General features: G+C 37.4%; 5 protein-coding genes and 2 long non-coding RNA genes across 11 annotated transcripts in view; 5 read left to right on the plus strand and 2 right to left on the minus strand.

The window, feature by feature from the left end:
* Positions 1-2,498: 2,498 nt before the first annotated feature.
* Positions 2,499-6,827, plus strand: si:dkey-175g6.2 (GRB10-interacting GYF protein 2). Its single transcript, XM_051911336.1, has 2 exons — positions 2,499-2,700; positions 3,669-6,827. Exon 2 carries the CDS (start codon positions 3,702-3,704, stop codon positions 5,466-5,468), a length of 1,767 nt encoding a protein of 588 aa, XP_051767296.1. The 5' UTR covers positions 2,499-2,700; positions 3,669-3,701; the 3' UTR covers positions 5,469-6,827.
* A 4,089-nt stretch (positions 6,828-10,916) lies between these two features.
* LOC127521906 (uncharacterized) lies at positions 10,917-18,856 on the plus strand. Of its 3 annotated transcripts, none has more exons than XR_007932483.1 (4): positions 10,917-15,659; positions 15,999-16,066; positions 16,333-16,575; positions 18,379-18,856. It is a non-coding gene; the product is annotated as an uncharacterized LOC127521906 (long non-coding RNA). The 3 variants fall into 3 exon arrangements; XR_007932482.1 differs by having other exon boundaries at positions 10,917-11,700; positions 12,004-12,064; positions 15,539-16,575; XR_007932481.1 differs by having other exon boundaries at positions 10,917-16,575.
* Positions 18,857-23,622: 4,766 nt separating this feature from the next.
* On the plus strand, positions 23,623-31,054 carry slc25a1a (solute carrier family 25 member 1a). The gene is made up of 9 exons (XM_051908763.1): positions 23,623-24,036; positions 24,571-24,678; positions 28,286-28,385; positions 28,468-28,606; positions 28,705-28,789; positions 29,586-29,690; positions 29,777-29,892; positions 30,010-30,083; positions 30,165-31,054. The coding sequence occupies exons 1-9, from the start codon at positions 23,799-23,801 to the stop codon at positions 30,277-30,279; spliced, it is 1,080 nt and encodes a 359-aa protein (XP_051764723.1). The 5' UTR covers positions 23,623-23,798; the 3' UTR covers positions 30,280-31,054.
* A 183-nt stretch (positions 31,055-31,237) lies between these two features.
* Positions 31,238-38,866, minus strand: nle1 (notchless homolog 1 (Drosophila)). The gene is made up of 13 exons (XM_051908762.1): positions 38,754-38,866; positions 38,440-38,580; positions 36,858-37,075; positions 36,668-36,747; positions 36,497-36,573; positions 36,301-36,398; positions 35,348-35,540; positions 35,119-35,254; positions 34,491-34,537; positions 34,204-34,406; positions 32,694-32,853; positions 31,796-31,866; positions 31,238-31,685 (listed from the first exon to the last, which is right to left on the minus strand). The coding sequence occupies exons 2-13, from the start codon at positions 38,572-38,574 to the stop codon at positions 31,673-31,675; spliced, it is 1,431 nt and encodes a 476-aa protein (XP_051764722.1). The 5' UTR covers positions 38,575-38,580; positions 38,754-38,866; the 3' UTR covers positions 31,238-31,672.
* Positions 38,809-59,802, plus strand: ltn1 (listerin E3 ubiquitin protein ligase 1). The gene is made up of 30 exons (XM_051908761.1): positions 38,809-38,939; positions 39,689-39,895; positions 41,108-41,206; positions 41,446-41,676; positions 41,793-41,845; positions 42,046-42,226; positions 42,623-42,796; positions 43,602-43,792; positions 44,020-44,167; positions 44,239-44,973; positions 45,717-45,758; positions 45,881-46,070; positions 46,760-46,999; positions 47,161-47,314; positions 47,444-47,591; positions 47,729-47,936; positions 48,367-48,526; positions 48,635-48,739; positions 49,534-49,676; positions 49,786-49,921; positions 51,598-51,742; positions 52,009-52,219; positions 53,233-53,470; positions 54,231-54,311; positions 55,619-55,805; positions 56,074-56,245; positions 56,378-56,598; positions 56,687-56,881; positions 57,876-58,043; positions 58,714-59,802. Exons 1-30 carry the CDS (start codon positions 38,898-38,900, stop codon positions 58,774-58,776), a joined length of 5,268 nt encoding a protein of 1,755 aa, XP_051764721.1. The 5' UTR covers positions 38,809-38,897; the 3' UTR covers positions 58,777-59,802.
* A 15,246-nt stretch (positions 59,803-75,048) lies between these two features.
* Positions 75,049-77,546, plus strand: LOC127520989 (uncharacterized). The gene is made up of 4 exons (XR_007932258.1): positions 75,049-76,203; positions 76,289-76,634; positions 76,741-76,868; positions 76,976-77,546. It is a non-coding gene; the product is annotated as an uncharacterized LOC127520989 (long non-coding RNA).
* Positions 77,547-94,799: 17,253 nt separating this feature from the next.
* cadm2a (cell adhesion molecule 2a) overlaps positions 94,800-144,179 on the minus strand; it is a 477,303-nt gene continuing 427,923 nt past the window's right edge. For all 3 annotated transcript variants that reach the window (XM_051907565.1, XM_051907566.1, XM_051907564.1), the window contains 8 exons: positions 135,245-135,397; positions 130,963-131,100; positions 118,441-118,602; positions 117,669-117,759; positions 116,588-116,766; positions 112,108-112,218; positions 100,450-100,569; positions 94,800-99,613 (listed from right to left, as the gene is read on the minus strand). In XM_051907565.1, the coding sequence (XP_051763525.1) occupies positions 99,495-99,613; positions 100,450-100,569; positions 112,108-112,218; positions 116,588-116,766; positions 117,669-117,759; positions 118,441-118,602; positions 130,963-131,100; positions 135,245-135,397 (1,073 nt within the window). In that variant the 3' untranslated portion in view covers positions 94,800-99,494. The remainder of the gene's footprint in view (positions 99,614-100,449; positions 100,570-112,107; positions 112,219-116,587; positions 116,767-117,668; positions 117,760-118,440; positions 118,603-130,962; positions 131,101-135,244; positions 135,398-144,179) is intronic.

Here is a 144,179-nt window from a genome sequence, read left to right on the forward strand (position 1 = left end):
AAACGAACAGATCATTGCTACCCGCAAGTTAGTACAGTGGCAATGGTCAAAGAGCGCGTGCTGACACACAATGAACTGTCTCGATGGGGACGGTTCTTCATTGTCAATATTTACGTGTAATATTAGCCCACATTATTCGGTTTGACTCGTCATCCTCAAGTGATTAAATGTATCATGGGGCTCACGGACTGAGGCACCTTTCAGTCAGACATTTTCGACAAACCCGAGCCTATAGCCTCAAGAGAGCAGTCGCTTACGAGAATTTGCCATCAAAACAGATGCGATGCTCGTGTGTGGGCGCAAGGCTTGGGCTACACACCATTAAGCTCGAGCCGCAGCTGAGTAAAATGTGAAATGGGAGAATTAATCGATCCCAGGACGATGCTTTTTTTCAGTCTCGTGGGAGTAGAATTCTTTTATTCATGAGCGTGTTATGTCACTTCCATTAGGCGGTGGACATTTTTGAGTGTTTCTGAACATACATTTTCATAATTGCAGCCAATATGTCTACAGAACCCTCAAAATCTTGACGAATCTTTTCCTTGTGCAGGTGTGAACAATAATTCCTTTCATCCCATATACCCAAGAAAAACTTCAAAAGCGCTTTTATCCACTATTTTGGCCATTTCTCTTTCATTTACCTCAGTTTTTAACATGTAATGTATTCATTCTCTTCTTGAGTGGGCATTTTGGGTCCTACATGAAGTGCATGGGCAGTTAGGAGGAGGTGAGTCAGCGCGGGGGATGGAGAGCGCTGGTTAAGGGTCGCAACTGCGCTAATGCTGAGTGGCAGTCGATAATGCCAAGCCGTATCAAAATCTGACCCTTGGCCCTTGGAGCTCTTAAATTATTCGCCACCAAGGTAGAAAAGGACACGCATTCACACTCATAGCCATTCGCGCTGTTCTTTCAACCCCTTTGTTGGATGCCGCATTTTTCTTTAAAGAATAAAAGGTCATTTTCCCTGTCAACTTAAATAACATAAGTTATTTCTTGGCACTGTATAGCTGTTGAAAAATATTTATAGCATCAGGTCGTGCTCGTATACCTCTCTGGAGCGTAAAATGCACCATTTGTTTTATTTTTAAGTGCCACCCTTAAAATTATAGTGGTTCTGCAGTGATTCTTTGCATCATTTTAGTTTTCGCAAAGTTGACTGTATGGTTCTTGGTTTGGTTGGTTCTTTGGAAATTTAAAGTGTTCTTTTTTATGCTTCATTATAGATTCTATAGATCAGTGTATTAGTTAATGGGTTCTTTAAAGCACCAGTACATAAAAAGGTACTTACAATTTTAATAAGGTTCTGCATTGACACCATGGCTTTTGGTTCTAATTTGAACCCTTTTTTCAGCAACCTGATTAAGTTGGTTACTTGAAAATAACAGTAGGCTAATAAAAATAAAAAGCAAACATACACAATAAAATAAAAAGCAAACATACACAATAATAGGGTTAGGAAGGGTCTTAACGTTTTATGGCAATTCAAGAACATGAGTCTATTGGATGCAACCTTTGAAAATATTGAAATAAGGTTCCCACTCTATAATGAGACAGCTTTGATGCTGCCATTTCGAGTGTGGCTCGTGGGACTTCAATATCCGCACTGCAACTAATCCAATTACACGAATCATAAACTGTGATTGGCGGGATTGCTGTTGGCTCCAATGCCACGCGAGCTTTTTCCAATTAGGCCTATTCCTAAAACCTACAGTATTCATGTAAAGGTTCTAAACCACGTCATATGAAATTCTTATCTCGAAAAGCATAATTGCAAGAGAGAGAACGTCAAAGTGTAGGTTGCACTCTTTAAGAAACGTCTTGACTGTTTCTGGATTGTCTGTAGGTCAAGGTAGTAAGTGAGGCTTACCTGTACATTAAAAAAATACATGTTAATGTGAAAACATGAGAATGACGTTAGAGACAGATGGATGAAAGTCAGGGGCGGCAGGAGACAAAGAGCGGAAAATTGAACGAGCTCGGGAAATTGAGCGGAAGTAGAGCAGTGAAGCTGAACCGCCTGCGTCACGGTGGGTGCAGCCGTTCAGTGTCTCTCCAGCTCTGATTAAGGACACTCACAAACAATCAACAGGCCAAAAGGGTCTGCTAAGTAACTGACAGTGTCAATTTATAGCCTACTGGATACATGGTATACCCTTTAATTCATTCTATGTATTGCAAATAAACAGATATTAAAACTTAGATATATAATGTTCAAAACAGCAAATCGTCAGTGTTCAATCAACTCCTACAATTAGATTTAGTTTCTGTATGAGTTAATTTAGCAGTGCTGCTTTCACTGTGTACCACAGTGCTCCGTTTTAATGGAGAGACTGTTTCATTCATGCAATCTCTGTTCATTCATCAGAGCATCGTAGCGTACCCTCTGAGTTCAAACGAGACACGAAATTCTTATCAATGGAGAGTCTGACGTCAACAGCGGCGTTATGACACGTGGATCACGTGTCCAGACGCGTCTATACAAATGGGAGTTGCGCTGTCCGTGGTCCTGAAAAAAAAACCACGCTCCGCATTCATCTCTCAACAGTGCAAGACAGACCGAAGAGTGTTTCAAATAATTGTTTTGGGAAGCAAACTTACTTTAACTCAAGTTTTAAATGAACTCAAGGATAGCGGTTGTTTCCAAACCTCATCCAAGAAGCACAAGGTTTTGAGTTCCAGCTAATTTGTTCGGGAAATCAGGTGAGTTCGTTCACTGACATTCCTACATTCACTCGATAAATAGTTGATAATTCCCTCTAAAAAACAAAGAGAGGCTGTAAAGGACTAGAAATAAGTTTTCCGCTGATATTTACCTTGAGATTGCATGCTGTTGAATCTCAGTCATTCAAAGATATACATGTCGACCGATCAACAAGCGTTTCATTCATAAATTTCTAAACGCCTTTTTTTTTGTTGTTGCAAGAATACACGATCCGTATCTGTATCTTTTCGACAATGTAAACTTGATATGTCTATGATTTTCTTTGTTAAACAATAAAAATATTCTGTGATTGTGTGGGTAAAATCTTACGACTAGTTCGCTCAGAGTTCATTCTTTGAAAATCGAAAGAAAAAAAACGGGAGTAGCTATTCGTCATATTCAATCATATTGTGTTTATGTGGAGGAATAAAAAGAAAATAATTATTGCTTAGATTGACCGACATAGTAGCCTAGGTTTTTCTCTTGCACCTTACATTTTAATTTGGTAAAGAGAGCACAGGTAAATTTATAATGTTTCATTCATACGATTCTCTTGCATGTCAAGAAAGACAGTTTCCACTGACAGTGTAGTTTTCATTTAGTCATTAACCAAATGCAGGCTTGTTGTGGTGTTTCGCTAATCCGAATCAAAAAGTGATCGGTGAAGAGGCATCCAGGGAATCGTCTCGATCTTGCCTTTATACGTAGTTTCTGTGTGGACTTAATAAAAGCGTCAAATTTAATTTAAAAAACGCGAATGTATTTTGTTGGCCACGTACTGCTGTAAAACAAGTGCACGATTTAATATCTGATTATACTAATTTAGGCAGATTTCCGCGCACGCACGTTGTGCTGCTATAGCGACTAAATGTTATAATATAAGCGCCACAAAAGGTAGTCTTGTTAATGCTCAGAAAAAGAAAAAAAACAGAGATTAATGACCATTTTTTCTTTTTATCTTTGTAAGGTGCTCCCCTCTCCCCCATCCTGTCCTCTCTGCATGGTCATGTTCTGCTGTTGCTACCCCTCCAGCACCTCAGCTCTCCTGTTAGTCCTTTTCAGCCTCACCCCCCTGCTGGCCCTGGCTGCCCCTGCACTTCAGCAGAGATCTTCAGTCAGCAGCAGCATCAATGAGGCTCTCCACTTGGCAAAAGAGGACCCGGGGGCAGCAGAAGGAGCTTCTTGGACACATAGGAAAGTGGACAGTCTGCTCCAAAAACCCTTGGGACAGGAACATATCTCAAATATGGACTCTGCCAGTGCTCTAGCTTCAGTTCTGCTTGAGGCTCTCGACCACCCAGTTAGAGAGAAGATGACCCAGGGGGATTCTGAAGAAGGACTCGCAATGGAGGCAATGAGGATTCAGGGAGACCTTGAGCAGGACACAGAGAAATCATTAGAGGCAGTACAGCCAGGTGAGGAAAACAGGGGACAAGAAAAGCCAAAGGATGAAAGTGAGATTGAGAAGGAGGACGAGGTGAATGCAGCTAAAGATGGGCAACTGGAGAGTCAGTCTAATATGGCCACCCCCCTCCAGCGCAAAGCCAGGGGCTATTTCCAAAACATTGACCTCGGACTGCAAGACAATGAGATCCTCCCACCTCTAAAAGGTTACAAAGCCTATAACCAGCAGTTGGCCCAGGCGACCAAGAAGCTTAAGTGGCAGGAAGAGCGAACGAGAAACCCATCCCAGCTCGACAGAAACTTCATGGATGATTTCGATTTTGTGGAAGAAGAGGAGGAAGAGATTCTGACCCGCAAGGAAGAGGAGGCACAGGCGCGAGCAGAGCAGGAGGAGGTGAGTCGGCAGGAGGCGGAGGCGCAGGAGGCACGTGAGGAGGAGCAGAGATTGGCTGACATTGCCTCTGACATGCTTCTGGAGTACATGGGCAGAAAGCAGAAAGCATCCTCCTACATGAGAGACATGAAGGCGGCGGCTCTTCTGAACAATGTGGCCGAGGACAAGCGCTCGAACGAGGTGGAGGATAGCGATGATGATGATGAAATGGATCCCCAGACCATCGACAAGCTGATCGAAATCTCCAGCAAGCTGCACTTGCCTGCTGATGATGTGGTTGAAATAATCAGTGATGTTCAGGAAAAGAAGAAAAAGAGGAAGGATTTACCCCCGAGCAACACCCCTCGTTTCCGCCCTCTAGTTCCTCTCAAAGCCAAGCCAAGGCCTCAGGCGTATCAATATCCTAAGTCACCCAAGAAATCCTCTTATACAGTCGATCCATATAAGAAATGGTACAAGGAGAAAAACAAAGGCAAGCTCAGCAAGCAGGACTACTGGTTTAAGCCGCAGAAGCAGTTTCTGGCCTATCCCTCATTCCCCTATTATCAGAAGCCATATCGAGCTTATTACCCAGTCTTCTTCCCACCCCCCAAGCCGCGGTTCTATACAAATCCTGCTCTGTCATTTGACTACAACTTTGGGGGCTCCATGGGGTACGGTCTGAAGCCTCCAAACCGTAGGTATAGAGACAAGCCAAAGGCGAGAGACTGGAAATGGGCACAAGCCCCACAACGCTCCCAGAGCCCCTACCCACAACCTGGCACTGTCATATCTAATTACATTCTACCCCATCCCCGAACTTACCAGGCTCTCCCCATGCCCAAACCACGTTCTCCTCCAAGTGGGAGAGTACCTTCTTACATCTACCCACCAGACTATGTATACGATGAGCCAGAGTCTCCGCAGGAAAGTGATGAAGAACTGGAGAACTTCATTGAGAAGATTTATTACAACCGTAGGTTATTTTAGTCAGTCGCGAGATCAGGATATTCTCAAGCGATGAAACAAGCGATGAAAGAGTGAGGAGAAAAAGCTGAAAGGGAATTTGAGCGACAGGGCTGCGAAAAGACAGTTAGGTGTTTCTTCTCCACTCTTGTGTTTTGATACATTCCAAATCAGGAACGGAAGAGATGGTGCTGCTATATCAGAACCTCTCTGCGTGCACTCATTTGGTTTCTCTCGCAGTTTACATTTTAATTTGGTGAGAGAATACACAGGTGAATTTGTAAGGTTTCATTCAGGTATGTTTTTGATTCTCTTGCATGTGAAAAAAAGAAAAAAAAATACAAAAGAGAAAACAAAAGAAAACAAAAACATGCAGACAAAAGTCAAATGAAAACATTTTCGGTGCCAAATGCAAGAGACCCATGTTTATACAAAGATTTATTTTCTTTAGGAAACACTTGATTAATTGAAAAGCAAAGCTTGTGGTTGAGTTCTTGACACTGCAGGGCACAGTAATAATTGCTATGGCACTAATTAAATGAACAAGTAACTGTCAAATTATTACAGGCTTTTCCTGAAGGTCTGTTGGATTGTTTTGATCAATGTTCCTATTGCCTTAATACTGATCACTGTTTTAGCTCATCCATGTGCATGCAGGTCTTGCACCTCTAACAAAAAAAAAAAAAAAAAAAAAAAACAGAAAAGAAAAAAAATCTTTCATGCAGGCTGTAAACAATGCTTGAAACGAAATCTTCCATTTTACTGACAGAAATGCAAAAGGGTAAATATCTTTGCTAGGTCGGTGCCCTGTCAATCTACTTGGTGGAATACCTGTACACATGTGATTTAATGTAAACTTCACATCTTGCCAAAATTTCAAACAAATTTTAAAAATGCCCCTGTTACTATGGGTTACCTCCAATGTTTAACCACTGAGTACAGGATCTTTGTATTGAGAGCCAACAGAACGCTGTATAGTATAATGTTTGTTCCTAAAAATAAGTTTTAAAATGTCTGAAGTTTGTGAGGAATACTCTGAGGGTGAACAGTTTGCACGTCTATCTGTATTTGCATCTTTAAAAAAAAACAAAAAAAATCTGCCAAATTTGGGGAAAAGTTCCTTGATCAAACTGTGATTATTTTAAAAATTAATAATAAAAAAAAGAAAACAAAGAAAGACAACTCTAATTACTATAGCAAGTGTTTTCATCAGTGAACTGTCTTGTGAAAGGAATTTGTTGTTGTCAACTTTCAGATTGTAAGTTGTACAGTGTCAAATAAACAAATGTGTGTGCAATGTGTAAATAACAGCATGTTGATTACTAGTTTTGCTATATGACGAAAATAAAAGCAATTATTTTATTAAAGTCAGTTTTTTTTTAACAAATGTCTTATTGGAACGTCTTTGATCAGATCCTGAGCAGAAATTAATTAATTTCTGTACCACAGAGGGTGCTCACTAGGACAACATATGCCGTTTCTTATCTCACCTGTAGCAGAAATTGCATTTGACGTCACAGAGAGTTTGAACCAGCATGCCCAGTACTTCTTTGCATTTTATCTGTATTTTCCACAAGCATTTTCTCATGCTGTATTACAACAGAACACTGAAAACACAAACTGATTTTACCATAGAGACACATTTTATTCTCCAGTTACTCACATACCTGTATGTGCCTGAGAAGATCTCTAATGAGATGGATAGATATGCAGCTCTATGATTCTTAAAAGCCCTTACGAGTCACGACTGCATTACTCATGGCGCCCTGTTCCGCAACAAACATGTTCATCTGAACAAGTTTTGATTATTAAGATAAAATATATAGAACATATTTACCAAACATAAGAGCAAAACACGTATAGAATTACGTGAAAGAAGATGTGAGTGCATCTGAATGCATGCCTCTTTAACTAGCAAAAAACAAATCCGTGTTTTCAACCTCCTGAGAATGATGCTGTTCAATGAGACGCTGCTAGATGAAAGTCATTCGCTAATAAAAAGAACTTAGAATAATAAAAGGAGAGTAATGTGAAGGGAATAGACATGGAGACACACTGAGACCAAATGAAAGAGAGGGGTGGGGAGAGAGAAAGCTGCAGTGATTAATGAGTCACATGATTGACGGGTGAGTCATCTACTGCCATGCACCACTGCAGAACCTCGAGCACTTATACCCTCTCCCTCTCTTCCCCACACACACACACACACACACACAGAGGCACAAACACCAACCCACTCCCCCACACCCTGACTTTGGACACAATGCAGAACTCAATTATGCTCAAAAAACACCTGCATTAAGCAATATGCAAACACACCTATTGCCAGGAGGCCTTGCTCTCTAATTCAAACTACACTTGCATTTGGTTAAGACACCACTAAGACCTTACGCCGGCCAATAATAGCGGGATTTAACCCCAAACAGACGTTCATTATCGTACTGATGCACTCTAAATGTCTGTGGCTTTCGCTCTGGCTGCCCTTAGTGGTCAATCCCACAGCAAATTAACCATTGCGACGGTAGACGACTGCTTGAAAATTTTCCATTAGTGACCAGAGTGCAGCGGCTATGGGGGACAGTCATTTATGAGCCTCTGATGTGTTTCTCTCATTTCTTTCTTTCAGCTTTTGTGTCGAAAACGCAAAGGGCCGTGAATGAGCATAAGTGCGGAGAAGTCTCACGGCGCTGCTGTCGGAGGCTGGTGAGTCATGGCCACTTACGTTCTGCCTCAACCTCCATTTTGAAACAGTTTCATTGAAATATGCAAAGAGTCTGTTAAGTTACGCCAGTAATTACTGTAAATGGACGCCTGACTGTTCAAAACCTTCACACACAAAATGTTCCGAGTCATTAATGTACACTGCGGCCCCATGTTCTCCATCTGTTGCTCATGCTCGTGATCACACGCATGCAAAAATCAGGCATAAACACAGCCTGATGCACTGATGACAGTGGCGCCAGTACTTCAGAGGTAAAAAGTGCCTGATAATGACTGTGACTCAGACAGCAGCTCTAATGATGCATTCTGCCAAGCCGACCGACCAACACAGCACGGGGAAAAACACTTTCGGATGAAACTTTCTCCGTGACACACACGCTTTAAGGTGCTTCAAAGTGCCTTGAAGCTCTCTGCTGCCTTTGTAGATAGACAACCCCCATTTATGCCCTTCCTGGATTTCAGTGATTAGCCATAATTGAACAGAATCATTTAAATCTCGGAGAGGTTGTTAAAAAAAATGATAAAATAAAAAATTCCTCTTCCCCCCGATCCTTTTCTGTATGCCAAACCTTTATGCATGATGATAATTACCATGTAATTACCATTCAATTATACCCTCTGCTCTCGCCGTAAGAGCTGTCAGTGTGTCCGTTAAGAGCTGATTGCCAATGTCTGCCGTTGTGTCTCACGGGATGTTTTTGCATTTACGCCAGTTTCTGGCATCAAACAGCATTCGTCGATTTCAGATGTAGCTGTTCTGTCACGTTGTAATGTATGGCGGCGGATATGTGGGCATACAGCTTTAATATGTCACATACTAGAGGTTTCATATTAAAGACTGTGTGAAATGATTTTCTTTCGGAATCAATTCAAAATGTTCCATTTCACCCGCCGGGGGGAGAATGCTCTTTGACAGCACTGGCAGGGGCGCACAGGCGTCGAGCTCTCGGCTCCCAGCATGCACCAGCAGTCATGTTTCCATTAAAGAGCTTTGAATTCTCTGACAGTAAAACAAGAGGAATGCCATAACTATCAAGTGTAGGCGCTTATAACGTCTGATTAATGTGGCTAGCTATCTTTTCTGAAGTGTATTGATGTGTAAATAGAAGTACAGAAACTGTGTATTATGACACTATCTGGGTTTCCATCCAAGCGTGAAGTGAATATTTTCAAAGTTCAAACAAAAAAACAAATGCGAATTAGGTGCGTTTCCATCAAGTTCTTCGAGCAGATGATGGTGGAATTGGTAACCTAGTAACCAACAGTAAATAAAACACCATCAGCGGAATCAGCCGATTAGTCACGTGGGTTTAATGTTCGCTAAGTCATAATTTATTCGGCAAATGCGTTTCCATCTCCCATTAACTCTCTTTTGCACAAGTCAAAAACCAACCCAAGCAAGTGTAAAACCTTTTTTTGTGAATTAAAGGATTTTCCCCCCCAAAATTTGGCATTTCTGATGCAATACTTCAAAATGCGCATAAAAACAGGTTGATGGCTTATGTTAAACATAGCTTATGTTTGCTCCACACAAGCTAATAGTACCCTGATTCTAGCTGAAAAGTGTTGATCACGATCGGCTCTGCAGAAACACCTGCAGAAGGTTAACAGTGAGTGGAAAAACAACATCAACATTTCATTCATCTGCCAGTTGGGTTGGTGCCGCATTTAAAAAAGAAATGGGGGAGGTGAAGAGGGTTGAGGAGCTGATAAAGTCAGAGAGAATGGAGGGAGCGAGTGAAACTGAGAGAATAAAGGTGAAGGTCTGAGTGACTCACCCTCTATAAGTACTTATCCAGCAGCTCTGTAAAGTGGTGGACCACCTTCAGAGTAACAAGCTCATTGCCTGCCTCCTCTAGCACTGAACGCTCTCATATATAGGGGTGTTTCTTCAACTGTGGGCACTTTTTTGTCCCAGGGGTTAAAAGTAATAGATTTCAATGTTTTCTTTTTCTCATATGAATGTTTTTTTTTTTTATACCATTCCGGCATCATGGTCTTGATGGAAATAAATGTTGTGATGTTATTTCCATCAAGAGGTGCATTAATCTTTGGTCAAGAACTTGTATTGACAATGCAAGAGGTGAGCACTCTGTAAAGTCTACTCCTGCACATCCCAAAGAGTTTCAATGAATTTAAGGTCTGGACTCAAAGGTGCCAATTCATTTGTGAAAATGATTGTTCATGCTCTCTGATCCATTCTTTCACAATTTTAACCCTGGTGAATCTTGACATTGTCATTCTGGAATATGGCCATGATGTGTCTTCCTACATGGTTGTATAAGAAATGAAAACATACAAACTCTATCAATTAGGGTTAGAAGAACTGTTGCCAAACATATATCAGAACAAAATGGCTTCTTTAAGCAAAAATCAGTATATATTGTGACCTCCTGGACTTCTTCCAGTTTCTCATAGAAGAAAATCTGAGAAACTTCTTATCAGATTTTGAAGGTTTTCTTGGCCCTCCAGTCCGTTTCCATTTAATTTATGTTTAAGAGAGCCAGGTTCCTGCTATTGCTCAAGTGTAAGGGGAGGTCACTAAAAACTTGCCACTTTAAAGTCTTTTTTTTTCTGATTTTTTTCTGTTTTTTAATACTGCATACAAATTTCCTGTATTTTCTGGTTATATATGAGAAATAATTATATATGGCCATTATACCATTGCTTAAACAACATCTAATGGTGACCTAAGACTTTTGCACACCAGTACTGTATGTATATATATATATATATATATATATATATATATATATATATATATATATATATATATATATATATATATACACACACACACGTGATTACTAAATTATGTGAAAATTATGACAATATTATTTAACTGAACTTATTTAGGATTTAGCTATTAAATAAAATGTCATAAAATGCCATTTCGACCAAAATGTTATTAAACACAATACATAATATATATGATGTGATGGAAATGACTGCAGAACAAATGACAATTCTTTTGTAAGTTATGCATATTCACTGTCTGACATTGTTAGGAGACAAATGAAATGAGAGCGTTAAAGTGTGCTTTAAGAGAGTCTGTTTTCTAAAAGCCCACAGGGACAGCACTTGAACACACACTCATAGATATTGCTCCACATGCACTCACACTCACTCTTTGGTACTATATTAGGTCCACACTGTGTGTGCAAACAGCCCTCTTGTCTCTAGGGCGTAATCCATTTGATGTTTACATCAAGTGCTATTGTGGCAGATGGGGTAAAATGTCCCTCAGGGGTGTTTATCCTCAGCTGGGGAGTCCAGACTGCTGACTGAGTGAGGCAGACAAGGCCTGACACCTGAGCTCCACTGCTGTCACTCTTTACAGCAAATCTGCTTGTGAGCCATTGAGATTCATCAAATATTGAATGGCCACAGTTTCCGTTTCGTGAGCAGAAAGGGTTAGAGAGAGAAAGAGAGAGAGAACTAGAGAGCAGATACAACAAAAAGAGGTTGTCCTACGGAAACGGGAGGTCAGTGAGATGGCGGGGATGGTTAATGACGACCAAGCGGCCCAAGTGGGGTAAGTGAGCTCTCCATGAATACAACACTTAATTGCTGATGTTTTGGCTAGTGTCAGAGTGAGTTAAAAGGTCTCGGCTGGGGATACTCAAGCCTCTGAGTGTAATTCAAAGACAGATGGATTAATTGATAACCTCCCAGTGAGGGGTAAACAGCAGGAATTGGCACTGTGTAAAGAGAAGCACAGCCATGTGTCAAGGATTCTATTCAAATGTAAAAAAAAAAAAAAAAAAAACCCTAAACAAAAAGAAACATATACGTGTGCCTTTAATCTCTACACTCAGTCTTTCTTACACAAATACAGAACGAGTTCGAGTGATCACAGCAACAAGGAACAAAACTCTTCACTGGATCAACAGGAGCAGGTCAGAGTTGTTCTTTATCAATGGACCGATCAGTACAGAGATTAATAATGATGACACTAAGGGATTTTCATGTAACACAGTTAGGGGAGAGCGGGGCACAACCTAACGCTTTTCGACTTTCTCAGTTTGTGTAAATCTACTTAGGGTTCAGAGAATTTCTTTTGTTCCACATTAATTTCACACAGGTTTGATACAAATATGTGGCTTTGTTTCATTGATACAGTGTATACTTTTTTCTTTATTTACCCCGAAAGAAGGGAAATGAAATCTGACGAGATGCCCCATTGGTGGGGCACATTGTAACATGACCATATGACAGCTTAAAATGTTATCTGATTTAATGAAAAAAATATACATGACAAACTAAAATATTTTGTCATTAAAAGACAATTATTATTTTTTTCATATAAAATGATAGCATTTTTTTTTAGAAATTCAAATTTAAATAATTTTGTAATTTGACAATGAACACTGCAAAACACAGCTATACAGCACTGGTCAAAACAATACACCCACACAGATGAAGAAACATATGCAGACATTCAGAAAAACACACAGCTGAACAAAACACTCTCCTCCCTCCACTCACAGCTCTCACAGAACACGGGATAAATAGACAAGCCAGTACAAATTTCTTGAAATAATATTTTTTAAATGTTCAGGTTCTTCAGTCTTTATTCAGCTTTTTTCCCATGGTTTCTCAACAGATATTCATAAAAGTTAATTATGGCAATTATATCGTAACTGTATAGAATAGCATAGTTCTAATAACGGTGTTACAACAAACCCTATCTGCGCAACTGGAATTTAAACCTGGTTAGTATCTTCTGCTAGTTAGTGAAGCATTAAAGAACTAGCTAAACTGCTAAATAACAGATTGGAGATTAAAACAATATCAGATTTGTCTAATTTTAAACAAACCAAAAATATAGATGAAAAAATAACTCAAGAAATTTAGTTTTGCTATTGTTAATTAAATGTTCAGCAATGTCTCCCAAAGATTTCTGAATTTTTGTGCATTGTTTTCTCTATATATTGTCGATATGGTACCTAGAAGATTCATTATGCTAGCATATTTGGAAGTATTTAAACCATGTGTGTTACAACTAACCCTGAGTTAGGTTGTGCCCCGCGCTCCCCTAATATTAGTCGTCAAACCATCCTAGGTGTATATGATTTTCTTCTTTCGGCCGAACACAAACAGAATTATATTTAATAAAATCTTGGCTCTTCCCAGCTTTGTAATGGCATTTGTCAATTCTCACCTAAGCTTACGCTACGCCTAAGTCCTATATCCTACATCAGGTCAGAAGTCACTCTTTCACTGGAACTCGACTCTCTCATGAACATGCGTATAGCCATTGCAGGAAGCCAGTGATTGTAGTTTATGAAGTTTTAAATATGGATTTTTTTTTTTTTACAAAACCCATTGCTTTGTTTCAGAAGGCATTTATTAACCCATTTGGAGTTGTATGGATTACATTTAAGATAGATGGATGCACTTTTTGGAGCGTCAAAAACTCGGGCACTATTCAATTCCATTACAAATCTGGGAAGAGCCAGGATATTGTTTTAAAAATGTTTTCTTTTTTTTCTTTTTTTTTTTTTTTAAATATAACTGATTGTGTGAAGAAAGTCATATACACCTAGGATGGCTTGAGGGTGAGTAAATTTTCATTTATGGGTGAACTATTCCTTAAAGATTAACAACACATTATTGTCTATAAAGATTTGACATTGTTGCTTATTACATGACGTTCTAGAATTCTTGATTCTGATTATTTAGAAGGAGCAGATCACACAGAATGCATTCTTGCATTTAAAAATGTGAAATGCAGCGCAGTGAAATAGAAAAGAATTCAAGGTCTGAAGACGTGTTTTAAACTTTAATGTTAACGTTGAACTTTTATTTATTTATTTTAACTTCGCAGTGTGCATGTTTACATAAAACAATTAAACATGAGACAGCGCAGTGAAATGGTAGAGAACACAAGATTTCAAGACGCGTTTTAAAAGTTGAACTTCTTTTATTTTTCATGTAGGGGAGACCGAGTGTGAACCGGGTAACACTTTTTGTTTCAGAATCTTTAGCTCACTGATTTTTTTAGAGTGCTCAAACTTATACAAAGTACCTTTTTTTTTTTTTATTACAAAAGGCACCAATTTAAACATCTGCAAGAATATCACAGCACTTTTGAGTTGATGTCAAATACAACCTTTGTTACAACCTGCCCCACACATGTTGGTGTAAGTTGTAACAATTGGCAAACATTGGCAGGCACCCTTCTATCTGTCTTTGCTTTTCATTTTCTAGTAATTCACTAAAGTTATTAAAAAGAAAATGTTCTTAGTTGTATGTAAGGGGATGGTTGTAACACTTTTTAATGATGTTACAACCCACCCCACCAGTCAGCCAGTGTTTAGCAAACCAAATTAGCATAATGGTTTTAAATTAGCAGGTTAAAAATGCATCACATTTTACCCGAGAATCTACAATAAAATGTAATATAAGTTAAAAGCAAAAGTTTATGTACTAAACAAAATCTGGTTTTGGCCAAAAAAAAAATTACATTCTTACCACAAAATCATTTTTTTTCTTTATAAAAACCTGCATGTGCCTATTTCCAGCTTTGACAGTCATTATGGGATCTGGGAGGAAGTGGGTAAACACTGAAATGATCATAGGACCTGTCCTAGCTTATTCCTGATTGGTGGAATCGGTGGTGTTACAACTCTCTCCATGTTACAACCATACCTGGGCTGTGTTCAGCCCCGACAAAATGTTGCAAAACGTTTTTTAAACGGAAATGGTGGTGCGTTGAACACCCTGTTCTGATGATGCAAGAGTTGCAACTATGGCAGCTGAGAAGGCCATTCTTTGTCTTCTTTTTGAAGAATTGATATGCTATATTTTTACTATAAAACTCTTACGACAAACATGTCTTCTAATATCTTCAATTGTTGTGTATACCGAGCTGCAGCGGACACATTTGTAAACGAATTTACTTGGACCCATTGTGCGAGCTGTCTCTTTAATACCGCATGATTTATATACATGTTGCTGCTGATTGGGCTGACATTTTTGACACACCCACCAAATAAGAAAAAACGTATCTCAAACCCCATTGCACACTGTTTTCAGGAAACATGTCGTTCAACTCGGAAACCGTAGCAAAACGTTGAACTTGAACTAGGTCTCCCCTATTCATTTTAACTTGGCGTCTTAAAACGCGAGACGCTGTGCACATTTACATAAGAAAAATAAAAAAATAAAGAAAATAAAATCTAAAAAATTTTAAAGCAGCGCAAAACGCTACTTTGCTGGGCGCATGTTTACATAAAACAATGAAAAAGCAACGCAAAACGCCTTAAAACGAAGGCTACACAAATGCAAAAAACTTATTCTGTGTGAACTGTCCCTAAACTATGCTAATCCTTCTCTTCTATTCTATTTCATTATGTGCTGCTTGACAGACCCTTTCATGCGAGGAAGGGAGCTGTTGTATTAGTGAGAGTGTTACACAGGAGAAATCTGAATCCGGTCAGACCCCAAACATTACACAGGCCTTGGCAGCGACTCCTGTACACACACAGAGTATGTCTAAACCAGTCACTGTTACCCAGCTGATAAATGCTTACACTGATAATACAGCTAAGGAACATTTAAAAATGCTGAACAGTTTGTCCTTGTGCAAATATTCAGCCTTGTAATGCAAATGATATTTACTCAGGTGGATAATGGGAAACAATGGCCAGTACACAGGCCAAATTTACTTTTGGCTATTTTGGGCTGTTTGTTTTGTAAAAACAAACCTTTACAGAAACAACATTATGTAGACTATAGAGTGAAATATGACTAAGTGCTCACAGATTTTGTTAGCATAGGTGAAGTAGCCTATGTTAAGTAAGTTAATGAGTGTGCACTTCACTATAGAAGTCGCCCTTGAACTCTGTTGGTACTGCTTGAAATCTCAACCCACGGAAGACCTCAACATACATCAGGTACAGTGACAAGCTCATGTTTTTAATATGTGTAATATAAAATATAGGGCATGCTATAAATAGTTTAATGATGTAGTTTGTCTGCCTTTTTGACACTAGATTGGGGTTGGATTTCATTTGACCCGGCATGCATTCAGTGTCTTGTTGCAACCATCTCAACTGGTTGTAAATTATGTAGCTGAGTTAGCTTTGCAAAATATGATGTGTCATTCCCGTGTCTGTCCACTAGATAGAGCAGGAGAAGTTCAGTAACTGTTTCGTTTCAGCTGCAGGTGGACAGTGAGGATCTAACACTGCCCTCCAGTGGTGAGCGCTTGAATTACCAGCGAGACCCTAGGCCTCATTTTGGAGTAGCCCACTCCTCTCGCTCTGTATCGTTTCCCCTGTGGGACAGTGATAGGCCGAGAGAGATGAAGAGGGGGGAGGAGAAGGAGGAGACCGTGGATTCTGTCAGCTGTTGTCCTCACTGCCATCTTGGGCTGCCACGTGATACACTGCGCTGGCACGAGGTAAGTAGACACACAGTTGTGTTTAAAATGGAATACTAGGGTGCTTACTGCATATACATTGTATACCGCAGACTATAAATAATACTAAATAAATAAATAAATGAACAAATTTTATGTATATGGAAGCCCATTTCTGCAACATAAGAAAAAAAAAAATCATGCTTTGGTAAAATTAATGCTTTGGCAAATTAATTGTCATAATCATTATGACGTAGTAAGTCATATTTATGAGATGAAAAGTGAAAATTCTGACTTAAATATTCATAATTATGGCATGAAAAGTATATATACTCACCATCCACTTTATTAGGTACATTAGGTGCTCTATTGGATTGAGATCTGGTAACTATGGAGGCCATTTGAGTATTTGAACTCATTGTCATGTTCAAGAAACCAGTTTGAGATTATCTGAGCCTCGTGATGACACATTATCCTGCTGGAAATAGCCATCACGAAGATGGTCATCAGCAATAGAGGGTATGCACTGACGTCAATTTCCCTCCGGAACACACCCCCTCAGCCAGACTGAGTGGCAAAAGAGCCTGCTGCATGACTGAATTTAATAGGGGAAACTGAAAACGCAAGTAAAACAAACGATTAAACTAAAGATCGGGCTCAATAGTGTTCCTGCTACAACTTACCAAAGTTCCAGTAATCCATGGATATTGACATGCAGCCAGGAATCATGTTCCCAGACGCTTTATATAAATACAAGGTAGGTCTAAATCCGGGTGATCACTTATATCAATGTTATATATATCATCCAGTCCTAAAACTTGTATAGTTTTTGTCAATGTTTATTTAAAAACACCAAATTATGCAGAATATAAGATGGTAAATATTTAATTGATGAGTTGTCAATACAATATATAACAATACAATATATAGGATATGATTTTACCCCAAAATTCAACATATTGACAAAATGATAACTGCAAATCCACGTTTCGCTTCCTGGAGTCCAGTTGTCCCAGGCAGGGAGTGATTTTTCTATATAGGAATCCTATCAAAAACTCAAAATTCGTATTTTTGCGTTGTTTATGGTTGCTCAAATCGTTAAAATCGAGAACCCAGAAGATGTTTATATCGCTTACATAACTTATACCGTTTTTTATAACTTATTTCATTTTTTAACTTTAAAAGTAATCGCCTTTTATAGCGTTTTGCGTCTGCTGATACTGAAATGAATATGTATACCTGCTTAACTTTTGTTTTTGACTTGGTTAAATATTCACATTCTTCATGCTATCGTCTTGACTATTGTTGCATCGAAAACTTAGGCAGCTGACTTGTTGCCTCACTGCCCTATAGGCAATGACTTGTAAGGCAGCGTTTGCGCGCGAAGGTACCTCACAAAACTGATTTCGGACAGACTTCTGAGGCAGTGTAACAGATTAATGATCTGATGAAGGTAGCTCAGGAGACAAGAAGGGAAGCTAACATTGGATTCAGACATGCCTTGATTCCTTCATACCTTGGAAATGCATACTCCGAAGTAGGTTCTATGTGATTGGCTGATTAGATATTCGCATTAACGAGCAGTTGAACAGGTGTACCCAATAAAGTGGCTGGTGAGTGTATATATTATAACCAGAAACACTTTTTGTACTTTTGAGTTTTTGAGTTTGCTTCATCAAGTTATTTTTCATTTAGTTTTTTTTTATGATATGCATCGATTATTGGACACAACACAAATAATAGGGTGATCTGTAAAATAAATGTTCAGTATTGAACATATCAATATATCAGTACATTTTACCGACTTTGCTTGCACTGTTGTTTGATTTCTGTCTTTTTGTGTAGGTAAAGTGTCTGATGTTTGATGGACAAAGAAACAGTTCGTCTTAATAAATCTTCAATAACCATCCCTCTGTCTGTTGACGGCTACCTGAAATAAGCTATAAAATTGTTGATATTTTTGTTCAATCCTCTTTTACCTAAATCCTGTTTCTTATTCATAACTTTTAGTATATTTTTTACTAATATATAGTAAACAATTTAAGGACTGGACTGTGTGAAATAATAGAATTTCATTTCAATAATACAGCATTACTGTTCTTTGAGGTCAAAAACAGCGGTCAACTGCTTCACTGCTGCAAGCTTGAAATTATGCTAATGAACTATGTGCAATGTTGTCAAATAGTATTTACTAAGGATGAATCAGGAATGTCAGAAAATGTAATGACTTGCCCAAAGTTTGCTAGTAATATAAAAAATAATATCGTTACAAATACATTGTTAAAAAATATATGCACTGTATACATTAAAATTGTCAACAATGTTGAGAGTCTATTTTTTTGACATTCCATGGATCTAATAATGTTTATGTCGAAATAATGTTTATGGCTGAGTGAATGCATTCATGTTTTTAACATGACTGTGGTATAAAGCAAGGCGTGGCCGAGAATCGCGGGCGCGATTGCTAATGAGAAACAGATATCAGTGCCACATGCGTGTCCCAGGGGATATAAAGGAATGAGGACATTTCATTCTAACGAACTACTCGCAAGTGCTGAAATACTACTAATACAGGTCAGTTTATTTGACGAATTAAAATGGTGAGGTAACGCAGCACTGTTTCACTTGGTCTAACGTTACACTATCATACTAAACTGCATTTAAGTTTGTTGAAAGTTGTATTGTTATTCTGTGTATTAGTTTGTTGGCTGTATGAGACTAACAGTAACCTAGATCAACATTAGAATATCATACTGATGATATTTCAACATTTCATTGTGTTGAGCTATATAACATTGATTAGTCTTATGTAGCCTACATTTGCTTACCTTGTCTAATAACGTGCAAGAGCGGCGTCGACCTCTGTCAAGTCAAAGTTGTCGCAAAGCTCTCACCATCTCGGAAACAATCTCGATATTGATTCTCGTTTTATTTCTCCTTTTGTCCCAAAGTTTGCTTGCCATGGTCCATAATGTTTGAACGAAACAACAACAGCGTGTCGCTAGACTGCAGCTGTCCGCATCTGTTGCCATGGTTACTGTGCAGTACAAGGAAACCAGGGATAACGCAGATATTACGTCACTGAAAGGCGACAAGTGACAAGGGAGGGACGGGCATTATTTAAAATTGTGAATTTCTCTGAATTTACAAATTCTTGGAAACATATAGGATAATGTAAGTACACAGCTGAACGAACTATATAACACTGCAAGTGGTTTTTGGATATTTAAATATAAAAATCTTACATATTGTGCCTTTAAGAATAAGTGTGATTTCATAAAGGTTCCTAAGTGTCAAGACTAGGCCTCAGCTCCTAAATTATTTAAGAGTGCTGGAGAGGTATCCTAACCTAGTTAGGAGTAACAAGATGGCAGCAGAGAGGAAGAGAGACCACACACTTTTTAACGAAAATATAATGTATTGGAGTTAAATGATGACAGGGAGTTCATAAAACGATAAAAGCTTGATTGTTAAGGTATTCTTTTTGTAACTGACCTAGTAAGAAATTGAATAACTTCTCACACTCTACAAGTCAATACTCTAACTGCAAAAATGAAAGTAATAATTACATTTTTTTGTGACTAAAAATGCAGCAGCGTACCGGTGATGACTTGGGCCCATCAGTTTACAGTAAGCAGGGTCTTAAATAGCACTACTGTGGCACTGACCACATCAAACATACAGTAGTGGTCAAAAGTGATGTGCGAAAGTTGTCATGTTTCATTGTGTTATCACTAATAAAACAATTGACTCCAAGCACAACTACGCAATATGCTTACAAAAACTTTAACACATTTTTAATAATATTTGAATAAAGGGTGAATATGTAAATCTTCCTATTTTGGCCACTACTGTATGGCAGTTCATTGACTTTCCAACTGATCTTCAAACCATATGGCAAAAGCAAGCCACTTTTATGAAGATTTCAAGCTTCTCTGGAGCTGTTGGAGCCGTTGATGATGGAACTCATGTTTGCATCATCGCTCTAACTGTAAATGAGGGGAGACGTATATCAATAGAAAAAGATTCTACAGCATCAATACTAATTTGTGATAATTTTGCACAATGCAAAGAAATTTTTATAAATAAATTTAAATATTAAAGTTTCGTGCTGCCATTGGTATTCCCCAGTATTCCCTCACATTCTATTGAATTAATAGGAAATAATTTGATTTTAATGAGAAAAAAATTACCTAACAAGTCAGCGCTCTTTTATCTGAAGTCTCCCTGTACATTCTTACAACACAAACATCCTAAACATTTAAATGGTTATTTGTTTAATGTCGGGAATTTCATTTACATAGATCAGTGTTCATTTTTCAAGCTCAAACTTCATGTTGCAGGTGTTATCTGAGGCAGCCAAAACCTGGGTGACTCAAAATTGCCTCAAGCTAAGAATTCACACATGGAGAGAATTGTCTAGCAACATTCTGAAGCCAGAGGTGTCCATATACCACTGGCTTATGAGGCAAGACAGGAGAGCCAAAATAAATTTAATTCAAAAGAGGACACAACTCCATTTTGCATAAAACAGGCATACAATGTATTATGTTACTAATATGAGCATTTTAAAACCAAGAAAAATCAATTGATTTGGAAAGCCATATACAAACAGCAGTTGGACAAAATAATGTGAACACCTGGGAAATAGGCAATATTTCTTTATTAAGGTGTTTACCAAAATGTGCCTTTAATACAGCTTTAAACCTTATTAGAATAGATTAATACAACTTTTAAATAGTCTCCAGTTGAATGTCATCTATCAGAACTTCTGCCAGTTGCTTGAGAGATACTGAAGAAGGGAAATCTGCTTCTCGCACTTCTCTACAAAACTGCCCAAAGTAGTTCAATAATATTCAGGTGTCAGGTGATTAAGCTGACCAGGACAGATGATGAAGTTCATCTTGGTGCTGCTGTCTAGGTTTTATGATCATATAGCACCATCTATATGTAAAGAGCTTTGAGTGCCAAATTATTATTATCTTTTTCACATTTTAGCAGTGGTGTCTGTTGATGTTGGCAGTTCACATTCTTGTTTCTCCGAAAAACAATTACAGCCAGTTATTCTACTTTGAAATTAACATTCAGTGATGGTATATCTGTTTTTGTTTTGATCTGTGTGATCCCGCCCACTGCCAATTTACCCAATAGTATTTACAGGGTTTACAGAGGATGGTCCAAAAAAGAAAATATCCAGTTAACGGGAATTCTGTGGATGAAAATGTCTTGTTGATGTCAGAGGAGAATGGCCAGACTGGAAGGAGCTGATAGAAAGGCAACAGTAACTCTAATAACCACTCCTTACAACCGAGGTCTGCAGAAGAGCATCTGTGAACGCACAACACATCGAACCTTGAAGCAGATGGGGTACAGCAGCAGAAGACCACGCCGGGTGCCTCTCCTGTCAGCTAAGAACAGGAAATGAGCTACAACTCGCACGGGCTCAACAAAATTGGACAATAGAAGATTGCCTGGTCTGATGAGTCTCGATTTCTGCTGCAACATTCAGATAGTAGGGTCAGAATTTGGCATAAACAACATAAACCATCGATCCATCCTGCCTTGTATCCTATCCCTATCCCCACGCTAACCCTACCCATAACTTATCCCTAAAATCAGAGGGAATGATAGGTGAATAACACTGAAGCCTCTAACCCTTGTTGTAAGCCAAAACTTTACATAAACTGTAAACTTGTCCCTCAAATCTGATTGGTTGATAGATAGATAGATAGATAGTCAAAGTGAATAATATCTATAGGTACGTTTAGGTGCAAGTTAAACATGAAAATGAAGAGCATAGGAAGTTCTCAACAAGTACCATCAAATTATTTGATACTGAGCTCTAAAGGTACAGCAGCCCCTATAGCGAGTGTGCATCAGTAAGGTCTCACTGCACGCACCGATAGGTTAGGTTATCACATGGAATAGGATACAAAGGATTCCAAAATCAAGGAAATCACATGAAATTTGTGTGTGAAACATTTTAAGATAACTGAAATTGCTTGGGTGCATGTTATTCGAAGTGCTTTAAATAATTACTGACATGCAATCAGTTTGAAGAAAATCACCAAAAATTAGGAGCTTTAAATTGCTTGACTTAACAAATTGACTTTTCCTGGCAATTTAAGCTCCCCTTCAGTTCAGTTAAAATATAGTAGAAAGATGTCTTTTCACTTGGAGTGACGAAGCAAAACCCTCCATCATTGTCACCCTGGAGCTCTTATCTCCAGCCCTGGTCCAGTCTCTCTGTAGTAATGTGTGGCTAAGAGGTGGGGTGCAAAATTGGGAAATTGTTGGCAGCAGTTGAGGGACACGTCTGTGCTTCACCGCAACCACATTCATGTACAAAGTTTCCTGTGGTGCATGGAGCAACTAATACAGTACTTTTAAAAACATTGTCAGTAGAATACTAAACTGTGAGTTAGTTTTGCATGTGTGTGTAACAAGCACTGAAAATAAAGCTTGCACTTGAGTCAGCATTCAAAAGCATTTCACACTGATTATACCCAGCTGTCACCCAACACAAACACCCACAACATTCACACCCTAACACAAGACCAAACCATATCAAGTAATATAAGAACCACATATATGTGGGAAATGGCTACAAAAGTACAAGAGACCAAAAGTGGCTTTATAGTTATTAATAAACTCATAAACATATTAATAAATGCATATTTGTTTAATCATTTGTCTTACATATAACTTGGATAACAGAATTGAATGGTCGAGCTTGATGAATGCTGATACCATTTTAGTAATTAAAATGAGTTATTCGTTTAAAAATATTTTATTCATTGAATTAATGTAAATTCAACATATTCCATTATTGCTGCATGGTTTTAATTGTTATATACAGTTCAAAACTTCTCAGATACATATGTATATCTGTGCATATCTATATTGGATGTCCTGCTTGCTACAGTAAACTCAAACATTTTCTGATCAAACATCCGTTATTATATAAAGTAAAACCGCTAGAATGTGGGTGTGATTGTAAGGTAATACAATTGGACCAATTGTATCGGCTAATACACCTAATTAATATTACATAAGATGAGTAGAGTAATAAATTAATCAAATGTTTAAAACCGACCAATGATTGAGCTCGCTGATGACCTCCATATTAATATTCATGAGCTCCTCGCCGCCACGCCTCGGAGTGGTCTTCCTGTGATTGTGTTGTCTTCGTCCTATTGGGCAGACGCATCCTGCGCTTGTCAACAGTACAGATTTTCACTTTGCGCTTAAAACATCATTAAATCATGTCGTCTTTGTATAAACCGTTTTCTGTTTCGGAGGGACCGTGCAAAGATGCGATACTGAGACGAGGATGCACACCGCAACAGCATCCTGCAACGCTGACCCGGATTCCCTCCGCTGGCGGGGGCTCGACGCGCACTTTTACCCCAATTCCCAACATTTATCCAGGCCAGAGAAATCTAGCGGCCGCTGCAATCGGAGGGAGAAAAATCACCCATCCGTGGAAGGCTATTCTTGCAGGTACATGCGTATTTGTGTTTGTGTTAGAAGCACACAAGCGCTAATGTTTTGGTGATTCACGCGATATCCTATTATGCGCGAGCCCACAACAACAGTCATGCGTGACGACGCTTGCACGTCCCCTTTCATAACCCTTACAGCCATTACTCTGAAACTCACTGTCAGTCCATGACCTGCATGCCTCTGCTGGGTCAACCAAATGGTAGCTTCCAGAAATTTCATTTGTTGACTCAGCTAATAGCAGTTTATACAGGGTTGGACACTTAAAACAGTGTGCTTTATTAATATAAATGTCAATTTAACTACTTAACCATATTCCAACATTCCAACAAAACTGTTTTGGTTGCCGTGGTGTACACAATTGTGTTTTAAACAACGAAGTACAACTAAAACAAAATGACCTTGTATGAAACTGACTTGTCCTTGATAGAAATTGAACAGCTGTAAGCTTAAACGCATCACATAGGTTGCCGCTGATGTCACTGAATGCAATTTAGGCACTCCTTATTTACTGATGATATTATTTTTACCCAGGTGGCATTGCAGGAGGCATTGAGATCTGCATCACATTCCCAACGGAGTATGTGAAGACCCAACTACAGTTAGATGAAAGAGCAAACCCTCCTCGGTACCGAGGCATAGGTGAGGGCAACATTTGTTAAAATCGGCATGAAATGAAAAATCACCAATATCTAATTTCTAAATGCATGCAATATACCATTTATCTGTGTATACACTGATCAGCCAAAACATTATGACTATTCACAGGTGAAGCGAAAATTGTTCATCGTCTCCTATCAAGGCCACATATTAAGGTCTGGGTAGATTAGATGATAAGCAATCAGTTCTCGTAATCAACATATTGGATGCAAGAAAAATGAGCAGGAATAAAGATCTGAGTGACTTTGACAAGGGCCAAATTGTTATGGCTAGGTGACTGGGTCAGAGTATCTCTGAAACGGCAAGGCTTGTGGGTTGCTCCCGGGCAGCAGTGGTGAGAATTTACCAACAGTAGTCTGAGGAGGTACAGACTACAAACGGGCAACAGAGTGTTGGGCGTCCAAGGATCATTGATGCACAAGGGCAATGAAGGCTGTCCCGTCTGGTCCGAGCCAACATGAGGCCTACTGTGGCACAAGTCATACAAAATGTTGACGATGGTTATGGTAGCATTGTGTCACAACGCACAGTGCATCTCACTCTGCTGCGTAAGGGGCTGCAGACCAATCAGAGTCACTGTGATGACCCCTGTCCATTGTCAAAAGTGCCAACAATGGATACATGAGCGCTAGAACTGGACCTTGGAGCACTGAAAGAAGGACAGCTGGTCCGATGAGTCTCATTTTTTTTTTTTTTAAACATCACTTGGACAGCCGTGTATGTGTGTGCTGTTTTCCTGGGGAAGTGATGCACCAGCATGCACTGTGGGGTAACGACAAGTCGATGGAGGAAGTGTGATACTCTGGGCAATGTTCTGCCAGGAAACGCTGGGTCCTGCCATTCATGTGGATGTAAATTTGACACATGCTACCTACCTAAACATCATTGCAGATCAGGTTCACCCCTTCATGACAATGATGTTCCCTGGTGGAAGTGGCCTCTTTCAGCAGAATAATGCATCCTGCCACACTGCACACATTGTTTAGGAATAGTTTGAGGAGAGTTCAAGGTGTTGCCCTGACCTCCAGACTCCCCAGAACTCAGTCCAATTGAGCATCTGTGGATGTACTGGACCAACAAGTTTTATCCACAGCGGCTCCACCTTGCAGCCTACAAGACTTGAAGGATCTGCTGCTAACGTCTTGGTGCCAGATACCACAGGACCCCTTCAGGGGTCTTGTAGAGTCCATGCCTCGGCGTGGCAGTGCTGTTTGGCAGCATGTGGTGGACCAACAGCATATTAGGCAGGTGGTCATAATGTTTTGGCTCATTGGTGTGTTTCTTTTTGTTCTCCTAATGTTTAATCAAAATGTCATAACTGGACTTTTCGGTTAAAACGCCAGACTTCTCTCTTGTGACTTGTGCAGAACTTCTCCAATAATTAACCCTGCAAGCTCATGTTCATCTGCCTCTACTTTTGAGTGCAACACCCACATCTCAACATCCAATCAACTGATGCATTGAACCAAGTCCCCACCCTACATTTTTTGATTTTGGTAATCCGTTTCACTCAGATGTACGTCACAATACAGAAGAAAAGATCTGTTGCTACTTTTGTTTCATCGCGACTCTAAAGTAGAGGTCGACCGATAGTGGATTTTACCGATAACAATAACAAGGTTGGCCCACGCTGGCCGATAACCGATTAATCAACTGATATTTTTTAAAATAGATACTAAATGAAAACAAACATAACACATAAAATAGTGCTGAACTTTTACAAAATTGAAGAACAGTACTAAACCATGTAAACATACTGTACTTTTTTAAATATAAAAAATAATATTATTATACCTTGATCATTCATGTTAGTTCATAGTGCATTAACTAATCAAGAGAAATAACTTTAAAATGTAAAAATGTATTAGTAAATGTTGAAATTAACAATGAGCAATACTTTTATTAACCTTATTAATGTTACAAATGGACTCTTATTGTAAATTGTTACCATTTCATATAAATCCAAACAGTCATGCTTAAAGATGGCCATCTTTAAATTCTACACAAAGGCCATAGTAATGAAATTAGACACAAGTATACCCTATGAATACTTTCACACGTTATTTGCTTCTGTTTAGAACACTTGATTATCTAATCAAAATAACAAAATATGTATTACAGTGATGATAAAAAAGAACTGAAATCGAATGCTTTTCTGATTTATGTTTATGTTTCTGCCAGCTGCATGACGATACAGTTTGAATTCTCATGTCACTAGCTTTAAATATGCAACTTCGCTGCGTAACAAATGAATATAAGTGACCAGCTGGATATAAACGAATGTAAATAGATGGTAGCAATCTTGACATTAAACATTTGGGTCAGACTTGCGTGTATTTTTGTCGTTTTAACTGCTTGAGGTAGGCTAATGTTAGCATCCTCTCAGCCTCAATGACAAACATACTTCTGTTCTCCACTAATGCAGCATCTAGTCAACAAATTAAATACTTTATAATGATATCAAAACACATACTGTAGTGTTCTGTATAACATACCATTTTAAATCTGCATCTGAAGTGTCCCTCTCCATGCAGTGCGCAGCCTCACGTGTCAAAACAAACACAATGAGGCGTCAGTGATAGTTTTTATTTCGCCTCTATAGGCCGCTCTTGTACTTTATAATTTCAGCACTCCCTTCTCAGCCACTCCAGCCACAGACACAACCTGAAAACTATCGGTATGAATTGGCAAAACCAGTCAACCGGTCGACCTCTACTCTAAAGGCCTCGATATTCTCATGGCGAAGTTTGAAATACCTTTGCAGTGTTATACTGTTTGTGAACATCCCAATGGCACCACACAAAGCGATATTTAGATGAATATGTAAATTTGTGCTGCATGATTTCCTTTCAGTAACAAAATAAACACAACAACGACAACGGCGAGAAAGCATCTGACCATAGGGATGTGTTGTTTTGTGTCATTTGACTGATATTTTTTAAAATAGATACTAAATGAAAACAAACATAACACATAAAATAGTGCTGAACTTTTACAAAATTGAAGAACAGTACTAAACCATGTAAACATACTGTACTTTTTTAAATATAAAAAATAATATTATTATACCTTGATCATTCATGTTAGTTCATAGTGCATTAACTAATCAAGAAAAATAACTTTGCAATTCGGCACTCCAGTCAAGTCACGTCACGTTTATTTATATAGCACTTTATACAATAGATTGCTTTAAAGCAACCAGCTTTACATGGAAAAACAATGTCAGTGACTTTTAGAATTAAAACTTTAATATCTGCTATAAAGGAGCGCTCCAGTGTGTTGATGTTTTTATTCATGTCTGACCTCGACAGACTGAACAGAAAAATTAACTGGAAAAGATTTTTACATCAAAGAAGGTGGAGGCCCAGAGCCACACCTACCTATTATGTAATCGTCATGGAGCAATAGTAGTTTGAAGATGTTTACCAGCTGGAGCAAACTTTTCCAGAAATTTCACAAACTGAACTCAAAACGAACTTCGTCTTGGCTTGATTTTGTTTGAAATGACATCACAACTGTTCCTTCTTTGATTTTGCTTGACGTATATCAGGGCCTTAATGTGTAAATAAAATTGTTTAACCTTGTGCAGGTGACTGTGTTAAGCTGACAGTGCAAGATCATGGGTTGAGAGGTCTATATAGAGGGCTTAGTTCACTGCTTTATGGATCCATCCCAAAATCTGCAGTACGGTAAGAAACATTGGTCTTTACATGTCATTGGTCTTTACATGTAATGTGTCTTTTGCTTATGCTGTTATTTTTGACATGGCAGGTTTGGAACATTCGAGGTTCTTAGTAACCCGATGAGGGACGCCACAGGTCGGCTTGACAATAAAGGAAGTTTATTGTGTGGGCTTGGAGCAGGAATTGCAGAGGCGGTGTTGGTGGTCTGTCCAATGGAGACAGTCAAGGTGGGACTGTAACTGGTTATTTTGTTTATACATGATGATAAACATGATTATACATGAGATATTATTTTATACAAATTATCTCCTGTCTGTATTTTCAGGTGAAGTTCATTCATGACCAGTGCTCTCTGAGGCCACGTTACCGAGGGTTCTTCCACGGCGTACGGGAAATCATCAGAGATCAAGGTACTAATATGAGACCTGTACAAACGCATGTATTAATAGAGACAGTAGGAGGAGATGGACCACTCAGAAAAATGTATGGGGGCTGTAAAAAAAAAAATATATATGTGACCCTGGACCACAAAACCAGTCTTAAGGGTCAATTTTTTGAAACTGAGATTTATACATCATCTGAAAGGGATTTATCTGAATAAATAAGCTTTCCATTGATGTATGGTTTGTTAGGATAGGACAATATTTGGCCGAGATACAGCTATTTGAAAGTCTGGAATTTGAGGGTGCAAAAAAATCAAAACATTGAGAAAATCGCCTTTAAAGTTGTCCAAAGGAAGTCCTTAGCAATGCATATCCACTCACAAAAATAAATTTGATATATTTACGGTAGGAAATTTACAAAATATCTTCATGGAACATGATCTTTACTTAATATCCTAATGATTTTTGGCATAAAAGAAAAATTATCTATAATATATATATAATATGTGTGAATAAACTTAAAATATGAATGAAATAATCGTTTTTGAAAAAATAAAATAAAATAATACATATAATGTAGAATAAAAATGTTTTTGAAAAAATAAAATAAAACAAAAAAAATAAAAAACAAAATGAAATACTACATTAAATGTAAAATAATTCTTTTTTTAAAAATACGTTTTTGAAAAATATTCTATATAAAATAAAATTAAAATATATTAATATATTCTATATAAAATAAAATTAATATTTTTTGAAGAGCCAAATATATAATAAATAATAGTTTTTGAAAAATGTCTAATAACATTTATTCTGTTTGTAGGTGTTCGAGGGACATATCAAGGACTGACTGCTACACTTCTGAAGCAGGGTAGCAACCAGGCGATACGCTTTTATGTTATGAACTTGTTGCGCAACTGGTACAAAGGTGAGGATGAGATTCAACAATAATACTCTAAAATCAATTTCAGTATGGGCGTTTAACAAAACTGATCCTCTTGGCTTGATCTTCAGGTGATGACCCCGGTCGTGACATGCACCCACTGGTTACAGCGATGTTCGGAGCGACAGCCGGGGCGGCGAGTGTTTTTGGGAACACGCCCCTTGATGTGGTGAAGACTCGAATGCAGGTTAGCAGAGGCTGATGCTTATCAAATAATACATTAAAATGAATATATTTGTTATTTTTAAAGAAAACTTCTTTTAAATACCACTTGTTGATATATTTTATAATCCATTTGTTTTAGGGTTTGGAGGCTCATCGCTACAAGAGCACCATGGATTGCGCATTCCAGATTTTGAAGAACGAAGGCCCTCAAGCGTATGCCTTTCCTCGTAATTATTTCCTATTTAACATCGTTTTCTTTTCTTTTTTCTTACACTTTCATGCTTTGAATTGCAGGTTTTACAAAGGCACAGTCCCACGATTGGGCCGAGTGTGTCTGGACGTGGCCATTGTCTTTGTTCTCTACGAAGAAGTCGTGAAGCTACTGAACAACGTCTGGAGAACGGACTGAAGATGGACCAGGGTGCAGAACTGATCGAGACAGACTGAACTATCCAAACACAGTTGGCCATGTCAATCAAGTTTAAAGATCCAGACTTGAACTGTGACCTCTGGCCCAGAGGATTTAAACCATGTGTCTGTGTCTGTATAGTTGAAGCCAGGAACTTGAGCCTTGAGAAGGAACTTGTAGCTTACAGTATATTTATTGATGCACAAAAATATTGATGAATGAAAAGCATATCATCAATTTGCACTCTTCGGTAAAATCGTGCAAGTGTTTTCTCACCACCGCCATGCTTTTATAGAGGTTGTCGTGAGACAATCCATTCATGTGGCATGAAAACAAAATAGCACAACCAAGTACGCAGAAACATCAATGTAATGCACATGTTCTTTTGCCCTAGTTTACATGTACAGTTACACTGGAAATGGTTTAAATGTGCTTAAATGTGAGAACTTGTATCTTGATGTTGTCATACATCTAAAAACTGGTAGAGGCCAAGACGTTCCTGTTGATATTAAATTTGCATGCGTGAATGGCATCAAGACCAGGATGTTCAAGCTCGATTACCGAGTCAATACAACTCTCATGTTTTGTGTTTTTTTTTATAAAATGTAAATGGAAGCTTTTTTAGTTGCACAATTTGTTTATAAGCTATTTTAGTCATTAACAAGGTTGCCTGTTCTGCACTAGTTACGCTACTTTTGTGTCCGATATATAAGCAGTGCTTCTTCGAAACAGATTCTGAATACGTCACACATATTCAATAAACCAAATAGGCTCAGTTTCCTGTCCCTGTGACCTTATTGAGTAGCTAATATTGATCAATCGATCCAAACTCTTTGAATTCCATCTTAAGGCTCTTAACATCATATATGTGTTGTGCGATAACAACAAACTGCTTTTGATGCTCTACAGTTGTTAATTCAAGATAAGAAAGCCACACACAACACAGACCCCATAAAAATCCTTTTACTGCTTGTTTAATGAGAAAATGTCTCTGCTGACGTAGTGCGGTCCACTGTGACGACGCTGGTTATCTCTCAGCGCTGGAACAGACCCAGTTAATGCTGCCTGTATCACAGCATTAGGGATTAAGTTAATTACAAAGAATGTGTGTGAGAAAGATTAAACAGATTAGACTGGGTCAGATCGCCCGCACTTCCACAGGGCAGTTGCTCATTTGAGTGGGGTATCGGGTGTTTTATCTTCCTGCTATCTGGCCTGACAACATCAGAGAGCATTATATGTCAGCTATTGTGAGGCTGTCAAAGCAGTTTCGTTGGACAAATAGGCTAAGGCTTAATGCTCCAACACTGCTGTTCACTGTCCTGTGGGGTGATGCTTCGAGACGCCTGATTGGCTGTTGCATGCAGAGCCAGGGGCCGCTGGTTTCTCCGGGTTACTTCCTCCATCTAAAGGAGAAAAGATAAGACATGCCAGGTGTTCCTACCAGGTGGTTTCGCACAATGAATTGTGCGGGCATGGAAATAAATAATCTGTGCAGGATATAGGGGTCACTTACATCCTTAAACACTTGTCTTTCCCACCGCTGGCTACTCTCTGTCCATCGGGACTCCAATCAACTGCAAAAACCTGAGCAATAAACGAAAACTAGATTAGTTGTGTTTGTCCATGCAAAGCATGCTGCTATAACACAAGGGTGATTGCCAAGGTGTTGCTATGCTGTTAAGGTATTGAGAGTTTTTGGCATGTTGTTATGTGGTTACTAGGTGTTCTGGGTAGTTGCTAGGTGACTGCTTAGAGGCTCAAGATAAAGTCATCTCTACATGTGGGAAATTCCTGAAAACTACTTTGTTAATATATGGTTTATAAAAAAAGCAATTTATACACTTTATAGATAATGACAAAATGTAGGCCTATTTACTATAAAAATTTACTTTTCCATGCATTTTATAAATAAATAAATAAAACAATTTTATAATCACAATTATAAAAATTCCCTAGTGTTTTCAGGTTTGAACTGAGAATCCTAATATTTCATTTTAAAACTAGTTTTAGAAAAACATTAAAAACATGTAGGTCAGTTTTGTTATGTTAACTAAAACTATTAAATAATTTTCAGTAATAAAGCTGATATAAATGAAAATTAGAAATTTTTGCCTTGTGAACTGAAATAATTTAAGTTATAAGTTAAGTTATAGAGCTATATAGAAATATAAAAAAAAAATAAAAATGACAAAAGCATAACAAGCCTACTAAAATTAAAAAACAAATGAAAATAAAAACTGAAAATATAAAAATAAAAGCCAATTCAAAATACTCTATTAATACTGCAATAGTATAATAAATAAATAATACTAAAACAACACTGATGTGGGAATACTGAATAAAAGTAATTCTAAATCCCTGGTCCTCGTGTAAGACTCTAACCTCTGAACTAAATCCATTCACTGTGTTACCTCATCAGCGTGGCCAGGCAGATCAGCGTTCAGTTTGCCTGTCTTGACGTCCCACACCTTCAGAGTGCTGTCACTGCTGCCACTAACCAACAGACGGCTGTCTGCAGACCATGCCACCTGGTACACTGGCCCGACATGACCGCGAAGGGAGGTCAGGTACCTGGAAACATTAAAAAAGACAGCAAAGTCTTTAAATACACTTTCACATGGTCAGAGAAAACATATTGGCTGTGCATGTCATATTTTAGGAAAATAACTATGTTGTTGCCATGTGCAAACAAGCAAAATATGCTGTAATTTGCTGACGTGATTTGAGTGCCTCCAAGTGTACACTACTGGAAGTACACTATGGGTCTGTGCCACCATGAATCCATTTACATGAGACAAAAGCTGCATCCAAAATCGCAAACTTCCACACTATATAGTAGGAGAAAAACAGTATGTGAAGAGTAGCATGTCAGAATTCACAGTATTCATAAAACAGAAGGCAGAAATTATCTGAATGATTTACTATTTCTACTGAGATTCTCAAGTTCGTATCCAATAGACACTATACTTTCCCACGAGGCCACGGGAGAGGAGTTTTAAATAGCAGTGAATCAACGCAACTGACGCTGATATGTTACATGACAAGTGTAGTACGTCCAGATTACATTCATACTACACACATTCAAATACTTTTTTTTTTTTTTAAATGTCACAAAGTAATTAAAGGGAGGAAGAGTTCACCCAAAAATGAAAATGTTGTCATTACTTACTCACCCTCAAGTTGTTCCAAACCTGTATGAACTTCTTTCTTCTGTTGAACACAAAAGATATTTTAAAGAATGTTGGTACTCAAACAGTTGACGGCACCCATTGACTTTCATAGTAGGAAAAAACTAAATACTATAGAAGTCAATGGGTGCCAACATTCTTTAAAATATCTTTCTTTGTGTTCAACAGAAGAATACAGGTTTGGAACCACATGAGGGTAAGTAAATGATGACAGAATTTTCACTTTTGGGAAAACTATCCTTTTAATTATTCAAAAGTACCTACTCAGAAAGAATGCGATTTCAGACGCAGCCACAGACTGTTTGGAATGGAATACAAGCTTACTGCATACTATAATGTAAAATAATATGTGAAACAATAGTTGATATGCCACAATAAGCATATCAAACAGTAGAAAGCATTTTTGTTACATGTGTAATTTAACAGCTTTCATTGCAGGAAATGAATACTATTATTTAAGTTTACTATTATTTAAAAATGTCTTTATCTTTGAAAGTGCATTGCACTGTGGGATACCCAGTGAAGTGTTCTCTGCTATTTACAGCACATTTCTGTCTAATCTTGGTATTCTTGGCATAGACTACTCGCATTCTATGCACATACTTTACATACTACTGTATATACTAATATCAGTATTCTTACAAAATATAGTAATATAGTAATATGGTAGTATGCTAATCTAAACATAGCCAAAGTCTCAAATCAATCAGGGATCTGTAACCACCCTACTTACTTCCCTGTCTTTCCATCCCAGATCTTTATAGACTTATCGAAGGAAGCGCTGGCGATCAGTCGTGTATCCGGGGAGAATAGCACCTCGTTGACCAGCGCTTGGTGACCCGTCAAACGGGCCACTGGCTTCTTCTCCTCTGCTGGGTTCCATAAGAACATTGTGAAGTCATCTGATCCTGACACCAGCCTCTCTTGACCTTCACCCTTTAGAAGACCAAATGTTCAGTTTTTTATACATAAATCCCATCTTTCACAAGTTGACACTGTATATAGACTGGTCTCACTCACTCTGACGTTGTTGTAGCGCTTCAGAGCCTTTTCCTTGATTTCGTCCACTGTGGAAAATTGATTTATATTTACTAAATGATCCTTATTACATACACTAACACTTCCATTCAAAAGTTTGGGGTCAGTAAGATTTTTTTTTTTTTTAATAAATTAATACTTTTTCAGCAAGGATGCAAAAAAAAAAAAAATTGATCAAAAGTGACAGTAAAGAGATTTATAATGTTACAAAAGCTTTCTAGTTTAAATAAATTCTGTTCTTTTAAACTTTATTAAACTATTCTTAAAAAAGTAAAAATTTCCACAAAATATTAAGTAGCACGACTGTTACTAACTCTGATAATAAGAAATGTTTCTTGAGCAGCAAATCAGCATATTAGAATGATTTCTGAAGGATCACGTGACACTGAATAAATAAAATTACATTTTAATAAACTACATTTTAAAATTTAGTAGAATAGAAAACAATTATTTTTAATTGTAATACTATTTCACAATATTACTGTTTTACTATATATTTGATCAAATAAATGCAGCCTTGGTGCACATCTTTCAGAAATCATACCAACCCCAAACTTTTGAACAGTAGTGTACAATAATAAATCCATTGCAGGTTTGTGCTGAAACATACATGATCCAGTGAGATCCTGAGGGTTTATAGTCGCGGTAGCTGGTTCGAACGCTCCTGTGCGCAGAACATAGTCGGTGCTGAGGGCCAATGTGTTGACCCAGTGAGCGTGACCTTGCAATGTACGACACTGAACCCCCTATGGCAGAGATGAGAGCAGATATTCACACCATAATTCAGTCAAACATGGTTTCAAGTTATATTCGATCCATTATGAGTGGACACATCTTACATCTTTTGCTCTCCAGACTTTAATGGTTCTGTCCTGAGATGAAGTGTACAGGAGACCATCACCTCCCCATTTTACACACGTCACAGACTGTGTGTGTCCGGTCAGGATCTTATCACAGCGGCCCAAGACCGTATCCCATATCCGAATCGAACAATCTTTACTGGTGCTAGCCAAATACCGACACTCTGGGTTTCTGTGATGGAGTGAAATTTGCTGATAAATTATAATGTTATTTTATTATAAGATTTTCTGAATTAAAAATTTAATTAAACAATTTTTAAATAATAAACAATAATTTAGTAATTTAAAAACATTATTAAATTATACTAAAATTAAATACAAAAAACAAAAATAATTAAATGCATTATTTTAATTTGAATTAATTCACTGTAGAGCTAAAATAAAGTGAACACATACAAATTAACAAATATAAAACAAACATGTATTAATACTTTGATTAGTAAGTAGTCAAAGTATAAGTAGTGCTTGACCGATAGTGCTTGATTTTTTGATGGCCGATATATATTATATCACACTATTTAATTTAAAGATAATAAAATCACATGCATAACAATTGCTGAAATTAAATTAATATGTATTTTAAATAATAGTTACTAAATTAGAAATAAATCATTTGAAAATTAATATGAAAACAAATGTACACTTCTTCACTTCTAATACGCATACCATTTACTGTCTTTGTTTTTACAGCCCGGTCTAATAATTCAATACTAGACAGAACTGTTAAACAAAGACAGTAAATTAATGAAGACAGAGAATGGGTGCTTGGACATACTGGTGTTCTCAGCACTTTTAAAATAAAAGTCTTGCATGCTGTCAAAATAAAAGTTCTGCTTCAGGCACATTGGCCAAACAAAAAATCTTATCGGCCGATGCGGATATATCGGTCTTGGTGATATATATCAGTCCTAAATTATTTTTTCAAAACCTACAGGTGGAGAGGTTCCCAGCACAGCCAGGTTATCCACTTTGTATGTCCCGTTAAGGTCTTTGCAATCTGACTTCCTGTAATCGGATCCCACAAGAATATCTGCAAAGAACACAGCAGATACAAAACAATTATTTAGACCCAAAGAACTTATTGTACACTGAAATTTCAGTGACTTATAATGAACATGACATGCTCACCTGACTGTTTTTGCACCCTGATGCTAATTTCTTGCCATCTGGAGACCAGGCAATGGATAAAACCCAGTGTGTGTGACCTTATAAAACATGATGGACAGAATGTCAGATGATTGGTTTAACTTAAAGATGTACTCTATTTAATAACACTTAAAGACTATGTGATAAACTGACCCCTAGCAGTGTGGTGTGGTGTTTCTGTGTTCAGATCCCAGAACCTCACTGTTGTGTCCCCAGATCCACTGGCCAGATATCTGAGTAATATCAAAATAATAAAAAAAAAAGCTTTATCTGGATGCATACAGTCTGATATGTTATATATTTATATAAATTAGCATGTAATGTTACTGTTTAATCCACTTACTTTCCTGTAGGGCTAAATGCCACAGAGATGACTGCCTCTGTGTGGCCCTCCAAAGAGCTGGTGCATCGAGAAACGGCCCGCACACGGAATACGGCCTGCGGCTGGTACACAACTGGCAGCACCTGCTCAGTCTCTAGGCCCAACGTCTGCACACAAGTGCCCAGGGACGACACCACCTCTGCATCTTTAACAAAAAACAAGAATGGCACAGGCTCCTCCTGTAGACAGACAAAAAGATTACAGACAAAAAGGGGTTATGAAATGATAAAACCTGCAGTTCATCATTCATAACCAGCCCCTAGTCTTCCAATGTAATGCAACAAATTATGTTTTCAAGCAAAAGCTATTCATAACTCCATTTTATTGTACAGAATACACTGTCAAACAGCATGGTTATTAAACAATGCTTTGCTGATTTAAGTCGGTAGCTGACGTTTTTTTTTTTATTGCAGTACTTATTATAAATGAACATCAATATTTTTTAAAATTCATGTTCCCTCATAATCTTAAATCAAAATAACTTCCCCTCCCTCTTACAGCGACATCTCTTCTCTTCTCTGATGACGTGTTTACTGGCGTGAGGGCAGGACAACCTGTCATTCACATGACATCACAGCAATAGCAAACCAAAACCATCCAATCAACTCCTGATGGACAAAATCAAGTCCCGCCCAACATTTTTCTTGTTTGAGAAGCCTTTTCACTAGGATATACATCACAATAGGGAAGAAAAGACTATCGCAACTTCCATTTCAACTTTAAAATGTAGGGAAAAGGCAAAGTGTACATTTTAGGAGTTGGTCACAGTTTCTTTTACATTTTTACATTTTATATTTTTACCCTGTCATTATATTTTTTACATTACCTTTTAGTTTTTTGCAATTCACTCAAATAGTTTAAAGAGACTCCAAGTAACCAATTAATATATATTAAAACAAACTATTATGTAATCAAACGTAAGTATAAGTATTATGTTACTTTATACAAAAATCAGAAAAAGACGTTTAAAATAGTTTTAGATGTAGTACATCACACTGCTATCACATGCCAAATCAAATACAAAAATACAAAATGAACATGTATAACACAGGATATAAGCATATTTATTTTTTATACTTTATAGCATAGATTGCACTAAACTAAACTGAAAAAGTATTATGGTTTCCACAAAAATATTAAGCAGTGCAACTGTTCTTAACATTGATAATAATAATATAATGTTACTTGAGCATCAAATCAGCATATTATAATGATTTATGAAGGATATATAATGATTTCTGAAGGACCCTGAAGACTGGAGAAATGATGCTGAAATTCAGCTTTGGCATCAGAAATGAATAGTAATCACAATAGTACGGTTTTTACTGTATTTTTGATCAACTAAATGCAGCCTTGGGGAGAATAATAGACTTTTTTCAAAAACAAACATTCTTTTCTCATATTTCTAATAAAATTTGTGAAAAAGTATGTGAAAAGAGTTTTAGAAAAAATAGATAGATACTAGGCACTACAGTTCAGTACATCATGTACTCTGACAGCTGGATGAAGCACATACACCACTCCATCATAATATCATTCCTACCTTCTGTAACAGTGCGTTGCAGACCAGTTGCAGTTTTTCCGGGCTGATGTCCAGCGGCACATCGAAGGGGGATCCCAGCACCTCACCACTCTCATCCTGGAGCTGGATCAACACACGCTCCACGTCCACGCTCATCCTTCCCTTTAAACGATAAACACATTGAAATAAACTCTATCAATTTTAAAGCACGCGAGGCACGAAAGTGTGGAACAAGCAAATATCTGCCAGTAAAATTATTAAAAATTAAAGAAATAAACAGGAATTCCATATGTATACAGAACACAAGAATATCCATATAGTAAAAACAGAAATACCTATCTTTATTGATCACAGCTCACTTCACGCGTGCAGCCAACAGTATTTTGGACGCACGCAAATCGCGTATGCGTGACATCATAACCGCGCGTCTAGTGTGACTGTACTGAAGTCGGAAAAGCAGACGCTGAGCCGACACAAGAATGGGTGGCAAAAATAAACAGAGAACGAAAGGAAATGTTCGAGTAAGACAAATGAAAACTATTCGATTACTAATCTTTTCTAGCTACAAGTCAACTCTTTGAAAATATCCAAAGTCAGTGTAGTTGACTGAATAACAGGCCAGTGTTGTAAACTATGACAGCATGATAAACTGTACGTTAGCTCGATGCAACAAATCGCTATTATGTACTTGTTTTCCCTTATTGTATAAAATCAATGTTTATGAAACATTTGATTTAGGAAGCTTTTTTTGTTGTGTCTATTATGTAAACCTGTGTTCTTGTAGTCTTGACGTCACGAGTTTGTTGTGTAATCAGACAGAAAGTTTATTAGTTTCCCTGTTTGTAGTCTTATTTGGTAACTATTTGGTACAATATTCAAAAGCCCTGTCAAAAACTAAAAATAAAAAGCTGGGATTCTGCTGGGCTTAGTTAATAAGTTCTAGTTCTTCTAGTTCTTTATGCACATTTAAAACAGACCATAGACTGACCAAAGTGCTGTACAGGAGCATGACAAACAGATACAAATACCACAATTAAATCATATACTGAGAGCTACATTAATGTGTTGAAATCTAAGGAGAACAGGTGAGTTTTCAAAAGAGACGTAAAAGTGTAATATTTTTGGTTTTCTTAATTAAAAAACATAGGAAAGTGCATTAGTTGAGCAACCTAATATGATGGTGATAACCTGACTACCATAGGTACATAATCATCCTGATTTGAAATGGTCATGAATGTGCAATTACAGCCCTGTGTTATCTCTCTTTCAGCCATCCAGCAGTGGCAGAGCTGCTGATTTGTTGGCCAGGGAGAGTGGTGTCGTACCTGGGTTTGTGGGATTTGGTGTCTCGACCTCCAATGATCCAGGATATGTACCTGCAGTACAGGGGGCTGAGGAGATAGACAATCTAGTTGATGCAGACTTCCGCATGGTTCTACGGAAATTGTCCAAGAGAGATACAGTCACGAAATTGAAGGTATCGTTTTTTGTGATTTGATTGGAGCTCCGTTTCACAGTCCAGTGTTACAAATAAATATTGCCTAGATGGCAAATGTTTGGTCAGTGTTTGATCAGTGATGAATAACATAAAAAAAAATGTGGATCACTAAGCACTGTTAGTGTCAGGATCTTCACACATTTATTTACCTCTCAGTGTCCTTGTAGTAGGACAATTAGTACCCGTATTTATCATTTGAAAGCTTAAACACTTAAAATTCATCCTGTGATAACCGTTTTGAAATTGATCATTGCAATACTATTGGAAAAGGTACTTTACAACCTTATAGCAAGCTCTGTTTTTTTGTGATATAAACTTCAAATTTGAAACAACTTGGTTAGATATATGGCTTTGATGTTCTAGCAATTTTATTTTATATATTAGGGATCGGTGATAGACACCTGCTTTCAAACGCTCCCGTGTGTATCTGTGTAAGCGCTCTGTTCTGTTACTACTATGGCTAAAATTATAACAACAACATATCTTGGTTCTGTGAAACAAAGCAAAACCAATGTTACTCACGTATGGAGCAGAAACATTCGTTTTCAGGCCTTCCTGCTTAGGTCTCTCCAGCACTGGAAAGCTTTTCTAATATTAACATGGGTTCTAAAGCTCTTGCTTGACCATAACACTTCTTTTTCCAGTAATATTCCTCTGACCTTTTTTCTTTTGTAATGTCTCTCAGCCATCTCTCTTTCTTCAAATCTCCCTCTTGCTCACTGTCTCTCATCACCCATCATGAATGTATACACCCCCTACTGATGATTGGCTACAAGTGTGTTGTGGTTCTCAGTCCGATGTGCTTTCAACAGCGTTTCTCAGAAATCACTTTTACTGCTCCTTTAACAGGTTAAAGGGATAGTTCACCAAAAACGAAAATTTTGTCATCATTTTCTCGACCTCAGGTTGTTCCTAACCTATATAAATGTCTTTGTTCTGCTGAACACAAAGGAAGATATTTGGAAGAATGTCAGTAACCAAACATATCTCATCCCCCATTGACTACCATAGTAGGAAAAATAAATACTATGGGGGATGTGATATGTTTGGTAAATGAAAGCCATTAAATAATAATAAAAAAATAATTTTACTTATTTACTGGGCACAAGTCTAGAAAAAACAAAACAAAAAAAACATATCATGTATATAAAACATGAATGGCCCATAAATGCTGATAAATGTGTATTTCAGGCAGTACAGGAGTTTGGAGCAATGTGTCAAGAACGACAGCCTGATGTTGTAAAAGGTGTCCTCCCATACTGGCCTCGGATATACTGCCGAATATCAGTGGTAAGAGAAGAATGACAATCCTGTCATTTTATATATGTATATATATTTGTTTTATATATTTATAGATTTATTTATAGATTTATCATTTTATTTTATATGTAATTTTAGTTTATTTTTTATTTGTGTAAACTGTAATATTAATTATATAATTGAATAAAAGCTTTTGTATTAAATAAAAATGTTTTATTTTGTCATCTGTTTGCTAAACACATGTATTTAATATTATATATTTTCATCAGGACCATGATCGCCGTGTACGAGAGGCCACACAGCAGGCATTTGAGCAGCTGGTTTTAAAAGTAAAGAGGAATCTGGCCCCCTACCTGAAGAGCATCATGGGTCACTGGCTCATCTGTCAGTGTGACACATACTCTCCTGCTGCCTCAGCTGCCAGCGCTGCTTTCCAGGCTGCATTTCCCCTGAATAAACAACCAGAGGCCATCAGCTTCTGTAAAGATGAAGTCCTAAATGTAAGATAAAGTTCATCTTAGGGTCATAGTGTGACAAAATGACAAACTGCAGAATTTTTGGTGCTTGTTATCATTGCTTAGCTACAGTTTTTACATATATCCTCTGTGACTTTCAGGTTCTCCAAGACAATTTGCTGAAAGAAACAGCTAACACTCTCAGTGACCCTCAGTAAGTGTATGATATGTACTGAAATAACCTGATGTGACATTGGTTTTGCTTTTCTTGATCATTTTATTATATTTTAATATATATATATGCCATGTGTGCCTCATGAATAATAATAGATTTAGTTTATATGTTTAATATGTTAATTATGTTCAAATATGTGATTTTCGTGATATTTATTTTATTTATATTTTTTTGTGCAGGAGTGTGCCAGAGGAGGAGCGAGAGGCTAAGTACATCCGTCTGTTGACCAGCTCTCTGCTGGCCATGAAGAGACTTTTGAGCGTTTTACCCGAACAGGACAGAGAGCTGCTAAATGAGCGGTTGACCCAACTCATCACACAGAGCAAATTCTGGAAGTACAGCAAACACAAGAGCCCACAAGTGAGCTGCATGTTCAGTTTGTGTAGGGTGTATCTTAAACAGCTGCGAAGCAACATGTGACAATACATTTTGTTGGTTATTTAGTTTTTATTTATGATACTTGACACTCACATTAAAATCTCACTGGCCCAAAATCCCCCTCAACATAGCTGTATATTAAACAACAAATATGCTCTGAATGGTTAATAAAACAGATTTTATTCCTGCCAGGCCCACTCTTTTGTTTTTTATTGAGGACCGAAAAATGAAGAATGCAATGCCATTAAAATATTGATAGATATACCAAAGAATTTCTGTAAATTTTTGCCAATACACTTTGTACTATTTGTTAGCTGTTTTCTTTGATTCACATCAGGAGTTTTAATAGGATTCATAGTTGTCTTTTGTATGTTCTAGGTTCGAGGGGCGTACTTTGAGCTGATTACCTCCATGTGTGAACACACACCCCAGCTGATCCAGGCAGAAGCAGCCCGAGCGTGTTCTGCTGTGCTGTTGTCAATTGACGACATGGACCCGGTGGTTCTGCCCCCTCTGTGGGAGGCGGTCCTCCATATTCTGTCCTGCGTTGATGTGAGACTGATAAAATAAATAATATTATATACACTACCATTCAATAGTTTGGGGATAGTAAGATTAAAAAAAGAAAGAAATTTACTTTTATTCAGCTTTGATCCATTACTTTGATCAAAAGTGACAGTAAAGACAATTAAAATGTCATTGTAGAAGATTGTTTTGAATTTTCTATTCATCAAAGAATCCTGAAATATATATATATATATATATATATATATATATATATATATATATGTATGTGTGTGTAAAATCCCAAATACCCTAAAAATATTAAGCAGTACAACCATCTTCAACATTGATAATAATAAATGTTTCTTGAGCAGCAAATCAGCATATTAGAATTATTTCTGAAGGATCATGTGACTGGAGTAATGATGCTGGAAATTCAACTTTGCCATCACAGGAATAAATTACATTTTAAAATATATTAAAATAGAAAAGTTATTTTAAATTGTAATAATTTTTCACAGTATTACTGTTTTTACTGATGTTTTGATAAAATAAATGCATGCTTGGTGAGCGTAAGAGACTTTCAAAAACATTAAAAAATCTTACCGACCCCAAAATTTTGAACAGTAGTGTAAATAAATTATATTTATATAAACATTTATTTTAAATTATAAATGACAAAAATAATGTGTAATATAAGAAAGACAAATCTCACATTTTACAGTTCTATCATAAACCCATATTCATTCTAAAATTACTGTGTTCATCTTTTGCATTCTAATAGGAATTTTATTGCACCTTTATCTGTTATCTATTGATTCAAATTCACTGTCATCATGTGAACTCTGTGCAGAACTGTTGGACGCATGTCAGTGCCAGGAAAGGCGTGATGCCGAAGCTCTGGGTGCTTCTTAAAGAAGGAGGTCGAGGTCTTGCAACATCTCTGCATCCAAACATGCTGCCATTTATAAGCAAACTGCCAGCAGAGGTCACACAGCCTGACCTGGAGTTCTCCAGGACATTCCTCACATCTGTCATTCAGGGGTAAAGAATGTCATATTCTTGTTTGTATAGTCATTCATTCATGTACTTGCAGTTCAATGGCCTGCTTAAATTATATATCCTCCTGTGACCCTCAGAATTAAACAGGATGGTGCAGTTTTATGAATTCAAAATGTTTTTAATTCATTATTCCTAGCATTTTAACTAATTATTGTGCTTTGTATTATCTTTACACTCAGTATTTATTTATTCTGCTATGTTTGGTCCAGATTGTCGAGTGAGCGTGCCACCTCCAGTCCCTCAGAGAGCGCAGCCATCATTTTTGCCACGATGGAGTGTCTGCGGTTTATCATGCTGCAGAACGCCGGAGACGAGCAGGAGCAGAGAAGCATCCAGAACATGCTCATCTCAGAGCAGGTCTGTGGTTCAAAAGGAAAAGATCTCTCTAAACGTGCTGACGTCTTATGCATTGATCTTTCTCTTCACAGCTCCTGCCATTGATTGACAGAGCTCTGGGAAACCCATCGCTGCAGACGGGTCCTCTGTTCCCTCAAGTCTCAGATATGCTCCTTTCCTGGGAAAAGCGGGCAGCTGGAAAAGAGGCTTCCACCTTTCAAAGATTGCTGTCAGACTTTTGGGAGGGTCTGAGTCGTTTATGCACAACTTGCGTGGACTGCGAGGAGGCTGAGCGAACCGCCCTTGAGGGCATTGCATCGCTTCTGCAGATTATGCATAACCCAAACAGTGCCAGTAAACAGACCAAGAAGAAGAAAACTGTGAAAATTTGCTTCACAGACCAGGAAGAAAGAGGCCAAGGGGAGGAACCTCAGAGAGAAACTCCAGCGGTGGAGGAACAAGACCGTCCCTTAAGAAATGGACACCTGCTGGATTTGGTGTGCCAGCTGGCGGAGCTCAACATGGCGTACGTGAGCGAACGAGAGTCGGAAAGGCACCTGCGGTTTTTGTCTCAGCTGCTCGGGGCGTTCCCAAACCCTCAGGTGTTCCAGGTGCTGCTGAAGCCAGAGGAAATGAAGCCTGAAATGGGGTCAGAGCTCAGGCCGCTTGCTGAGAACGCAGCTGTCCACTTCCTCCTGCAGAGAGTGGCTGTATGGTTAAAACAGGACAGCAGAAAGGACACTGACTTCCTGGTGGACATGGTTTTCAGTTCCCTGCAGTGCTGCAGCTCAAGTGATGACAAGACACTGATCCTTAACCACATCAGTGTAAGACACCCACATGGTTGGGGGGATTGGGATGCTACAGGGATACATTAAAGTGATAGCCCACAAGAGGCCACGTTACAGTGTTTTACCACATTTGAGGGGTGACATTTAGCATGACACAAAGTAACAGCGCCAGCATGATAAAACACACTGGTGTTCAGTAAAGAATTATATTTATTACTACTAATAATAATGTGAGTTATTAAAAATGTATAATATAAAATACTGTAATATAATATAGCATTAGACAATTATAAAAAAAGGGCTTAACAGTATGGCTTTGTTTCTGCTTAACCAGACTTTACTAAAAATAAAAATGTATAAATGTTTATATTCGCTAAAAATAACATTTACACTGCCGTTAAAAAGTTAGGGGTCTAATTTAAAAATAAATTAGTACTTTATTTGAGCAAGAATTCATTCAATTGACCAAAAGTGACAGTAAAGATATTAATAATGTTACAAAAGATTTTTATATTCAAAAGATACTTTCTATTCATCAATAAATTTAGACTGTTTTCTATATATTCCAATAGAAAATAGTTATTTTAGTAATATTTATAACAATCATTAATATGTGCTTTATAAGTACTAATAAACAACCAATATACTAGTAATGTGAAAGCTAATAAACAACTAGTTAAAATTGAAAATTGAACCCTAAAACAAAGTGTTACTGATATTTTCTCTTATTTACATACATGTAACACATCAATAATCAATTATTTGTCTCTTCATAACAGAGGGATTTGAATTGGAACGTGACTCTTCAACTTATTGAAAAGGTACTTGTTTTTTTTATTAAAAGGGCTTTTCAATTAGGTTACATTTAGCTTTACATTTAACAGTGTTTTTTTTTATTAAAAAACATATGAACTAAATATTCTCTTGACTTTCATGACACCAGTCATGTGCAGATCCTGTCCGTTTGGAGGTGTGTATTGGCTGGCTGAGGGGTTCCGTGTTAGGGGAGAGGTTGGTGGGTTTGGCTGGAGAACTGTGTGCGATGGGTCTGCATGGATCCCCTTCTTCATCATCCCAACATGCACATGGCTGGCCTCTCATCAGCCTCGCTCTGTCACAGCAGCACAATAATGGTAAGTCTCTATATCATTACTGCTCAACAACTGGAGTTAAAGACAAAATTGACCTTATTTACTTTATTTACTAGAAATACTACCAAAAGTTTGGGGTTGGTAATATTTTTAAATATTTTTGAAAGAAGCTCACTAAGGCTGCATATATTTGATCAAAAATACAGTAAAGCAGTGATATTATGAAATATGATTACAATTTATAATAACTGTTTTCTATTTTAATATAAATGTAAATAATTTAAATGTAATTTATTCCTGTGATGACTGAATTTTCAGCATCATTACTCCAGTCTTCAGTGTCACATGATTCTTCAGAAATCATGCTAATATGATGATTTTCTGCTTAAGAAAGATTTCTTAATATTATCAATGTTGAAAACAGTTGTGCTGCTTAATAATTTTGTGGAAACTGTGATACTTTTTTTTCAGGATTCTCTGAATAGGATTCAGTCTTAATTGTTTGGATTCCTTCTTGATAGAAAATTCAAAAGGACAGAATTTTGTAACATTATAAATGTCTTTACTGTCATTTTTGATCAATTTAATGTATCCTTGCTGAATAAAAGTATTAAAAATACTTACTGACCCCAATGTTTTGAACAGTTGTGTATGTCTCATTATGGGAGTTAAATGTGTTAAAAATCAAATAAAGCAAATAATACTGTTTCACCCTTTTTCTCTCTCTGCAGAGCCTCTTATTGGTAAGGTGTATGTCGAGCAGATCATTGACAAGCTTCACGCCACCCTGTCAGAAGCAAAGGGCATGTCTGACGCCGGAAACATGGAGCCGCTGGTCACTTTCATCTCTGATGTGGCTGCCACCTTCTTTTCTTCGGTTAAGGGCTGCCTGCTGCTGGCGTCTGCAGAGGAACTGCTTATGACTGTTTTCCAGCTTTGTGCACAAGACCAAACCATCACTCACCTCTCAGGTGAAGAGAACTCCACTCTACAGAAAGTGTTTAATTCTAGTTTGTGTGAAAAACCAGCTTCAACAGTTTCTGAATATTTGAATGAATTCTGAATACCTTTAAATATTACACAATATTGTGTGCGTACTTCTTTTAAATGCATGTGTGGTGTTTTCTGGCAGATGCTCTTCTCCTGAAGCTTCAGCACGCCTACACTGCTGGCATTCAATCACTCATCACTCACCTGGGTGCAGGGGTCACAAAGGGCACCCTCCTCCACAACATTGCTCTCTGGGTTAAAAGTCAGTTGCTCACCACTCCACTGACTGTCAAAAGGTTTGGCCTTCTCTAACCATCTTTAGATGAATGTGCTTTTTCCAAAAGCTGTTGCTTTTTTGGTTTTTAAAAAGTTTGGCTGAATGAAATGTGGCAGCTTGTCTAAATCTCTTCTCTTATTGATGTCAGTCTGCAGGTTCTGGTGCAGGCTATAGAGAGTCTGGCTCAGACCATTGCCTCGGCCCAGAAGACCAGCTGTCTCCTGTCTCAGTTTATCTGCTGTCTTACTCCTACTGAAGAGGAGTGGAGCCGCATTAGACGGGCCCTTCCCCCTCAGGTCCTCAGCTAATCACAAATGGAATTCACACTTTTTAAGAGGAAATAATTGAAGTATAGAAGTATAGGAAGTATAGACTTCCTCAACGTACTATTTTGTCATTGTTTTTAAGTAACTTTCTTTGTGCATCTTTGCAGTGGGTGAGACACCCTCTGCTGTGTGGTCATCTCAGAGTCACAGGTGAAAACCTCAGCATGGATGTGTGGAAGCTCAGGGCGTCTAACCGGCTTCCCACACACCTGTGTGTAAGTGCGTTACTGGGCAGAATCATCCTCACTGCAGCTTCACCTGATGACCAGCAGGTGGAGGCAGACGTCTCTGAAACTCCTGATCTCAAAAACATAGGTGAGACTCATTTTTTCATCTAGCTATTGGTAGCATTGATTTTGTAAAATAAAAATGTATGTGTATATTCAATACAGAAAAAAACAACAGTATATTGTAAAATATTATTGAAATTTAAAATAACTGTTTTCTATTAGAATATATTTTAAAATGCAATATATTCCTGCGATGGCAAAGCTGAATTTTCAGCTTCAATTCTTCAGTTTTCAGTGTCACATGATCCTTCAGAAGTCATTCTAATATGCTGATTTGATGCGTCCCCCTTGCTGAATAAAAGTCTTTCTTTCTTTCTTTCTTTCTTGTAAACAATTAATTTATAAAATATTAAAAACAAAAACATTTTTGGACAGAAGAATTCATGTAAGCAGTTAAGTTTCTTTTTTTTTTTTTTTTTTTGTGGTAATTTTTACAACTATTTGTTCTTATGTAGTTTCAGAGATTATCTATGGACTTCAGTGGTGTGAAGAAATGGAGCTCTCACCCCTCATGGTGTCTGAATATCATAAACTGCTGCAGTCCTGGAGTTTCGAGCAAAGAATCCACAACAGCAGCCTGATCAAAACTACTCTTATAGACACACTTTTCACAAGGTTAACTCATTCATGTTTATTTTTTTTCCAGAAATGATTTTGTATAAATATGTTTAATTTGTTTTAATAAGCATAATTTATAGACCCTTTTATTCTTTTTAATCACAGGTCACAAGAAGAGGGCTCTCTCTGGTCACTATCTCTGGCAAAATATATGCAGAACAGCAAAATGAACCCAAGTGACATCAAGGGCTTATATGGCAATGTAGAAAGGTAGGATTTTTTTTTTTTTAATGTTTTTGAAAGAAGTCCTTATGGTCACCAAGGCTGCATTTATTTGATCAAAAATACAATAAAACAGTAGTAATATTGTGAAGTATTATTACAATATAAAATAACTGTTTTATATTTGAATATATTTTAAAACGTAATTTATTCCTGTGATGCAAAACTTAATTTTCACCATCATTACTCTAGTCTACAGTGTCACATGATGGTTTAGAAATCATTCTAATGTGCTGATTTTGTGCTCAAGAAACATTTCTTATTATTATCAATGTTGAAAGTTGTGCTGATTAATATTTTTGTGCAAACCGTGATACATTTTTTCAGGTTTCTTTGGTGAATATAAAGTTCAAAAGAACAGCATTTATTTGAAATATAAATCTTTTCAACATTATAAATGTCTTTACTGTTACTTTTGGTCAATTTAATGTGTCCTTGCTGAATAAAAGTACTAATTTCTTTAAAAAAAATCTTACTGACTCCAAACTTTTGAACGGTAGTGTATGTAACTGTAATAGCTGATTTAAAACTCATAGCACTGGCCTCTGAGATAATTCTAGTAGTTTCTCTAGGCTGCAGCTGCAGCAGTAATGTGTTAAACAGCATATGCTGATGTGAGAAATGTATGAATGTGACCCAGAGGAACCTCAGCCAGTCAGCTTATACAGATACACATGATTACAGCTGGCCATCAGCACAGTATTTTGGTGAGAAATGTCAGCCTAACCAGCAAGGTGGTTGTGACGTTCCTGCTAATTCTGTGGCTTGTTTGTGTGTGTCAGTTTCTTTCCCCTCTCAGAACACAGTGTGAGTACGGTGCAGGCGCTGTGTCCATTTCTAGACAGTGAAGAGAGAGAATCCCTTATCGCCTTGTGTGTTGCAGAGCTGCTTAACTGGCAGGACAGAGAGCAGGACTGCATCGATAGTGAGATTCAAATCATATCCATACAGCACATGATGAGTCACATAGGCAGAGCAACACCAATCTCACTCACTTAACTTATGTGAAAGAATAATGTTGTGTGTGTGTGTAGGTGTCCGAGGCTGTCTTGCCGTGCTGCTCTGCTGTCTACAGGCCGACACGGCTGTGGAGGATGAGATCTTGCTGGCTGTCATAGCCACGGTCGCCGAATGGAGGAACAGTAGAGAGGAGTGGTTCCTCTTCAACAGGTGAATCCATGCTTCTGCTATGTGTATCTCTGTAATGAGGAAGACTGCAATGGCAGTCGTATTTATTATGTCAGAGCTGTGGCCGTGATGCTTGTGGGTGATGCAGGATTTAAGACTCAGTCCCTTTCTGCTCTTCTTTCCACATCTTTTTATTTGCCCACTTTATTGAATCCTTCCAGTAGAAGAAAAAAATGCACATTAGAGTAATAATAAAAATATGTATCTTTAAAGGGGATGTTCCTTGAAGTTCACTGATAATGTTAATAAAGTTTTTTTTTTTTTTTTGCACAAATAAAGCAAATATATGTGCAGCCTATCATCAGTGGCTTGCTCTGGAGGCAGGCATATGCAAATGTATTTGCCCATGTGACGTCACAGGTCACCCAATAACAAAACAATCTGTTTTTGGAGCTTGATTAAATAAATGGGTTTAAAGATGTTTTAAGCTATGAAACTTGCTGGAAGTTTTAATGGTTCAAAGATCTCTTACAGTCAAACCAAAAATTATTCAGACATTTTTGATATATTTTTACTAGTGGGTGCAGGACACTATAGTTCATTTATGTAAGTGAGGATAGCAAAATAAAGTAAACTGTGACATATTATACCCAAAAATTCTTCATACAGTGGACTACCAGTAAAATTGATAAAAATTTGGAACCAAAAATTATTCAGACACTTTGAACTGACCATGTTTTGCTTAGGTGTTATCTGACATAATTAAGATTATTTTTTTCTGACACAGTTTAACTCTGAGATCTTGTCATATTTTATTACCATTTTTTAAAACTATATTGAATAAACTGTATTAATGAATGAAATGTTCAAAGTGTCTGAATAAATTTTGGTCTGACTGTATATGTCAAAAGATCAAGGCAAGTTTCTCATGTCATGGCCCCTTTAAAAATGCATCATAAAATGTGAAATGTATAAAACATTATATATATATATAACTATTCCTTCTTTACTATATCTTTTAAATAGAAAATTAAAAATTTAATAAGCAATAAAAAAACAGCTGTTATAACAATTTGCATCAAGAATGTGATGCAACTTGAAATGATACATAACAATATATAAACATTTTGAAAAAATCAATGAACTATTTCCCATCCCCTTTTTACTAAATCTTTCAAATAAAGAATATACAATATAAAATTAATATGTAAATACTATATTAATAATGTTAATAATATGTAATAAAAAGCTATCATAGTTTTAGATCATCAAAAATGTGAAGCAACTTGAAAAAAATATATAATCATTTTGCTCAGAATGCTTTCAAAAGAATAACATTAATGCTGAAAAACAGAAAAATCAACAAAAACTTCTTTACTATATCTTTCAAATAAAGAATGGAAAATATAAAATTAATAATGCATAATGATAAAAAATAATAGCTGTCATCAAAAATGTGAAGCACCTTGAAATTATACCAAAGATATAAACATTTGGCTTAGAATGCTTTTAGAAAAAGAAAAAAAAAGCTATTTCCTATCCGCTCTTTACTATATCTTTCAATATAAAATTAACAATAAAGTATAAGTATAAAATAAATGCCAAAAAACAACAAAAATGATTTAAGTTCATTGTTTTTACAGTATTATTTTATATCCATTCACTTAAATAACGCAAGGCCTAATAATCTATTCTCCTTTCTTTGTGTCCATTTGTAGTGACCTTGGAAAGGTTTCTGCTGCAGGGCTGTCATTAGCAGTAGAAATGATGCGCTTCCTGTGCTGGATGGTGGATCATTCTCCCACAGTCTTGGGAAATACTCATTGGGATCTCCTGCTCTGCTCAATGTTGGCATGGCTTGAGGTGATATTTCTTTTTCCATCTTCATTCACTGTTTATATGCAGTAGAGACACTCAGAGTGACACACTATCTGTCCCTTCCAGATATTTCTACCCCAGTGCACAATCAAATCTGCATTTTAAACAGATCTTATTTTAACACCAGGTGTAAATGAGATCTGAGATGCTTCACACATATGGCTGATCTAATAAATAATCATGCCTACTCTGAGAACCGTGCTGCATACAGACGACAATCTAAGCAAATGTCGTTTGTGTCTTTTTTGCAGACCGCCAGTGAGAACAGCACTGTATTCTGGAATCCTTGGGTACAGCTGTTTGTGTGTGCAAACTGTGAGCTGATTGTGAGGCTGAGTGAGTTTTTCACATCGCCTCCTGCTGGTGTGGAGCAACTTCTTCCAGACCTGACCTCAGAGTGGAAGGAGTTCTTTTTGGAGGGAATTCACAACCTTCTGCTCCCACTGCTTATTAAGATCCCCAGTGAGTCACCTTAACAAGAACATTCATGTGTGGTTTGAGGTTTAATGACTTTTTTTTAATATTTATTCTACCGTTCAAAAGTTTGTAAAAAACGTAATATTGTGAAATATTACTATAATTTAATTAGACTTATATAATTTAATTTAACTGTTTTATATCTTAAGTGTCTTCAGTGTCACATGATGCTTAAAAAAAATATGCTGATTTGATGCTCCAAAAACATTTTTTATTATTATTATTATCAATGTTGAAAACGTTTTTTTTCACCATTGATAATAATATGAGAACATATTTTTGTGGAAACTAATATATTTAAAAAAACTTTTGAATTATAGTGTAAATTTAAGTGTTTGAAAAACCATGACTCTGAAAGAACAGAAAAAGATGCAGTTTTTCAGAGAACATTTAACAGCTAAAGCACAGCATGCTATCACTATAAAAAAAAAAAAAATCTGGTAACACTTTAGTTTATGGTCCAATTCTCAGTATTAACTAGTTACTTAATAGCATGCATATTACTAGGATATCGGCCGTTTGTTAGTACTTATAAAGCACATATAAATACCTTATTCTGCATGACCATATTCTACATCCCTTAATCCTACCCAATACCTAAACTTAACAGGCAGAAGTCATAGTTAATAGTTAGTTAATAGTGAGAATTAAAGTGTGACCAAAAATCCTATTAAATTTACGGTAAGAAAAACTGTTATTGTTACTATATGAAAAATATGGTGAATATAGTATATGGTCTTTCTGGTATTACAGGTTGGCATATTGGTGCCTGTATATTTTACAGCCTATAACTGTATATTTCTTTAATGTATATGGTAAGGTAACTTAGAGTTAAACAATTAAGATTTTTATTCAGTAGAATTTTTTGTTTACTTTTATATGAAAATTGCAAACATTTTGTACAGTGTAATTAAAACCCATTTACACTTTTGATATATAATAGACACGTGATGCCTTTTGGTTAACAGACTCCTTGAAATGTCACACTTTTGTCTCAGCGGACTTTACAGAGCCGGATGACCCTTTGTTCCCCCTGCCGGTGTTGAGGGCGGTGGGGGAGGCTCTTACCTACATCCCTGTGGAGCTGCTCACACAGAATAAACTCCCTCCTCGGTTTGTAGCTGACCAGAGGAGCAGTTTGCCGGAGCCCCTCCAGACCCTGCTGAATACCCTCTCGCCCCTGCTGCTCTTCAAAGCCCGCCCGTTACAGCTTGCTGTCTACCACATCCTGCACAAGTACAGACTCTATTACCTTCTTTAACTCTTACTTTACTCCAGCTCCACAATATAGACATTTAAATGTGTCATATAATGGAAGAATTGCTGTTTTAAGTTCAACATAATATGTAGATATACTCTGAAGGCCCTTTCACATGATCCGCTACCATGAGCACATTAACGTATGTCCGAAGTCTGGAAGGTACAGTAGCAAAAACAACCTGGGTCAGTGAGAGGGCATGTTAAACTAAATTACAACTGTTTGTGGTGTAAGAAAACTTGTTTAACATTGTAATTGGACTTTAGGGGGTAAAAAAATAAAATGCTAAGTGCAGAACACCGCATTAAGGAGTCAGCATGTGTCTTACCACCTAGACATTATCTTTGTTTTCTACCTGTTCTGCAGCGTCTGCAGAAACACTATAATGGACTTTCCTGTAAGTTGCTTTGGTGGGAAAGTGTCTGTCGAGAACATAATTGTAAATGTAATTGAAATGAATACTCCAAGGGACGGACAGTTTTTTTTGCATAGCCTTAAGGTCATATTGTACGTAAGAAGTTTAATCCACAATGCGTTCCGCTTTGGCTTTAATTAAATATGCTTCATTGAGAGCACAAGCCTCTGGGAGAGAAACAGTTTTATATTCCACGGGGTTAGCTGAGATCTTCTCTGTGCTGTTGCTGTAATGCTATGTCCATTACAAGCCTTTGAATGAGCCTCAGCGATGACGTCAAGTCGTCTCAGGAGAAATGTGAGTGATGTCTTGGTGTCTTACAGGGTGATGCCTTTGTTGCCAGAGAGTGACAGCGAGAGTGCCAGCGCTAAATCTGAGGACGAAGATGGAGAGGAACCATGCTTGTAAGACACATGAAGATGCTCTTACACACATACACACACATAGACACACACACACGTTGGATTTTCATGTTTCATGGGGACTTTCCATAGACATAATTTTTATACTGTACAAACTGTATATTCTGTCCCCTAACCCCACCCATCATAGAAAACTCTGCATTTTTGCATTTTCAAAAAATATCATTCCGTATGATTTATAAGCTGTTTTCCTCATGGGGATCAAAAAATGTCCCCACAAGGACAAGGATTTTGGATATTGCCATCTTTGTAGCGGACGTTTTGTCCCCATAATAATTTATTTATTTTATATATATATATATATATATATATATTGTTTATTTATTTATTATTTATTTAATTTTTGTATTAACTAAATTGTAAAATATATAAAATAATGCAATAAACATTATCTAATTAACACAACACCCTAATGTACAATAGTAAAAATATTTATATAAAGTATAATCATATCATATGTGTAATGAAGGGTCGGCAGAGCGGGGATCCATTTGCAGCTTTATTAGGAATAGTATATACACAGGTAGACAGGGGCGAAGGCAAGAACATAAACAGGGACAGGCAAGGGTCGAGGCAGGCGGCAGACAAACAGTATCGGGTCACAGGCGGAGATCAGGGCAGGCGGCAAACAAACACAGTCCAGTACACAGGCAAGGTTCAGGGCAGGCAGCAGAGAATCACAACGAATAAACAATCCAACGGAAACCAGGAAACAGTCCACAAGAAAACGCTTAGTAATGATCACCGGGGCAAATCAAGACTTCGCGATGAGTGTGTGTGTATGTGTGGCTTAAATAGTGTGGGTGTGATGAGGTGCAGGTGTGTGCGTAATCAGTCCCAGGAATGGGGGCCTATGGGAAACGTAGTCCGAATGGGAGCAGTCAATATTCAGGTGATTATTGTGGAGTGTGCATGTGATTGGCAGGGAGGATAATGGGAAATGGAGTCCAGGAACTGACAGGAACAGACGGTGATCGTGACAATATGTGATGTAATGCATGGACTTCTGGGAATGTCCTTTTACTGTTTTTCACTGTAAATTTGTTTTTATATAATTATTATTTATTTATTATTTTTTTTTTTTATTTATTGCATTATGTAATAATTTTGTCCTTTTTACCAGTTTCCACTGTAAATATGTTTTTATATAATATTTTTTTATTTATTTTTTGTTTATTGTCTTATGTAATTATTTATTTATCCAAGCTGTCCCTCCGTCCCTCCATCCCCAAGTTTTATTGTTGGACGTGTCCAGCATCTAGGAGACTTACTGTGTGCACTTCCTGCAGGTCTCCTCCGGCAGCGTTGATGAGCATCCTTTCTGCCACAGAAGAGCTACTGGAGAATATTCTAGGTGGCGTGCAAGTGGGCGAGTTTGCAGTGGTGCAGGCCCTCAGTATGGAGCACTGCTGCATTCTGGGATATCTTCTGTCCTGGAAACTCCTATTTACCTTCTTCAAGGCTTCCTCATCTCATGTGAGTAAATTATCAGTCATAATGCTCTGGAAAGCTGTCAGTCATTGCCTCCTCCTTTCTGATACACTTCTAACAGAGACATTCTTAAATGGTCTGTCAGACGTCCATTTCACTGTGACAGAAATATTGAGTCATAATGTCACAGCTTTCATCTCCCCAGCCCTTTCTGATCCTGAGTAAATGTGAAGAAAGGCCACAGTACTTATTTGTAATGCAAGCAAGATAACACGCCTTTTGCATAGTGAAAACGTCTATCTTTGTGTTTCAGCTGCGAGCTCAGTACTCTCTACACTTGAAAAAGACTCGTTCTCTTCATAAGCTTCTGCTCCACCTGTTCCGTCTGATGCCAGAGAACCCATCAGTGCCCGGACAACTAGCTGAACCCTCAAGCAAAGAACCTAAAACCTTCTTCACTGAGAGTTTGTCTCTCTCCCCCCAGAGTATGTTGCAGATCATTAATAACCTGTGGTTCTCACTACCAAACTACTCATCAGTTGACATCCAATGATTTACAACACGTATGCATTTCTCTGATATCTGAGATCATCTCACTATAATTGTGTGTGTTGTAGAAACTGAAGGTCTGCAGTTTGAGGTTCCCCATCTGGCGTGCTCCGTGTACTATGGTGCGCTGAAGGACTTGCCTGCAATGGTGCGTCTGTGGTGGAACAGCCAAGAGAAACGCGTCTTCAGCACGGTGGATAAATTCACTAGCAAGTATGTCAGCGGCGTTTTGTCTGCGCAGGAGATTGCCTCTGTGCAGTCCAGCACCCAGACTTTTGAGAACATGATGGTGAGCCAGGGTGAAAGTTTAGTTCAGGAGAAAGATGTGCTCTGTGCTTTTTTTTTTGCATTGTGATTTGATGTGTTTTGACTCACAGGTGAAAGCACGTTCTGCCACGCGGGAGGTGATCGCTACTTACTCTGTCGACGATATCTTCATAGAGCTGGTGATTCAGCTGCCTCAGAATTATCCCCTTGGGTCTATCTCAGTGGAGAGTGGGCGGAGAGTGGGTGTGTCCGTTCAGCAGTGGCGCAATTGGATGCTTCAGCTCAGCACGTACCTCACACACCAGGTACAGAAAGTATAAATGTTCTCTGGCTAAACCTTTTAAGAAAACTGTAATAACATTCAGTTTAATAAAAAATAAACATTTATAGACTACTGTTATTAAAAATAGTGATTAAAAATAGTAATATTTTGAAATATTATTACAATTTAAAATAACTATTTTCTCTTTTAATGTACTTGTAAAATGTAATGTATTCCTGTGATGCAAAGCTGAATTTTCGGCATCATTACTCCAGTCTTCAGTGTCACATAGTCCTTCAGAAATCATTCTAATATGCTGATTTGCTGCTCAAGAAACATTTCTTATTATGTTTATGCTGCTGAATATTTTTGTGGAAACTGTACATTTTTGTACATCTTGCAGATTTTCAGTATTCTTTGAATAGAAAGTTCAAAACCAGCATTTATTTGAAAGAAAAATGTAATTTAAATTTAAATCAATTTAATGCATCCTTGCTGAATAAATATTATTAATTTCTTAAATTCGTAATGACACCAAACATTTGAACATGGACATATTAAAGAATTGAGAAACATTTTGCGAAAATAAATCAAGATTATTAATATTATCTCAGAATATTGTATTTTTCATGCAAAATTACACTTTCAGTTTCCTAATTTTACAGCTTGATTCTGAAAATCTTGTTAAAAAAAAAAAAAAAAAAAAAAAAAAAAACTGGCACTAAAACAGTGTCATACTTCAAAGCAGTGCTGTAACAGGGAAGCTAAAATAGTTAAAAGTATTTTGACAACTAAAAGTGTTTGGACAACTAAGCCACATATTTTTTTTAATTTTTAATTTTTTTTTTAATTTGTCTAGAAGTGTCCAAATACTTTTTGAAGCCACTGTAAATGTTGCCTCATCTTTTTAGGTTGTAATTGGCCCAGTTGGACTGGTTTATTAGAATAACAGTAATACCCTGAGTGATTTTTGCTTAATATATGAAAAATAACTGAAAATGCCCAAACTAATTTAGATGATGTGTTGTGTTTGGTAGAATGGCAGTATTTTGGAGGGTCTGTCGCTGTGGAAGAACAATGTTGACAAGCGTTTTGAGGGGGTGGAGGACTGTATGATCTGCTTCTCTGTCATTCATGGATCCAATTACTCGCTGCCAAAGAAAGCTTGCCGTACCTGCAAAAAGAAGTTCCACTCTGCCTGTCTGGTGAGTGCCGCATACACCATCTCTTGCTCTTCTATTATAGTTATTTTTAGATGAATGTTTTTTTTAAACACTGACCCCTGGTTTCACAGACAAGGCTTAAGCCTAGTCCCAGACTAAAATGCATGTTTGAGCTGTTTTTAACTGAAAGCAACTTGTATCTTATGTCAGTGGCATTGTTTTGTCTCAAGAAGCACACCAGTAATGTTTTTTTCGAAGGCATGTTTATAAAAGCTTCTTAAATGTCCTAATTGAACTAAAGGCTAATCCTGGTAATCCTTTACAAATATACAAATTTACATTATTATCTATAATATTTGCAGGTTAAAGTCAACATGAAACCCGTTTTGCTTCTGTAATCTGATGTATTTCTGAGTTGAACAGGAATTTCAGAGAGTAAACGGTCTCAATTTTGTTCTTAAAAATGTTTAAAAAAAATGTTCTTCTTGGTAGTGTGACTGCAATCCTTTCATATCAGAGGTTTAAAACCCTAATAGGTCACCAGTGCACTTGGAATTGAATCATTTCTCCTCTGTAGTGAAGTTCTCAATCTGTCTCCATTTATTACTCCATTTCTGCGGATATTTCAGAATCAGCAAAATGTGCCTTGAATGTTCTCCAGAGCTTCTCGTTCCTCACTGACTGATTGTTTCCATTTTCTTTCATTCCACAGTATAAATGGTTCACATCTAGCAACAAATCCACGTGTCCTCTGTGCAGAGAGATGTTCTTCTAAGCTCTGTCTCCATGGACACAAATAATAGGTGAATGACGTCCTTGGCGAACAGCTGACTCAGAAAGAAATGTTCTTTTCGTTTGTTTGTACATATGATTTTTGCAGTGCTGCAAAATACTGTGGCCTTTTAGTTCTTGACTCTGAAGACGCACCCAACAACATCCATCACAAACAACGAAGTGAATGAACAAACGGTTGGAATTCCAGAAAACAAAGTGCCGGACTGAATTAAAGACAGTTGGATAGGACAATAAAGGATGAACAAATGCATTTATGGTCTTAAAGGAAAAGTTCACTCAAAAATTGACATTTTGTCATTATTTACTCATCCTCCTGTCATTCCAAACCCGTTCATGTTATTTTTTTCTGTGGAACACAGAATTTTGAAGGATCTTGAAGGATCTTGACGCTTTTCTCCACAACACATCTGTCAAGCTCCAAAAAAGAACATCATAAAATAGTCGTTATTGAATTATGTGCTATATTTAATAATCATATGATAGCTTTGTGAAAGGAATGGCCCAAAATTTAGGTTGTTATTCTCTGAAATATATATATATAATTTTTTTTTTTTTCTTTTTTTCTTTTTTTTTTTTTTACACATGAATTTGGAATGACCTAGGTAAATAATCTCAAAATATTTTTAAATATTCTTTTTTTTTTTTTTTGGTTCTCTTTAAATTCAAATTAAATGTCCTAGGTGAGAAGATGGTTTTTCACAAATCTGGTTACATAAGTTTGTCATTCATTTGTAGTTCATCTAGTGAAATCAAACTGTCCATAGCTTCTACTAATGTGGAAAACTATGTATTTTGCTCTGGTAAATGTGGGACCATATGGATGAGCTGTGTAGAAATAATGGACAGAGTTTTGGCTTTTAATCTTAGCTTAATGATATTTTGTACAATGACACATAATGCTGTATGCAGCAGAAATTTCTGTTTTCTTTGATCTTTAGTTGACACAGGTTGTGTAACATGACACACAATCTGTGGTCCTGAAATACAGATGTTTATCATACTTTCAGCCTTACTGTTTATCGTACGTCATTTTACGTAATCTGCTTCTGTCAGTCACTCTGTCACATTATCTGTGCGTGTGTCTGTTCCTCAGAGTCATGGTACATTATCTATTGAAGCTCTTGGGATAGCTGCAGTTTGCATTTATGCAGGGAAGACATGCATTGAAGAATAATTTCAGAGGCAAAAAAGGTTGGTGATCAAAGCACATCTAAATCCATCTGTTGCTCGGCTATTAATATTTAATAGAGGTTCCCACTGAAGAGCCACATGTATTGCATGATGCAGAACACTGCCTGAAACAAATATGAACAAAACCATGTGTCTCCTCTAGCCATGTTTAAATTTTAACTCGTTCATGTTATTGAAGCTTCTGTAAGTATATGACAAGCAGGACAGGAAATGCCTTTGATCTTCAATCCCATATGGTTGTGGATTTCCTCAACACAACCAGTGTGACCAAGCGGTTTACACATTATGTTGTCAAACCACCACATGACTTTTTACTGGCATATTTTGCATTGCAGATTAGGAGTTTTGTTATAACAGTCTTTGTCTTTGTTATATTACTCTGTAATTGCATTGCAATAATCAATATGTGCATATATACATATATAGATTACTGCAATGTAATTACAGTGTAATATGTGTGTATATGTATATATGTATGTGTATATATATATCCATGTACATAACAATAACACAAGTATGTATGTCTCAAATGCAAAGCCTGCACTGTAGCTGCTATCAGTCTTCCTTATTTTGTATTGTTGCCTGCATCTGTTGCCCTATAAGCCGTGACTGAGGCTTTTCTCCTGAGAGAGGATGGAGCAGAGGTCCCCCAAAACCAGAAAGAAAAGATCATTTTCTGTTGCATGAGGAGGAAGCTAATGCTTCTGGGTGCAGAGAGGAAGGATTTAGAGCTCTCGGGGAGATTTAGCTGCCTTATCTATGATAAAAATCAATAGCGGTAAAGACTACAATGAGCACTGGAGAGACGGGATTGTCGGAAGGCTCAGGATATATTACGCGAGGAAACGCATACGTTTTTGTCCCTCTTTTGTGGTAATAGGACTGCCTTAATGGTTAACGACGTGTCAGAGAGAAGTCAGTGGGAAAAAAAAAAGATTGAATGAGAGAAAGAAGTGAAAAGGTCAACATTCTAGAATTTGCGGAGAAAGTTTCGCAGAGTTCACACATATAATGAGCACTGTCACAACAACCTCTCCTGATTTCCTCTCGCAAAAGCCTTCTGTTGGATTTATTAGGCCCAGGTTGCCAGTAGCAATTTCAGTCTTACTGTAAAATGCTAACACTGTAGCTGCTAGTTCTTGGAAACTGGACCAATTAGACGGCAGCTGTTGGCGCCAAAATGGCAGTGGTTATCAGGTCTCAGGTCTGTCTCATTGGCATTTGAGTCATTTATTGTTGTAATGGAGGCTTTGATTCCATTACACGCTTGTTTGGAAGTCATTAGGTAATTAAACATGACAGATGTATTCACAGATGTGGTCTGAGACGATGTTATGTTTTAGGCCCTTGATGGTTTATAAGCTTCAAGCGTTGAACTCACTGTTGATATTTCCACAAGGCAGCTATGGATTAATGTGAACCACTAGGTGGCAGCATTGGATGGTGTCAATGTAAGTTTGTTTGGAATTTGATGCTTTTTTAAAATCCTTTTTCAGAGATGTTTTATTCAATTCACTCAGTGTCAAGAGAGGGTTATTGCTCTAAAAATGGTCTAAGCAAAGCCATCAGCGAAATTTAATTCATTATATCCCCAGAGCCATAGATAGATAGATAGACAGATAGACGGACAGACAAATAGATGTGATTTTGTTACGCTGACATTATATCTGAATGTGGACTGAACACACTCAGGTTCATATTGTTCCTTAGTGTTGCACTATGGATCAACAAACTCACTTTGTTAAAGCCACAAAGTCTCAGAAAATTCTCTTTCTTCAGGATATTCTTATAATCTTAATGCAATCAGTGTTCTTCCTGCCTTTTCATATTATGTGTGTGTGTGTCTGAGTTACAGAAAGCGTAGGCAGGGCCAGAGCTGCATGTTCAATTTTCAGCATAATGCTGCTGCAAGAACTAGTGCGCAGGGCCTAGTTAATATTCAGTCCATCCTGACCCATTTGAGGACTGCTGGTACTTCCAGAGTTGTCACGCCTCAGTTCAGTGCTGTAGGCTTCTTTTCAGCTCTCTAAATAGCAGCATGTCACTGCTGCTCTGCCAGCACAATGAAACCAGGCCAGCTCTCCTCCGCCTTCTTTCCACTTTCATTATTGCCATTAAAGTAGCCAATTTGCATGGCCAGTGGTTTGGCTGACCCCTAGTGGAGACCGGCTCTGCTGTTCTGGCTTTCCTTTGTTTTGTTTTTTTGTCTAGTTCCACACTTGGCTATATTAGAAAATGCCCTTGTATGACGAGGAGGTAATTTTTCCACTCCCAAATGTTGGTTTTTTTTTTTTTTTTTTTTTTCCCTACCCACTGGCAGGGGAGGATTTATCCAATATCATTTAGGAGTTTGGCTATTGACAAGAATTAGCCACTTGGAAAATGTTCACTTTGCACTAAATTGAGTAACTGATTTTTAAAAAAATTAGCAAATCGTGTGTGTGTGTGTGTGTGTATATATATATATATATATATATATATATATATATATATATATATATATATATATATATATATGATAAGACAAACAATACAATTAAGAAGACAATTATTAAACAAAAATATTTTGAAATAACAAACTGCATTTTACTGCTGAATCCATCCACTGCCAATTTCTCAATGATCAGACCAATTTGGCCAGTTTTGCAACACTTTCAAACTGAAATGTTGGAGTGGTGTGTAAAAGCGTGTTCAGTTTTATCTGAAACAGATTAACTTGAATCTTGCAATGTTTAATTGCGCTGGTTGTTGTACATAAATTTTGTGACACTAAAAGGTTAAAGCTCTGTCATGTTTGAAAATTGAAAAGTACTACCTACACTAAACCTGACCCTATAACCGATAGTATTAACAAAATCAAACCAGAGATAAAAAGCATTTTCGGAAGCAACCATGTAATTTCAGCTTGCTTATTAGTCTTTGAGCTCTTTTATCCTGTCTCACGGGATTCAAACCCGAGCGCTCTGCATCGCAAGTGCAATGTGGTTCCAGGTGAGAGGCCGAATAAATTTGTGTTAGTAGTGGTAAAAGTGTTTTGAAGTCATAACATAGTGTTGTACAATGAAAATAAATCCTTATTATTTGATGATTTGCCTCTGAAATCATAAAAGAAGGATCATGAAAAAAGGAATGAAAGTTGTCGATGTTTCACTAACATCGACATTTCAGCTAGAAACTGTTTATGTGCAGTACATTTTGCCTACGTTGAGTCTTTTCGGCTGTATTTCCATATTGTTTTCCAACCCACCTTAACTGTGATACTTCACTCCATGTCTTATTGCTTTATTACAGTTGTCTTTAAACTAACTCAGCCCTCATTGCAGACATCTTTTTCAGTACATGCAGCCCATCTCCTTTCTTCTGACTGGAGGGTGGGAGAAAACAGGGTGGAGAGGCTGCGATATGTACCCAGATGGCTTCTCACTGTGGCTGTAGGCCGACTCCCATGTGCCACACTCTTTAATCTCCCTCAGCTGTGAAGCCGGGATATCTAAATTAGAGAGGAGAGGAGAGAGGAGCTGCCATTCTCCATGCTTCAGGTTGTTTATTTGCCGTGACTGGGCTGCAGAGGTAGAACAAATGGAGAGCCCAGGGAGAGGCTTAGGACTGCGACTCAGCTAAGAGCCTTTTAAGAGAGGGGCCATTAACGCCAGTCCTCCGCTACACCAGCTCGAATGGCCCGCCACATGAAGGAACGGCCACGGGCGGGAGAGGATAGGCTGTAACAATGCATCTGAGGCAAATGCATCATTACTTACCCTAGCGGATTTGTAAACAGAAAACCGGCCCCAGACCGACCATGGTCCCCTTATTCGAACCTCTATTCATTACAAGCAGAACGTCGGTGCTGCTCGCCTTTCAGTGGGTGAGGACGACCTCTGCCCGTATCATCCGTTGTTTGTGTTGAGCCGGGCTGTTGTTTACGGAAAGCGTAGTCTGTTTATGGGAGTATGCTAATGAGGTCATAGCCTCTAGGTCTTGAGATCAGAGAGGCTCAGCATGGAGCAGGAGCCCGAGGCGGCCGCCTCACGGGGAGCTGAAGGGAGAGAGTGTCTTACATGACAGTAATGCTGAAAACAATTTTTATAAGGCCCTGTTTATGACATGCTCGGTGGCAGAAAGGCTGTTTGCTGTCGAGACGGTTGGAGTACGTATCTTATGAGATGCTACAATCAAAGATAGCGAGATGGCAGGGGTGGGGGATGGTTTTTTATTATGAAATGAGAATTATTAGGGTAATCTAAGTAACTTTGTTTTTGTTCTGTACCATTAAGCAAATCCTAATTGCCAATTACCTTGATTTATAATCTAAAACGCTCCTCAAGAGTTCATTTAATGGCGCATTGGTAATTGAACATGGAAATTGCTTTCTTAAAAAAAGAATGAGGTGTCTTTTTGGTTTGGCACATTTTTGTTGGTGTTAAACACCCAGAAATAAGAAGTCAAAATAGATTCTGGTGGATTTATTAAAGGGTTAGTTCACCCCAAAATGAAAATTATGTCATTAATTACTCACCCTCTAGTCGTTCCAAACTTGTAAGACTTTTGTTCATCTTCGGAACACAACTGAAGATCTTTTTGATGAAATCTGAGAGATGTCTGTCCCTCCATTAACTGCCTTTGCAACTACCACTTTGACACTTTTGTGTTCCGAAGATGAACAAAAGTCTTACAGGTTTAGAACGGCATGAGGGCGAGTAATTAATGACAGAATTTTCATTTTGGGGTGACCTAACCCTTTAAGGTTATGTTTTACACGGGTGAATAATAATGTCTTTTTAGAGCAAACTGAAATCTCTTGAATTGCCAAACTTAACTGAACTTGAATACAATTAAACCATCATTAAATACAAAAAAAAAAAAAAAAAAAAAACCTCCTGTATGATGATAGTTTGAGGTTGGTTTCATCTTTCTATATATATATATATATATATATAAAAAAATCTTATGTCTCTCTTCAAGGGTAGAACTAGTGGGGAAAAATGTAATAAGGCTTTGCAGTTTTTACGACTTGAAAGTGGATGTCTCACTTATAGATTCTAACAAGGTCACAGTTGTCAACAAGTGGCAAGGCCGTGGAGTGATATACTGTGGCCTAAAGCAAACAACATTTCTCATCCTATTGGAATGCTTAGTGTACGAGCGGCCCAGGAAATCTGGACGCCCATCGCTGGGTCGAGATCCAAGGTGCTCCGAGCTCTGTCACAGGCCAACTCATTCTGCTGATATATGACTGGCTCAAAAACAACCTTCAAGCTGTAAGATATCCAACTATTTCTCTCTCTCAATGCCTCTTTTCATCACTTTTTAGTGAATAGTCTGTTAAAAAACACATTTGGGGAAATATGCCATGCTTTTCCTTGTCTAAACAAAAGGAATAAAAAATTGAAGTCTTTACTGATCCCACCCTTCAATTTGTTTTGGTATTTATGTATATTTTTTATTTATATGTAACTTGTAAGTTATATGCAATAGGTTTTTTTTTTTTTTTTTTTTTTTACCTGACATGTATTTATTGAAGTGATGCAATTAGTAAAAAGTCCATGGAGGACCTGCATACTTTGGCACACACCTGAACATGGAATCTCAACAGTTGTTTCCTTGCCCAGGTATGTCCCTCTCCCCAGGTCCTAATTAGTTTTAACGGAAAGCCATTATGCCATGGCAGCGTGGACACACCTGCAGGTGGTTGCAACCTCACTCTAATTGAAAAACAGTAATTAAAACCCCAGGTAGCTGGCCTCTGTGTTCACCAAGAAAGCCAGAGTGACACAAAAAGTTGTGAAGTTGGCAGGAAGAGTGTCGCAAGTCGCTTCATGAAAAAGAAACCTGTGCATAAAAGCCCCACTTTCATAGCCAGTCTGATATTACTTTGGGTAATTGTCCTCAGCTCAGGAAACCTGCCTGTTTTCAGAGTAAGAGATCAGATGGAGGACGAAGTGGTAACTTCGAGATTGATAGAAGCCAGACAGGCACAAGACTCTACCGAATGAGAAAGTGTCAGTCAGCCAGTTTATTGGTAGTCATTATTGAAAAGGGAGTCGCTCTTCTGCATTGATTTACAGTTGACACTAGCACATCAACTCTAGTCACTTCCTGCCTAGCAGGGTATCAGCTGCTATGAGAATTCATGGTTTTGCAGCTAATGTTTCACGTCTCTCGTGGCTGAAGTGATGAGGTCTGGACCATCTGATCACATTGTGCTTTCTTTAGTTGTGTGTTGTCAGTGGCAGACACGGTTCTCACATGGCTGTGCTGTCAAGCATCTAAAGTCTAAACCTCAGGGACTGGGCCCTAAATTCACAGCCCATATGGTGTGAACGAAATAAATAATTTGCTCAGTGGAGTGAAAAAGTATCATCGAAGCAATCTGTTGTTATTAAAGTGTGAGCACAGGGTTGAACAGGTATTGTTGTCACCTTTTAGAACTGTTTGGAGCTATTGAACAAAACATGATGTGCTTATTTCACATTTGACATCTAATTGCTAGAGCCAGAGGGTGAACTGAAACAATGAACAACACACTGAAATGATGCAATGACTGGTTCTCTCAGATCTTTCATTGGTGGCCAGACCAATCACAGCCAATCGAATTCTGCTCCTTTGACTCTAAAGGCCCGTTCACACGAAGAATGATCACTATGAAGATAACTATAACGATAATATAATTGCGTCCACACCAACAAACAATAACGGTCTGTTTATTCTAAGCTCACGTGCTGCGGTTTCAAAGTGTGTACAACATGTTTTTGCTGTTCTTGTTGCATTTACAAGGCTTTAACCAGCAGATGTCCTCAGCATGCTATGTTTCGAGTGAATAGCTAAGTGTAATCAATCTAATCTAATAGTGAATTTAGCTGACAAAGTCAATATATTGGGAAAACAAAACAAAAACAACGTCAGTCTTTTTCTCTGCAACTTCAAAGGAAAAATGTTGTCGAAACTAGCGCTGGATACCTGAGGTAATTTTATTTTACACTGTTTGCTAGCCTGGCATAATGATCTCATCATTAATACTTCTCACCATTTATTCCGAGGGTATGACTGATTGTTTTCCATACGTGTATATCCATTTTTTTTTTAAAGTAGTCTTGAAAAGGGGGTTTGAATTGTCAAACACTGGTGGCTTTTTCTGGACCTTGGTGATTAACTTCTCCGCAATGTTGTCTGCCATTTTAAAATTCGTGAGCCCTTAAATTAGAATGGATTCTGATTGGCTGTCAGTGTTTTATCGTTCAACAGCTGAAAAAAAAAATGGTTCTGAAAATGATCCCAACAATATAGTTCCTCTATATCATTATAGCTGTGGTGTGGACAGTGCTATTCTTTTATACTTAGAATGACTTTTAGAGCTATATCTTTATCGTTATCTTTATAGTTATTTTTCTCGGTGTGAAAGGCTGCACTTAAGTCCAATTTTTTATGCCCTTCCATTGCTAACTTCCCTCAGTCCAGTTCACTTGGATGTATGTCATTGCTTACGTTGCATGAGTGCCCACTACTGGCAGAACCCTTGAAATGGGTTTAAATGGAATGTCCTAAGCCCTTGATCACTTGGATTCGCTATGGAGCTGATTTATTACAATATTGGTAACACTTTAGTATAGGGAACATGTATTCACTATTAATTACGACTTTTCCTTCAATAAACGCCTAATTTACTGCTTATTAATAGTAAGTTAGTTGTTAAGTTTAGATATTGGGTAGGATTAGGAATGTAGAATAAGGTCATGCAGAATGCATGCATAATATGTACTTAATAATTACTAATAAACAGCCAATATTCTAGTAAAATGCATGCTAATAAGCAACTAGTTAAAAGACCCTAAAATAAAGTGTTACCACAATATTTTTCCCTTATGAATTTGTTTTACACACCATTTTATAGGCCTGTATGTATAGGCTTTTGGAGAAAATATAAAAAAAATTACACAAACGAAAATGATAACAATACAAGAAAATATAACTGTTTAAAAAACAGTCAACTACAAGTATTATGCAGTTAAATGTTAAAATAACTCTGATATCATACACTGCAGTTGTGTGGGGTGGGGCTAAATTAAGCGTGACCTGCTGTGACATCACAGGCTTGTTGCATTGTGGTCTATGGATCTGCCTGAAGATATACATACATATTGAGTAGAAATTGAGGGGTCAAAATCGAGGGGTCGAGGGTCTGTCCAAATAAACTTCCCTCGTCCATGCACTTGATGAAGTTGAACGCACTTCAAAATGTCGGTGGGGACGTGGGACGTGCTTAGGGAAGTTTGGGAGTGTATGTCTAAAAGGGGAGTTAAATGCAGCCTATAACAGAGAGTTCTGTCAGGACCACTATCGCAGATGATTGACAATTAGCATACAGTTTGGACTGGCGGTATGGTTCTGTTCTAAGCAAGAACTCCCTGTTCATCCATGCAGCCTAAGAGCAGGGAGCGCGGCGATAACCCCCCCCCAAACAAAACCATATGCCGACATCCCCTAACCGCAAACTGACATCGAAAAATCTGAGGGTTTTTTTGGCCTATACCCAGATATGGATATAATACAGGCCCTGATGCTGGAAAAAGTAAGACAGGCATGAATAGGACACTTCAGAAATGAGCAGCATGTCTCTCTGAAATAGCAGAGACTGGGGTGCTCTTATGTTACAATCAGCTGAGAAGAGCAGCATGCCCCTATAAATGCAGTTACCTTAATGTTTGGATGCAGCCTTTTAAATGACTGTATCCCATAATGCAATGTGTTCAATCTGACCTTCCATTTCTTATGTGTTGAATTAATCACTGTTTTACAAGATTCTATTCTCTTTTCCTTAATGGCTGATCAAAAACAGCACATTATTGTGATAACTTTTGTTATAACTGTTGTGATAACCCTCTTAAACAGTTAGCTCTATGCTAAGCTAGTAGACTAACTTCTAATTGAAAGATAACAGACACATGCATAAAGGAAAGGAATGTTTAATTTGACAGTTTAGCTTTGATAATATAATGTGACAGGTAATTTAAAAGTTATTAATTATTGTATTGTCATGGATAAGAATAAATACATCAGTGACTTTCTAACATTTGTAGTAAGGCACCCGATAGAGTACCCATAAAAAACTGTATCAGCAAATGAAATGGCTTGTGTTATGAGAATAGGATCTTGCATTACATCTGAAGTAATATTATCTTTTTCAAAACGTCCTTGGCATTACTGTTTGAAAATAATATTAGTTATGCGTAATTTCACATACCATTTATTTTATAAGCAGTATTTTGTCAATATTTCTGGAGCCAAAAATAAAAGATTTACCTGAAATAACTGATACAACGTTTTAATCTTATATTTTTGGCACAACGTTAAATATTATTATTATTATTAATTAATATTAATTAATTATAATAAAAGTAACTCACCAGTCATTTTTGACACCAAAATATTTACAAAATATCAAAAATAAAATGCCAAAAATAAAAGATTTACCTGAAATACCTGATACAGCTTTTTAATCTTTTATTTTTTGGCACATTTCACACAGGTGTAGTTATTTATTTTTGTAGGAAAACGGGTCCAGTATTTTTTTTGTCCTGCCCCTGTGGTGATCTCATTTATCTGTGAGAGAAAGATGTTTTTAATAAAAGTCCTACCGGTTTCCTGAACTCTCTTGCACCGTTTGAGTTCCCGGTTCCCCTTTCTGCGAAGCCCTCTGAGCAGTAATGCTACCGTTGACAGGTGATTTACAGAGACTGTTTCCAGAAAGCAGGATTAAGTAAGGACACATATTCAGCTGCCGGACACAGATAGCAGCCTCTGCTGTGTTTATGGATTCTGCTTAAGCAGTGGCTCAGGAATAGTCAGAGACTCTCAGCTTCACAAGTGCACAAACACAGCACTGAAGTGTAAGCCATCATGTCCTGCTGTGTTACACAGAAATAAAAGGTCTCTGTGTGCCACAGATTACAGAATTCAGAACGAGCTGGGAAGTGTTATGGAAAGGGATGAGAAGTGTAAGGAGTTTAACAATTCTGGTTCCAATTCAGATCCCTAAACAACTCTAGTTTGTTAATGAATACATTAATGATTCTTTTAGAACTTTTGGGAAAGAAATGGAAAGGACACTATCTTTTCAACTTCACCTGACCCATAACAAGCACCTTTGTTGGTGTAACCTAATATAGACACATTGGTTCAGCGACGTTAAATATTATTATTCATTATCATTAATTAATAATTAAGGTAACTCGCCAGACATAAGTTGTTAGTCTTTTATTTTTGCCACCAGAATATTTACAAAATGCTGCCTACTATGTAAAAATTGTATGTAAAATTATGCATTGTACAATGGCACACATTTCAGTACTACCAAGAGCTTTTTGTAAAAGATGTTAAAAAAAATAATAATAATTTAATGATTCAGATTCTGGTTCTGGTTCAATTTAATATTAAAATCGGTATCGGGTCAAAAAAATACTATTGGCGCATCCCTAGTCATTGCGTCACTGCAGCTGCTATGGAGGGGCAAACCTGTAAAAACAATGAATAAATAATTAAATATATGAAGAAATGTAAAAAAAAAAAAATATATATATATATAATTATGTATAATTGTATTTATTTATTTATTCATTCATGTATTCATTCATTTATTTATTTCCACATTTATTTATTTATACATTTCTTTGTCTGTATGCTAATGAGGAGGGTGTGTTTTCACCTCGGACATCAGCAATCGAGCTCAGAGTGGCAGTGCTGAAGCTTTGAGGCCGCAGTGACACCTTGTGGTGTGACTAAACAAAACGCAAGATGTTTGCCTTTGCAAGTCGTCACACAGGGAATGAAAGACTTAGAGAAAATCTTATATCACGATTTAAGTCATTTAATATCACCCTACCTGTAGGCTAGGGTTACCATCTTTATTCCGGACATGGCAGAAAAACATCGCCCGGTCAGGATTTCTTAATCGTCTTGGCACACATGAACAGAAGCAGCTTCCTTCGACAAATCTGATAAGTTGACACAGAAACGTGTGAAATGATCCACTATTAATCACATTAAATGTAAATGTGCTGGATGGGGCTCATAAGAGCTTGCGTTTATTGTCGATGAGACTGACATACCAGCTCACGCGGAGAGAAATCAGCGCACATTTCGCTGAAATCTATGCAAGCATATTGATCAATGCGTTTGAAATGCGGCTGCTGAACTGATCACATCTACAATTACTTAAACATAGATTCACAGTTACATTTTAGACATGTTGCACTACAGTGATTTACTTGGCCGGTAGGTCACTAGACTGTTGAAGTGATGTGGCAACCTTTACAACTTTTAGATTGCATATTTAATAAGGTTTGAGTAAAATTCCCCTGGAGCTCAATTTATAGTGGGAAATAGCATCTAATAGAAAAGTTTGTGTCTGTTGCTGTCAACATTGTTTTTGGAAGTTACATTAAAAATGCAGTTGGCTCAGAAATCTGAGGGGGCACGACAGGTGCTGTTTGAATGGGCATGATGCTTCTGTGTACGGATCTACAATGCATAGTGTGAGATGTGTGTCTCACTAGCTGTGTTTACATGAGCACCTTTTGTTTGATTTAATCCTGAATAATTCCAATTGATGACTTATGATTTATCAGTAGGCTATCTAAGAGCAGCATTGCCAAAGGTTTTGGGACGCCTGCCTTTACATGCACATGAACTTTAATGACATCCCATTCTTAATTGATAGGGTTTAATATGGAGTTGGCCCACCCTTTGCAGCTATAACAGCTTCAAATCTTCTGGGAAGGATTTCCACAAGGTTTAGGAGTGTGTTTATGGGAATTTTCGTGTAGTAAGAGAGAAACAACTGCACACTCACTGAAGCAAAAAGACTGATTTAATATACCAACGTTGGTATATTAAATCAGTCTTTTTGCTTCAGTGAGTGTGCAGTTGTTTCTCTTTTACTACACTGCAATTTTTCTCAACTAGCACCTCTTCAGGTGTGCGTTTGCTATTTCATATTCACTCTATGGTAATTTTTGACCATCCTTCTAGAAGCGCAGGGGGGGTTGTGAGGTCAGGCAGTGATGTTGGATGAGAAGGCCTGGCTCGCAGTCTCCGCTCGAATTCATCCCAAAGGTGTTGAGGTCAGGACTCTGTGCAGGCCAGTCAAGTTCCTCCATACCAAACTCACTCATCCATGTCTTTATGGACCTTGCTTTGTGCACTGATGCGCAGTCATGTTGGAACAGGAAAGAGCCATCCCCAAACTGTTCCCACAAAGTTGGGAGAATGAAATTGTCCAAAATATCTTGGTATGCGGAAGCATTAAGAGTTCCTTTCACTGGAACTAAGGGGCCAAGCCCAACCCCTGAAAAACAACCCCACACCATAATCCCCCTCCACCAAACTTTACACTTGGCACAATGCAGTGAGGCAAGTACCGTTCTCTTAGCAACTGCCAAACCCAGACTCGACCATCGGATTGCCAGACAGAGAAGCGTGATTCGTCACTCCAGAGAACACGTCTCCACTGCTTTAGAGTCCAGTGGCAGCGTGATTTACACCACTACATCCGACAATTTGCATTGCACTTGGTGATGTAAGGCTTGGATGCAGCTGCTCGGCCATGGAAACCCATTCCATGAAGCTCTCTACGCACTGTTCTTGAGCTAATCTGAAGGCCACACGAAGTTTGGAGGTCTGTAGCTATTGACTCTGCAGAAAGTTGGCGACTTCTGCGCACTGTGCGCCTCAACATGCGCTGACCCCACTCTGTGATTTAACGTGACCTACCACTTCATGGCTGAGTTGCTGTTGTTCCCAACTGTTTCCACTTTATTATGATACCACTAACAGTGGAATATTTAGTAGTGAGGAAATTTCACGAATGGGCTTATTACACAGGTGGCAACCTATCACGGTACCACGCTTGAATTCACTGAGCTCCTGAGAGCAACCCATTCATTCATAAATGTTTGTAGAAGCAATCTGCATGCCTAGGTGCTTGATTTTATACACCTGTGGTCATGGAATTGATTGGAACACCTGAATTCAATGATTTGGAGGGGTGTCCCAATACTTTTGACAATATAGTGTGTGTATGAAATATGTTAAACTGTATTTGCAGCTGTGTTTCAAACGCATTGATCAATATGCTTGCGTAGACTTCAGTGAAATGTGAGCTGATTTCTCTCCGTGTGAGCTGGTATGCGAGTCTCATCGACAATAAACGCAAGCTCTTATTAGCCCTATCCAGCGCATTTTCATTAAATGTGATTAATAGTAAATCATTTCAAGTGATTCCGTGTAAAAAAAAATATATATACAGGTGCTGGTCATATAATTAGAATATCATCAAAAAGTTGATTTATTTCACTAATTCCATTCAAAAAGTGAAACTTGTATATTATATTCATTCATTACACACAGACTGATATATTTCAAATGTTTATTTCTTTTAATTTTGATGATTATAACTGACAACTAAGGAAAATCCCAAATTCAGTATCTCAGAAAATTAGAATATTGTGAAAAGGTTCAACTTTGAAGACACCTGGTGCCACACTCTAATCAGCTAATTAACTCAAAACACCTGCAAAGGCCTTTAAATGGTCTCTCAGTCTAGTTCTGTAGGCTACACAATCATGGGGAAGACTGCTGACTTGACAGTTGTCCAAAAGACGACCATTGACACCTTGCACAAGGAGGGCAAGACACAAAAGGTCATTGCAAAAGAGGCTGGCTGTTCACAGAGCTCTGTGTCCAAGCACATTAATAGAGAGGCGAAGGGAAGGAAAAGATGTGGTAGAAAAAAGTGTACAAGCAATAGGGATAACCGCACCCTGGAGAGGATTGTGAAACAAAACCCATTCAAAAATGTGGGGGAGATTCACAAAGAGTGGACTGCAGCTGGAGTCAGTGCTTCAAGAACCACTACGCACAGACGTATGCAAGACATGGGTTTCAGCTGTCGTGTCAAGCCACTCTTGAACAACAGACAGCGTCAGAAGCGTCTCGCCTGGGCTAAAGACAAAAAGGACTGGACTGCTGCTGAGTGGTCCAAAGTTATGTTCTCTGATGAAAGTAAATTTTGCATTTCCTTTGGAAATCAAGGTCCCAGAGTCTGGAGGAAGAGAGGAGAGGCACACAATCCACATTGCTTGAGGTCCAGTGTAAAGTTTCCACGGTCAGTGATGGTTTGGGGTGCCATGTCATCTGCTGGTGTTGGTCCACTGTGTTTTCTGAGGTCCAAGGTCAACGTAGCCGTATACCAGGAAGTTTTAGAGCACTTCATGCTTCCTGCTGCTGACCAACTCTATGGAGATGCAGATTTCATTTTCCAACAGGACTTGGCACCTGCACACAGTGCCAAAGCTACCAGTACCTGGTTTAAGGACCATGGTATCCCTGTTCTTAATTGGCCAGCAAACTCACCTGACCTTAACCCCATAGAAAATCTATGGGGTATTGTGAAGAGGAAGATGCGATATGCCAGACCCAACAATGCAGAAGAGCTGAAGGCCACTATCAGAGCAACCTGGGCTCTAATAACACCTGAGCAGTGCCACAGACTGATCGACTCCATGCCACACCGCATTGCTGCAGTAATTCAGGCAAAAGGAGCCCCAACTAAGTAATGAGTGCTGTACATGCTCATACTTTTCATGTTCATATTTTTCAGTTGGCCAAGATTTCTAAAAATACTTTCTTTGTATTGGTCATTAGTAATATTCTAATTTTCTGAGATACTGAATTTGGGATTTTCCTTAGTTGTCAGTTATAATCATCAAAATTAAAAGAAATAAACATTTGAAATATATCAGTCTGTGTGTAATGAATGAATATAATATACAAGTTTCACTTTTTGAATGGAATTAGTGAAATAAATCAACTTTTTGATGATATTCTAATTATATGACCAGCACCTGTATATATATATTATAAGATTTTTCGAAGGAAGCTGCTTCTGTTCATGTGTGCCAAGACATTTTAGAAATCCCGACCGGGCAATGTTTTTCGGCCATGCCCGGAATAAAGATGGTAACCCTAGCCTATAGTTAGGGTGATATTAAATGACTTAAATCATGGTATAAGACTTTCTCTAATCATTCATTCCCTGTGTGACTTCTTGCAAAGGCAAACCTCTTGCGTTTCGTTTAGTCTCAGGTGTCACTGTGGCCTCAAAGATTCAGCACTGCCACTCTGAGCTCAATTGCTGATGTCTGAGGTAAAACACGCCCTTCTCATTAGCATACAGACAAAGAAATGTATAAATAAATGTGTAAATTTTTTTTTTTTTTTTTTATACATTTCTTCATATATTTATTTATGTATTTATTTATTTATCTATCGTTTTTGCAGGTTTGGCCCTCCATAAGCTGCCGTTAGAAGCTTCATTTCCTATAGAAACAGTCAGACGCACACTTAGGACTGCGCATATGCATTTGCTTGATCCAGCTATTCATAAAATGCATAAAATTAAGGTTGAACCGCTGTTGTCTCGTGGACTACTTTAAAGATGTTTTTACTACTTTTCTGGACCTTGAATGTGGTAGATTTCATCAAAAATATCTTAATTTGTGTTCCGAAGATGAACGAAAGCCTTACGGGTTTAGAATCACATGAGGGTGAGTAATTAATGACAGAATTTTCTATCCCTTTAAAATTATGCATGTCAAGAAGTTGGTCAAAAGCAATGATTGACACAGTACTGCAGACAAGTTGAAATGTTTTTCTGAGCAATTTTAAATTCATTGAATTCAGCAATTTTTTTCTGTCACATATAATTTTGCTTTGCAAATTTGAATATGGCAGCAAATTTCATTGCTCTTAAGTTCTACAGAGCAATGAAGTGCTGAACTGAGCAACGCCACATCACATGATCACCACTTTAACCTTTATCGAGACTTACACTTTTGACTAAGCTATGCATATTAATTAGTATGAACAGGCTGACTTCACACATGCTCCTGCACTCTGACATAATGTCACATTTGCTGAAAACAAAGTCTCAAAAATCAGATGTCTACGGAGAAGAAACACACACAGACAGCTTTTATCATTTACACGACTGATTCAAAGAGACTGAAAATGTCAGAGAGCATTTATGGCAATATAAACACTGATGGAATATATGAAATGGACGGAGAAGACAGAGAAGAGATGACTAGCGATGCCAATGCAGATACTATAAAGAGTCATGATGTCAGGAGAAGAACAAAGAACCAAACACCTCAAAATACAGGTACTTAGACTTGATTCATTATAACAACAACTAAAAAATTTTATTCATACTAATACTTTTAAACAACCATGTCTCTGGTGTTCAGGAAGTGATTGTGTGAAGATAAGCTCCAGAGCAGCTGCAGTGTGTTTGATGCTGCTCTGTGTTCTTCTGCTGACTGCAGTCATAGTGCTGTGTGTCCAACTCTTTACAAACATCGACCTCAATTCAATTTACGAACATCGTTTCAATTCAAGAGCAAAAACATCATGGAAGAGAGCTACTAACCAAGATTACTAACCTGACAGAAGAGAGAGACAAGCTACTCAGCAAGAACACAAACTTGACAAATGAAAGGGATGCATTATTATCCAAGAATGACAACCTCACTAAACAAAGAGACCAGTTAAATCAAGAGAGAAATGAACTGGTGAAGACGCTTAATGAAACAGGTAATCTTGAACTGCAGCTAAACCAATTCACTAACTAAAAAATAAGCCTCTTCATTCAGTGTTGGTAGGAATATTGAAGCAATAGTTCAACTGACTGTGTTTACAGATGGATGGTTATACTACAAATTCAGTTTTTACTTCATTTCCTTTGTGAAGAAGAGCTGGACTGAAAGCAGAAAATATTGTACAGAGAGAGGAGCAGATCTGATCATCATAAACAACACAGAGGAACAAGTGAGTGAAAAAAGTGGAGGAAAAGGGCTAAAAAAAAGTATACTGTTTACGTATGTGGATAAGCTAGGAGATTAAACAATGTCTGTTTTCCTGATTCATCCTGTTAGGAGTTTGTTAACAAGATTTCTGGTCATAATGGATTCTGGATTGGTCTAAATGAAGAGGACAAATGGAAATGGATCTGTGAGAAGAGCTTTGTAAAGTATCACATATAATGAAAAAAAAGTTTATTCAGCACATTTTTAACATGAATAGAGGATTTTCTCTTCTTAACCACCAAACTTATTTACATTCTTACATTTAATATGGTGTTTTGCATGTTACTAATGTTTTTTTCTAATCATTTTATCATTATTTTATTAAAGTGTCACTCCACACTGGTCAATGTCAGTTCTGTAACAGCAGACAGTGTTTAAGTGTTTTTAAGAATCATATGTAGAGGATACAACCTCTTAAACTGAGTAGCATCCAGAAATAAAACACACTGTAACCTTCTTTAGAAAGGTTTGACATGATTAAATATACAGATTAGCCCTCCTGTTATGTGTAAATTTCAGAAATGTTTTTGTGTGGGGTCAAAACGCCCCCAGACATCACTGATTGGGTAAAAATGTATACAGGCATATTGAAAACTCTGTAACAAGATGTGCATGTTTATGAATTCTTCTAATAAATACAATTAGCATATTTTTCAGAGATGTCAAAGTTGCTTTGGGGTCAACTTGACCCCAGACATTACAGGGGGATTAACAACTCTAGTTCATTAATGATTCCATTAATGATTCAATTAGTCAGAAGGAACTCTAAAACTTGAAACTTCTTATATATAATGTCGGTTCTCAGCTTCAGACCGATTTCCTCTCCAGAGCTGACAAGAAGGATCACTTTACTATCAATTAACATCGACATGTCTTCGTTCCTGATTGACTGTAATGGCAACATTTTGAACTCCCTCTTCAGCTCTTGTTCGGGTCAATGACTTTTGATTATTTGACTACATGTTGAAGAAGAATTGAGTCTGGAGATGGTTGGCTGGCAGTTGGCCTCTTGACTAAACATCTAACTACTTTGATTGTTCCATATGCCAGGTGGTACTTGTGCCTGTACCCAGAACATTCATACTAATTTGGCTCAGAATTTGGAGTGGGTAATGGTTAGACTCTGCGAATGCGCATGAGCAGACATCCGCACCTGCTACGATTCCCACCGAGTACTGTTCTCCCAACATATTCAAATGTGATTAATCACTATATTATGATGAATCCACATCCTTATCCATGGCAAAGTAGGGTGTGCAAACACCATTTCCCAAATTTTCCAAGCTGCTATGTAATTTGATTTCCTCAGGCAGTTGGAATAAAGTTAGAATGCACATGAGGTTAAACCGCAGGTGTCATGAGCCTTAAAACATTTTCACTTAACCATTTTGCAAAAAGCCATATCCTTTTTCAGAGGTCTGACGGACTGGGAAGTCAAACAGAAAGACATTGGCTTGAAGGAGCAAATGGCCCAGTTCTCTGTGGTTCTGTCACCCGAGCAGTAAATGTGGACCCCGCTCCGCCTGGGGGGCCTTTAGCCGTTTCCGCACCTGCACGGACCGGGGTGGCCACGCTTCTTCCCTTAGCCACCGTGGAAAATGCACATTTTAATTGAGTCCCTGCTGAGTCTCGGGAAAGATATTCAGACTCTCTTGCTTTAACAGATGGTGCACTATTTTTACCCCCACCTGCTGTTACACTCGGTGGGGAGAAAGGCTGCAGCTTAATGGTCTCCCATGGGCTTCCTTTCTCTGACACGCTCCATGGCAGGTTTGAGCACACCTGGAGGGAGAGGCTTCAGTAGCAACACAGCCCGCTCAGTAACCCAGAAAAGAGAACATGAATCTCAGAGTGTGCTTTAATTGTTAGAGAAAATTGTCGACAGTCAGCGGAAGACCTGGTTGTTGTACTTGTCGTGGCGGTGACGGCCGACCGTGATGGTTAAGTCAAACCCGGGCGCCAATTGACTCCGAATGGGCACACGGTTGAGAACGGACTTTATGAAAGCTGAGCGGTGCATGTTCGGAGTGCTGTGCTGGAACTTACTTGACAGCTTAGCTTCAAGAAGTGGATTAGATTTTGCAATTTCTCCTGATTTTGATTCCTTCGAACTCTTTCGTGTCCTTTTTAAGCTTTTAAAGTGATGATTATGTGAGAAAAGTCTAATGCTGCTTCCATCAGCTTTCATCAGATTTTACCCATTTGTAGGTTATTTTTCATTTCTGTCTCTTCATGCTTTGTAAGGCATCTCTTAAAATATGCGTACAGCTTGGAGGCCAAAAAAGTGACAAAAGTGGTATTTTTATGATTCATTTCAATTCATTCACACTGCATGCACAAGCAGTGTATAAGTGAAGATCAGTATGACTGTAAGAACAGGCTCACACAACTTTATACCAAACTACATTGCTAAAATTCTTTAAGCAACTGTCATTAAATGTAAAATGGGAGTTGCTTTGAGAAGTAATACAAACTTGATCACAGCCGTGACTTATTCATGATACAACACTAGCCTCGAGTACTTTATTGCTTTTATAAAACGGTTACCACACAATACAAATATTAAAGCCAAAAATATGTATCAATGCAACTTTCATGAAGTAAATTTTCACTAAAGCCTTCCTTCCGCCGGAAAAAAAATAGTCCCTGACCGGGAACAGCAACAGAAGTTACATTATTACGCCATTAGATGGCGGCAAAGACTGTCTTTATGAGTGCGTCAGTCAGTAGCGAAGACTTTTACATTGAAAAGACTGAATTGTTGTGAACACGGAACAAGACGCAACTGACAAATGCTTTGACTAGCGCTGTCAGTCACAGGAAATCCCCTTAACCGTTAAAAGGACAAGATAATACATCAGACATTTAAACAGATTTTTATTATGAACATAGGACTGACCTGAAGGAAAATGCTAAATCTGAATGCAGGTAACACACTCACTCACTTGTTCTCTTTCTCACAATACTCTTCTACATAATACAGTAAGCTTCAATGAACAATATCAATTGAGAACTTACAGTTTACGTTGCTAAGAGTGGTTGCTAAGGGTGTTGTATAGTGATACACAGAACCGTTGGGTGAAGCGGTCATAGACGTGTTTTATTGTGAATAAAACACAGCTATTGACCAATCAGAATCAAGGACAGGAACTAACCGTTTTATAAAGTTTAATATATAATACTTTAAAGTCATACTTACTGTTTTATAAGTTTTACAAAATGTAAATCTTCCCAAATACCCCTTGAAACCTGATCAAGTACTTCCAAGGCTGAAAGTGCTAATAACTCGCTGTGTGTGTTGTATCTATGGATATTTATAAGTGCTTGGTAATATTTTTTTTTTTATTAGATCCCTTTATTATTATATGCACCTCATTTATATTGTTCTAATTTCTCTAACAACTTCTTTGGCATGCATTAGGATCCTTAATTTATGTCGCAGCAGCAGGCTCTAAACGATCATCATTTAGACTTTCAAGATTACTATGTGTTTACAGAAAAAAAGACATCTCCATCTCTAGTCCTTTTTAATACATTAAGGTATAAGCAACAGATGAAAAGATTGGTGACATTCATTTTTTCAATCTTTGCAAGACATCCAAGAGCCCAATTTTGTCTTCGAGCTCTGGGTAGATCAATACAACGCATCAAGAACATCCATCACCATTCAGGAAGTTCGGTGGCACTTGAAATTAATAAAGCAGTGGCAATAAATCAGAGACATGGCTGTGATGGGAATGTGATGGCAAAAGAAAAGATGGCACGATGGAGAACATCAGCATAACAATCAAATTGTAAAAGATTCAGGGCTTTTCAATTATGAACTTTGCAGCTGAAATAAGCTTACCTATGACTTTCAGAAAACCACCGTCAGCTGATATTTGATGGGCACTTTAGGTAAAATAGTCTAGACTTTGATTGGATCAGATGCAATGAAACTGAATTGATTGGTCCATGAAGAGATTCGTGCACCAGATCTTAGATTGACTAGTTGCACTCCAGGCTCTTAGGCTTTACCTTTGAAACCAAATTACTGAGGTTAAACAAGAGCTGTTTACAGATTATCTGGGTCTAGGACCCCCATTCATGATCTTAATAGGACATCTTCTATAAATATTTACAAAGGCCATCGGGAGGCTATTACCGAAACATTACTTTCAGATGACTTCAATGCCCTTTGAAAATCCCTCTTGATATGAATCTGAATAGTTAGTAGACCATGAAAAATAATGGACATTTGTTGGACAGTGCACACTAGCAAGCAGTATGATTGATTCAATGGGTCTGTGTTTAGCTCGACAGCCCCTGGTAAAACTACACCATTATGCTGGCAAAAATGTATTAATCACACCATACTGTATATTTTATTTCATCACTTAGTACCAATGAACAAAGATTCTTCCAGGGCTGCATACGGCAGCCAAATGACTGCCACTGAGATGAATGGGAATGCTAATGGATGGCTTTCTCCAGGTAGTATAGACCTCTTTGGATTGATGTGGGCAGCCAAGCATTTTAAAAAAGTTTCCAGATGACCACTTCCATGGGAGATCTTTTATTCTCCAGTCCTGCTCCAAATGCATCATTGGGAGAATCATCCTAGCTGCCTTTTTTGTCCTGGACAGGCTACTTCTCGCAACACAAAAGACGTCAATGGCAAATTATTTTAACTAAGCAGCCAACTTGTTTGCATTCCAGACCTCATGTCGAGCAGCGTGCTTCAGTCAATAAAACTTAATATCGGAGACATTTCCTTCAATCTCATCCCTCCTCCTCTTCCTCCACCTTCCTCCCTTTGTTGAACGGATCACACAGTCATTAATCAGCCAGTATCAACAGAAGCTCAGTGAAGTTTGCTGAGGCTAAATTTGGACCATCCATCACCCCGCTGAGTTGTCTCATAATAAAAGGCTGCATACATTTTTCTTGTGTTCACTGTGGCAGGCCCTGATAGGATCTCTTTGTAGAGTTTGGTCCACCCCTGATTCATTAGCTTGCAGAGTGGTAGCGACAGAATAAACGCCTGCTGGATGTAGATGCTATCGGAGCGTGATAGATACCCCTGCCTCTGAAATTAGGCAGGTGGACACAGAGAATTTAGAATGGAGCGGATCTCAATTGTGTGCCAGTCATTCTAATTCAGATAACTGTTGCAGACACTTGAGAAGAGAGGAAATATGACAAAACCTACAGACCAGCCTAGATTTAGAACATGTAGTGCAACGTTACACGTAGTGCAACGTCTTTAAGATTGGATGCAGCGCTTCGGTGCAAACGGTGCTAATATACATTCACGGTATGCTGTAATTCTACCCCAAAAAATCTTGATCCTAACTTTTCTCTCCATACCAAAATCTCATATGGCGAGACTGTGATTCATCTTTTATGAATCGATTAAAAATTGGTGTCTGGGACGCCATGAGCCTGGAGACTACAGTGAGTTTTTAAAAGCTTTCCTTAAATATGTGATATGTATAAATAATGCTCATAAATGGCTATTGAGGCATGAATCTCATACCTTCAAAGAACATGTTTGATTGAAAAGAGCCGTTCAGACCATAGATGGCAGTAACTTACCACGAGCCTGTGCTGACCTGCAAAAAAAGGAGACATTCCCTAATGGTTTGTGCAAAAGAGCTATGTTATGTCAAATTAGTCGCTTCTTCTAAAATTGCAGTCCCAACCCACCATGCTTTGCACTAAGGATTCAAAGAGCTGTCATTTAGTGCTACAAGCAATGTAATTACATGCAAGAGGGAAAAGGGTCTTTCCACATGCAAATGACTTGATTCGTGCAGAATATGATGATGGTAACTTTAAAATAACATTCAAATTTATAGTGACCCCTGGATGTTTTTAAATGTTTGAATTTACCTATATATTTATATACATTTTAAGTATCATTTAAGTGTTGATGAAGTGCATCATTAAAATCTTCTTGGGCTTTTTTTATTATTATTTACAAGTCAATGATTTTGTCTAATGATTTATTGAAATTAAATGTATTTAAAGAACCACAACTAATAGACAATTCAGCAAAGTGTGAAAGAAATTACATCTTCAGGGTTAATTCCATGTGCAATTGTAGCAACTACAACCTTGTGTTTTTAGAAGACTCAGAAAATAGCAGAATCATTTACATCAGCCCGAACTAACACACGACTGTCCGAAATTAACTAACATGCTCTTTATACAAAGCCATTAGTTCCCAATGAGGAAGCAGCAAGTGCATGATGAATTAGGAAGAACGAGAGAATAGTTTAAATATAGAGATGAGGGGATGGAAGTTCTTCATCTTGTTGACACCACGAATAAGAAATGGAAAATCAAGAGGGAGGATCGATCATACTGTGTGCTTGTGTAATTCCAGCCGCCCTCTCATCAGTACATGGCTTGGAAAGGAATACTACTTTCTGAATACTGTATACACTGTATACCAACTACCAACTATTTTTGAAAAATGTTTTTTTTCTTGATATTATGACATTTTGCTGATAACATTTCAAACCTCACACGACCTTATTTTAGAAATATGTTTTTTAAATGTTAATTTATGTTGCATCATTGTTATTTTTCATTTTAATTAAATTTCATGTTAAATTATTTTAGCTCTTGGCATATAAAATGAGTGGAAAAATATGGGACTAAAATGTCATCGAGCACATTGCACTGTGGGATATTTTGTGCAGTGTTTTGTATATACTGTGCAAATATAGGTTTCAAAGTATTTGCATTCTGTGCACAGAATACATACTATATAGTCTACTCCAGAAATAGTTTGCTTAGTGTGTTAGTATGCTGTTCCGAACATAACCACTGTGAATGGTTTAATTAGTCACACTGGAAATAGAAAGTACAGATGCAACAGATAGGTTTCAGAGGTAAAACTCCTATTCATTTACGCCAGAGGGGAACAATATCTTATAAACCTTTAAAAACAGACTACGAGGTTAATTGCTTGTATATGCTTTTGTTAAAATCATCAGCCTGCATTGTTTCAACTTTATTTTTTACAATAATTGTGTTTCACAGCAGAATTCCTGGTGAAAACTACATTACCCATGATTCTGCAAAAAACTCCACCAATCAGAGAACTGAAACAAGCAAATTGCACCAAAAGAACTCTTTAGCCCCGCCCACTCCTGTGAAGCACTGCAAATGACGTAATAGTTTCCCTACGCTCTCAAACTACTTAAACATTTGTATATATGCTCTATGTATAAGCCATTAGGATAACTTTGTACAACCTACCTTTGTAAAACTACCTTTGTCCGATTTTCAAATACTTTTTTGCTTCAAATTAAAGTTTAATGTTTTGTTTCATCTCGTAGCTGGCTGGTTTGAAGACACATGCATGGCTTATAAAGCTTTAATGAAGGCTTTTTAAAAATCCCTATGGGAAAAATATTTTGTGAACCAAGGCCGCTTGAAAAATGTACAAGCACTGTTGCACTCTATAATCAAGCATTTGTGGGATAGAGTATTCTGTGCAGTGTGCTCTCTTGAAAACTGCATATTTTGGCAATTGTAGTAGGTCATCCAGGCATTCTATGCTGAAAATTTGCATGTGCACAGTAAACACTTACCACAGAAACAGTACCTATTATGTTATGTTAGTATACTATTTTAGTCAATGGTTTACCATCATTCAAGTAGAAAGGAGAAAGAGGTTTGAGAGAAAACAAGTCAAAGGATAATGTGTGCTGGGAAGGACAGCCAAAATGAGGCATTTCACATTTTTCCCCTGGGAGGGCAATGACTTCCCAAACGTGTGCCGAGGTTTCTGGCAAGCTCACGTGTTCTGCAATGACAGAGAACCAAATTCTAAAAAAGTAAAGGATGGACAGAGATTGAAGACCGCAAATACAGGACGGACGGTCTGGTTTCAATTTCAGATCGCTCGGTTTTACCAGATTCAACAGCAGCTGTTTACTAAAGAACAAAATGACTTTGCCTGTTTCCCTTAGGCGAAAATCTAGTTAGATCGATTCTGAATCAACAGCAGTTATTGGCGTATTATCAATGTGAATAAAACGGGTAGATTGGATGTTGAAATTGCTTTCGATTGAACACCGGTGGTAGGGAAGGTTAACAAGCATTAAAGCACCTCTGTGGTAATTTGATTGAATAAACCTCTGCATGCTAAACCAACCAGACAGAAAGAGTCTCCAGCTCGCATCTTGAAAATGGCAGCACAAGACATTTGAGAGAGTTTGGTGCTGAAGGTCATGTCTGGGTTGGGAGTGTCCTACTGAGAGCAGGCTGACACACCTCGGCCTCTGCCAATACTTCCTGCAGGGGGTCTTGTTTCAGGAAGTGATATTCGTCAGGTAAGGGTGTGAGGTGATAAGAAAGGGTGACAAGCCGCCCATATTCATACAGATACCATCTGCTCAAGTCTGACATGCCATACATAAAAATGTAAAATAAGACACTGGCTCCCTAGACAGGCCCAAGGTGAATGAGGCAGACATACGCTCGATGGAGTTGAACTGTTTTAATATTAATGGTTACATCTCTTACGTCCTTTAGAGGGTAATGACTGTAACTGCCAAAATGGCGTCAGTGAGATGAGAGGATGAGGAGAGTGTTATGTAAATGAACTCTTTACATAGGTTTTCAGAACCACAAATGGCTCTAGGGACTACGTTAAAGGAATGAAAAAAAAAAAATCCAATCCAGCTTATTTTTGAAATCCATTTGATTTCGTTTTGTGGAGCCAGTATTATTTTAGAATAATTTATATAATATTATAGTATTTATTAATATCTTGAATTAGATTTTATCTTTATAATCTTCAAAAATCTGAAAAAAAAAAAAAAAATAACAGTTTTAGTTTTAGTTAACAATAACAAAACTGTGTGGAACACAAAACAAGAATTTTGTGCTTGTGACTGGTCTCTCCTTTCCATCCAATGGGAACTTGAGCTTTCAAGCTTCAAGAAGGACAGCAAACAGCATAAAAGTATAATAAAATGTCATAAAAGTTTTTTGAAGTTTTACCATAGAAGATCAGTCCAGAGTTGTTAACTAAGTACAAAAGGATAATTGAGCCAGTGAATTTAACTCTGATCCGAACCGAATCAATTTAATTAGCAAACAAATCATTCCATCTGATTTTACGAACTGGATCAGCCGATTCATCTGAATCAATTTGTTCACGAATCGCTACTTCTCTCATGAGCTCTCATGAACGTGCCAAAGAAAACAAGTTATATTTTGCTTCGTTATTGAAGCTTATTTTTCGCCACGGAATAAAGGTAAAGGCAATAACCTCACAAATTTGACATCACGAGTTTACATGTCGCAATTTTTAGACACACGTTTCACATGCAGAATTCTGAGAAGAAAGGTAAGAATTGTGAGATATGAACTCGCGACTGCAAGAAAAACGTCAGAATTGTGATATTAAAAATCAAAATGACCTTTTATATATTTTTATTTCGTGGGCTTCCATTTGTCACATAAATAAGACTGACTTGGAATATATGATTCATGAGTCTCATGGACCACTTTTATAATAATTTTATGCCGCGTTTTCGTCCTTTTGGAGCTTGACAGCCCCAGCCCTCATTAACTTCAATTATATTGAAAAGAGTCGCCAGGATATTCTTCAAAATACAACTTTCCACGAAAGAAAGAAAGTCCTACTGGTTTGCAACGACGTGAGGGTCAGTAAATGATGACAGAATTGTCATTTTTGTCTGAACTATCCCTTTAAAGTGTGTTTGTGTTTGTGAGGGAAAATATCTCCACCATACAGCCTGACAACGGGACACCGTGATGGTTCTTTTTTTAGTGGAGGATGAATATGTATGACCATCTCTGAATGTATACTCCCCATGTGTCTGCGCATGTATGGCTGTGTATGTCTGAGCAGCCTTTTGCTGCTAACAAGAAGCTGTCCATCTATTTTGTTTATGTGTATGGCTCTCGTTGTTGCTTCAAGCTCAGGCCCAGGTGAGGGAAAAATTCTGGCAGACACACGACTGCATTAACATAGAGTGCAAAGGCAGGCAGGCATACATTCCACAGGAGACACACTACATTCTCCATCCTGCTGCTGTGGCAAAATGCATACAGGCCAAAGAGAAAAAGAACAGAGAGTGCTGCAAACCATTTCAGTACACGTGAGAGCATTGGCTTTCATGCATGTTTATGTCTGCTTTCTGAATTCAGTGTTGTTCAGTGCATATAAATGTGTTCAATCAAAAGCTGTTCTCACATGCTATGGCAGACACATGCATAGACTACTAAATCAATGCATACATCCATATTGAAAGATGCTTTGTGATGCTTGTGACACCATATTTAATTTCAGTCAAGTTAAAAAAAAAAAGATCTGTGTTCAAAAGACTGCCTCAGAGAATGGTGTGGGATGATTGATAGCTTCAGTTACTGAATAGGGTGGTGGAAGTCTTTTGTGGTTAAGGGGAGGTGACTTCGCTGGGGTCAACTGGTGAACTGGAGCAATATTGAGAGATCTCTATCACCATTGTGCCCTTGAATGAGGCACTTTCCAACAGATTTCTCCATAGTGAGCACTCACTGTTGTTACTGAAAGTTGCCTTGAATAAATGAGAAGTTACAATCATAAAAAGCCATATGCATTTAAAGTTCTGTATTTAGCAATACATTCACTAATGGTTACTCAAAACCCTAAAAATTGCTAGGTTATTTCAACCCAAATTTGGGTCAAATATAGACAAACCCAACCCTTGGGTTAAAAATTTAATTAAAAAATTTAACCCAATGGCTGGGTTTGTCCATATTTGACCCAATATTTGGTTGAAACAACCCAGCATTTTTTAGAATGTAGGAAAGATATGGAGGTAACACTTTATTTTCATGGTCCCCTTTAGAAATTCTGTAAGTAATGTTGCACCTACATTTCAACTAAAGCCGCTTTTCCACCAAAATTACAATTTGTCCCAGGAACTTTTTTCTCTCCAGACCGGTTGCTGTCTGCATTTCCATCGCAGTCTAAAGTACCGTGAAGATTAAGTCCAGTGACGTAGGACTGTGCTCGACTTTCCAGGCTCTGCTGGATTTCGTCCTCCACATATGAGCTTAATAAAACCTGAACCTCGTTGTCGGTCCATCGGTCATATTTTTTTTAAACTCCATTGTTGATTCGAATAGCAAACAACTCTTACTGCACGCACTGCAACAGGCTTTTAAAAATGGTGGTTGAAATAAAATGCTGTGTGAACTCAAACAATCAGCATGTTCAGTGTGCAAGTCCCACCCCCCGAAGGTTCCCGAACTTTGAAAAAGTACTACCTCGCGAGCAGGGACTTTCTGAGGGGGAAGTTTTTACGCAGAACTTCTTTTAGACCCTGGTCCCTGCGGTCAGGACACACCGAGTACAACCCCAAACTCCCTAGTTCCTGGGAAAAGTTCCTGCGGTGGAAATGCGGCTTAACTATCATTAGAGACTGTCTGCTTAATATCTGCTATAATATATGAGATCTGACCACACACTCACTTGCAAAAAGTTTTTTTCATTATCCAACGTTTCGGCACAAAGCCTTTGTCATGGTATGATTTCTCTCAGAGTAAAGGGAGGTATAAGTAGACAATCAATCACAGGTGCATACAATTAATCCCAGTTAAATATACAATCAGTCAAATAGCAACTCTAAAAAAATCCCACTGTCAAATAAAACATGACAAAAAATAGGAATAAATATACAACAATCAAGTAATCATCAATCAGAAACAGCATCACACTATAAAAAAACTTTATAAGGGACATAAGTTACAATCGAGAAAAAAAAAAAAAAAAAAAAATATATATATATATATATATATATACATAGACCATCAGAATCCCATTCATAGAAAACAATTTGGATCAAAGTCCACATTCAGACCGTAAGGAACCAGAGTTCTCAGTTTATGTATCCAGTAAGCTTCACGTTGAAGTAGAATACGGTCAGGATCACCTCCTCTAAAGAAACTCTCTCAATACCTACATACCGTAGAGAGATAATGGGATGGTTAAACTCAACAAAATTTGCAGCCAATGGATAGTTCATGTTTCTACATCGAATTGTGCTATGATGTTCAGCAATGTGCGTTTTTTAACTTGTTTTACCAACATATGATTTACCATAGGGGCATGTTATAAGATAAATGATTGCTTTTGTTTTACAGCTTATTATTCCTTTAATAGGAATTGGTTTACCAGTGTTCGGATGTTTAAATGAAGTACACCAGTATGTATAGCTACATTGGCTGCATGTGCCACATCGATAGTTACCTTCAGGGATCCATGTTAATATAGTTTGTGTTGTGACAGGTGGAAGAGGTAAATACGATCTCACCAAATGATCTCTCAAGTTATGTCCGCGCCTGAACACCGTGAGAGGAGGATCCTGAAAGGATTTAAGTTTTACATCAGTTTTCAGAATATGCCAAAGTTTGTTAATTATCTTCTTAATTTGTTCTGCAAATTTAGTATATTTTGTAGTAAAAATCACAGAAAATCTTTTTTGACTTTTATCTTTCTTCCTTAACAGGTCCAAATGTGATTGACCCTCAATTTTTTGTTCCGCTGCTTGTATTTGCGTTACAGTATAACCTCTATCATTAAACGATTTTTTTAAATGATTAAAATTCCTATTAAGATCGCCTGGTTTGCTGCAGATTCTCTATCGACACATTTGACTATATGGTAAACTGTTCTTTAAAGGTAAAGAATGATAGGAATCAGCTCTCAGAAAAGTGTTACGAGCTGTAGGTTTCCTAAAAAGATCTGTATTACCTTCTCTGATTATCCACAAATCCAAAAAAACTTTATTTGGATCAAAGTCCATTGTAAATGTCAAGAATTCAGAGCAAGCATTCAAATATTGAAAAAAAAGAGTAAAGTTGTGTAACATCACCTTTAAAGAGACAGAAACAATCAACCAAATATCTCTTCCAAATCAATATATTAGTAGAAAAAACATGATTCGAATAAACAAATTTATCTTCAAAGAGAGCCATATAAAGGTTCGCAAAAGAGGGTGCAAATTTGCTACCCATGGCCACACCTGTTTTTTTTGGATAAAAAAAAATCATTCTGAAATATAAAATTGTTGTAGGAAAGTACAATTTCAGATAGTGTCTTAATACATTCATTAGAAGGAGTTAGGTTATCACGTTCAGATAAAAAGTGAACCATAGCTTCAATACCTTCTTTGTGTGGAATACATGTATATAAAGATTGAACATCAAAAGAAACCTGTAATATATCCTCAGGTACTGGATTTATTGAGTCAACATATGCGTGGTATCCTTCAAAAAAGAAGGCATTTTTAAAAAGAAATCCACAGAGAGATAGAGAATGTTAATGAACCAATTCCTGATATTATTGGACATCCTGGAGGAGATTCAAGGCATTTGTGTATTTTAGGTAAGGTGTAAAATGTAGAAATAATGGGATTTTTTATTTTAAGAAATTCAAATTCTCTTTTGTTAATCTCACCAGATTGTAACATTGAATCAAGAACAGCATTAATTTGTTTTTTAAAAGTTTGAGTCGGATCTCCAGGAAGTTTTTCATAGAAATCCAGATCTGAGAGTTGTCTTTCACATTCTCTTACATAATCATTAACATTCTGAATCACAATCGCCCCTCCTTTGTCCGTTGGTTTTATTATAATTGTCTTAGTCTGTAAGTCAAATAGAGCATCTCTTTCCTCTTTAGATAAATTATCATATCGTCTTCGTGTTTTTTTTATCGCTAAATAATGCCTCAACATCATGTTCAACCAATCTACAATAAGTTTCAACTGATGAATTTCTGTTCAGAGGTGGATTAAAAGAACTTTTAGCTTTAAAAGGGGTTCTACTCTTCTCATCTTGAGTTGAGATTGTACATTCTTGTATATGTGATTGAGAACTAAAGAAATCTTTAATCCGGATGTTTCTATGTACAGGTCAATCAGGTCAATGTTTCTATGTACAGGTCAATCTTAATATCAAAGTCTTTTGCTTCAAAACACGGAACAAATGATAATCCTTTATTCAGAACGTAAATGTGAGAGGAATTCAGTGTCTTACTAGAAAGGTTGAATACGGTTATTTCCTGGTCGTTGTCCTTGATCGGGTCCAAGGGCCTCGATTTGCAGTTCCTCTTTCCCTGTCTGGTCTGTGATGTACATTTCCTTTTTGATGTCTTTTCAGGTCGAGTCTGCGTCGACTGACAGATAAAAAACTCGAACTAGAGGTAGTCGATGAACATAGGGATGACGAGTCAGATGCTTGCATTCTTTGCGGTCGTCGTGTATTGGTATACCACCGATCAGATCTGGATTCTGAAGACCTCCAAAAATAGGTTCTTCCTTCCTGTTTCTCCTTTTTGACCTGATTAAACTTCTTTATTTTTAATTCTTTCAATTGTTGAGTGAGTTCCTGTTGTTGGTCTTGACTTTCATTCAAAACGTCAGTTAGTGTGTCCTCAGAAAGTGAGGTTCGCAGAGAGTCAACTTTTTCTTCATATTCCTTCTCCGTCTCTTTTAAATCCTTCTTAAGTTGGTCCACTAACAGAGTCATCAAATCCAATGAGCATTTGTTCAGGATAGCGCACCAGTGTTCTCAGAATTCCTCAGTGCGTTTACCCAGCATTGGCTCCTTTTGCCATCTTAGTACTCGGGGAATAATCCCTTGTCTGATGTAATCACTAAGGGTAACAACATGCAAGTGAGTTTTAGTTTTTAACACTTTATTATGATGCTCCCCAACAGACATTCTACTGATTTGGTAACTTTGCAAGTACATGTCTCCAACAGTCTACTAATACTCAACTAATACTCTAATGAGAGTTAGTAGAAATGTAGGTGCAATGTTACATAGTCAACAGAATGAAGGGGTAATCAGATAGGATTGTACATTCATATTTAGTCAATAAACACCACATAGTCATTTTAACACCACATACTGTAAATTTGTAAGTAGTGTTTTTAAAGTAAGTCACTTATGCTCACAAAGGATGTATTTATTTGATGAAAAAAAGATAAAACTATCAAAGTTCCTTACTTTTTTATTAAAGTTGACAACATCGTTCCAAATCCAATTGAACTTCTGCTAATAATCCAATTCAGGATTCCACAAGAAGTCTCATATATATCTGCTGTCGGTGGCTCCTGTACTCCAATCCTCTGAGATTGTGGGTGTCTTAAACCCCTTTAAAAGGTTTCTTGTCATGGATGGCATTCCCATCACTCCAAAGTACCAGTGGAGAAGGTCACATGTCCGGTGTATGATTGATGGGAAAGGTGAAACTCTCATACCTCAGACAGTATATCATTCACTTCTCTCACTTCTGACACAAAACACATTAAACTCTGGCTCCATATTCAAGAGCATGAGGAAATGCTCTTTAAGAACAGGTATGAATGCATTTAGAGTTTAGAGGAAGACATCTTATCTGGTATCGAAAATTAGATAGGTAAGCTGTCATTTAGTAGATTTAATTCCAGAAATCTTGATGTCATTTAGTTTAATTCTACTTTGTCGATTTCAAGGGGCATTAAGGTTACTCACCCCTACAACAATTATTTTAAGTAATTAAGTTCATTCAACTTGGCTAATTAAAAAGTAGTTGATTCGCACTAAGATAGTAGTCATTATTAAAGCAATTTTCTGGGTTCAAAACAAGTTAAACTATATTAATGGTACCTGTGGCATCATGTTGATTTACCACAGACCACTTTTAACCTCGGGTTGTTAAAAAGTTTTGAAAACCTTGTTTGGAAGGGGAAGCGATTCAGGAGGGGTTTTAACTGCTTTTATAAATTCTAGTTCTTAAGCACAAATATGTTTCTTTGAGCTGCAAATTTGTCTAAATTGATTAGCAGTAGGACAGATGTTAATAGATGAAGATGAACTATTGGTTATGTGAGATCTACTAATTCCTGTTAATTGTTCTCTATGTAAGCAGCCTTACATGTATCTTGCCAACCTACAGGGTTTATGGCTTACACAGTCATGCGTTATTGAATCATTGCAAGATTAGTGAGTTTTGAGGTCCAACAGATTTCCATTGTGAGTGCAAAATATGTCTCATGATAAAAAAACTATTTGTGTTTCTTTACTCAGCTAAATATATTGGGTGGCTGTTCTGTTTAGTCTTGATCTGCCTAGTCATAATAGACCCAAACTATGAGGCAGTTTTGAAACGGCAAAGATGGTTTTTGCGGTATTGTTGACCTCGGTGTGAGTGTGTGTAGGAGTGAAGACACGTCCCCTGTGGTGATTTCAAAATGATCATGGTTTTTTGCCCTGAGGGCTTCTGTCTCACTTCCCCTCAGGGGTCTGGTGCTGCCTTTATCTCTCATAGTTTCTCACTGTCTCCATGCTAGCAGCCATGTCTGTGTTCTATTACATTCCAGAACATTCTGCAGCTCAGACAAACCTAGTGCAAAAACGACACGTTTAAGGCTCGTTCACACCAAGAACGATAACTATAAAAAAAACGATAACTATATTAGCGTCCACACCAGCGGACGTCATCATTCTGGTTGTTCTAAGCGCATGCTGCAGCTTTGTCAACTGCCACTTTAAATGCTCTTTAAAGCAGGATGGATTCTGATTGGCTGTCAATGTTTTTATCAGTCTTCAGTTTAGAAAAAAAAAAAAAAAACCTTCTGAAAGTGATTCTAACAATAAATCTCTCTGCTGTTATTGTCATAGATGAGGTGTGGAACTAAATCTAGAACTATATCTTTATATTTATAATATTTATCTTTATATTTATCATTATAGTTATCCTTAAAGGGTTAGTTCACTTCAGAATAAAAATTTCATGATAATTTATTCACCCCCATGTCTTCCAAGATGTTTGTCTTTCTTTCTTCAGTCAAAAAGAAATTAAGGTTTTTGAGGAAAACATTCCAGGATTTTTCTCCATATAGTAGACTTCAATGGCTACCAATGGGTTGAAGGTCCAGCTTGCAGTTTCAGTGCAGCTTCAAAGGCCTCTACACGATCCCAGCCGAAGAATAAGGGTAATTTTCTAAAAAAAAAAAAAAAAAAAAGTATATACAGTACCTTTTAACCACAAATGCTTGTCTTGCACTGCGATCCGCCATGCATTATGTAATCACATTAGAAAGGTCACGTGTGATGTAGGCAAAAGTATCGTGTTAGAGCGAATAACTCTCTTTGTCCGACATCGTTGTTTTACCTTTTTTTTTGTAAAGGCCGTTTGACTTAGTCTTTGCATGTTCGCTTTGTAAACACTTGCTCGGTACTTGCCTACGTCACACATTGACCTTTTTTAACGTGATTACGTAATGCATAGCATGTCGCAGAGCAGTGCAAGACGAGCATTTGTGGTTAAAAAGTATATATATATTTTTTATTTTTTTAGAAAATGACATCGTTTCGCTGGACAAGACACTTATTCCTCATCTGGGATCGTGTAGAGCCCTTTGAAGCTGCATTGAAACTGCAATTTGAACCTTCAACCCGTTGGTAGCCGTTGAAGTCCATATAGAGAAAAATCTGGCATGTTTTCCTCAAAAACCATAATTTCCTTTCCACTGAAGAAAGATAGACATGAACATCTGAGTTCTGAGGGGGTGAGTACATTATCAGGAAATTTGAATTCTGAAGTGAACTATTGCTTTAAATGGGCCCTAAAGCTTAAAAGCAAAGAGCAGCTAGAAAAGGAACGTTTGTCTAGTAAACTTTGGCCATTCTGGGTGGTTGTTAGGGTGCTGATAGGCAGTTCTGTGTGCTGGCTTGTTGCTAGGGTGTTCTGAATAGATGCTTGTGCTAAGTTGTTCTAGATGGATAATGTTGCTATGGTTTTGCAGATATATGGACAGACATTAAGAAATGAATGGAGAAAATCCTGATTAACTGTGTTGTATTGAGAGAGTAAGAAGAACAGACAGGACATTTTGGCATTTATTTATTTAACAATTTCATTCCATACATGTGAATTAGGCTTAAAATTGAATCAAATGAATACACCAAGGAACACATAAAAAAAAACAAAAAACAAAAAAAAACAAGAAAAACAAAAAGAAACCAAATGAGGCGTTTTCATTTCAGCTTGCTACAAGAAGCACAAACCCTTCGTGTTCTGAAGCCACTATCATTTCAACAGCTAGATAGGCCGATTCGCTTAAAAACCAGGTACTTGATCTACCAGTGCACAGTATGCTACCCACTACATCTGCTTCACTGGCACGCAGAATTGTTTTGCAATGTGAGAGGAACATGGTGAAATTTAAGTAGCGTTTGTCGGTTTATTTTTTACAATTCAACTATAGACGTTTCTGGAACAGTGCACATTGTGGTGCAGGTGCTAAATCTAGCAAGGTCATGTGAAAAACTTTGAAAACACTGTTTCCTGCAAACTATTTGATCTTGACCTACATGTAGGGTGTCCTTACTATGACAACAGCCCTCTTAGTGTAACACATTACAAGCTAAATTGGTGTGCATCTTTTTCTGCTCTAAATTTCGCAACAGGTCGTTACAGCAACTGGACAGCTTTGCTTTATTATGCGGATATGTTAAAACAAAATACAGCTTGTGTGACGTGAATTGGAGATATGTGAAGCAACGCATATATACACATGCTGGCATGAAAAAAGTAAGAGCATCAAATAAACACTATAACGATGTTTTAAATGCAGCATGATTAAGCAAATAGAAATACATTGGTATGAGCTACCTGTACGTTATTAGAAATAAACCCCACTTGATTCATACCTGAGATGCAAAAAAAAAAAAAAAGCAAATGATTAAAATGATGTAATTGGGTGACATAAACTAACAGTTTTGGATTTACAGTGTTACAGTTTCTGTTGTTTCATAAACTGACTGGTTTGTTAAAAAAAGAATCTTTGCTAGATGCACAAATGCTTTTATTTCTGTGTATAAAATATACTGAACCCAAATCTTTTCAGTAAATAAAAGGTCGATGAGAGTGAATGCATTTTACTATCTCCACATATCCCTGTGATCATATATGGTGTATTTTAGATGGTTGGTTCTTAGGTAAGATTTCTTTATTCTGCCTTTTGATAGATTAAAATAAGCCTGCTAATAGGTATAGTCTGTATTTTTACAGTTTGACAGGATGAGAAACAAGCCAGGTCTATTTTATATGAACATATGGAACCTTTTTTTCAGATCATAATGTTCAGTCTGTATCCAAAACACAGTGACATAACAGTATGAATTGTCACTTGCAGACTCCAAAAAGGTTTCTGACTGACAAAACACAAGCTCTGTTCCAAAACCTAGTGAGCTGCCTAAATAGGCAGCATCCTAACTGTAATAGCACCTCATAAGTGACCAATTTGGAACCCTGGTAGCAATTCAGTTGAGTTTGCAGTTTGCATGTTGCTAATAAGCTAATGACATAATACTCTAATAAGCATTAAACCCACTAGCACAAACAAATATTTAGTAAAAGAATAAGTTTTGATTTAATTTCAATACTTTTCTCTATTTAATGCCATATTAAGCTTATTTTGCACTGGGAGCATGTTAAGTACTTTATGTTTTGGAACAGAACAGTGGTCTGTATTTTAATAAACACTTGCAGCCTTGCTAGTCCTTCCACACCAGCTAAAGTAAATTAACTGGGGACTAAAATGGCAAATTGTCTCTGATTTACTGAATGAAGGTTTTATCCAGAAGTTTTAGGCTGTTTTTTTAGCTATGAACCCTTCATAAATTCCATTGCAATCACTAGCTGAACAAAAAACATCAAACTTGAAATGCATTCTGGTGCATTAAAACGTGAATATGAGGTGACAAATATAACATGCAATGTATAAAGGCAAGTTTGAAGGAAAGGAAACAACCAGTCTTCAAATAGACAAGATTCCGTAAGAGCTGAAGTGACAAAACAACATGAAGCTCCCACTACAAACACAAAGGCAATTATGGTGATAAAAGAAGCTGATTTATTTGTTCTTAGAAAGGTTGAGTATGTTCTGTAATGGGTCAAAATCTGAGCAAGTGAATATATTTTCTTGATAATTGCATGTGATTTACTGACCATAAAGGCAGCATTAGGTCATTGTCACAATCAGACAGACAAGTACCAAACATTGTTAGCAGTTATTATGCCAGACAGACGGCATTAACCAATCCACAGAGAGAGAAAGTCGCAAGAAAAGAGATAAATTAAAGGTAATCATGGCTTGAGTAGCATGTCAGCACATGAGCGGCTATGTTTCATTTCATAAGGCTTAAATTGATTTTTTTGTGCACTGATAAATGGTTTGGCCTTAAGTAGTATGTAATCTGACTGATAACACACAGCCCACTGGCTCTGTCAAAGGATACCATATTCCTAGCCATTAATATATTCACACATATTAGGGATACATGTGACAGGACAATTACATTTGAGTAACATACTTGTATATGGAAGTGATATGTGTTATTGTGGTGCTTAGGACTAAAATGAAAAGATGTTTTCGAGATATGACTATCAAAATGTAAAGCTTGACCATCTATTGGTTTTATAAGCTTCACTGATATCTTTACTACGTGAGAACGGAGACAGACTGTGAAAGCAATGCTGGTAGCCGAGTATGAACAATAATCGTCATCATTTACAGGAAACAAACATCAGGTAAAAGTGTTTTAAATTCTACAAGTCTCCCATTCAACAAATACATAGCTTTGCCGTTTTAACAAGTATCCCATTGCTGTCACAATTGCGTCATACTTATTGAGTGGTTTTCAATTAAGCAAAATTCAATAATTTACAGTAGAACTAAAAAAAAAAAAAAAAAAAATCAAAATGTTTTCCCAAAAATGTGATACTTATACAGTATATACATGCCTTGAGCTAAAGCAAAGGTTATGAAGTTGTGAAGAATCTTTTAATAACAAATAAGATGAAAAAAAAGGTTTTTTTTTTCCCCACCAATATTTAGATCAGCTAATATACAAACTTGATGGATTTAGGGATCCCAAAGTCTAACAACAATTTTCACTAGTTACCACATTTAGCAGATATATTATACAGCCTTAGCAAGGTTGTCTATTCATCATAGAAATCAACAAAAGAACAGAAAAAAAAGATACTTTCATTTCAAAAACACTTCCAACCATTAACATAATCCATGACTTTAGTGTACTGATGTCCAGTTTGGGTAATGAAATTCAAAGTTAGTTATTTTTACCTCATGATTCTTGCATTAGACCTCATTCATGAGTTGATGTGAGTCATTTTGTGCTTATTTTTTGTTTGGCCTAAACCTCACGCTGTGGAATGAGCAGCTGGGTGACACTGTTAGAATGTTGCACACCGGCAACATTCTCTTAACGTTATTATAACGTATGTGTAGTGCTCGGGTTTGCATAAAAAGTTTTTTGGGATCTTTCATGGACTGTATATTGATCTGACCAATGACGTGAAGGTTTAAGAGCACTGAAATAGTTGCGCTCTAGTTATTTTTGTTCCTTTTAAAGTATCGCTTTCTGTGTTATGAGATATCTTGTGTTCGGCACAACGGTTGTGTAAACAGCTGAAGGATGACGTACGGATGGTTCCCACCTCGACCGTGGATCTGTTGTTATGGGAAGGCCGATCAGTGCAGGAACACACAGACTGGTGCAGAACCAAGTGTCATAAGAACCAAGCAGTGGAGATGCATCATCATCATACTACACAAACACACAACTGGGCTTCTTCTTTCTTTCTTTGCTTGGTTGCTAATTCACTAACCCGCTATGGTTTATTTGGTAACCAGAGCTGGTTAACCTAACTGCTTTTCCTAATTTAAAAACACAAGGTGATTTTCGGTGGAACACACTGAGACCTTCTGTGGAGCTATTCATTTACGTATTCAATATCTACAGTTCAAGTACAAAATACTGATTTTAGCCATAGTGTGAGCTGTCAGTTTCACATCATGTAATGATCATTTGGAGAATGGAGCATCTCTACGTACTGATAACATTATTAACACCTAAAAATCTGTAGAATAAAAAGGGAACCTCCCTCACTTCAAGTCTGAGTATATTTTTACTACTGTACATCTTTTTTTTTTTTTTTGGGAGAAACATCACAATAAATGGATTCAGCATGAATCACAACCAAAATTAAAGTAAAAATGAATTAAAACAATAACAGACCACAAAACATTTTTAAAAATCATAACGCTGAAGATAAAAAGCAAGCAACCAATCAGAGGCCTGACAAACATGAAGGCATTGACTGAAATTCAGCGGACATCTGTATATTTAGGCACTGTGAGAGGATGACGGGCGAGTCCTTACTGAAGGATGGCTGCAGACAATTTTCTTTCTTTTTTTTTCATATTTGGAGATTTAGACATTTTTGGACTACTTTGGGGATGTTTTACAGCTATATAATGATTACAAAAGGTGACATCTTCAGCAAATAAGTTGCTCGTAAAAAGTAGCAGGTGAGCTGTTATTGAAAAAGGCAAAAGAAAACCAAACTGAAATGAAAAAAACAAAAACAACAACAAACAGAACGGAAAAGAAGTGTGAGAAGAAGCTTCCGCTGCTGTCTGAAGAAGTTCCTACACGGTGCAGGGAAGGAGGGAAGGAATGGGAGGAGAGAGAGGAGCGCAGTGCCACTTGCAGTCTAAATGAAATACTCTTTCTTTTCTTCTGCGTGTGCGTGGTTGCCGTCGGCATTGATGATGGCTGTGTCTGCGTCCGGGGCGTCATCCGCTCCTTTGGCCTCATTTGTCAAATACGTGCCTGAAAAAAAAAAACACACACATACGCAAGGTCTTGATTTAAAAAACAAAGTGATTTTTTAAATGTCACTGAAACTTTACAATACCTATTTATGTGGACTGGTAAAAAATAGCAAAGTGCTGGAAACTTCAAAATGGTAAGTTTATATAAGAAAAATAGGTTACACTTTATTTAAAGGTGCCCATGTTAGTGTAATTATACATTTAAGTACTGAATCTGAGTAATAATAATTAACTACTGTTTGTGCTTACTATAGGGTTATGGTTAGTTGCATGTAATTATGCATAATTTATATTTATTACAACAGTAACTACATGTAACAAGGACTGTAAAATAAAGTGTTGCCGAAAAGAAGTGATATTAAGTATTTCAAGAAACATAACTACATATGCACTGGAGTCCAAAAGTATGAGACAATGCTAGTAATTTTTATGCACTACTGCTCAAAAGTTGATTAAGATATTATTGTGAAATATTATTTAAAAAATAATATTGAAAACAATAAGCCAACATAAAAATGAAAAAATAATAAGATTAATTATCAGAAGGCATTACATCAGTGTAGGGTATATACACAAAATGTTATTTTATTTTATTAAAATGTAACTGTAATATATATATATATATATATATATATATATATATACACACTTCACAACATCTTTGTATTTGGTCTGCCACTTTCTTGCTTTGATGACAGCAGCATTTCATTGTTTTAAATTATTCAAATAACTAAAACGGTGGTTTTGAATCACGTGGTCTCAGGCATTTGACTCCCACTGTATTTTTGGGTATCACTGTATCTAGATTTTACAGACAGTAAAGGAAAATTTTACCTTTATGCCGTGCCAGGTAGCGTCCCAATACAATAATTAAGCACAAAGTGGCGAAAACGACAACAGCGACTACTCCACCGATTAGAGCGTGATCTGGCACGTTTTTCTGGGCATTAGGATCTGTAAGAGAGCGAGAGAGAGAAGGAGAAAGCATTGTTGGTAACCTTTCTTGTTACTTTTACCTTTCAAAATATCAGAAGGTTGACAACAGATAGTTTGGACTAAAGCTTCAGCCCTCTCCTGTCTGCTCAACTATAGTTAGGGCTGGTCAAGGAGTATAAAGTCTCTCTGAACTGACAGGTCGAGCCATATGGGGGTTTGACAGGGTTTTATGCATGCACAGAATGAAAGTAAAGAGGAAGACATGAGCCATAACAAACACAGTGTTTTCCAAACATACACTACATGGTCAAAAGTCACTGATGCTCTAGGAGCAAATCTCCTAGTGGAACGTCTTCTCAGTAGTGATGTGTCGATCCTTGGTGTGAAGAAAATTTTAATAATATAAAGAAACTTTTTCCACTACAACAGAACTTTTTGTGCATTGAAAAGTTTCCATGGATGTTAAAGGTTCTTTATGGACCAAATAAAGAACCTTTTTTAAGGGTGTAGAGTAGTGTAAAGCTCTTTTGTAAAGGACAAGACCTGCTGTTCAAATTGTGGGCGACTTCATTTTGTCCCCGACCAGACAACGCTCTCGAACCTCGAGCGTATTGTTAAATTATAAGATGGGCCCATCTCCTTTCTCTCTGCGAGCTGTGGTTCTTTATTATTTCCCCGCTTAGTGCCATTTGGAGTGGTATATTATAATTGACAGCATGCGTTGCATCTGCCACAGTGTGTGCGTTTAATCCGGGCTGTGCTTTGTGCTGCGGGAGCTTCCTAATCACTGCCTGCAATTACTGTATCAGCCGCACAAAGCCGGGATAAACTCAGGGCCAGAGAGCCATTCAAACAGTCCATCAGCTCTCATTTCAGTAATGGAGAATCCTACCTCGGATCGACATCGGCTGGGCGCATTGGCTCCATCCCTCTGATTGACATCTCACAGTCTCTCTCTCTCCCTCTCCCTCTCAATAATAGCATTTCTTCTCTTTGTTGTGTTTACAGGAGGAGTATAAAACCTACAAGCTGCATCTGACTTCCCCGTGACAATCAATCACAATAAAAAAACAAAATATGTGCAGATCTCTATCACCCTTTTAGCGGCTCGCTGAAATATGAAATGTGGAACGGTTCCTTGTATCTGACAGGCACATGTTTCTGAATTTCCAACAGTGAAAGGCTGTGGTATTAAACTCTCTCAATTTTTATGACACCAATAAATCAAACTTAAGTCCCAAAAAGTATTTCACCGCAGATATGTGTGACTTTAGTTCGGCTATCAAACGGCCTCAGCTTCACCCTTTTTCTACCAAAAAGGCAGAGTTGTCACACCCAACCAGAAATCACTAACATCCAGAAATCACTGTCTAACTAGGGTAGGCAAGTAGCAAAGTAACAAAACAAATTCTTGGCATTGCCATTTGAAATCTCTGTACTGGTATGTGTTCAGACACTTTTGTCCCGGTACATTAGACTGTGAATCTCAAGTACATCCCCTTAGTGTTGTGATAATTAGCCCTTCTCTGTCCTCGCTCTATTTTTATCAACGCGCAGTGGGGTTGCCATGCTGAGTGCCGTCCTAGGGTGAGTCCATTGACACTGTGAGAGGCCTGGTAATCTCTAACTATATTAAGGATAATTTCTACAGTTAGGGAGAAGGAGTTACATAGTTCATTTCATTAGTCAAAGCATAAACAAGAGTGGTGTACAGCTTCTGCCTTTACGCTTTCCTAGGGGGTCAACTTTTTTATAGGATTTTATAATAATTTTCAAATAATGACTTTCTTTTTAAAAGTCATTTCCAGGGTGCAAACTTATATATATATATATATATATACAGTACTGTGCAAAAGTCTTAGGCATGTATTTTCACCCGCAAAAAATGGTTTTAAGCCAGTTATTTATATCTTTTTTTGTAGTGTGTCAGTAGGAAATATCAGTTTACATTAATTTTCCAAACATTCATTTTGCCATTAATTGTAATAATCCAGCGAGATTTTTGAATGCACAATAAGTCTGATAACAGCGGTGCTCCACACGGAGATCTGATCTCACCATCATTGAATCTGTCTGTGATTACATGAAGAAACAGATGAAACTGAGACACACTAAATCCGGAAGAACTGTGGCTGCTTAAAGTAACCTTCCTGTAAAGCTACCTGAAAAACAATGCGCAAGTGTACCTGGACAAAAGTTGTTTTAAACGCAAAGGGTGGTCACACCAAATATTGATTTGATTTAGTTAATAGAAGTTAATTGATAAATAAAATCTATTTATGACAGTATTTTTAAAAGCATCCTCACTTTACAGCATTTTTACACAAGTGTCTAAAACTCTTCACAGTACTGTATCTTTGCAGGTTGGTTTCTTTAAGCGTCTTGGAGACACGGCCACAGTTCTTCTGGATTTAGTTTGTCTCAGTTTCTTCATGTAATCACAGACAGATTCGATGATGGAGAGATCAGATCTCCATGTGGAGCAGCACCGGCTGTTGTCAAACTCCTTGTGCATTCAAAAATCTCACTGGATTATTACAATTAATGACAAAATGAATGTTTGGAAATGAAAACTGATGTTTCCTACTGACACACTACAGAAAAAGATATAAATAACTGGCTTAAAACCATTTTTGGGGGTTAAAATACAGACATGCCTAAGACTTTTGCACAGTAGTATATTCGTAACTTGTAATAAATCATATTTATGATAAACTTTTAAGGTTTATGCAACCTGTATCCTCTTTTGGTATACCTAGCATATTTTTTTAGTAACAAAAGACAAAAGTATACATATTATATTCACAATAACAGGATAATATTGACCAAAAAAACAGGAAAACACAGCAAATTTATTTATTTATTTGACAAATTTTAACCACCATCTAATATAAGAAAATGACACAGGTTTAAAAGGTTTCTTTTTTGGAAAACTCTATATTTTTATACCATATTCATGCAACTTGATTATAAAAATGCATTTTTATTTTGTGATCAAAATCCACTACAGTCAGTTTACTTTTTAACTTTTACGGTTCGCTGATTTATAAAAGCATATATATGAGTGATTCTATAATTGGAGAATAATAATTTAAAAAAATTAAGGAAAAAACATTTTTATTAACAGAAATTCTTTCCAGTATCTTATTAAAAAAAATTCAATTTTAATAATTAAAGGGTTAGTTCACCCAAAAATGAAAATAATGACATTTATTACTCACGCTCATGCATATTCCTGACCTTCGTTAATCTTCGGAACACAAATTAAGATATTTTTGTTGAAATCTGATGGCTCAGTGAGGCCTCCATAGCCAGCAATGACATTTCCTCTCTCAAGATCCATTAATGTACTAAAAACATATTTAAATCAGTTCATGTGAGTACAGTGGTTCAATACTAATATTATAAAGCGACGAGAATATTTTTGGTGCGCCAAAAAAAAAACAAAAGAACGACTTGTATAGTGATGGCCGATTTCAAAACACTGCTTCAGGAAGCTTCGGAGCATAATGAATCAGCTTGTCGAATCAGCGGTTCAGAGTGCCAAAGTCACGTGATTTCAGCAGTTTGGCAGTTTGACACGTGATCCGAATCATGATTCGATACACTGATTCATAACACTCCGAAGCTTACTGAAGCAGTGTTTTGAAATCGGCCATCACTATATAAGTCGTTATTTTGTTTTTTTTTGGCGCACCAAAAATATTCTTGTCACTTTATAATATTAATATTGAACCACTGTACTCACATGAACTGATTTAAATATGTTTTTAGTACATTAATGGATCTTGAGAGAGGAAATGTCATTGCTGGCTATGGAGGCCTCACTGAGCAATCAGATTTCAACAAAAATATCTTAATTTGTGTTCCGAAGATTAATGAAGGTCTTACGGGTGTGGAACGCCATGAGGGTGAGTAATAAATGACAGAATTTTCATTTTTGGGTGAACTAACCCTTTAAGTGCTTGCCAAACACAAGTTACTTCCTTTTTTTCTTTTTTCTTTTTTTTTTTTTACGTTTAACGAAAATACTTCTTTATAATATTGTTTGCCAACTCTGTTACTGTCAATTTTGTTACATACTGTCAACATTGTTACTCTACCCTGGTAACAGAGTTTGACGGTAACAGAATTGACAATTTTATACTTTTTAGCCAAAGACTCACTTGCTAGCATATATTCTAAGAGAACATGGAAAAAGGGGGAAAAACACCACAGATTTTCCTTTAGAGAGAGTTGATGCTTTATATTCCTTCCCAAACCCCTTGTGCTTTGCACCCTGCACTTGACTTTCTTTTTTATTTTTTAACTCATCAGAGCGTTTGTCCATAGACATGCATAACATAGCGAGATCCACCAGCAGAGAAGTGATATGTTTCCTCTCCCCTTGCACACATTATCTTTTAATAAGGCCTGCGACAGTCCTTCCCTTATGATTTAATATTGAAGCACCGCACGCACATTCCTATTTTAATATTCAGAATTTCTTCCCCTGGCCCCTGCATTGTGTGGCTCTGGCAAATGTAACAAATTAATGGCAGTGAAACCACACCGCTCTGATGGTGTGGGATATAAACTCACCAGCGGCACATCTTAGAAGCGGCTTTCAATCCGGCTGTGGCTAAACAACGCTGAAAGCGGCAACAGCACCCAGTGCACGAACCCCTGCGGTCACATGAATTCTTAAAGGAAACAGTTTCAGAGGAGAAACATGCAGGAAGCACTCTTTTAACAAATCCACATGGTAGGGGGTTACGAAGAGGCCTCAGGGGTGCACGAGCAGCAGGGGCGGCCATGTTGCGCTCTTGTCGGGATGACATTTCAAGGTGAGCGTTACCATTAACTCCACATGCTAATTCAGGAGAACTGGCACATGCTGTCTAGGAGATTATTGTTACGGTAATCTTGAAGATATTTGTATAAATGCCTTAAAGGGCGACGGTGAGCGTGGGCTGAGTGTAAAACGGATGAAGGAAAGCGAACGTTAACGCTTCGGTGATCTTCTTTACATCGTTGGGCTATTGAAGGACAGTGACAGAGAAAGTGCTGAACTGGAAAGCTTCACCTTCATGGTACAATCGAACACTGGAAATTAACATTTACTGGGCGACTGCTGATGTGCTTCCAAAGTGAAAGGTGAAGAAAGATGGTTGGCCTAGCGAAAGAATTGTAACATATCAAAACACCGCCCTCGTTCAAAGCACGAGTCTATGCGGAAAGCAAATTGAATGGAAACCTCCCAATAAATCACCTAATATGAAAATCCAGCACAAGCTATTCAATGGCATTTATGATTTGATTGCTGTATGCATGATTTGCTCTGACTCTTGGATTTAAATGTTCCACCACAATCAACCAGAAGCAAACCAAATTACGCATAAATTGTAAAATGCAGTGGAATGGAAAGATGGCGTTATTAACCAAATTATGAGTTTAAGTGTGAGCTCATTAGACTTGATTAGAAACTCGGCTGGATATTAAGCTGTTTACCATACATCAACATTAGTCCTCAGTGTCTGAGAACATCTGCAACTTCCACATTTAAATGGATTACTTACAAATTTAAGGCTCAGAAAAAGGTTTACTTATATATTTTAATATTTTAGAGATTTTTTTTTTTTTTTGTTAAAATACTTTTGTCTTATTTAACTTAATATGCAGTGATGACTAGAAGTCATTTATAGGTACATTGACATTGAGTTTTGTGCGGGACTATCTGTTTAAACAATCAACAAAGGCGGGAGAGTACAGTGATTATTTTTGCAATTCCATTTGGTGATGCCATTGGCACAGAAATGCACATAAAAGTTTAAAAATGGCATATAAAATAAATGTAGAGAGGAACAATGTATCTCACGGTAAATGTACTGTACTCTATATGAAAATCTGGATAGGGTTTTTTTTGCTCGTTCTGTGAGTAAAAAGCATTTATCTCCATTGATGACCATTCAAAAAGCTACATGAGCTGAGAAACTGCCGTTGAGATGAATGGGAATGCTAACGAATGGCTTTCTCTAGGTATTATAGACCTTCTTGGTACCCACAAGCCCCAGAAACAGGTCAATAAAACATCCTATAAGTATTTTATAAGAATTTTACAGTCTCTTAAACAATCTAAAAGCATAGCTTTGGCTGATTTCCCAGTTAATGGACATTATAGAGTGTTTTCCGTCTAGGAGGGCATATGAAAATTCTGCCTCAGACTTAAAGATCCTATAGTTCTTATTCTCTTCCAAAATGTACAGGCCCACTACTCTTCATAACACATCGGAAGCAGTAAAAGCCAGCCAATTAAATCATACTGCATATCTAGGACTCCATAAATAAATAAATAAATAAATAAATAAAGATAAATAATGGCCTAATGCACTGTTTAATAAGTCAATTATTCCCCATTTTCTGCTGAGATAGAACATTTGACAATTGTGTCTAATGGAAAACTGTTACCAGGAAGAAATGGAGGCTTTTGTATTCAAGTTGTGGCCCTCATGGGAACCCAATCTAGGAAATAAATGTTAAACATTAAACATCCAAATCAACCATTCCATTCATTCTTCATCCACGCAGAAAGGGGAAAAAAAGGCTAAATGCTCATTGGCCATCTTTCACATCCCTTTGCCCAGCACAGCAGCCTCTTAAATGACCCGTGAGTCTTTAGAGGGCTGATTTACATATCGGATGCTCTTGAGAGTTGATCTAAAGCCAAACGGGGGCAAAGGTGACCGCTGAGTTGGTCAGCATGGTTTAATTAGATTTTCAAAACAAATTACAGCTTCTAATTGTGGTTAAAAAAAGTGTGTCTGGAGAGAGACAGAATGATTGAACCCAAATAGGGTGAAATAGAAAACAAATACAGGTGTTCTCCACCGAGGGGCACGAGCAGGCAAGATACTGAATGATTTGGAGACGTTACACTGTAACATTCATAATTAGGCTGTCATGCTTCAAATTTGATCTGCAGTGAATGCTGGGCGAGAGTGTTCATTTCGGCAAATTAAAGCAGCTCAAGGCTTCCAGAGGATTACTTAAAGTGTCTCCTTTCCACGGAAACTAAATGAATGAAGAGATTCTTATTCGTAATTCATATTCGGTGGCAGAGTTTAATGATTTTTCTTTTTTCCTTTCCTGTTATATTTTAAATTGTTACCATAAGTCTTCCCTCGACATGACTTAATGTGACAGATCATCAATAACCGTGCTGCGTGACCGAGGAAAAAGACCTTTGCATTACATTTTAATTCCTCCTGTGTTGTGTCATTTTCAGAAAGGAGAGAAAGGAGGGCGCTCAGGACTCCTGTCTCAATATTTAACAGACGCTCCAGGGACACGGAAGCTGAAACAGCTAAAACTTTGGCTTATCCATTTAAATAGACATTTTTTTTTTTTGCTGGTGTCCTCTGGCAGCCCCTCTGAGGAAATGCTTTTTCATCCTGAAACACACCTTTCGTAAAGTTCAAATCAATAATTCTAAGATGTTCATAGATATGAAGTTTAAAATCATTTTAATCCTTTTATTGAGAATAAGCAGCAGGATGAATGATTTCCAAGATGAAATTCTCACTCTACACTTCTAAAACCCTATTCGGGATTCGTTTTCTGGATATATGTCTCTAAAGTAATTGTCTGTAATGTTTATTGTCAATTCATACAGGATAAGTAATGACTGTAGAAATTGCAGAGATGGATTGTGCCCAGGAGCGCTGCAAATATTCTAATGCTTTTATATATTTCAAAGTGTGCCCCCTCCACTTTTTGGGAAATAATAATTATATTTTAAGAGTTTTGCTGCTGTGCCAAGAAAGAAATTTGCAGCCACCTATAAAGATTTTAAGACCAAGTAAAGCATCTATGTAAGTGGTAATTTACTATGGCTAGCGGTCACTTACCAGCTATTTAGCAAGGACAAGTGTTAAGTCATCTAATTAATATTCATGAGCCAAGCTGATAAGGTTTATAATGTGTCCCTCCTACATTTCAGATTGCTCCTACACCCCTGGGTGTGTTTACTGCCTTTGTGCTTTGCCATCACACACTGACACAACTGACTTATCAAAAAATGAATTCACTGTGCTAATTAATTATTACAGGAAATATTAAATATGAGCACATATTTGAGCTTAACTGGCAAATTCATTCAAATTTCAGACAAAATGTAACCAAACTGTTGATATTTGCTAGCCTGTAATTCTATATTGCAATTTAAAAGACTTTAAAAGAAAATGTTATAATATACTGCATTTTCTCTCCATCACTTTGCTTCAATAATAAAATTACAGGCTTGTGTACTTTTTGCGTTTTGACAACCAAACGAGAACACAATCCTTTCAATCTCTTTTACATGGGTAACAAATGTCAAACGGATTAAGAAACAATATGAAATTAATTTTAACGTTTTTTTCCCCTAGTTCTCTTAAACTATATTAGGTTTAGGTTGTAAAGGTCATTTTGAAAAGGTCATTTTTACTGGCACATGAATGTGCAGTCTGTAAAAAGTCTTGAAAATCATAAGGGCTTCTCCATAAATTTAATCACGCTGAATCATGATAACCCTCGTCTTCGATTCACACATACGCAGCTACAAGTGTTCACATGACTTAAAGAAATAACTCGAGAAACTAAAACGTGGCTCTAGACTTCTCGTAAAGCACTAATTGGATGAACAAAGCTTTCCAAGGCGGCATGCATTGCTTGCAGACCAGGAACAAAGAATTGGAACTTGCAAATGATTCTCTGAGGATTGCTCATTTGTTTGCTTCTTACTGGGACTACAGCCCATGAACGAGGCAGTATCCAGGCCACAACTGACAGGCCCACGTCTGCCCATTATGCTCCTGCGGTGTGGCCATGTTGAGTAATTGCTAGGTTTCTGGTCAACGCTTCAAGAAACATATGTTTCACTCCACACTGCGAGACTCCTTGCAGGAGGCTAGTAGTTTCCAGCCATGTATAATGTGTCTCTTTTGACAAAGGGTCTTGGAGGAATCCACAGTGACCTACAGCGGAAATAACAGGACATAATTTTAAATAATTGTTTTTTTTTTTCAAGCCAACATATTTCAAAGCTTCAAAAACTTCAGTACTTCCACGATAGACCCTTCTATGTTCATGTCCTGGAGTTAAATCCAATTAAGCCGGGTAATTCTTGGCAGACACTGGACAAGTTTAAAAAGTTTTGTAATAATTTTGCAAAACTGCTGCGCTTTGTTGTCCTCCCTTTCATTTCTGGCCTTGGCTAATGAACCCAAACCCAGACCCTCCCTAAAACAGATAAATTTCTGCACTTTCCTCTCCCTGTCCAAAGACAAAAGGCATGACCAATCATTATCCCTGTAAAAGTGCCTCTGTGGGACAATAACAGCACAGGGGTCTACGGCAGGGCGCTTTCATGCTGATTATGAAAAGTGAGCTGTAAATATTTTAAAATTCTCAGCATCCCCAGTACTTTATTCAACCTTTCAGCTTCTTAAGGTCACAGCTAATTTGCAAGCCATAAAAATGCATTTGGCAGATTTAACAGGGACGGGAGACGCACTGATGGCATCGTCTGGGCCCCGTGTTTCTTTGAGGAAGAGTTATTATTCCCATTAAGCCTGGCAGAACGATGAGGCCAGAAATTCGCTGCTGGTACGCCCCCATTGATCGCAGGCGGGAGAATGAGCTGCTAATGCATTTAGAGAAATAAGATCTGTTAACACTGCAGACGTTCAGCATTACAAGCTCAGAGAGAAATTCGCTTCAGCGGAAGGCATATGTTTGGTATTTTTTCACAAATAACTGATTCCATTCTGGTCGACTCTGGTAGTAAACACAATGCAGTTCAAGGATAATTCCATCATAAACTGCCATAAAACTTGGATATCCTTAGGAATAGTCAGCCTGCTGATAACATACTGATGCAGGATAAACTTTAATCTGCACAAAATCCCATGTTTAGTCCATGTTATCCTCAAATTTAAGCCACTTTGAAGAATAGAACCATGACACAATACAAACACAGCCACAAACTTCCCTCAAAGTTGCACCAACAGGGCTGTACCCCTCACAAGTGGCACAAAAATAGGTAGACATTCAAACGACCCTTTGGAGAGTCCACGGGGATTGCGAAAAATTTTAGATACACCTTATAAATCACATTGTCTATATTTAGCTGAAGCGTTCATAAACAAGAAACAAAACAGACCCTGATACCCCTGAGACCACATTCACTGCAAGGATCTAAAGAACACTTATGTCACATGGTACAGATATGCCTCCAGGCTTGGTGTCTAGCTACTTAACTGATGAGAACCATTGTTCAGATCCTCTAAAGATGCACAAACTTCAGAGTAGAGGATTGTAAGGGTGACCAAAGTTGCATCTAACACACATTTACTTACCCCCAAAACTTGTCCCAAACCCATATGCTGTTTGATATACAACATGCAAGAACCAGTGGCAGGGCTCAACACTCGCATTTGCGACTAAAAATAGATACTGTAAAATGTATTTAGAAGCATGTGTGCAAAAGTCCCCGCAGGTCATAAAAAGTCTTAAATATCTTAAATGGTATATCAAACGTCTTTATTATTTTAAGAGGTCTTAAATTTGGGAATGGAAAAACGTGAATTGTGATACGGCCTAATGTGATTAAACTTCAAAAGGATATGATTTCATTAAATAAATGCGAGCAGTAGCGCTGCATGTTTCAAAGTCAAAATGCGGTCTACCAATTAATACCATGCGTTTATGCCAATAGATTGCTTGAGATCTACTGCTGATGAATTATGACAATGTCTACTTTATGGTGTTTATATTATATTATGCGGTAGACGGCTGTGAGAGTGCATATTTTATCTTTTTGATTGAGCAGCCAGCAAAACATTAACATATTATTCAATATACTGTATAGATTTTAATAGTATTGTACTGGTATCTGTTTATTACAGTTGTACTATTTGATAAATTATTTATTGCACCCCTAAAGGTTTTAATTGCTCTCCTAAATTTTCAACTTTTCAAATGTGCTTCTTGGGAAAAAAGTAAGCATAAAGCCCTGAGTGGTATTTTGCAATACTAAGGTGAAACCTGGTTCAGTCATACCATATTTGGAGTCTAAACATCTTCAGCTTCAGCAAAGGGTTATAGAAAGCTGCTCTGTAAAATTCTCCTTTTGTGTCCAATAGAAAAAAAATAATAGCATACAGGTTTGAAATGACACTAGAATGAATAAACAAATGACATTTTCTTCATTTTTAGTTGATTCATACCTTTAATAAGATGGGTTGAATGAAGATAAAGACATATAAAGGGCTCAAACTGTCACATTTATGATGCTTGAAATCATAGAACATAAGTGAGTGGTGGATGGAAGAGAAAGGAACTAAATGAGGACACACAAGGGTGCAGAAGAGTGACTGTAGGGTACAAAAACACTCCTTTGCAGATGTCCTTGGAGCTGCAGATTTGAGTCAGAGGAAACCAGGTTGGGGAGAAGAAAGAGAGATATAGGGATGGAGAGGGAAGTGTGTGAGGGAGACGAGGAGGATAAGGAGGAAGGGCAGTTGTTTTGTACAGTACCTCTGTTACCGGTGACAGCAGAATTGAGATGCTTGGAGTCTAAAGGACCTGTAGTGTCTGGGAGGGTGGGTGCAGGGGAGGTTGTGGATGGTGACGGTGTGGTGGGGGCATCTGTCATATACGCAACAAAAAACAATGACAACAAACATGTAAACAGAAAAGGACGGACGTAAGACAAAACAACAATGACAAGGGGGAAGAAAACGTTACCATAACAATGGAACAAATGAAACACAATAGTTGTATGCTGACACAATGCAAATCAAAATTGAATGGATTTATTTCAACAAAGCACACATGAATAAACTATTGAAAAAAAAAAAAAAAACAGCATGTACAGGACACCTGACATTCCAGAAATGTGTCTTTCTTATGATGTTTATGGATAATGAGTTTGGTTTGTGTGTAGTATATCGAGCCATTCTAGATGATAGCAAAATAAATTTTGCTCACAAAATGGTAGAAAAAGCAAGCCTCATGCAGAGAGAAAAACATCAATATTTGATGAAATATCAAAAGCGGTCTGCGCTGCTGAAGTGCTGGGGAAAATGTGGAGAACAATCACCATAACATTCCTTTTGTTCCTAATAATATATCCTAATGTCAGGGCAGCTTAGAGCTCGATATTAGTGCATCTTTAAAAATCAAAAATGAGCAGATGCTACTCAAAAAAACTTGTATTACACCTTGCATTTCAGTGTGCACCTTGCGTCTCCAGTGTGACTAGATAGAGATCTTATCACACTTGATTGCAATATACACCAATCAGGCATAACATTATGACCACTTTCCTAATATTGTGTTGGTCCCCCTTTTGCTGCCAAAACAGCCCTGACCCATCGAGGCATGGACTCCACTAGACCCCTGAAGGTGTGCTGTGGTATCTGGCACCAAGATGTTAGCAGCAGATCCTTTAAGTCCTGTAAATTGTGAGGTGGTACGTGTCAAAGTAACATCCCCCAAACTGCGATGCACTGTGTATTCTGACACCTTTCTAGCAGACCCAGCATTAACTTCTTGAGCAATTTGAGCTACAGCTCGTCTGTTGGATCGCACCACACGGGCCAGCCTTCGCTCCCCACATGCATCAATGAGCCCATGACCCTGTCGCCGGTTTGATAGATATTGACCACTGCAGACCGGGAGCACCCCACAAGAGCTGCCGTTTTGGAGATGCTCTATCCAGTCATCTAGCCATCACAATTTGACCCTTGTCAAACTCGCTCAAATCCTTACGCTTGCCCATTTTTCTTGCTTCTAACACATTAACTTTGAGGACAAAATGTTCACTTGCTGCCTAATATATCCCACCCACTAACAGGTGCCGTGATGAAGAGATAATCAGTGTTATTCACTTCACCTGTCAGAGATCATAATGTTATGCCTGATCGGTGTATATTCTAAGTAAAAGGGGTCAGGCTAAAATGTTCTTACGAAAAAGCAAAGTTCACTCATAATCTCATATAATTTCAAGGTGCAGTTTAATTTGAGTGATTTATGCTTTTAAAACAGGAGGTATCATTTAAGCCTCTTGAATGTGATTTGGTTCCACAATCAGTGTAATGCCGGCAGCCGTTTTGCATGCATAAAGCATGTTTAGCGCAGTGATAAGGACAGGAGAGGAGAGTTGGGCTCAAGTTGATAAGCTAAATCACCAGTCTGCCTTCATACTAATGGACTCAAGCAGACAAGCAGAGTAATCCAACTGATAGCTCAAAATTGCACATCAGCTACCAGCCCTGGCTAACTAGAAATTAGACAAACCACAGGTTCCAGGGGCAGACATTAGTAAACAGCAGCTCACGGCTAGACTTGTGCATTTTCTGAGGAAAATGTAAGTGATGCTGGGTCATGTGAAACTCAAGGCGTTGCTAGGCTGTGTCCTGAATGTTTTTTAGTGTGTTTTTTTAGTGTTGCTTATTGGCTACATATGAGATTTGTTTCAGCTGTTTTATTGTCCAATCACTTTTTATTATTTGAGGTATTATTCACATTTGTAGCATAAATGGTGCAGGGTGACTTACACATCAAACTTTAATTCTTTCAGTATTGAAAAGGGTTTGTTGATATTCATATGTTAGGAATATCAAGAAAGGCCTAGCTCTAAATAAGAGCAATAGTAAAAGTTTTGCCTTATCAAACAACACTACTGTTGGCTGGAGCCTTGGGAGTTTTTTTTTTTGAAAAAGATCAGACAAAGTTTATCTTTGTTTCCGAAATACATTATTCATAATGGATTTAATAATGAACAAATAAAAGATTCCCCCCCCCCCCGAAAGTTAATTAGCACATAACAGTAGGCTATATTCCTGCCCAGGGATATGGGGAAACACTTCATCAACCATACAGAAAAATGTGAAAAGATATTATTCAAATCGTTATCAGTCTAATAATAAAATCCTGTGCAAAATCACTTGCTGTTGTGAAATTCAGCTTTAACATATACATACAGTACCTGATAATTTCTCAAGAACAAGTAATTTGGCACCAGATTCTATTACTAGAAAAATAATGACTTGCAGATGGTAGGGTTATAAGCATTCACTGTATGGTTGAAGTGTTTGAGTAATGTTTTAGATGTTAAAAAAAACAGAGACTACAAGTAAACCATTCATTGGCTGATTTCTCCAAAAATGTAAACAGTCTCTCTTGCTTTCAAAACATTGCTTTGTTGATTTGATCATCTGGCCAGCCCAACATAGCAACACTAACTCAACCAATAGGGTGAGTTTGGGGCGTGGCTATTGGTTTAACCCACCAATGATAGATCACAGATATGTTTGGGAAACTTTTAAAAACATTCATTATTTTTTTCTGTTTGATGAGCTAGTACAGCAGAAATTCACCTCCAAAAAATCCTAACTATATAACAGAAATTGTGCTCATTTTAAAAGTACATCTTATGTAACTAGCAGATCATGAGATTTTGGTTGGGGGATATAGAGATTTATTAAAGTGTTCAAACCTGTTCAAACAGTCTAGATACTATTGGCTTCCTCTAATATCTTATTTAAATGTCATGGCCCAATTTTAATTAAGGGTGAGATTTGAATAATAATATTGACTATACCTCTCTCTCAAGTACCCCACTGACATGGCAGCCCTCTGCCTGGAATATCAAGCATTCAGCTGCATATTGAACAGGTAATATTGCGTTTTGAATTGGCACAATACAAGATAGGTGATCTGATGAAGGACAGTGACCATTATACTGCTCCGGGTTTTGTGCTAATCACTGATGGAAGCACGGCATCATGTTTTGCCATTTAAAAAGACAGTAATGAATTCAGACATGGTGCTTTATATTTGTGACACCCAATTAGCTTTTTATTCCTACAGAGAAGGTGTCAGTTTTATAGTATCAACATCATTAAAAGCTTTGGTTCTCCTTGTTGTTATAGTGTCCTGACATTTCAATGAGCCACTGACTGGACCCCTACACTGCACCATAACGGCTAATTAAATCTTCTTAAGATGGCCCGTGGGAGGATACAAAAGCCGAGGTAGAAGGAGAAAGTGAGAGAAAAGAAACTTCTAGAATGGAGAGGTTGGAGAACAATTTTCCGGCCTGGAGGGGTTTAGTGTCAAGAAGGCAGGGGAGACTCTTCCGCTTGATGCTCACAGTCATATCCGTTCTTAGCCTGTGAGCGTTTCCGCACAGCTGCCTCTGATGAAAGAGATGGCAGATGTGGACGCAGTGTAGCCTCTGAACCTCAGGGTGTATCGAGACCCATCGTGCTTTACTGTTATGCTAACTCATTCTCTTAAGCGAAGTCAGAGAAAGCAGAGAAAGTGGGTTGCTGCATATGTACACATCTTTTGTGCAAAATTTATGATGCAGAAGATTATTACTAAATTAAAGGAATATTTCAGTCAAAACTGAAAATTCTGTCATCATTTACTCATGTCGTTTCAAGCGTGTAACACAGAATAACTAGCTTTTGCCCATATTATGAAAGTCAACGAGACTCAAAATGTTCAAGTTCAATAAACATCATAAGGTAATGTGAAATGAATCCATATGATTTTTATGAAGCCTTCTTAAGCAATACAATAATTTTATATGATGAACGAATTGAAATTTAAGTCTTTATTAACTCTCAAATCAAATCAAAACTCGCTTTTACAATTTGCTTATACAAGGACTACATTATGGCGACACAAAAAGTTTCGGGTCCCATTGACTTCCATAATATGGACAAAAACAGCTGACATTCTTGAAAATATCTAATTTTGTGTTCTGCACAATAAAACGTTATATGAGTTTGGAAAAACATTAGGCTGAGTGAATGATGAATTTTCATTTTTGGCTGAACTATCACTTTAAGCTAGATATTGATCTAGTAATCATTTCAAGGCATTGCAGCTTTCAATTGCTTCACAATAAAATGACAATTATTAGCAGGGTAGAAACGTAGGTTTGATTAGCGATGCAGATGCTTTCTGCAAGGGCTGTGTTTTCTTAACAGACATCACTCACCATAAATAACCAGCTTATATTCAGCGTGACTGGTGCCGAGGTGATTGGTGGCTTCACAGCGGTAGGTGCCATTGTCTGTTTTGTTCAGCGACGTGAATGTGAGTTCTCTTCCTTCAACAATCATATGGTCCAGGTCTGGCAGCTCTCCTCCGTCTTTAGTCCAGAGTACTGGGTCTGGCCTGGAGACACACTGATTTTTAGCTTCCAATAAAAAGCATAATTCATTTTAGTTTAGTTTTTTTTTAAATTTCCCATCCTTGACAGCAACACTTTGAACTTTGGGATCTGCAGAGCTGTAGGTGCTACACACAGCCAGAAACAACACAAGGTTTGGCAATCATAAAAGCATCTCTTCTGGTTCTTATATCACTGCGTTCTTTTCGTAAATATGTGTTTTCATGTATTCAAATGTATTTGTCTGACATTAGAACATTATGGAAATACAAAACAAGCCATTTTTGCAGCTTAAGTGTCAACAAATAATCTTTTTGACAGGGAAAAGTTTTTGAGTTCTGAAAGTTACAGTATGTTTTCCTAGTACAATGAAGACTTTTCTCAAAAGATATCCTTTCCCTGATCTCAAAAGATCAAGGAAAATTGGATTCCTTATGATTAAATGACCCCTTTAATGCTACAATCAATGGAAAACAACACCACAAAGTTACAGCAATGGCTTTGAGAATACAAAATTCACTGAGAGAGTTTTAAAGTTTTTAACTTTAGCTTCAAACTTAGAGCAGTTCTAAGCTATTTGGATTATCAAAGATTTGTCTGAAACCTTTTTCTTTGGAAATATTAGAAAATATTGGCCTTATTTTAGCTTCACTCATACCAACAGATAAGAGCTTCTCAATGTTGTTTTCCATGTGAATTTATGGTTATTTATTCATAGCTGTTTAATTTCAACAGAATCAAATTTATGAGTCATCACATTAATGCAAGCATGTAGTTATAAGCCGCTAGCCGTAGGCCTGCCCACAGGGTGATTTCTCCTTGGTGCAGTGGATATGCAACACATCTTCCCAAAGCTTTTTGCAAGCATTATAATTCAGTGAGATGCTGATAAATTGTGGATGCTTACGAGGGGTTTCCTTGAGGTACACATTCCAGTTTCAGGTACTGCCCTTCCTGTGGGAGGGTTGCGGAGTGTATGATGTTTACAATGGGAGCATCTATGACAGAGACAAAGAGACGAACAAAGAAATATTGTTTCAGACAGCAGCATCCAAGCGGAGGAATGACACTCTACGGAGATCAAAAGGTAAGTGATGTGACGTTACGCAGGCTCAAATGCTCCACTGCATCTCACTAGATTGATTAAATGTCAAAGCTTCAAAGAGAAACTGGTAAATGACATGTCTGTTATTACTGTGCATAATTTTTGCTTTACCACCATATATCAAGTTTTAAAAGTTGCCAAAATTACTTTTCATGGTAACTTTAATAAGTCAACACCCAATGAAATCAAAATTAAGTTTTACGGCTTTTAGTACATGTCTTTTAGCTTATATAACATATATACAAGTGTACTCCTAAAAGTCAACAAAAATAACCTGTAGCCTTTGTAAAAAATATACAGAAAAACAAATGTTAAAAGCGGTCTCAGACTTTTGAACCCCAATGTATAATGCAATACTGTTATTTAGAAAATCCATTTTAAAAGTGTTTCCTTAAATATCTTTATTTGTGTTCCGAAGATGTACAAACTTACAGGTTTGGAATGATATGAAGGTGAGTAAATGATTACAGATTTTTCATTTTTGGGTGAACTAACCCATAGTAGGTTTATAGTAAGGAAAATGGATTTGAGCATCATGGAATGTTGGCTTGAGTTGGGACCCAGCTATACTCACAGTGGACCTCCAAGACCTGTGTGGTCTCTTCGTGGGTGGCAGTCAGGGCCACATGGTCCACTCTACAAGTGTAGGCCACACCGTCATCCTGCCGGTCCACCTGGAGCCGCAGGGAACTCTTCACTGTGAATGTCTTGCCACTGGCATTCACCTCTTTGGCACCTGAGAGAAGTGGATAAGAGCAGCATAACAAAGATGAAGTGTGTTTCTGAGCTTCACATACATTACAGTCAAAGTTACAGTGAGAACTTGAAGTATTGTGAAACACAGGGGTTCAGAAAGATGCACCACTCTTTTTTTTAAGACTTTGTGTTTCAATAGAAAACTTTAGTTTTGTGAAGACAGAGTTGAGTTGCATTCATTATTTCCACCCACTGACGCACATCACTGTGTTTGGAATGCTCTTGAATCCTGCCTCTGTCTTTTCTCACATCCCAAACTGGTAAAAGTAAAACTTTAACTCTTATCCGACTCTCTCAAAGTCGAAAATATTGATCCAATTCTTGTTTTTCTGCATTTAACTGAGCTGAATTCTCATGGCAAATGAAGCAGGATTTATTTTTGCAATTGTGGCAGGTTCATTTCATCGGTTTAAAAAAGTAAATCCTCGTTGAACGTTAATTAAATTAGCCTACATTTTCTTCTATGGAATTAGTGTTGATGTATAATGTTGCACAAGAGACATTTATCAGAGTAAAACAGCTCCCCTTATTTTCTCCTGAAAACTCCATTAGTTGAACAACAGATTGTGTTTTGTTTTGTTTGTTTCAATGTGTTAATGGCTTCTGCGTTTATAGGCTTATGCTGCACACACCGCTGTCTAGTAGCACTGACAATACAAATCCAGGGCAATTAATCCACTGCATCTCAATGAGCTTAACAAATACTACAGAATTTCTCATCAAAAGGATATTATTACATCTTTAAGAGTGTAAATTACCATTTCACTCTTGTCAAATAGTTGTTCAAACAAACGTAAGGACCATAGAACATACTCATTTTATGCAACACCAGAGAGAATCTAAAATCACATCACACTCTTTGAATCACAATATTTTACAGCAATGCTGTTATTTCAACACTCTTAGGGGCTGTTGACAAAGAATGCATTTTTGCATTTCACTATGCTACTTTTCCATTGTTTTTCTATGTAAACATGCACTAGACGGATGTGTTTGACTACTGTGTTTGTGTCTCACGCATGGCATGCCATACTAAAAAACTTTAGAAGTTCAACTTTTAAAAAATGTTTATCTAGACCTTGTGTTTTTCTGTTCCACTACCCTGTGTCTTGTGTTTTAACCAGAAAAGATTGTTCTGTGAGAATGGCCCCTAAGAAGAAATGGTTCTACAGAACTTTAAAGGGTTCTATAACTCGCATCATATTTGGAACCTCTAAAAGTTTTAAAACTTTGAATCAAAATATATAGAACCTTTTTAAGGATTTCAAAACATGGGAACAAAACACAACACAGGATGTATGATCTACCTCATCTACATAATCATATTTTTTACTTTAAAATCTTTAAAATGTAATTTTAACAGTGTGGTTCACAAAACACATGGGGAAAAAGGGAATTAATTAGTGCATTATGCAAATCATGTTTTGTTGATTTGTGTTTGTGGATTTACAGACAAAATTACAAAAGACTTCACTCCTTCCAAAACCTTCAGATTCAGGTCCAACTGTAAGGTACAAATCCACACAATTCTCGCCTATATGAATAATCTTATTCTTTCTCTCTTTCCGTTTGCTCCCCCTCACTTTCTCTGCTCCCAGCATCACTCCTGCTATCACTGCCAAGCTGTCAATCAGCTTCCTCTGGGGGTGTCGCCACCCGCTCAGGAGCAACTGAGCATGCAGAAGATATCATTTAGGAACCTGAACACACACAAACACGCACACACACATATACATGCAGAGAGGAAGGTACATTTCTATGGGTATTCTTTCTTTTGGGATGCATTCAAGAGGTTGGGGGTAAATTTTTATTCCAGATATACAACAAACAAACAGTTGTTAGTCTGTTCATAAGAGCGTTCAGATGAATAACACTTTGTATGGCTTTGAATGGAGCAAAAAGAAAAAAAAACTTTCATTTGAGAGTTGACAAACACTCTCAGCAATTAGATGTGGAAGTGGAAAGTTTGTTCCACCCCATGCATGGTTAGAGCCAGTGAAGATTCCCAGCATGCTTTAGACGTTTCTTTAGATCAACTTTAGCACATTTTACAGTTGGAACAACTCAGTGGCAAGTGGTGGTCTTCTGAAATACGGAGGCAAAGTCTCCTTGCTGCATTTGAGAGTTTTAGTACAACGAAAATTCATCTCCCTGTTATTTTTAATGATTATTTCTTGGTTAAAAGGTGCTTATAGAACAATATTTATTTCACACAATCATCAAGCAAACAATTTTATACACTGTAAAAAAGAATTGTTGGTCTAACTTAAAAAAGTAAGTTACCTGGTTGCCTCAAAATTTTGAGTTCATTGAAATTAAAAATTTGAGCTAATACAATGAAACTGATTGGTTTAATCAACATAAACTCAAAATATTGTGTTATCTAAACCACATTAATTATATAAGTTGATTTGACAAAAAAAAAAAAAAAAATGTTGTGACGCCCACCCCCTCACATTCACGCCACACTTTAGGATCTCAAGGAAATGAGAACATCATTTGATTTCTACTGATTTGATTGCCTAAATATATTATGCCCATTCACCTACATCATCTATTTATTCATCTACTCATCCATTCATTCAACTATCTTTCCATCCTGGTGGAAAAAAAACAAAAAAAAACAGCATAATGAGGGTTTGTCGGCACTGTCTACCTCTATTGTCCCTCTCAGTAAGTTAGTGAGTGGGTGAGAGGGGAGAGATTTGCCAGCAGACAGAATAGAAATTAAGGTCAGCATGTTTTACATTAATATTTATGAAGTCAAACCAGTAATAGAAACATTATCACAGACACACACTCACCAGTGCACACACACAAGCTCTCATTTAATGCACACAACAGCGTTAAAACTGTATCTAATCTTTATTACACACACATCAGCACGTGTAATTACATACATAGTTGGACGCAATTCAACGTGACGCAATTTAATGTGAAATATCACTAATTTTCGGTTTTAAGGCTGAGCGCTGTGCTCCTTCTGGAACCGAAATGCTTTCCTGGAACTCTGCGATAGCTACGGCATATGGTGAGCCCAGAGAGCAGCGAGAACAGGAAAGAATAAAACGTGGGGTGAGATTAGCATTTCATTTCAGCTGTGAGCAGTTCTGAATTCAAATGCTGTTTTCCACCTAAAAGGGAGGTATTTAGAACAACAGGAGGCACAAAGGTGTGCAGCTCATCTCCGCCGCCTCTACCCCATTTTGCAAGGCCATTAGCGAGCGCGCAAGAGGGATATAAAAAGAGAGAATGAAAAAGATAGAGAGAGGGGGAGAGAGCAAAAGCGTTCTTTATCCGATCACCACGAACTGCTCTCAGGCTAAACACAGTGGTCATTCCTAGTGGATGGGGGGATATTTATGTGTGTATTTGACTGAAGTTGGTTGCGTGTTTGCATGGCGAGAGCTTAAATTCGAGGTAGCGGTTTTGAATTTCCTCACAAAAATTGTCAGTTTGTGTTTATTTATGCGGCATAATCTTCTGCCTGTGGTGAGAGATTCGGGAGTTTCTCTACACGTGAGTGGAGCTCTGCAGCGAGCGACTGAACGCCCATCTCATCTATCTACCGCTAATCCTAATGTCCCAGAGACATGAGAACCGATAACGACAACATTATTTCAACAAACGCCCCAAATCCCCAACCAGGATCACTATAAATATCAGTTACTCAAACTGCACAGCTCTCCGCCATGGCTCACTGTTCAAATATACTTCATAAATGGTCAGTGTGGGTGTCAATGTAAAAGCTCCTTCAGGTGCCGTGCAATTTTATCTCTGTAATCCACACAAACAGTCTCCCTGCTGGCAGTTCTTTCACTAGGGTCAAATACGCTAGACTGAGATGGGATTTGTTGATGCGATTGTCTGAGCCTGGTTGGAATTAATGATCCTGTTCCGACACACACACACTGTCTGACTGCTAACAGTGTGATGATATCACCGCCACTAGGACGCAACTGCACATTCACAGGATAAGCTGTTTTATCAGTGTCATTGCTATGGACTCGCCACAGGTGACAGACACACTTGTAGGTACAAGCCCCACCCACAATTTGTTCAAAACCACACCCTGTAATTGTGTGAAGCCCTGCTCAGTTGTCTGTCAATTGCCCCGCCAACAGAAATCTGTTAACAGTCCTGGGGTGCATTTCTCAAAACTACTGTTAGCCAACTACCACTGTTTCGTCGTTATCACCATATAAATGTATACCATCTGATATTAATTGCGATCTCTAATTAGTTATTACGCCGCCACCAGTAATAATGTGACGTCATAATGGCAGTCCTATATTGTTGAACCAATGTGGTTTCAAGGATGAAAGTGCACCATATTATTTATGGCCTTTTCCACTGCGTGGTACAACTTGGCTCGGCACGGCACAGCTTGCTTTATTTTCGGTTTGCTTTTCCACTGCAGTTTAGTACCGCTTCAAAGTAGGTAGGACTATAGACTGATCATTATAGTTGAGCCACCTCTACTGCCATGGATCTGCTCCTTGGCTACCAATGAGAGGAACGACTGCATCTCATCTACTGACCACGATACAGCCATTTCTTTTTTTAAGTTGCGTGCGACGGTCGTTTAAAGCAAGTAGTTTAAAAAAGTCACGTGAAAAAATGATACTGTGGTGGCTGTTACTGACTATTTAAATCTCCCGTGTTTCAAATCCAATTACGCTGGTAGTGACGATTGTCTCTGACCAGTGATCAGTGATCTGCAGTGTTTACACGTCACATTTTAGAATCGGTACGGCATGCTTCGAACCTCAACTGAGGTGGTACTATTTAAGCAAGCCGTACCGTGCCGTAAAGAACCGTACCATGCAGTGGAAAAGCACCAGTAGGGTTGCGACAAAATCGATGCATCGTGAATTGAGAAATTATTCTGAATCGATTCTAAGATGTTCCTAATGCATCGCGATTCTCTCTTAAATCGATTCTGAGTGTAGTTTTAACAGCAGATGGCACTGCGTGCTTTAGAAACAGCTGTACTCTGCTTGCATCCAATTCCTTACACACACACACACCATTTGAACCTTCTATAAAATAATCATTCATAAAGTTCGAAAAGGTTGAAGCGAATTACAAGGGTGTTTGCAGTGGGCTGTTTACATTAATCTTGCGTCATAAAAGCATTCTGAGGTGCAAATACATTCTCAGACTCAGCCGAATGCACAAGCGCTCTTCTTTGTGAGCATTTGAGCGTGTGGTTAAAAACTAGCCTAAAACACCATCTGCTGTTACAAACTAAGCTCAGAATCGTTTAGAGAGAGAACCACGATGCATTCGGAAAATCGCGATGCATCGATTTATGATCCCATCCCTAATGTTACTTTGTTTTCCGAAAACAGTACTAACTAGCTAGTTAATTACTCCAATGATGCATCGTACTATGGTGGTTAAATAGTGAGTTACAGTACGTCGTTGTACAAGAAATGCACCCCTGACTAGTAATCAAAGCTCTGCCCAGTAATCAATCAAAAGCCCAACCCAAAGTACTCTACTATTTTTAGGGCGGTGATAATGCCCATCCTTGGCCTGTGAGTCCTAATCTCTTTTAGTAAAACTGACTAACTGCTATATTTCAAACAATTTTCCAGTCTGGTACATGTTTACAATCACTTCACAGACACACTGCACCCTATCTTGAAGTGTCTGATGTAGGCCGTGTAGATCAAATACATACAACAAGGCAGACTTCACCATCTGAATGACCTCTCTTTCTTCACACGTTAGAGATTATCCAGCTCGTGCGCCGCTGTGAAGTTGGACTCTGATTCCCGGCCCCCGCAGCCAGGATGAAAGAGTGAGCTTAAACAGCGAGGAGCGCTGTGTGTTCAGACTCAGTGGCTGCCGTCGGTCTCCCTGCCTATCATAAGCAGCGCTAAGAACTTCTCTCTCTCTCTTGTTCAGCTGTGAGCTTTTATCTAGACACCTGGGCGTTTGTTTTCACCAGCCAGGACTGAGCAGATGTTTTGTGTGTAACTTAGTCCTAAAGACACTGACCACTGTGAAACAGACAAAGAGAGCAGCCATTTTATTCTCTCTCTCTCTCACACACACACAATGCAACGTAGCTTTACTTCGACTTTACATTTTCCGAAGGTCATCTGAATGGTTGTCAGCTTGCATTTGCTAGGGCGTTCTGCTGGTTGCCAGGTGTTGTTAAAGTCACCATGAAATCAAGATTCTTATTTTTCTATATTGTAGTATTTATTATATATGAATTATCCATGCACATCATTATTAAAAACAATCTTTAATCAAAAAATTCTCTGATGATATTACTGGCGTGAGGGAGGGACAACTTGTCACTCACATGACATCAGAGCAATAGCAAACCACAGTGATCCAATCAATTTCTGCCCTACATTTTTTCACTCGGAAATACGTAGGTAAATAGGGTAAAAGTTTTTACTAATAGATATCACCATACATTCCCAGTTGATTAATTATATTACATTTTCTGTGCATTACAAGTTTTCTAAAATGTTGGTTAAATATGCCAATTATAGTTTTTATAAATAAATATGCACTAATTTGCATACATTTCCAGAACAGAAATCTGAACATTGTATACAGCAGGTTCAAAACTTGTTTCATTGTGTTGACATATTAGAGTCAAAGGTTTATTACAAAAGGGATATAGGCATTTGATATCTCTTATCACTCCATAAATCAGAAAATTCACTATGATTTAGGAATTAAATGTTGTATAAAATCATCAGGCAAAGCATATATAAACAAACCCCTCTGTAAAAACCTTCAGAATATAGATAGGAATAAAACTGAAAAGTGTGGTGTGTGTGAGAAGTGAAGATTTCTGGTTCACTGCATGAGGAAAAAAACAATACCTGTAGTGTCTTGCCTTAAGAAGCAGATGTTAGTGCATTGTTATGCAGCTGTTTGTGTGCTTTATTGTGTGTATATACAATAAAATCAAAGGATAAATCAAAATTTCATGTTGCCTTACTCTGCCATTTTGTATTCGAACAGTGAGACAGAATGAAAGAAAGAGTTTCCATTGGAACCCCCGGAGGAAAAAAGAGGACGATGATCACTCTCTCTTTCATCTGCTCTGGAGATTTTCCTGTCGGCTAATCTGTTACATGTTCTCATAGTTCTCCTCGGGGGAGTTATCCTCCCTGAAGGAGGTCTGGGGATGGATATGCACCCTTATCATCCTGGTGGAGGAAAAAAGAAACATTTCCACAGTTCTATAGGAGCATATTGTTATGTAGTCTACTCTGCAAAAATAATGGTCTTAATCAGTAATTTTTTTCCAGTAATAATATCTAAACATTCTTAAAACAAGATTACTTTAGAAGCTAAATTGCATTAGATAAGACTTTTATCTTGAGTTAATTTTTCTTACCCCCTGGGCATTTTTTCTTCTTCATGTTTTAAGTATAAACCTCACTAAAACCTCATCTAACTTTGTTAGATTTATGTTTAAAACAAGAACGAACAATTTGCCCAAAGGGTGAGAAATCTAAGGCTAAGCAATTTTGCTTTTCAAGTACATTTATCTTGTTTTAATAACATTTAGATATTTTACTGGAAAAAAAGAATAATATTGCTTAAGAAAAAGATTCTTTGCAGTCTCTGTGTAAACACAAAGTACACTGAGACTTTGGGAAGAGGGTGCTGTCAGAGGTTTGGGATGAGGGCTGATGGAAAATGTCGTTACGGCACATGTTTTATTCATGTTTCTGCAAAGACACAGGAGGCATTTTAGAATTCCATTTTTAATGACTATTGATTGATTGCGCTCAACATGATGTAAGAGGAAGCTGTGGGGGTAAGAAAACCATGCACACGCTACATGCAAATACCTGTACACGTTCACATTATATATATATATATATATATATATATATATATGTATGCAATTTGCAAACTTACTGCTAGATGCCACTAAAATTTACACACTGCACCTTTAAAATAACATTTCTATTTTCATGCATTTTCAGATTTTATTCCTGACAGCTGAATTTTCAGCATCATTACTTCAGTTTTCAGTGTCACATGATCCTTCAGAAATCATTCTAATATGCTGATTTGCTGCTCAAGAAACATTTCATGTGTTTTTGGAAACCGTGATACATTATTTTTTTCAGGATTCTTTGAAAGTTCAAACCAAATACTAATGCCAGTTTCAGACTACACGATATCAGCCTGATTTTGGCATGATACATTTGATGTAGGGTTTTCGTGGTGATTCGTGAATGACGATGGCCGTCGGGATGCAAGAATCATTGTTTTTTTTCTTATATTGTGTGCGACATATAGTGAGTGTCTGTGACGGTTCACAGCGTCCCGTCAGAAAGATTAGCATGATTATTTTTTTCCCCCTGTCTTCCACAACAGGTTCTGTCACATCTATAACATTGACCAATAGGAGCACAGAAGCTGTTCCGTACTCAGCTTTCAAACATAGCGAAATGAAAGAGAGATAAAGGTTCTGCTATGCAACGGAGGAAAGGTTCGTGGAGCTATGGCAACAATACTTCTACCTTTATGAGGTTTCCTCGAAGGACTACCATGACAGAGTGGAAAAGAAAGAAACGTAGCTTCGGTTGTCATTGTTTGTTTACGCTCTCATTTTCAGAAGTCAGTCGCTAGTTCCGCCTTCTCAATGACATCACGCATGTCATTAAAGACAGCAAGAGACGATTGGTTGGGAAGCATCACATAGTCTGACGTTTACAACACTACAAGAATTTAGGAGTCAAAATCAACATATTACGTAGTCTGAACCCAGCATAAGACATTCAAAATTTTTCAATTCACCTTTTCACTCCCATTGTTATGCTGATAATATAATTTGCAATTAAATATTTTGATTAGAAAAATGCAAAATAAGATTTTTTTCTACAGTGGCACCAGACTTTTGGACTCACTGTATGTACAAATGCTGCATGGACTGGGGAGGAGGTGGCTGCTAAGATGAAGTCTATGTAATATTTGTAGGTTAGTTTAAAATGCAATAAACAGATGCACAATTTTACTCCAATGATGAGAATAAGGAGTCGGAGATAGAGAGAGAGAGAGAGAGAGAGAGAGAGAGAGAGAGAGAGGCATGTGAGAATGTAAGAGGTGGTGATATTGGATTCCATTACAGCTGTCAATTTCACACACACAAACGCAGAGCATCTTGGGCTCTGCATACTCGGGGGGAGAAAGTGTGAGATGTCTTGCATCCTAGAGACCGGCACAAATTTAATACCAGGCTGAGCGTTGCTACAGTCCCAGAGATCCCACAATAATGCAACTGCTATTCCCAGTCCAGGGTTCCAAAATAAATGCGTTTATCACAGTTCAGCCTCACACGGCGGAGGAGAAGTGCCGAAAACAGCAATGACAACAGCTGCCACGGCTCACAAACACAGCGACAGGAAGACCGCAAACACAAAGGCAGACAGAAAGAAGCACTACAAGAAAACAACAGGCCGATCAACTGGAGCGAGCACAGCCAAAAAAGCAATATCCTTTCGTTTACTTACACCTCTCTGCCATGAAACCAAGACAACCAGACAAAACAAACTGAGCTAGAGTGACTCACATTATCAAATCACTCCCTGTTATTTCTTTTGTGTTCAGTATTTTATTATATGTAGTGCTTCATTGTGTTAATTTAATTTAGTTAAAAATCGATCATTGACATGACACTTTTGTATTATTATTTATTAATTCATTTATAAAAATTAATACTTTTAATTAATACATACATTTCAATATTTTGAATTGATATTTAACATTGATAAATTATTTATTAATTTATTTTGTATATTAAAAATGCTGTTTATACATACAATATTTTTAATTTCTAAATGAAAATTTTTGATTTTGAAAAGAAAAAGTAGGTAGCTAGATATATACATGTGTGTGTGTGTATATATATATATATATATATACACATACACACACACAAACATGTATGATGAAACACATCTCTCTGGGGTCCACTCTTTTTCTCTTTCTTGCATCCTTGAAATGTGTTATTGTCTTATTGGATCCATCCATCACAACACACATTCATGATGAAAACATCTAAGACTGACACTTTGCAATCAACTGAGAGCCTATAAACTTCACGCTTTATGAGACTGTGGACTGACGAGACACCTTAGCAAACCCCTTCTTGAGTTCACGGTACAGGCTATATGCTGCATTATCTGAATATATTTACCATATGCTCCTTTCTCATTCTAACCACCTGCTCGCAAATTCGTGTTAGGTAATGCCATTCTTGCATTTTTGATGGATGAAATGTCTTTTTCACAGACTCGCATATGATAATTTGCACCTGCATTACAAAACACATCTAGAGAGTCTAGAGAGGGAGCGAAAATTTCAGTGTGAATGGTCATATTAATCTCTGACCTCACGGCTGGAGAAAAATGTAGCTGAATTAATCAAATACATTCAGAGTTAATTAAAAGAAAACAACAGAATTTTCAAGTAATGTGAAGAAATGAACTATCGCAGCAAAACATTAAAAATGTTCACATCTAAATGTTAAATGCATCTCTTCTTTTCTACAAACGTGTTGTTTTGTTGCTTTAAATAATCACTGTTAATTAAGGAATACATCCAACCTAGCCTAAACACCATGATTGTTAATGAATACGAAGATCGTATCATTAATCTGGGACTACAGCGAGCCTGAGTCACGCGTAAGGAGATCAGGTATCAGTTTCTTAAAGGAATCTCAAACAAAGCAGCTTACTTTTCTGCCATTCTCATCTGAAACATCACTGATCCCTTAATGAAATGAAATAAGCTGTGAAAATCCTCCCCTGACCACAAATTCTGTCTGTTTATCAAATGACCAGAGGGACTGACCGCAGATGTAATATATGATAAGGAGCCTAATCAGGATCCCTGTTCTAAGTCAAAATTATAAAAACCCTTGACTAGGCACTGATAAGAGGCTAAACTTTCTCGCTCAGGCTTTAGGTACTCCTCTTATTTCTTTCTTTTGCTCACAGATTAAAGGAGTAGATCACCCCAAAAATGAAAATGTCCTCATGTTTTTCTAAACCCATATCACTTTTTATTTTTCCTTCTGTGGAACACAAAAGGAGATTTAAGAGAATATTCTGGCCACTTTTTAAGTAATGACAACTGGGACTGTCAAGCTCCAAAATAACCAAAAAACAAGCATCATAAATATTGACTTGTGTACTATATCCTAAAACTTTCATTGGTACGTTCAAGAGAGTAGCAAATCTTTTGAGGCAGATCTTTTCGATGAATTAGTTGATCTGGTTCACAAAAAATGATTTGTTCATTCTTTGACTCAATTTGGTTGCAGAAATTAACAGCTCACTGGAGGGGAAAATTGTCTGTGAATATTAACTTATATTTCAATCTGTCCATGACACAAAGCTATCATTTGACTTAGAATACAGTGTACAAGTCGTATGGATTTTACGTCCTTTTTGAAGCTTGATAGCTATGGTCCTCATTTATTGTAGAGTTACTGCACAGAAAAGTGAAACTAGTACAATATTTATTAAGATAAGAAAACAAAACAGAATTAGGAACCACGTTTTTGGTTTAAAAACATGAGGAAAAAGTTGAAAAAGTAATTTTAAGAATGCCATGTCAAGTGCGAAATGCTGCAAAAGACATTAGCCACTTGTGCAATGGTTAAACACATCCATCTATTGCAATTTTACATAGAAAATTATAAAAAAGCAGTGAAGTGAAATGCAAAAACGTGTCCTGTGTAAACAGCCCTTTAGGTTAATTATTATTAATGTACATTCAATGTATGATTAAATAAAAATTTTTGCCGTTTAATACAAAATACAGCAATTTACAGATAAACAAGCTAATTGCTGCAAAACAAAGTCATTCCAAAGACATAAAAATGGTTGAGCCATGCTTCATCCTCTGGGGTTCACTTCTTCCTCACTGTAAAGGCCTCTCCCCAAGGTTCCGTCCACCGGAGACACAATAATCAGTCAGCGTGGGAAACATCGCCTCGATGCTAATTAGAACCGCTGTATTTTTAGAAGTGCAGCAAACACACGAGTCACGACAAAGGCACTCAATGCCATCTGCATCGTATGCATGGCAGAGAGAGTTCCTACTTAGAGAATTCTTCACATGCATGCTTTCATTCTCTCTTTCTTTCCGTCTGACTGAGATGGGACATTTTTATATGGTGATGGATTTGTGGAGATGAGTAGTTAGTACATATTTCACTGAACCTAAGCTTTCTTCCATAGTGAGTTTGAAATATGCACTCAAAAGTAGTACATCTTCATCGTGATTTGTCTTATAATGTGTTAATGTGAGTTTGTATTTCACCAATATTCCTTACCTTTAATCTCCTTCTCATTTCTGAACCATCGGACATCAGCCGCAGGTTTGCTGCCAGAAGTCACACAGGTCAGAGTGATGTGATCGCCCTCTATTGCAGGCTTGGTGAGTCCATTGATTTCTGGTTTCTTAGGCACACCTTAATATGGAAGGAAAAAGTGCAGCGAGAGAGAGAGAGAGAGAGAGAGAGAGAGAGAGAGAGAGAGAAAAGTGAGAGATAGCTCAGCATTTTAACAGAGTTCAAAATATTAACAGTAGGTAAGTGTGAATTTAATGGAAAAAGATTAGAGATATTTTATTTATCATCTTCTATGAATTACTCCAGTCCTTTTATTTTGCCTGGGGTTTTTTTGTCGTTCACTGAGGTTAATTTAAATTTAGACCCTTTTTTGTCAGTGGTTATTTGATCATATTATTGCAGAGTTTAACTCTTTCCCTGCCATTGATGGAATTTTCCGGCTTTCCGTGTTTTCACTGTTATATGGTAGGGGCGCTATTACGCATCTTCTGAAAGAGTACAGAGTCTCTGGATCAAAACACAGACAAAAAAGGAGCAGAAACAAGCGATTGCTTATGCACATTGTAGTCTTTGAAAAAAAAAAAGAAAAAAAAGAAAAAGATTTTCTCAGCTTTTTGTTTTTTTTTTACCCACATACAAGTGTTGATAAAAACAGAATGCATGAAGCTAGAATAAAACGTCTTTTACTCCAGTCTTCAGTGTCACATGATCTATCAGAAATCATTCTAATAAGCTGATTTCCTGCTCAAGAAACATTTCTTATTATTATCATCAATGTTAAAAACAGTTGTGCTGCTAAATATTTTTGTGGAAACCTTAATACATTCTTTTTAGGATTATTTGATCTCCTACTGACCACAAACTTTTGAATGGTAGTGTATCAATATGAGGTATACTTCAACATTAGATTACTATATTGAACAAAGACTGACTGTCATTAGACTACAATCCACAGCAGTACATTTTGAGCCAACTTAAAGCAATTGAGCCATCAATCTGTTAGAGGGTAGACATAAGGCCCGTTCACACAGTATGTGTTGTTATATTCCCTCTCCAGTATTATTTAATTGATAGCTTATGTACACATGAAAGCTCTACTTATAAAAAAGATTCATTCGACTTGTTTAAAAGCAATAGTCATATAACATATCCTAAAACAATCACCTAAAAGAGAAGACAGTGAACCTCAAACATTTGTTTCCACGTACAAAAGCAATCAGCATTTCAATCTTACAAATATTTCAAGCACACAGGAAATTCTGTGGCCCACAAATACATTACTGTGTCAGGAGCTTCCTCTCTGAGGTAGCGGCCTGAGACAAAGAAAAATCAATAGGGAACATTAGTCAGGAAAATTAGATATTGGGTTCTCTTTGATTGAAGATGAGATCAGACGTTTGGCATTCAGTTCACAGGCCTTATTGCTCCCCTGAGTAAGAGGCCTTAATCACATTCCTAAGAAATAAATCAAAGCAAAAACAACCACAATGTACTATGCATTAAAAAGCAACAGAGTAAATACATCAGTCATTCCAAAGCAGCGTGGCCTGCAACCTCAGCTGAGTGCCGTACTGTTTTTTAATACTGTCCCAAGATGACAAGAAATGTGAAGATGCCAAGCTGTCGCTTCTGACCGATTCATTTCTTGATATTTAATACACAAATGTTTTATACAAAACCACTTAGGGTCAGATTCACTTGAGCCACTTTGCTGTGTCATATTTCAATGTTTGTGCACATTTGCAATTGATAGTTGAAAGCTATAAGTCATCAAATGATGTATTAATCGACAATTAGTCTAGTCCCAGTAAAGTACGCTGGACTACGCTAGTCTGCTGCAGAATGCTACAGGAATGATGTATTTTTGTAGGCCAAAACCCAGAAGCAAGTTAGCATTTTAGCACTTCGGGTTCCATTGTCCAGAAGTCAAAATGGGTTTTTGGTTAAATGCCTGAAATAAAGTCTATGCTTAACACAAGCTCAAGATATTTTCACATTTTATTCTACATAAAATACATCAGTAACACCTTCTTGTGATTTTTTTTTTTAAAGCTTCTACTTACTAACAAGTGCCTAAATGGCACTACCATGGATGGGAAATTGAACACAATCACACCGAACAGGTAAACTCATCTCACCACGTTCACAGCCTATTTGCAAACTATTCAACTTAAAACTTGTTTTTAAATAACGACTGAATAATGTTTTTAAATAACGACTGAAAGAGTTGTCAGAGGCTTAGTGATGGTGACAAAGTCATGTGACCATGGTTTAGTTCGTTTATAGCCTACATTGTACTTTTTACTTCTGCCGATTGTATTCATGCTTCAAAATTCATAAAAGTTGTGTTCATTTGTGAATATTATCACGGTGAACAAAACGTGTAACAATCAATCTTTTTTAGTCACAGAGCTTATTTTCTGCAATAATCCAAGAGCAGATGGAAAAATTATATTGGGTTTTTGTCGATGGAACCAGAGTGATGCTAACTTCAGCTCGATCAACAAAGGATGTTAACTCAGGAACATGTTGTACTTGTGAAAATCACAACCCATAATATCCATTATAAATGTGACAAATGTAATATACATAACAACGTTGTCAAATATTACAACCATGTAACAAAATGTTTAAATAATAAATAAGCATTGTGTATATTATTGCATATTTTTCCTAGATATTAATTGCAACATGGAAATTAATTTTATCCATTCATGTATTCACAATGAGCAAAACATTAATGTAATGCAGGCTTGTTGACAGGGTGTACAACTGTAATGATTTTAATGGTGTATGCCAACTAATTAAAATGAGACTAGCTAATTGGGCTTCTAATTAATGCAGAAATGTGGCATTAAGCACTGTTTGTGGACTGTCACAGCTGACATTAACTCTGGTATGTTTGGGACTTGATTCAAGTCTGGTTGACTTTTGATTGACAAAAGTAGTAAAAGTTGATAGAGGAAACTAATTAAACTTCTTTCTGTGTCATTTCTCAACACTGTTCTGTGATCATCTGTGTCTTTGTTGAAGGCGACCGGGTGAATCAATTTAATTAAATCCTGATCCAGGCCAAAGTTAGATTTGAAACGCCCCCACTGAGGTAAAATTCTAATTATCTATCTACTTTCTGGAAACTACAAATTTTGTCATTTTCTTTTGACTTGTTAATGGTTCGGTGTAGCTCATTTAAGAAAATCCTTAACCCAGTTTAGACTGGTTGCACACATTTAGTAACGATACAGCAATATTTCTGTCCTCCACGAACATACATACATACATACTGTTCAAAAGTTTGGGGACGGTAAGATTTCTTATGCTCACCAAGGCTGCAAATAAAGGCTGCTTTATTTGATCAAAAATTCAGTAAAAAAAAAAGTAATATTCAGGGCTTGGACAATAAATCGATACTTGATTTGCGATACTATTATTCTGGATCAATTTTGATATTTTCCGAATGTATCGCAATTCTCTCTCGAATCGATTCTGAGCTCAGTTTTTAACAACAGATGGCACTCTAGGCTAGATTTTAACCGCACACTCAAATGCTCGAAGAAGAGTGCTGGAGAGCGCTTGTGTGTTCGGCTGAGTCATGTAAGTGGTTAAATATACTTGTACCTCGGCTCAAAATGCTTTTATGACGTGAAATTAATGTAAACACAGATCACTGCGAACACGCTTCAACCTTTTTGAACTTTATGAATGATTAATTTAGGTTTAAGTGGTGTGTTTAAGGAATTGGAAGCAAGCATGATCGGTCTTTGTCTTCTCAGGTGTGAATCACAGCATTATTCATGAAGATTCATGCCTCCCGCATACTTTCTTGACAAAAAGTGTCTTACAAAATTTAAATCAATATATTGTTTTATATGAACGAGTAGGCAGGATAATATTTACATCATTTACCCAGAAGTCTTGTAAACACATATTTTGTATTTGTTTTGTGGCCGTATTTCAGTGACTTAAGTTTTTTGTTTTTTCAATAACCACGCATAAAGTTATTCTCTCAAAAATACAAACATGTACATACATGTTGCTCACATAATATGGTAGCCTAGTTCGTGCTGAATACAGTGTAATGACACTTTTGCCATTGATATGTTTATAAGCAACTGAAAAAAAGCACAAATGTCAGGGCATGTCAAAACTTCTCCAGGGCCCCAAAAATCCTCAAACCCCAGAGGGTTAAGACTAAATAACTCAACGCTCCAACTGGCTGCATTAGGATGTAATCCTACACACAGTATGTAAAATGATGTCTTACCCAGGACAGTGAGGAAAGCCTTGGCTGTTTTGACAGGCATGGTGAAGAGGGAGCAGGTGTACAGCCCCTCGTCTGCCAGCGTGACCTCGCTGATGCTGATCGTCAGCTCCTGCGACGTGGCTCGGACCAGCTCAATCCGGTTATCTCTCAGCGCTGTGGGAACAAACAATCAAGAGAGCACCATTAATTATGACACCTTCATTAGCATTTGCCACACACTGAAGAGCGGCGGATTCTTTGTGACATTCCCGCTATTCCTGAAAGTTTTAATGCATGAATACTGACCAAAAGACGAGACATAGAAAATTTTACTTCCAAAAAAATACAATTTTAATCAAAAAATGAATTAACAACAACAAAAAAGAGCATGTCATTCTATGATTATCTTCATAAATTGTGCTGAGTATGAAGATCAATTCCATTGCTACAGGGAAAAAAATATTTTGTGATGGCTTTCTGTCAGAGGGCAAATGGAATATGGATCAGTCAAGATTCAAATCCAACATCACTTCAGTCAATAGTGTTCAGAATGAGCATTGATCGATTTGAAACATACATGCTTGAGCTCTCTAATCCTCATTTACAAACTCAGTATTTATAACATTTGCAGGTTCTTTACCCAGTCGAGTATGAATAAAAGTAAAGTTCAAACTTATTATGAGTGTGACCTCTGTGCAAAAGAGGCCTAAGGATACGGTTTCAGTTATTACACCTTTTAGAGTCCGTCATCACACAAACCTAATGAAAAGGTCAAAATGCTAATGCAAAGGTCAAAGGCTAACATCTGAGATGGGCCATAATTCCTGAAGCATCTTTAACACACTTTGTTTAATGATAATGACTACAGCAGGAAAAAAGTCTGGTGGATCATAAGATATTTGCCATGTGGCGGCACAGTTTAATCAACGGAGACAAGGTCACTAGTTCTAACCTTCTGCTTTCCATAAAACTCACTCAGACATTTTGAGCCTCATTGACGCTCTGTAACAACCTGCCAGAATATTCGTGGATGAGCTTTATGGATCTTTTTCCCCAGGAGAATAGAAAGAACACATTCTCATGGTCAGTCATCAGTGTGACCTTTCAAAGCTCTCTTAATAAAAAAGTTGATCAATGCCTTAGCCTTTAGCTTCGTCATACCATCTAAAAACTTTAAATTGAATACAGCAGTGTTAGGTAAGATACTTTAAAACTGCATTTAAACTAGTTTAACTATAGTCCAGGTTATCTTTTTAAACAATACCTGTTACTAAAAAAAGTTATGTACATTGAAGATATTTAACATTTAATGGGCAATATCTTTTAAATTTATTTTTGCAAATATAAAACAGAAAAATAAATATATTTTTAATAATTTTATGATTTTTAAATAGTCTATAGTATATTATAAAATATAACTTTGTATATATAATATATTTACTATATATATATATATATATATATATATGATTGTTTATATATTTCAATGCAGGGACACAAACAAGTTAGTGAATCATTTAATTTACAAGAACTGTACAAATGAACTGATTCACTAAAATGAATTAGACTTGCCAATGCTTCATATAAGATAAATCACATTCTAGGTTCTAGGAGAGTATATTTTATTATTCAGTGAGTTTATGTGGTTTTAAATCAGTGCATAGTACAGTGTGACCAGAAAATGCTTTTTTCCCAGGTTTCTTCACGTTACTCATTGAAAAAACTAAACTGTGTTACAGGAAAAGCTATTTTTAAAACAGCAGCTTCACTACTTTTAGTTATAGAAATTCACAGAAAAACAGAATAGAAGCTTTACAGAGATGAATTTCATTATGTGATCACAGCAGGTTAAAGCTCTCAGCCAGATCGAGCCATAAACACCAATTACTACGTTAAAGGAACTTTAAAGGAAGTGTAAAGTGGAAACATGCAGGCACACTCCGGGTATCCAAACAAATATCCTACAAACCCACCTCCACACCTCAACAAGGCCTCTTGTAGCTTTAATGAAACAGCCTAACGGATGTTGTGTGTTGACCGTGTTTTCAGACGCGTCTCCCCAGAGGTCTGAGTGCAGCTCCCTCTGGACAGCAGCATCTCTGAGGTAATTGAACATAATGAGGTTCATTACAGGAAGAGAGGCAAGCCAACGCAGGAATGAAAAAGAACTTGTGGTACAAGCTGTTTTTAATGCCTTCCTGTCGTCTTCCCCAAATGAAGGGCATTGTAAATAATGTGACCACCATGGCAGTGGTGTGTGGTGGATTATGCAAAAAAAAAAAAGTTAAAAAAAATTTCAAGTTCATTTTGATTCGGACTTGAATAGGGCTGGGTAAAAAAATATATATTGATTTTCAGATTAATCATAATCTTTATATATGTCCAATATCAGTTATTAAACTCCCAAAATTGACCTTTTAACAGCTATTTTCAGTGCAATTGGATTCCCGAACAAATGACTCTAATAACCATTTTATTTTAGTGTATCAAAAACACACAACTTGACCAGTGTAGTCTGATTCACAAACACATGACTCTTATGTAGGGTTATCAAAAGTACCGACTTCAGTACCAAGTCAGTACTGAAATTTAAAAATGTGACAATACCAGCATTTCCCCTTAGCATCCCTAATATATCCACTGATAGACCTATCCACTGCAGACGCCTGCTTTCAAATGCTCCCATGTGTATCTGTGTAAGCGCTCTGTCTATTTACAACATGTTTTTGAAGCGTTGATCATTGTAGCTAATCACAGACATATCTGTTGAGCGTGTGAACACAATGGCCAATCAGAGGTGTTTAAGAATCCGCTCAACAGCATTCAAAATGCATTTTAAAATTTCAGTACCGACTTGGTACCGAAGTCAGTACTTTTGACAAAACTACTCTTATGAAATGGTTCTTTTTAATGAATGAAAAACATACAGTCAAACCAAAAATGTTTGATATATTTTTACTAGTAGGTGCAGGACACTATAGTTCATTTATGTAAGTGAGGATAGCAAAATAAAGTAAACTGTGACATATTATACCCAAAAATTCTTCATACAGTGGACTACCAGTAAAATTGATAAAAATTTAGAACCAAAAATTATTCAGACACTTTGACCTGACAATGTTTTGCTTAAGTGTTATCTGACATAATTAAGATTTTTTTTTTTCTGACAGTTATTTTATTACCTTTTTTTTTTTAAAACTATAGTGAATAAACTGTATTAATGAATGAAATGTTCAAGGTGTCTGAATAAATTTTGGTTTGACTGTACAATGTGACCAATGTAGTTTTTAATATTTTTGAAAGAAGTCTTTTATGCTCAGCAAGGCTGCATTTATTTGTACTTTATTCCTAATTCCATTTTATGAACAAATAACTCTGGTTCTTTTAATCAGTAGTTAAAAACATCTTTTACTGGTTTGAATCTGTCTGAAACAGCATTATCAGAAATGTTGGACAGTGTTACTTGAGAAAAATGAGTTGTTTACATGCTATTGAATCTCATATTTCACTATACTAGTTTAGTTTTATTATTGTACAGCCAAATTTTCTCATTCCTTTTTTTTTTTTTTTTTTTTTGAGGAGGAGGAGGAGGCATATAGGCAAACCCACATGCACACACTTTCAAAGCCACCAAAGAAGCACACCCCAACACTCTTCAGAATTCAAACCGTAGCGTCTGATATTTGGCTCTACATGAGTTGCAGCAGCATAGATGCTCTCTCTACTGAATCTAATGCATCACAAGTATTCAGTGGAACGAAGGCTTTGCTGGGCATACGCATACATATTGAACAGACTCTGAATTGTACACATGGTCAGATGACCATTGTTCACTCCACAAATATCTGGAAGCTTATGCTGCTTGTTCTTGGGCCCTAAGCCCGATCCCACAGCCTGAATCCGACTGCTGAACTAAGAACTTCAGGAAAATGCCAGTAACTTCTGTCAATTCTGGAAATACCAAACAAACATTGTGTTCCCACTGTAGAACATCTCAGACTAAAGCTCTGAAACAGGAATTTTTAATCTTCAAGAGGCCATGGACCCCCAAATATAATCATCCTTGGGTGTGGGACCTCCATCCTAAAATTTAAAAGGCAGCTATATATTTGAATGTATAAAGACCCAATATATACTATGAAAAAACTAACTTTTTATAACTGTCTGCTTTTTTGCTGTTGGAGATTAACAGGTAATAACAGATGTTAAATGTGCATTAAATATTTCATTTTGAATAGATCATTCCTTGAGAAATCAGAAGTGAACTTCATCATCAAACTTCCTTTAAGGCAGAAGGTCAAGTGGTCACATGTTAAACTGCATTTTAATGCTGCAGTCAAGCTCAGCAAATCAATACAGCAAAACAAGTTTGAAGCATCTATGATGATGCTTATTTATCAAAATATATGCAGGTTTTGGCACACCCAGAATGACAGCATTCGACATGAAGTGTTTACGCTCACATGCGTTGACATAAAAGTAGTCACGCATCTACGATCTCTCAAGGGAGACATCTGTTTCATTTATTGACACTGTTGATCTTGCAATATTCATGAAGCAGTTCTGATCTTCAAAAAGCCTCTTATACACACATGATCACACTAACACACAAAAGGTTTGACCAAAGATCTAAAAAAAAAAAAAATTAGAGAAAACACAGATGCCCTTGATTAAGACACAGATCTTCCCAAGCCGGCAGGGAAATGGTGTCAGATTGCTCTCCGGTGGATTTCACACTTTGATGAAGTTTCCTGTCGAGTCTCTAAAGTGCTAATTTTGTTGCACCAAAGCCATTAATTAATGACGCATCTCCTCAAATTGCTGGGGAAGGTCGTTAGAGCCGGAGTAAAATAAGACAAGTTGAAGAATGTCTCTTATAATTGATAATAAACTCTCATAGCATAACGAAGACTCCAAACAAGCCATTTTTTTATCTACAAAACCTCTCATCAAAGACTGCACAGTTCAAACAGACAGGATTACAGAGAAGAAAGCCGACTGAAGTGAGGAAAAGGTCCTTCGTTTCTCCCTAGAGCTAATGGGAAGCTAAGAAATGCACTTTACAAACAAAAAACAGTGACACTGTCAGATAATCTGCTTGATTTTCATTTCACTGGGGCTAGTAACTTAAAAACGACTATTTATTGGTGTGAAAGCTTTTGTCATTCCTTTTCATCTTGGATGGAAAAAATGAAAAAAAAAAAATGACGCTGATAACCATATTGTATTCCAGTTCGGATGCACATGGCAGAAATGTGAAGGAATTTAGTCTGGGTGCGATAATGACAGAGGAAATGATCAGAGTCTATGTGGAGTCTGACAAGCCGTTATCATAAAGTTACACCCATTCTTTCCCCTCATTAACAAATGATGTTCGTTAGAAAAATAGTGCCATCCATTCAGCAGTGATTGAACAACCATCTAATTATCATGTTTAATTATACCATAAATCAGAGCATGATTGATAAATAAGTACCACCCTCAGAATCGCTAATGAGCTCTTTCATTACATCTCACTGTATCAAGCCTCTTTCAGAGGAAATCCATCCTGTACCGTGCAAGATTTAACTACAGCGCTGACATGGTCACAAGGAAATGGGAAGTCAAATAGAGGAGGAAGCCTCTTTAATGTTTTATCTCATATTTTTTCTAGGCTGTCTGAGTGACGTTTCTGATACGAAAGCTCAGGCCGCAAGAATCTACCTGTAGCTTAGCACTGGCAACTACCTGTCCTGTCATTCTTTTGTAAATTGTTTTAATAAGAAATGACCTGCTATGGCCAATATGCCTAAAATACTGTGCAATGAATCTGTTATTTTATACTAGAAGGCTTTTTTGAAGATCTTGCCGGGTCAGATCTGAGCATCGTGGCAACCTTAAAAACAGGCTCTGTATAGCTTTGTAAAAATGTTAATCTCCATTTAACTTGATGAACTCAAATTTAATTTCCTTAAAAAATAACTAGAATTTTTTATTTATTATTTGAGTTCTTCATTTGTTACTCAACATTTTATATTGCTACAATTTTTTTTTTACTTAGATTGACACGATGAGCGCTGAATAATCACATGACAATACTGTATATATATATAGATAGACAGCAGAATGGCTGAGTGTATTTAAAGTAGTGCCGCAAAATATTTGCATTCAGAGTAATACAAAGAGCTGCTGCTCTGTGCTTTTATTATTGGTATTATAAATGTGAGCAGAAGAAGCATAAGTAAACCCCCACTCCCCACCCCATCCATTGTTTCCATGTCTCCCAGACTCCAGTGCCCCTTCTCAAAATAAATTCACTACACTAACCTTCCCGGCTCTTCCTGGTCAGCCCAGCTTCTAAATCTCATCTGACGGGACTCTTCCCAAGGCCGTCACATCTCAGTAACTCTAACTGACATCTCAGCAGCCCCTCCACGGGGAAAAGCACCAGGCTTCAGAGCCACTCTGTTTTTATGAGGCTGCCAGTCCAAACAACAAAATACAAGTATTGCCCCTTCTTGCTTCTTGCTTCTCTCTCTCTTATTCCTGTCTCTTGTGGTCTGCCAATCCGCCTCCCCATCTTTTTCTTTTTTCCTTTATATCTGGATGACAGACTATATACGACATGTTAGTGGTTAACATTGTGTGGTTTGCTTAAAACAACAGGAAGAGGATAAATTGATTTTGCTTCATAACATCTGTCTTTCTGCAAAACAAACTATATTGAACAATACCAGTCAAAAGTTTGGACCACCTAGTCATTCTTTTTTTTGTTTTGTTTTGTATTTCTAAGTCAAACCCAAACTGTCTTGCAGTAAAACTTATTTTCAAAGTTTTTAAGTTTTGGTGGACCTTTTTTTTATTATTGTTAAATATTCAGTTTTGTACAGAAAATATGCATTTACAATTATGGATGCATTCTTTGAGATAAGAAACAACGTATCAGATTTCAAATTCTGTCAATTTTATCAGGAAAATCAAACAATAAATGCCATTTTAATGCTCTCTAAAGTTGGTATAACAGTGTTATATCTGTTCAAGCGGCAACACAGAGCACATGTGAACTAATCATCTCTCCCACTTTACTACCAGTTACAGTATGAAATAAACATGAATGAACATCAGAAGGTATGTTGAAAGATGCAGTACAACTTGCTGAAATATATCATGCCTTAAGTAATCATGTTTCAATCGTATAAAGACATCAATAAAACAGCTTGTGAACAATGTCTGCAAACGCTTTACATCAGGAAAGCCACTCAGTGTCCATAAACTTGTTACTTCACTAGAGAAATCTAAATTCAAGTTCTTTACTTGTTTTCAACTCGTTTTTAGTTAAAAGTACAAAAAAGTTTACAATTTACATGTACTTAGTGCTTACTAAGTCTTTAGATCCAGGGTCCCTAAAAGCTATTTAGAAAAAAGCCTGAAAATAGCAATACAAAATATTTAAATTAAATAACATGATTAATTACGTTTTAAATTTTAAATTTTATGTTTATTTATTTTGATTAAATTTTATTGAATTAATCACAGATTCAATACATACAATAAAATAAAATAAAAAGTTTATGCAGTATATATATGTAATTACTATTTAAAAAAAAAAAAAAAATATATATATATATATATATATATATATTTTTTTTTTACTATTTCTGAACATTTTAGCTTTTTTCTGTAAAGGTTCAAAACCCCTGAAACAATTTCAGGCCAGTGCATCCAAACATTTGACTTGCAGCACAGGTAGTATCATAAATGTTTGTGTCTGTTAGCACGCTACAGAATATTCTGTTACAAAGTGTGACCTTGCGCTCTGAATCTGTGCCAACACATCTCTTTGAAAATGACCAGCTAATAGTTTATATTAAATCAATTTCCCACGGGGCAATGGAGATTGCGGCTATTATTGTTGCGGTAAATTATTTTAGCATTGCTGAACTAGCACTTAGCATGGCTTAATGGTGATTTGTATTCCGTATGCATTAAGTGGCAGGTTCGCAGATTGCTCCAGAGCAGCCTGACGCTGCGAACATCTCCCCAGCTGAACACGCCTGCCAAATAACCGAGAGGTAATGTCGTTACACGCACTATCCATCAAAGTGCACATGCTCTATACGCACAGACGCCTGACCTCAAACACACGCGCCTGAGACGGCGGATCCAGCGGCCAGGGAAGACAGCAGGTGTTGTGGCTGATACCTTGCTAGGTTGAGTCACGCTGGCAGGGGAATTTACTGCACCATTGGCTGTAGTGATGGGGTGTCACAGTGGGATTTGGGTGTCATTCAAAGAGCAGGCTTTGTTAGAGCCTTTCAGGATCGCCTTGAGAAGACAAGCACCACGCTACGCTCCACACTGGCCTTGGGCCATAAAATCTGACAGTACATTGGCCCATTACGATGTGGAGATATCCCTATTGTGTCTCGGAGGCTTTTTTGAGCCGTTGTTTCCCTACAGAGGGAGGACTGGGTGTGGAAGGGACAGAAATATGACATGCTCCTCAAGTTGTGAGACTTCAGAGAGTTTGCTTTTTAAAATCACATTTCATATATGAGAGGAGCCCAAAGTGATACTCAGTTTTTCAGACTGCTGCACTTTTCTGTCTGAGTGAGGTTTAAATAACATGTTTGATGTTTAGTTGCAGTGCCTCAGTGCTGTTGAAGTGTGCTAGCGCTGTGATCCCGAATTAACTGTGCTCGTCTATCCCCGCTGGGCATGCTTAGTTAACCACACAGACGGGCTAGCTGGAACTCTGCTTGCCTGTAATGCATCCCGAACATGAGGACGAGGTGAAAAGTTTAACTCTCATTGATAGACTTGAGCTCGGCAGTGATCGTATGGATTACATGGTACATAATGTAAGCGTTGTTTGCCATCAGATCAGCTACCATATTACTTGTTTTCCTAACCTGAGAGTTAAACTGTGGATTAAATTATACATGTGCATAACATTAAGATGCCGTTGTACTAGCAG

The sequence above is a fragment of the Ctenopharyngodon idella genome, chromosome 10, assembly GCF_019924925.1.
Source record: "Ctenopharyngodon idella isolate HZGC_01 chromosome 10, HZGC01, whole genome shotgun sequence".
In the NCBI taxonomy this organism is placed as follows: domain Eukaryota; kingdom Metazoa; phylum Chordata; class Actinopteri; order Cypriniformes; family Xenocyprididae; genus Ctenopharyngodon; species Ctenopharyngodon idella.

Bases quoted from the DNA above. Each gene is read 5' to 3' on its own strand.
- si:dkey-175g6.2 (XM_051911336.1), top strand. From the start codon at position 3,702: ATGGTCATGTTCTGCTGTTGCTACCCCTCCAGCACCTCAGCTCTCCTG.
- slc25a1a (XM_051908763.1), top strand. From the start codon at position 23,799: ATGTCGTCTTTGTATAAACCGTTTTCTGTTTCGGAGGGACCGTGCAAA. The intron at 29,691-29,776 runs GTGAGGATGAGA...CTTGATCTTCAG, and splicing joins GTTGCGCAACTGGTACAAAG to GTGATGACCCCGGTCGTGAC. The intron at 29,893-30,009 runs GTTAGCAGAGGC...CATTTGTTTTAG, and splicing joins TGGTGAAGACTCGAATGCAG to GGTTTGGAGGCTCATCGCTA.
- nle1 (XM_051908762.1), bottom strand. From the start codon at position 38,574: ATGAGCGTGGACGTGGAGCGTGTGTTGATCCAGCTCCAGGATGAGAGT. The intron at 35,255-35,347 runs GTAAGATGTGTC...TCTCTGCCATAG, and splicing joins AAGTCTGGAGAGCAAAAGAT to GGGGTTCAGTGTCGTACATT. The intron at 31,867-32,693 runs GTAACACAGTGA...TTTATTGCTCAG, and splicing joins TGCCTGGCCACGCTGATGAG to GTTTTTGCAGTTGATTGGAG.
- ltn1 (XM_051908761.1), top strand. From the start codon at position 38,898: ATGGGTGGCAAAAATAAACAGAGAACGAAAGGAAATGTTCGA. The intron at 41,677-41,792 runs GTAAGATAAAGT...TGTGACTTTCAG, and splicing joins GTAAAGATGAAGTCCTAAAT to GTTCTCCAAGACAATTTGCT. The intron at 47,000-47,160 runs GTGAAGAGAACT...GTTTTCTGGCAG, and splicing joins AACCATCACTCACCTCTCAG to ATGCTCTTCTCCTGAAGCTT.